Source organism: Lepisma saccharinum, chromosome 16 (assembly GCF_977018435.1).
Source record: "Lepisma saccharinum chromosome 16, izLepSacc3.1, whole genome shotgun sequence".
Classification (NCBI taxonomy): Eukaryota; Metazoa; Arthropoda; class Insecta; order Zygentoma; family Lepismatidae; genus Lepisma; species Lepisma saccharinum.
In genome coordinates, this window is record NC_139244.1 from 12587909 (window position 1) to 12719868 (window position 131960).

At 37.8% G+C, this 131960-nt stretch overlaps 1 protein-coding gene, 1 long non-coding RNA gene and 1 other non-coding gene across 12 annotated transcripts in view; 1 reads left to right on the top strand and 2 right to left on the bottom strand.

The window, feature by feature from the left end:
- Positions 1 to 27411, top strand: part of AMPdeam (AMP deaminase) — a 172507-nt gene extending 145096 nt beyond the window's left edge. For all 10 annotated transcript variants that reach the window (XM_083137695.1, XM_083137698.1, XM_083137696.1 and 7 more), the window contains 11 exons: positions 6369 to 6588; positions 10835 to 10964; positions 12238 to 12435; positions 13676 to 13807; positions 14552 to 14715; positions 16959 to 17085; positions 18087 to 18250; positions 19884 to 20004; positions 20644 to 20817; positions 22394 to 22504; positions 23351 to 27411. In XM_083137695.1, coding sequence (XP_082993821.1) covers positions 6369 to 6588; positions 10835 to 10964; positions 12238 to 12435; positions 13676 to 13807; positions 14552 to 14715; positions 16959 to 17085; positions 18087 to 18250; positions 19884 to 20004; positions 20644 to 20817; positions 22394 to 22504; positions 23351 to 23512 — 1703 coding nt within the window. In that variant the 3' untranslated portion in view covers positions 23513 to 27411. The remainder of the gene's footprint in view (positions 1 to 6368; positions 6589 to 10834; positions 10965 to 12237; positions 12436 to 13675; positions 13808 to 14551; positions 14716 to 16958; positions 17086 to 18086; positions 18251 to 19883; positions 20005 to 20643; positions 20818 to 22393; positions 22505 to 23350) is intronic.
- A 12959-nt stretch (positions 27412 to 40370) lies between these two features.
- On the bottom strand, positions 40371 to 120924 carry LOC145999919 (uncharacterized). The gene is made up of 4 exons (XR_014443446.1): positions 120832 to 120924; positions 117770 to 117817; positions 116577 to 116657; positions 40371 to 40496 (listed from the first exon to the last, which is right to left on the bottom strand). It is a non-coding gene; the product is annotated as an uncharacterized LOC145999919 (long non-coding RNA).
- Positions 75180 to 75254, bottom strand: TRNAA-UGC (transfer RNA alanine (anticodon UGC)). Its single transcript has one exon. It is a non-coding gene; the product is annotated as a tRNA-Ala (tRNA).
- Positions 120925 to 131960: the final 11036 nt, after the last annotated feature.

The following is a 131960-nucleotide window of genomic DNA, read 5'->3' on the forward strand; positions in this document are numbered from 1 at the left end:
TTCTTACTTTGCGAGTTGAAGCACATTTATGTATGTCAATTGCGGGAGCAGAAAATGATCAGTAAAAGTCAGTTTTTACATTTTAGTCTGTAATTTGTGATTTTTTTAAAATTTTGTTTTCCATTACGACTTCCCAGTGAGATGATTTTCTTTAATTCGACTAAATGAAAGACACATTTTTTTACCATGTTTCCTACCAATAATGAAATAATTTCTTTAGTATTGGCTTTCTTCAATTGTTGAAAAGTTGTAATTTTGCTGCCTGAGGACCACATTTCCTACCATGCACTTTTATATCCTGTATACGAGATCCCTCTCACCAAAGAAGATGTCAGAAAGCTAACCATTTAGCTTAAGCATGTATGAAAAAAATAATTTAATGGCAGAATGTGTTATATATTTATAATGTTTTAGATGTTAATGTGCAACAAAATTAACTTTTTAACTACAGTGAATGTTATGAATTTCTAGCAGATGTCTAGAATGAGGGAAGAATTTCCACGTGGCCATCCTCTCTGCGGCAGCTAGAGCACTGTTGCCAACTTAGCTCTTTTTGAGCCAGGCCTGCCTCTTTCGTGCACTCGTTTGGCTGTGAACTGGGGCACACGCCTCCCTGCCCCACTATGGTGCCATCACTGGCTCCGGCTTATATAGACAACTTTTGCTATAAGTATACATTTTGCACGAGATATTGTTATATTTGCTTCGTCGCTCCACCCCGTCTTACCTCCCCAGCTACTTTTTTATAGCACCTTGGCTGATGTGAAGAGGACATAATATTGTTACCCAGGAATCCTTTATTTTGATTTCATACGACCATCGGAGGATTATTGAGATGGGTGATGCCATCGGATCTAGACGCTGAAAATCTAAATATAAATTGCCATCACTTTAAAGCCAACGGTAATAACAGCGCCCCCAACCCCCACTCATTTGACACACTTAAAATTACCATACGAAGCACTTTATACAGTTTCGTAAATCTAGTTCCTTGAATGTTTTTACTCCATTTACGGTGAAATGTAGCTCTTTTATGTGCATCAGGTTTGGCAACACTGCCAGGATGGCCGTAGGAGGCAAGGAGAAATGCATTATGCTTGTGGAAGTATTATTTGACTTGTTCTCTTGGTATCAAACTTCCGATGGCATAGAAAAATATATCAATGGAAAAGGGACAGACTGAAGTAGTAATTGACAGGCGGAAATTCGAAACTTCCATTTGATTAGCCATAACTTGAAGTTTAAGTTGATTCCCCATAAGAAATACATAGGTTTCTGAAAATTCTTATTAATCATATTTATCAAACATCGTATCTAGCTTAATAATCAACTTGAAGAAACTCTTTCACTTGGAACATGTGGAGAAATTCATACTCTCTTCAACACCGGCATTTTTCTTCAGTAGCATTGCCCATTCGGACGATATTGAAACATAACTGGTGCGAAATTGTCACTTCCCCTTACATGAAGTTTAATTTTTTCTTGTTATAATTGATTAATGTGTCATTTGGCTCTCCATAAGAACCTTCAAAAAAGTGGGAATAACAAATTAATCCATTAGAAAGATAGTTTTTTTTCTTTTATCACGTAACCCAAAAATATCTTCCAGTGAGATAACATGAACAGAGCTTCATTGTATTTAGCTATAGATTAAGACATTTACATTACGAAGCAAATTAGATAACAGACTTAGTTGTAAGAAAACCAAGGGATGTTATCTGTGTTAAAATGTGAATTATTTTTATTCTGCATATATTTACATGCAAGTTTATTGACACATTATCACATATATGTGTCATTAACATGAATTGCAAATAAATTATCAGTTCATTCCCTAAGGTTCAGGGATCTCCATTAGGCATAATTATAGAGCATGTTGATAAATGAAGATCATATCTCTTACTCAAGGCCTGTACTTTTAGTAAATATTATTTTATCATAAACTAAAAATCTATTCAAATAAATTTCAAGCACCATTCAGGAATCAAAAACCTGTAACCCAAACTCCAAGTTTGTTTTAAGTCCTGTTATGCACAGAGGCTAATTGGGACTGGACCTATAGTTTAAAGTGGGATCTGAACCACTATGTACGTCCACTAGGGCTCGAACTGGGACCCCTTGATTATAAGGTAACAGTTACTACATCAACAAGCCCTAGAAAACCTGTAAACTGTCTATTGAATTCTATGCTGTACATCTGAATAAAGGGTGGAAGCACATAGTGGTTCAGATCCCACTTTAAACTGTAGGCCCAGTCCTGATTAACCTTACTGTGCATAAAGTGGATTAAAACACCAACCCAATCAATCAATTAAACATGTGAATAAAGGATGACAAATGAGACTGAAATGAGTTAAAAATATTTGTAATAAATATATGTAGGCAGTTTGTTCATAAATGCAAATATAAATAGTTTGTATGTATTTATTATTATACATCATATTGGCACAAAGAAAAAAAATAGTTGGGAACTGATATCGTAAATGGATATATTTTGTTTCAATTGAAGTGCTTTTGTAAAAACGAAAATGCTTCAAATATGCCATTATTATTTTTCTGTAACATTTATTTGTGTGGAAATTTAATGTTTAACAAATTATGGTGCCTTTAAAGAGATTTTAAACAGACAATTATCTCAATCAAATTAATTGTTATAGTACTTTCATTGTTGAAATATAAAGAGCATACCTTTTCCATCTTTGCATCATTGATTCAAATGTTTGACTTAGTAATTAGGTTTGTAGATGTATTTTGCTACATAGTAAATTAGCAGTATATTGGCAGTATGTACATATATATATATATATATATTTACAACAAATGTAGCATATTTGTAGTTTTGTATTGAGTAACTTACATTTAAATTTCTTTAATTCTGATTGTATTTATTGTTTAGAAAAAAATAGTTGTTTTATTAGAACTTTAAAATTACAGAATGTTAGGTCATTCACAAATGTTAGAAAATTTCCACACAATTTTAAAATTATTTGAATTACTGATGAAAATTTTTCTTCAGTGTTCAATATTGAAAGGAGATTGTTCCCCTTCTGTAGATTATACAGAAAGTCTTATATTTCTGAATTGTTATTAAGCAGAATTGAATGTATGAGGCTGTATTTCTTGTGACCAAAGTAAAGAAATGTGTGTGCACCTAGCCATGAGAAGTATCGAAATACCAACTAAGTTTATTTGGATTTTATTAAGTTAAACAAAAATTCTTTGTATGGGAACTCATTTCTTCTAGTTATGCTTCTACCAAACATTCAGAATCTTTGGTACACCAGTGTGCAATATGTTTATTTTTAAATGGTCAGGTCGCCACTGTTGGTGCAGTTCTTGAATGAAAACTGTCACTTTTACACAACACACAAGCATCATGTATTTCTTGTAAACTTCTGTACAGTGGAATCCATGAGTATTACCATGCAAATTGTCTATGACTATTTTCATTAATTTTTCTCACCCATCCTATGTGTTTATAAGCGATGGAATTTTATGTATGCTGGTGCAGAGGTTGTAAACAGCTTGTTTTGGTTTTCTTTTCATTCTTGAAGCTCTTATTGGGTCAAATAAAGTGCACGAAAATGGTGATGGACAATTTGCATGGTAATACTCATGGATCCCACTGTACACCAAATCTTTATAACCTCAAGTTAAATTACATGAAAAATTGAATTTCTACAAGTATACAGGGTGTCCGGAATGGGACTGACGGTTTTTAAAAGTGTGTGGTTTTAATATGGGCAGAGATAGGGAAGAAAGAAAACATATATTTTGAAGGTAAACTCAAAAAGTTTTGTTCAGCAAATTTTCATAGTTGTACGACTACCGGTGACTGCGCTAGTATCGCTGAAACGAAAAATGGCGTCGGTACTCGAAAAGGTGCAATGGGTGTGGTGGTTTGCAGAGACAAAAAGTGTTGTTCAAGTGCAACGAAACTTCCGACGTGTTTACCACGATCACTTGAGGTTGCAAATGTTCTAATTGTAATTGGGGAACTGCAAAGCTTTGAAGCATGTCTAGAAACACATTTCCTGTTATGGTTTGCTCAATGAAAAAGAAGGGGCCTATAACTTCATTAAGTGTTAAAGCGCAACAAACATTCAATTTTTGACTGTCTCTGGAATGTTCCACATACGCATGCGGATTCTCAGATTCCCATATTCTAACATTGTGTCTGTAAACTCAGCCAGACAAGTGAAAAGTTGCTTCATCTGAGAAAACAATGTTCGATAGAAAATTATGGTCATTATCAATCTTGTGTAGAATTTCATTGGCAAATTCTAATCTCTTTGGATTGTCGTTAGGCTTAATTTATTGCAACAATTGCAACTTATATGCGTGCAAACATAATCGTTGATGTACCACATCATGCACAGTTGACCTTGGAATTCCCAGCTGCCTGCTCGCTGCGCGAATTGACTTCCTCGGGCTACGTGTGAAACACTCTCTTATTGACTCCACCCGTTCGTCTGACACACGCAATTTACCACCACTGTGATGTTTCACTACACTCCCTGTCGATAAAAATTATTCCTTCCACGCCTGGATACTGTTGCGTGATGGAGGATCCTTGTGGTAAACACGTCGGAAGTTTCGTTGCACTTGAACAACACTTTTTGTCTCTGCAAACTACCACACGCATTGCACCTTTTCGAGTACTGACGCCATTTTTCGTTTCAGCAATACTAGCGCCGTCACCGGTAGTCTTACAACTATGAAAATTTTCTGAACAAAACTTTTTGAGTTTACCTTCAAAATGTATGTTTTCTTTCTTCCCTATCTCTGCCCATATTAAAACCACACACTTTTAAAAACCGTCAGTCCCATTCCGGACACCCTGTATTATTATTCTTCAAAGTTCTTCATCATTGGATACAAATTACCCGAAAGCTTATCAAGTACTGGTCTCTTTCAGTTGACTCAGATTGTATCTTTCTGTTACATAGCAGCTAATGTTCTGTTGTAATTAAGCAGTTTTGGGTTCCTGGCAGAATCATATTACATAGTTCAGATATGGTAGATCCAATTCAGGTTAGCATATCTGATGGTAAAGTGGATTAAAAATTAACTGTGTCTTTCCTACAAGGTATACAATGTAGAGGAAAGAATCGGAAATCCCAATGATGTTCATTAGCAACAAGAAGTTACACTACAAGTGGAACGAACATTATAAACTTGCATAAACTTGCAGAGATCCAAGTTGCAAATATTGAAGTGGCCGGAAATTTTCTTGAACACGTTCCGAAATTTGTAAGAGTTCAACACATTAAACGAGTTATGGCCATTGGCCATTCTGAAAGTCCTGGCATGAAGATTGCGAAGTTCCTTATGGCGTTCCTTAATTTATTTTTCTTGCTGTGGGTAAAAGTTTGTTCTCTCACGAGACACATGGATTGGGAGGCTGGTTTCTTCTGTGGAAACCATCTGCTACTTGCAGACAGAACAGAGAACAATATGAAGCAACATGCACAAGATGAGTGTGCCTTAAATGTTCTTAAAATGTAATTAGAATGAGCATGGATGTCTGCGGTAGAATTTATTTGAAGGACATGTCTTCTGCTGGATGCCACCTGGAAACTTTCTGTAAACAAAACACTGTGACTGATGCTTTTGCCACCTGTGTTCATTAACTGGGTAAAATAATTGGTTTCATCAGTTTCACGAGACCACTTAGTTTTTGCTTGATTCATGCATATTGTTATGACTTAAGGAATGGACCCTTTGTAATTTAGTGGGAGATTATTTTCATAGAATGTGAAAGACTGAGATTCAATCCCTGGTTTCAGAATTTTCACATAACTTTCCAGTAAGAAAAAAGGTTGTTCAAGAACAGCAATGTGATTGTGTATTTATTATCACATTCTGAACAAATAGTCCTGGATTTGTTGAGAGGGAAGGGACAGTTTATTGCTAGGATCTTGCTTTAAACTGCAGTTCTAGACCCAATTACCAGTTGGCGAACCTCTGTGTTAAAGTGGTTAGCACAGTGTGCTACGATGCCAGGGGTTCCAGGTTCAAATTCTGGCCTGGGCATAGGTTTCCTTTGTGTCGTCAATTTCATCATATCACCACTCATCCTCATCTTTGCAACTAGTCGAAAGTGGCAGAAAAGTTAAGTAAAATAAATCAAATCATTAAAAACCAATTAGCCAGTTTGTTAAAAACAAACCTTATTCTACTGGTCATTTTTTTTTTTCAGAAATTCTATATTATGCATCATATTTTGTAGTAATGTAGTATTGTTGTAAAAATTCGTGATTATAACATTCGTTAGCTGCTTTGATAGACCATTTTCTGTCATACTTCTTGAAGTGTCGATGTTTCTTACCTCAACAAATTTTTAAAACTTATTTCCTTTTCCTCAGACCACCCTGTACATTTTCCGACATCCAAAGGCAGTCCGTGGGATTGCGAGTTCCCGCCAGACCAGGTCTACATCTTGAAGCCAAGGGATGGAGTGTACCAACTGTACAAGGATCAGAGTGCCGTTGATGCCAATGAACCTAATAGTTATCCGTATCCAAATTTAGCTACATTTGTTGGTGACATGACTCTTCTGTGCGCTATGATTGCTGACGGTCCACTGTAAGTTGTGGTAGTTATGTGTATATCAATTTAGATTGTGCATGGTTATAGCTCTATTTCAATATACAAATTAGTATGTACCTTGAAAACATGAAGACAGTTTATCAGTGAATAAAATCATTGTAGTGTTAAATGTAGCGCAACTTTTTTCTTTCTTTAATAGAATTGACGATATATCATGTATGGAACAGATTAGTCAATACTCGGTCGGTATCTGCCGATATAGGCATGCATATCAGTGAACCGTTTTATCGGTAAAATTAAAGATAATATTACCGATCAAGTATAGCTATGCCTATGAGTATCTTATATTTGGTGGAATATTCTGCCATTTTTTTATAGTTTTTATGGATGTTATGAACATATAATGTCAATTTCCTACTTTTAAAAAATGTGTGTCTAAATATGCAGCTTCTTTTGCATTGCAGTCATCTGGTAACCAGGCATGTTTCTGGAAATATATTTTGGGGGGAGGGGTGTTGTCCAACCAAGTGTTAATAATAATAATAGATCAATTATATTAATTAAATTAAAATATTAATTAAACATGTAAAGTAATTGTATTATTATTACATGAATAGGTAAAAAGATGGTAAAAGAATAGAGATACAACAGCACTTATTCATTATCTAGGTTACGTGTAGTTAAGATCGCCAAAATTCGTACAAAAACAATTGCTCTTGCAAGGTAATTAATAGAGCCCGGAAGTTTGGCAAAATGCCTCTTTTTATCTACTGCATATATTGATAAAATTTTTCCGGATATAAGTTTCTTATGTTGTTTCGAATGTTTTAGAAGCCTATTTTGCCCCCCACTGCCTATTTTTAATTATAATGCCTTTTTTTGCCTTTTTCAATGAAATTTGACATTTTTTAAAAAAAAATGTGTATATAAATTATTTTTCTCCCAAAAAACGTTGTTGGCATTTATTTTTCTTCCGTTTATTATGTGAATATTTTTCGCCTTATTTAAGTAATATTGAACTCATGCATGGTTCAACATTGCTGAAGGAGAAAAGTGTGAGAAAAAAGTATTTCATGCTGAGTCAGGATATTGCCTTTCGGTTAACATTTCTTGTGCATGATTGACTGCTGAAGTGGACAGGTTGATTTCGATCACAAAGAAAATATTTCTGAAATCTCCCTCTCGAACCCGAAAATTTCAAGAAGTTGCGATTGAGCTTAGTTTACCTCAGCAACCAGTCTTGACGAGATAGGGAACCTGGATATCAGCAGCTATATATTATGCTAACAACCTTCAAAAAATCAGTGAGGTGATCGATGCTCTTCCAGAAAATGAAGCGGCTTCAATTCGTGAAGTGAAAAAACTCCTGTGCTATTCAAGTTTACTTTGGCACATTATGGTGCATTGCCAGAGACAATTACAATTATAGCATCCATGAAAATCTTCAAGGAATCTATGCAGCAGATGATGGAAGTGCCAGGAGAAAAGAGGTGAGCTGTTGTGGAAAAGTGCTAACGGGTAGTGAGTTCAAATGAGGACTTGAAACAATTGAAAACAATTTGTGATATTCTAAAAGGTGAAAATGCTGTTACAAAAATGAGTCCAGCTACATTAGCTTGTTATATGTATGCTCCAATAACTTCTGTCGAAGTAGAAAGATCATTTTCTATTATGAAAAACATTCTCTCTGACAGACGACTATCAATGAATGTTTAGAACTTAAAAAGCACCTTGTAGTTATGTGCAATCAAGACTGAGAAAATTGAAATGCTCTTCCCAATTTAGATTTTAACATTTTGCCAGAAATTATAGATAAAAGTAAGCGACTACTAAATGTGCCTTTTTTCGGTTTATTTTGCCTTTTTTGTCATTTTTAGTACCTATTTACCACATTATAAATGCCTTTTTGCCTGCCTATTTTAACGAAAATAAATGCCTGAACTTCCGGGCTCTAGTAATTAATGTCAATCACAAGTAGCAGTGTGCATAAATCTTTAGTAATGTCCTTCAAAGCTGTATGATCCCAATTCCTTGCTTTCCAATAAGTTCGGTGGAAATAAATAACAAATGTATTATGTAACAAATGATAAAACAATTATATTTTATGCCAATTATGGTGGCATGCATATCTGATGTGTATAGTGTGATGCACAAGTATTGCTTGCCAATTGTCCTTACTATTTTCATTAATTTTACTCGTGCATCCTGTGTGTTTTTAAGGAATGTATTTTTATGTATGTTAGTGCAAAGGTTGTTAGCAGCTTGCTTGGTGTGTTGTTTCAATTCTAGAAGCTCTTATTGAATAAGACAATTGGTTCCAATAGCCAATATGAGTTTTTAGACACACTATCGGAACTGATTGGTCAATTTTAATGAATTGGTTTCTATTGGAAAGTATTTTATTGTTTTCAATATATTGCTTGTGAAAAATTCTTATCTATACAACTGTAAATGCAATGGGGAAATCATATAAATCAACTAAAATAAATATCTGGTAAAGCATGTGGAATTTGTAACTTAGAAAAACTTTCACATACAAAACTTTTTCAAATATATGAACACGTTTTTAACTCTGTAGCTTCATTGTGATTAACACACTTATAGAAAATAAAAGAATATCCTGCTTCAGTCATAAATTGGCATGTTGTTCTTCCTTTATACATGCAAAAACAGCAACAACAAAGAATCTGATCCACAACACTTGAAAAAGTGATAAACAAACAAAACACCGTCGAAGGTTGACTTAGTTGATCAAAAGATTGCTCATTTTTCCAATTGCATTACATACACACAACCATGGAAATTTCATATTGAAAAAAGAACTACTAATATGAACATTTAATCCAACTACTAGCTCCTTTAAGGTCGAGTTGGTTCTTAAGAAAGAGTTCTTGTTAGGTATTTATTAAGATTAATCTGACTTCAGTAGTATGCATTAGAATTCAGTCAGAACAAATTCAGTTCAAGTGTGCTGTTTTTCCAATGAACTTCTAAATTACAGGAAATGTGGTGTCAAGAATCAAAGTACCTATGCTTTGAGTCAATAAATGAATTGATAACATATTGATTCTACAATATATACAAACTTACAACTGGATACAATTCACCAATTGGAAATTGTCTTGAGATTCCGATTGAAACCAATACATTCCGATAGAATCCGATTCGTTCCAATTGAAACCAATTGAAATTTCAATTGGAACCAATAGAAAATTCCAGCTGGGGATTGACAGTTTGCTTGGTAATACTTATGTATCCCATTGTATGATCTTTCCCAGCATTTAAGACTGAATGTGTTAGTTGACAGAAGTAGTTGGTGAATAATTTATACTCTGAAACTGTCATTGAAGTTTTTTGTAGTTGTTGGTGACAATGGTAAAATTGGTGTTTTGGTTAACGAACAATGATTGTTGATTCTGGGGTGCAGTGAGGGTTGAGGTTTAACCCAGGTGAAAGTCAGCACAGGTTTGGCAAATGAGAATGTATGTTAATGTACAAGGACATGACGTGTTCTGTAAGAGAATGTTGAAAGTTGTGCTGCTAGTGTTGAACTAATTTTAAAGAAGAAAATAACCTGAATCATCATAAATTTGGATTTTTTTTTTCATGGGTACTTACTGTTAATAAAATATACAAACAGTAAACATGACAACTGTGAGATCATATATATTTGTCACGAATAAAGAATCCTCCATCTAGGATCTGATTCAACACAATATGTAGTGTATTGTGGGTTTGATGAAATCAGGTGACAAGTTCATGATGACCTGCACTAAGAAAAATTGTGCTGTTTGTAATATTGAATATTAGGGGTGTAAGGGGTGCTCCTTCCACGTAGTGCACCCAATAGTCAACCTCACTTCCACATAGTACACCCTGGACTGCCGACTAAGGAGGCTCTGACGACTGGCTCGATGGCCAGTATAATTTTGTGTGTGTTCTGTGTTTTGTCCTTATTTGTGCTGAGTGCTCCTTTACAGCCTCAGCTTTTAATGAAAGTCAGAAGATTTTAATTATACAATGTTAGAGTTGTTGTGTGTATCGATAAGGGGCTGGACCCTGTATAATATGATGGGTGCAAATTAGCCTTAGTGCTGACGCACCCACAATTTTAATATCAAAATCAAAATATTGAATATTAAACTGCAAATAAAGTGTATTTGCCAGTGCAAGACATAAGAGTGTGTTGCCACATTTATGTAATTTTGAAATTGCCACAATGTCAATTTATTATTATTGGCACTGATACAAATGTGTGTTGTTTTTTTATTTATCTTTTCAGGAAGTCCTTTTGTTACAGAAGACTCTCGTATTTATCCTCGAAGTTCCAGTTGCATGTTCTTTTGAATGAGTTGAGAGAACTCACAAGCCAGAAGGCAGTGCCTCATCGAGACTTCTACAACATCAGAAAGGTAGTGTCACTTGCACTTAGTTATAAGCTTGTTCCCGTAGAAAGCAATATAGTATGCTCCTTCACATAAATTATGGCTTGTGAATGTGCAAGTGTTTTCTAAGTAAAACAATTTTAAGGGTTTGCATAAGGGAACTATTTTCTACATCTTTTGTTTTAAGAACCATTTGCAGTAGGTTAGTGAGAGTTAATTTACATTTGAGAGCCAAGGCCTGCCAAGTTGTTTTTCATTGGCATGATGTATGGTCAGTACATAGTCTTATTGTGGTTGTTTTCTGTTGTTTGAGTTTGGTCTACTTTATGAAAAGAAAGTCTAGTTGGAACTGGATCTACAGTTTAAAGTGGGATATGAACCACTACGTGCCTTCACTGCGTATGAAACCTGAGGTCCCTTGATTACAAGGTGGGGACATTACCACATGCCACTGGGAGGTCTGTTTTTTTGGGTCTTTAAGCTGCTATTATTGCTTTGAAGTTCAAGTAGCTCCCAAATAGTTGTCAGCAACAAAATTTTGGAGCTCCCACAGGAAATCTACCCCAGAATTGCTTTCACCAAAGGCAAGAGTATTAACAATTACACTACATGGGAGCTCTATATAGTCATACATATACAGGGTGTTCCAAAAGTGGATTTGCCGAACGAAACAGTCTTTGAGTTACTTTCGATAAACTTTGGCTGTGGCCAATATTGAGAATGTATGGAACACTTCATACCACCTATGCAGTTCAATATAGTGCAGTACACCATGTCTAAGATGTTGCTTTGTCCTGCATCAACAAATACCTTTTTTTTAAAATTAAATTATCTTGTTTCAAAAAATGAATGTTCAGTATTCCTTCTAGGACACTCGTGTGCATCTTGGTATTGTTTGCTTGTGCTGTTGTCCATATGTATGTAATAGTTTTATGGTATTGTAACCATATTTTGTATTACACACAACTAGACAACACTGAAAGCAAACCACGTGAAGGTTCAGTTTATATGGTCTAGAAGAAAGTTTAACCAGATATGATTTTAAAGAATGTCATAGTAAGTTTTTGAAATGGTAGAAAGTTTCAAAAATTATTTGCTGACAGACCAATGATAAGACTGAATTTGTGAATTGGTGAAATAAATGAATGATCACAATGAATTATCCATGCTTTTACCAATGAGCAGTATTGATTGAAATTAGTAGAGCAATTAATATTAGGCCAAAGTAGTATTGACTTAACTTCCAATTGAAATACGAAAGGAAGTAAGAAATTAATTACAAGGATTTTCTTCCTAACAGGTGGACACACATATTCATGCGGCTTCATGTATGAATCAGAAGCACCTTCTGCGCTTCATCAAGAAAACCTTGAAGAACAACTCTGATGAGAATGTGTGTGTCGACAAGAATAAGATCCCTATGACGTTACGGGAGGTGTTCCAGTCCATGAATCTTACTTCATACGATCTCACAGTTGATATGTTGGATGTCCATGCGGTAAGTTGGACTTTAGCCTTAAGTTTCAGATACTGTTGATAGAAACAAATTACACACTGGAAGATTCTGAATATCTATTTTAGTTCCTCTTGTATTTATGTATTTACGGTTCTTACAAGCACGCAAACACAATTTTTGCTGTTACATTTTGTGAGAACACATGCTCCCTTCCTCAAACATTTATTTCTAAAGTTCAAATCACCAACCCTGAGTCATTCTGTAAACAAAACCACGTGCATGCAGAAAGCATTGCAAACTCATAGGAGTAAAATAATCCACACGAAAATCCAGCGTTGTTCCAGGATTCATTACGTAAGGTAAAACAATGGCCAATTTGTAGTATGAGATACACTGCCGCAAATGACGTCTCACTTTAAACCCAATGCTCTTTCTTTTGTACTTATTGCTTATAGTTAACTCTTTGCACCAGTAATCATTTCCCATAAATTTGGCTTCTTTCTTGCATGCGAATTGAATATATTTTACTTGCATTTTTTTTAGACAAAATGATATAACATGGTAATGTATATTTCTAAGGTTTGATATAGATAGGAGTGTATTTGAAATTTGTTTGTAGAAAAAGGTTAAAAAAAAAGGTAATGTGCTCCCCTGTGCATAGCACTACGCCATGATATTGTTTGTAGATTTTATGTAAATTGTATCTTATGTAAATAAAATAAATTTATTGCGGTTGGAAACTTTGACAAGCATCCTAATAATGATTTTTGTTCCGCCAAATATAGTGCACTCCATAAAATAACTTGGTGACATGGCAAGGCAAGATAAGTGTGAACATTTTGTAGGAATATGCATTGTAACTTTCAATGAGCTTAGAGATTTGTGTACATAATGATATTTTATAACATTGGTTATTTTCTAAAAATAATCATGTGAACAGCAAGGAAGTAGTGCCACTTTCAACATGGCGAGTTCTATGCATGCGGGAAGGTCTCAGGGTTGGTGATTTACACTTATGTTTATGTGCTTGTAAGAACAGTAAACTGCAAGTAAAATAAAAACAATTCCAATTCACTTCCTGATATTATAAATTGTTAACCATAGCAACTATTGTTACATTTCGTAGAAGTAATTTGGAAATAGTTAATGAGAAGCAGGCCATAAAATATACTAAAAAAATATATCTTTCATTGCAAAAAAATATATCATGTTAATGTAATTGTATTGATATGTTTATGTATAAATATTAGGTGAAAATGTGATTTATTTTTCTATCTTTCAGGACAGAAACACCTTTCACCGGTTTGATAAGTTTAATGCCAAATATAACCCAATCGGAGAGAGCAGATTGAGAGAAGTATTTCTCAAGACAGACAACTACCTTAACGGGAAATACTTTGCTCACATAATCAAGGTATTTATTCTGCAGAATGCAGAAACTTTCTGCTAATGAAGCAACATTCCTCAGTTGTTACTTTTCAACTGAATGAGTTAAAATTTAAATTTTATGAGTTCACGAGCTTTGCACGGTATCAAAACATTGCCATTGAAATGGAAATTTAAGCCACAAGTGCGGGCTGTATCAGGGACTAGAGTTCAAGTCCTGGTGGAGAATGCATTTTTCATAAATTTCCTGTATGCATCAGAATGTAAAGTGATTGTCTCCTCAATTCTCTTTAAAATTGCACGATTTTTGTTCTCCAGTTATTCTTTAAATTATCTTCTGTAAGGTATGTGTAATATATTGATGTATTATCTGAAATCTCAAGTTTACAATGATGTACAATACACATCACAATTTTGTTCAGTAATTGCTATCGCAATTTTAAAAGTTACCCCTTGTGATGGAAAATGCACAGCTTGCATAGGGAAACGCCAAGAGACTGTTTGTTTGGACTCAGTTGTCTAGTTGCGACATCACTAATATGGTCAACTTCACAGAAGTCGCATGGTTTTGTTTATATTAGCTTCATCCTTAAACTGGACGGAGAATAGTTGTGGAAAATGTTGGAAGAACAGATATTGGCATTGTATCGGAAAGCACCAAAGACTCCTGTTAAATTCTTTGAGCTACAATTTCGACATAACTTTTCAGTAAGTTATAAAGTATTTTCTGTGTGCTATTTCATATGGCCAAATTATTCAAATACTTTTTCAGGAGGTGATGTGTGACCTGGAGGAGAGCAAGTACCAGAATGCCGAGCTGCGACTCTCCATATATGGGAGGAAGCCTGACGAGTGGGACAAGCTGGCCAACTGGGCCATCCATCATGATGTGTACACGGACAATGTGCGATGGCTCATCCAGATTCCTAGGCTATAGTAAGTATCTGAATTTTGTTGAGACCATTGATATAGGAGACTTGTATGTTAGCGTGGAATTCTCTTATTAATGGCAACAAAGTTTGCTACTTGTTAATAGGCAAGTGATGGTTATCAGTATCAATACTTTATTTTTATTTGACTTTCAAATCTGCAGTTTTTCAAATATTTTTAAGTTTCCTCTTTTTAGTTTCTTTCTTAAAGAGGCACATCATATTGATTTACAATCTCAAATTCACAGTCTGCCATTTGGATCAGAATTGGATCCAACCACTTTTCTCCAAGGGAAAGGGAGGGGGGATGACATAGGCATTGAATTATAATATTATATAATAATATATATATATTTTATAAGCGTCGTATAAAGTGGGTACCTGGAGGAAACTCTGGTGGGTAAAGGCAGCCAGGGGCGTGGTGCTGATCAGATCACCCCCACCTTCAGCCATGATCAAGAAAGTGTGGGGCCCTAACTCCACACCCGCTATACACCTTCATTGCATAGTGCAAAGCAAAAGGGAGCACTTTACTTTACTTCTTTTTTTTAATTATAATTCAATGCCAATATTATAAAAAATTTCTTACCTCTGATATGTCATTAAATTAAATAAAGTGTAAATTTCGATAAAACTACTGTACATAAGCTTGTCACCAAAATTCAAGATCAAATTGTTGAAGTTTCTGTACAATAGTGTCTCACATTACACCAGCCTTTCTGCTCTGCTCATGCCCATTGTTGAGTTTCAATGTAAAGGAATTTTATTACATATTAGCATATTACTAGTTAGCAATTATCAAGACGGACGATATTTAAATTTGATTATTATTTTGACTTCTAATTATAAAGAAGATTTAATCCGTCATTATTACAAGAAATACAGAAAAAGTATGTTCTTTGTTAAATTAAAATGAATGAAAGAAAGCCAAAGAGAAGATGGTTGCTAAATTTCTTAGCTACTGTCCAAATGCTCTGCCAGGTTATTGAAATTTTCAGGGGGACTTTTCTATTTTGGGGTGGGGGATTCATCACTGATTAGGATGGTCATAATAGTCACATGTACAGTGGTCAGTTACCTGATTGCAGCACTTTTCTCTTGCTGCTGTCAGTGCACAGGGAGGACAACATGGAGAGTGATCATTATACAGTAGATAGCCACACTGAACGATGTGGTTTCTGTGGAGAGAGGTGTGACCACCACAGGGATTGGTGGTGATGTGTTGAGAGCATGCACCATCACAGAAAACGTTGTAAAACTGGATGAGCAAGTTGGAAAAATGACTGCATGCCAAAGGAGAAGGAGACAATTTCTGAAAGGAAAGTGACTGTGTGAAACTTGAATCAACATCAACCAAGGCAATCATATATCACATTCTCTGATATGGAAGCAGCCATGGAAATTGCCAGATGCATTCCCAAACCCCTGACTACAGGGCATGAGGGCATGTGATCTGCACCACCATGACAACGTCAGCAGGCTTGCAATGAGACATGGCTCAATGAACATGAAGCAGACACCAAAGTCCAATTAATGCACTGGAAGCACAAAGGCAGTCCCTTCTCTTTGCAGATATAATTTTACAAACATCGAAAAGTTGGAAGTAGCTGTCCAGGTGTGGGTACGACACACTCAAAATGTGGTTCCAGAAGGACCTGGACAGGGTGGGTGCACACTGGTAATACAAGTACATACAGCAGAAGGAAAACATATTGAGATGGTGGTTCTGTGTACCAAGTTGTAGGAGAACTCTTTGTGTGGGAAAAATATAAATTGTAGCTAGCCTCTGTGGTGGACTGGTTAGCACAGCATACTACAATGCCTGGGGTCAAAATCTGGCCGGAACATGGGTGTTTTTTGTGATCACCACTAATCCTCATCGTTGCGATTAGCCAAAAGTGGCAGAAAAGTGACACAAAATAAACCAATGAATGAATAAATAAATTCTAATTCAATATGGTACGATAATTTCAATAAAATTACATCTTGCCAACTAAACCAAATCTACTCTTTTCAACTATATTCTAATATGATCAATAGAAAATGTACTGTAACCCAACCGTACAAATGAATCTGGGACTATGTGATTGACGAATGGACAAAATCCATACCCATGAAAAGTGGGTCAAGGGATGAATAAAGATTATGATTATTACATAATTATGAGGCAGTTCAGTCTTCAGATGTAAATTTTATTTGAAATGATGCAAGAAAATCTTGTGCTAAGCTTCCCTTTTCTTTTAATTTCAGCGATATTTTCAGGTCGAACAAGATAGTGTCCACTTTCCAAGAAATAATAGACAATATTTTCAGGCCGTTATTCGAAGTTACAAATAATCCCAGAAGCCATCCTGAGCTTCATATGTTACTTCAGTATGTAAGTATGATTGTTTCCTATTTTGTTTGTACTAATTTAAAATTATTAGTATTTTAGCGCTGAGTACACTTTCTTAGCCAGACCAGTGGTCTAGCAGTTAGCATAAAGCACTGCCTGTATTATCTATGCAAATTAGGTGCTTTTAAATTACAGTAGTTATTAATGGTTACCTTTAGTGGTCGATAACTGTGTAGGTATCTGTGTTAGATATCTACATTTATTTATATTATGCAGAAGTTCTAAGCCAAATCTCAAACTACAGAAGCCAACGAAAATGGAATTTTTACAAGTATCTTGTATGATTTTGTGCAACAAATGTGTACTCAAATTCAATTTTTTTATTATTTATGGGTGAGTTTCGGATTAAGTGAAGTTCTTAATTCATTGATGTCTTCCTGGACAGACATATGGAGGTGATGTGATCAGCATCATGCTCTGGAAAAATTCTGACCTTTGATCACTCACCCTGGAATTGAACCCAGGCATGCCAGTTAGATTCTCTACAAAATGGACAACCACGGCTTCTAGACTAAAATTACTACATGTTCATTAAAGTAAAATGAAATTGACTTTAAATCATTACAAAGTATAGCTGCAGTCAATGTCACTAGTAATAATAAGACATTGACTATGGTTTTAATGCATTGTATTTTTGTGTTTAGTTAGTCTTGAGACATTTCATATTTATATGGTTTAAGCATCATCCATAAAATTATGTAAGATATCTATTTGTGGTTTGCTTTTCATCTCTTACAATGTTTGTTTAATTTTCAAACCTTTTTTCAGTGTATTTCAATTATTAAATCGTTAAATTGGATAAATTTGAAAGAAGGTGCAGTTTAGTTAAAACTTGAGTGGTCAAACCATTTGCAGTATCATATTATTGTCATTATATCTACTTCTATATCATGGACTACTGTATGAATTTGATATTACTTTGGATGAGTTACTTATGAATTGTTGGTGGATTTTCCATGAACTCCTTTCACTGTTTTTTCCAGGTGGTGGGCTTCGACTCCGTGGATGATGAAAGCAAACCCGAGAACCCACTCTTTGACAAAGATGTCCCTGTGCCTGATCAATGGTGTGATGAGGAGAACCCTCCTTATGCATACTACTTGTATTATATGTATGCCAACTTGTGTGTGCTGAATCATTTCAGAAGGTAATTAAGCTTTGTGTACACTGCTTTTTTTCTTCACGTTACTGAAGCCCAATTTTTAGTCTTAGCCTCCAGAGTGTAGCAGTGTTATGCCCAAGCAGGGTGCAAAGTCCCAGTGAGATGAGGCAGTTTTCTCCCACACAGACAATGTGTTATGCCCAAGCAGGGTGCAAAGTCCCAGTGAGATGAGGCAGTTTTCTCCCACACAGACAATGTGTTATCCCCGAGCAGGGTGCAAAGTCCCAGTGAGATGGGGCGGTTTTCTCCCACACAGACAATGTGTTATGCCCGAGCAGGGTGCAAAGTCCAGTGACATGGGGCAGTTTTCTCCCACACAGACAATGTGTTATGCCCAAGCAGGGTGCAAAGTGGCAAAGTCCCAGTGAGATGAGGCAGTTTTCTCCCACACAGACAATGTGTTATGCCCAAGCAGGGTGCAAAGTCCCAGTGAGATGGGGTAGTTTCTCCCACACAGACAATGTGTTATGCCCAAGCAGGGTGCAAAATCCTAGTGAGATGATGCAGTTTTCTCCCACAGACAATGTGTTATGCCCGAGCAGGGTCCAAAGTCCCAGTGAGATGGGGCGGTTTTCTCCCACACAGACAATCTTGTGCTAAAATATCTCACCACTAAAATTTTCCTGGGGGTCTTTGTTATGACAGTAAAGATAAGCAATTAGTTTTGATGTGAAATATATGAAGGATAATATGAGAAGTACATACACACACACACAAAATGATGCATATGTCAATCTGTGTGTGTGTGTGTGTGTGTGTGTGTGTGTGTGTGTGTGTGTGTTTGATCATGATGCATGTTCCTAACTGATACTGATTGGTACGAGCTCAATCCTACTATAAATAAAACAAAATGAAATTGTTTCTTCTCTGTTCCACAATACAATTTTATATTTTTTCCTTGTTTATTGAAGTTCAAAAATTACATTAAAAGGGTATTTGAGAGTATTTGAAAATAAAATCCTTAGAAAAATATTTAGACCTAAAAGGGATGAGGAGATAGGTGAGTTTAGAAAGTTACATAATTTAGAACTGCATAATTTGTATTTATATGTATCCAGATATTATTAGAATAATTAAATCAAGAACACTTAGGTGGACGGGCCATGTGGCACAAATGGGAGAGGAAAAAAGAGTTCACAGGATTCTTTTTTGGGAAATCTGATGGTAAGAGACCTGTAGGAAGGCCAAGATGAAGATGGAGGCATAACGTTGAGATGGACCTAAAGGAAATCAGTAAGGATGGAAAAGATTTAATTGATCTTGCCCAGGATAGGGACAGATGGAAGGCTTGTGTTGCTGCAGCCATAAACCTTTGGGTTTAAGAAGGCTAGAGAGTTAGTTATTGAAGTTCAAAAATGTCTCGGAGACAGAATGTTAGGTCTTATTTATGTTTCAAGTAAGCATGCTTTGTACACTCGATGTTCAAAAATTGGACTTGAAGTGAAAAAAAAACTAGAATTTCTTTTGGTTGTATTTTTATGTTTATGTAATTCAGCATTACATCAGTTTTCTCCAGCAACATATGCATATGTCTGATGTATTAGAACTGCATACTTTAAATATTAAGCTGTAATTTTCAAGCTCAGTTGTAATCCATTCTTTGTTGGTGTGCTTTCAGTGAACGTGGTCTCAACACCTTTGTCCTTCGCCCCCACTGTGGAGAAGCAGGTGCAATTCAGCATCTTGTGTGTGGGTTTATGCTGTGTGAAAATATTTCCCATGGACTGCTCTTGCGCAAGGTGAGGAAATTAGTCTGTACATGTTGACAGGATGCAATATTTTCTGGTATGTGTAGCTTTATGCTTCAATTACAGACCTCCTACAAACTTGGAAATGTTGAGAAACCTGGAGTTTAAAAAAACTCTTGGAAAAAGTTAGAGAAATTTGGAAAATATATCTTAAAAAACTGGAAATGTCAGGGGAAAATAGATCTTTTTACTTGAAAGAATTTGGGAATAAAAATAAATTTCATTTTTCTCTTGATCCACTATGTGGTGGGAGATATTCCGTACAAGAGAAGTTTATTTTTATTTTATTAAGTTATTTTGAACAATGTTGATTTATTATTATTCTCTTGATTAAAAGATGCAGTTTAACACTTTAAAACTTGGTTATTAGCATTTTAAATTCCCATTGGATTTTATTTTAAAATTCCATGAAAAAGTGGTGGAACCCTGAATTCCGAATCTTGACAATTCCGAACCTGGATACAGTGTGGATTCTTGATTTGGTTCACTCATTTATTTCATAATTCATCCTCATCATTGTGACGAAACTACTATTATTGAAAAGTGACTTAAAACAAGCGAAATCCAAAATATTAACATGTATTTCTTACTGTATATTAAGAACACTGCTATATGTCTCTCCTTCTGCAGGTTCCAGTGTTGCAATATCTCTACTACTTGACGCAAATTGGAATTGCCATGTCGCCTCTAAGCAATAACTCTCTCTTTCTGAACTACCACCGGAATCCCCTCCCTGAGTACCTGGCACGAGGCCTTTGTGTTTCCTTGTCTACTGATGATCCCCTTCAGTTTCACTTTACCAAGGTACGTTTTGAGAGTCAGTTTAATATATACATTTGCTATTGTAAAAATTTAAGCAGAAAATGTGGGTTGATCAGGACTCGAACCTGGTTGTTTTACTTGTGTGTTGTTGTCTCTGTAGGTGATACTGTAACAGGATTTGTTGCATTTTAAACAAATGATCTTCATGGTACCTAGAATCTTACAGTATAGAGCTGTATGCATAGAGCATACACAGGAGATGTACTTCGTAGAGAACTGAGCTTGTGAGCTAAATCATAAGATAAATTTGATAGATTTTTGTAATATCGTCTCACCAATGCCAAAACCAGAAATGTGTTATATCGTACACTTAAGGTCCGTGAAGAAAGAGAGAAAAAACGTTTTTACATTTGTATAAGTGTTGCCATTGGTAAAATATGTACCTACATTTGGTTTTTTATTAGGTCATATAAGTTAGCATAGGAATCTGTCAACAAGGAGGAGTCAGAAACTGTACTAGGCGAAAAAATCATAATTTACACATATTTGGAGCTTGCATAAATAAGGAGGGACTTTTTCATTGGGGAAAGTAATATCATTTTAAAGCACTACAAACCAGGGCTGAATCGACACCCAATAGGATGCTTGAAAATTGTAACACTTAAAAGTTGCTCAGTGTATTGATTAATATTAGTTGGTGACTATTCCACTCCAATTATAATCATCAAGTTACCCGAGTTTTGCTTTAAAATATTAAAAAAACTACATCAGAATATAAAAATACCTGTTATGTAATCACAAAATACAGTTTTTTCACATAATATTGATGCAAAATCAATGGAAACTTCGAATTTTGCATTATTTTTAGGATAATTAGACTTTGTGAAAGTGTCGTAAGGTATTTTTGTTGGCCTTGTATAAGGCCAAAATGCTGGAAAAGTATTGGCTGGTACCGGTAAATACAGTGCTTTCGAAAAGTAACTATACACCTGTCATGCATTACTACAACAATACGTAACATCGACTCTTACCTTACGACAGTTGTTGGAAATGATTCCCATGAACATCCAGACATATCTGCACGTGTTTCTTCTTGTTCTCGAAGATACTCGCAAGTTGTTCATGTGGAATGTTCTTTGTGAAATCACGAATAGCAGTTTGAAGTTTCTGGAGGCTTTGAGGGTTTCCTCAATAAACATTACTTTTTACATATCCCCAGAAGTAAAAATCCGGTGGGCTTAAGTCCGGAGAACGAGGTGGCCACAAGCCCTTAGAAATGATCATCTCCGAAAACCTCTTCCAGTAACTTCATAGACTGCCTGGTTGTACGTGCGGTCTTGTTGAATCCAAGCATTATTAATTTCGTCCACAATTACACAATGAACAATAAAGAACCAGACACACTGGCTCGTGGAAGCGAACTGCACACAATGCAGGATAACCAACCCTTGCAGAAAACATTACTTGCAGTGCACGGAATACAATCCCTCAACATATAATCGTGTTCACATAGATGTATAGTTACTTTTCGAACACACTGTAGCATCCAACTGACACTTCCCGATACAGACACCACTGATATCGGCTCGGCCCTACTTGAAACCCTACTCTCTTACAGGAGCCTCTCATGGAAGAGTACAGCATTGCTGCACAGGTGTGGAAGCTCAGCTCGTGCGACATGTGTGAACTTGCCCGGAACAGTGTCCTCATGAGTGGATTCCCACATAAGGTAACTAACACTAGCTCTATATTTCCTTCTCCCAAAGACTTGCCAAGTCCAAAATGAAATAAGCAAAACATTTGTTTTAAATATGAAGTTTATTTAATTTGCAGAACTAAATGAAGGTTAGCATTATATTGCGATTATACAGCTTTTGGTTGACAATGTCGGTGTACTACGGCTAATAATAATACACGTAAGAAGATTTTACTTTTCATCAGCTAGACCTAAGAAACTCTTTTGGTATTCAATAACTAAAAAAATACTTTAATTTCTCAGTAACTTCTTTTTAAGTAGCTCCCCTTTTGTCCTCGCGATGCTGGGCCACCCTGAAATTTCGGGAGAGCTCAGAGGAATTGAACCTGGGACCACTAGCACCAAAGGCAAGAGTGCTAACCGTTTGGCTACACAGGAGCCCTTATGGAAGGAATAATAATAACATATGTGGTCAGCACAACAAACCCCCGGTCATTGTTGTAGATTTCTGTGACCAGGTTATGCTACTCATTCGTAGCTCCCCAATTTCCTCATGATGGTGGGTGGCCACTGAACCCATGCATAGGCCGAAATCTCAGGAGAAAAGTTGTCAGGCTTCTCCCCAGGAGACTCGAACCTGCACACGTCCCGTAGCGCGAGTCCAAAGCGTGATCACTTAGACCACACGGCCATGATGCAGGACTTATGAAAAGAGTAACAGAGTGAAATTTATGCATTTAAATTTACTAATCTGTATTTTTTACCACATTATTTCAAACCATATCATTATGAAGTCTAAAAATTGTTTAAAAAAACATGACTTACAGGTCATGGTGTACCATTATACTTTCACTGAAGGTTACTCTGTCTTGTTTACAGATGAAGCAGTATTGGCTGGGACCCAACTACACGAAGGAAGGTGTCGCAGGGAACGATATATCAAGAACGAATGTACCAGACATCCGTGTTGCGTTCCGATATGAATCTTTGGTGGACGAGTTGTCAAACATTTTCAAAGTTGTAGAAAAAGAACCACTGTAAGAGCCCCAGTTGAGGCTTCAGATTGTGATAATTACTTGATGTTTCTTTTTCCTTTCAAACAATAAAAGCATAGGAAATGTGGCTTTTCCTAAAATATTGTTTTCTTTCTAATCAGTGTTCAAGTTGTTTAACATTATCTAGGTTGTAACAATTGTATATAAGTAGCACTTTGTGTTAGGAAAGAGTAAACTAATGCTGAGAAGTTTATTTTTTTGTACCGTAAATCATCTGCGAAAATGTCAGGGTATTTAGAACTTTACATTTTTTCTTTAAATTAGAAATTTATCAGATTGTTTAATGTGATAATTAATAACATGACGTTAGCATAACAGTGGAGGCAACTTTATATGAAATTGATGAACTGCAGTGTTGAAAGATGTTGGAGGTAATATATTTACAAGATCTTTCAAGAATGTTATTTTTTATACCAAACATATTAGAGGTGAATAGGTGGAAGATAGCGTAGCATATTGTGCCAAGGAAAGTTTTTAATATAGTCTAGTCCATCAATACTTGGGAACAAAATGAATAACCTGTTAGAATTTTTTTTCCAAAGCAAATATTTATAATCTTAAGTTTCTTCATATCAAAGATAGTGTAAATGTTTTGATTGTAATTTATTTCAAGATCATGTTTTCCCCTTTATAGTATGCTTAGTAAAATGTAATTTCTAAGGAGATTAAATGTTTAACATTCAACATCGTTAAAATGTGTTATCAATTATTATAAGAAAAATGGTTCGTGAAAACCCAAAATGATATCAAAAGGCATGTATAATCATGCTCTAAAGTTGTGCCTCACTAGATTCCCCAGGTTAGCTGTGATAGTTTTTTGCAGGTTTATAAGTTGCAAGTTAAATATGACTGTACACAATAGACTGCCTGATGAGACGTCATGACAGGAAGATTCTTGTATTACAACTAACAATGTTAGTAGAAAAGATATTGTAATCTTGAAATTTATTTTAGTGAATGAACATCTTATCACTGTTGTATATTCTCTTGTAATTCATTAAATAATAATCACTATTTAAACATCATTACATATAAAAATTATGAAAAATTAGTATAATCTTGTAAATATAAGGATTCCCTACATTCCTAACTACAATAAATTGATTATGAACTGAAGTTGTGTGAATGTGATTTGTGTCTTTATTAGTAACATTATACAATAATAATAATAATTGCTCATTTGTCAATGACTTGTTACAACTTTTTCTTTGTTATGTTTTGTGGATATATTAGTGCAAATTATTCAATATAGAAGTCAATGTGTTAATGCCATTAGGAACTAGATGTATTGTAGGGGCTTTTTACAAAGTGCACACATATTGTCATTATTATAGGCTTTTAAAATATTGTAGTTTTAAATTATTAACTATATTTTTAAGTTTATTTATAAGACTTATTTTTTACTATTATTATTCAAATATTTATAATTTAACTGCTGTACTGCAGAATCATGGTTCAGTTCTTTTCACAAGTTGAGTTGAAATGTAATAAATGTTCTTTTTTGCTAAGTTGCTTCAGTACTGTCAAATTATTTTAATGAAAGTCACTTTGAAATGTTTGGAGAAATATTTTGTAGATATATATGGGGGAAATTATTATTGTTAGAGAATACACAAGCCATGTCTGGAGATGGTGTAATCAGTACCATATTTCTATCCACCTTCACTCTTTGGCTTAAGCACACCATTGTTATGGAGCTGAATGGTTCCCAGAGCTGAACATCTTTCCATTCAACATGAGAGTTTGTCGCATCTCTTTCTGACTGAAGTGGTGCTTTCTTCACTCGCTTCAAATTGACAGTGTCCTTTTTCTCCTTCCAAAAGCAAATGCTTCTAACTCTCTCAGGTGATTAAACAGCTGAGGAATGACGCTTGATAACACCATCTCCAGATGTTACAGAAGTGGGTTGAACTCAATATTGTTTTGCCCATAATTGTACGTACAGTGCTAAAACTTCAGCTACCTCATTCTAATCTTAAAATTAGGCAGGCATACCCTTTATTCTCTTTATTCTTCCCATGCGTATCAATATGCTCCAAAAGCTACAAACCACTTAAGTCAAGGAATAAATGCCACGATTGTATAGTTTCTAGAATTAATTGTACATGACATTATATCAAATGTTTTTATATTTCACGTTTCAAATTTGTTCATACAAATTCACCTATTTGAAAAAGACACTATTTGACATGCTGATCTGTTATGCTAGAAGTATGCATGAGTACGTACAGTGCATGCGTGCCCAAGGGGAGAGAATGGGTGTCATAACCTCCCCCCTCCTGGCCCAGTATATCTAAAAATATGTCAAAGGCAGGAAAATTTGGCAAAATGTGGACTGACTACTAAAAAAAGTATATGTAACCCTCCCACCCCCCTTTTTCGAAAATCCTATGCATGCCACTGCCTGATATTGGATATGGCAAGAAAACATGTTTTTCCTAGTTTAATTTGTGGTCTTTATAAAACAAAACACAAACAAAAATCAGTGTTCTGTTAAAACTCCTAACATTAAGTTTTTAAAAAGTAAGAATATACCTAGGTATATTGGACAAGAATGTAATATATCTGCATTTTGTTTATTGTACAGAGTTGTCACGAAGTGGGCGTACCCTCCTTTATTTTCTACACTATGATGGTTATGCTTGAATGCTTGATATGATATACCTGATCGTTTAAGAGTTTGGAACATCAGTATGGAGACAGTCATTTTCATAGCCCAGCTGAATTCTGCACAATATTCTGTCTATATGATGTTTTACAGAGATAATGCGGGGTGAAGGCATCTTCCACAGCAGCTCATAACTCTTGTGTTGTGCGATAACGGTTATTTCAATCTCTCAACCCCCAGAGGTGAGGTTGGGACTTCTTGGAGGCCAGGCTAAGGGAGCTGGGTAATCTTCATATCGGCTTCCAATGCACTTACCAGGAAAGGGTCTTATTCAGGTAAATGACACATGTTGCAATGCGAAATGTGACTGAACATTGAACAGAATTCAGTTGTGCTACAAAAATGACTGTCTCCATACCGATGTTCCGGACTCTTTAAACTATCAAGTATGTGTTCATATCAAGCATTCAACTATAACCATCGTAGTGTCCAAAATAGAGGGGCGTATGCCCACTTTGTAACCACTCTGTAGATATATCTAATCCTTATATTGCAGCAATTTTAAAAAAAATCACCTTATTCAAGAAGTCTTTTTTAGACACCCTGCATGTGTTCCCAATAAGCTAGTGCTTCCATCTGTTGGTTCTTGATGTTAAACTCAATGGAACTGAACTCCGTGGCAGAAGGCCAAGCTGTTTTTTCACTGGGTGTCAAGTGGTCGGCGCATCGAAACCCATCGCTTCTGTTTTCTGCGACTGAATGTCAGTGTAAATAACAAAAAAGAAGTGTACTTAGAAACTCGGGTAAATTTTGCAGGTAAAGTACTTACGGTAGTGTACGGTAGAATATGTTCAGGTCACTGACGAATGAGCAAATTGTGTCGTCTCATTTCCACAAGCAAGATATTACAGTATCTTGTTAGTGATGGTCTAGCTTTATTTTTACCAGATTATATTCATCAGTTCTGTATGCAAACTACAAAGGACAGTTTATGTATCATGCTTGTTTTTATAGTGAATATGTTGCCTTAGATAGTGGAACTGCCTGGTAAAAGCTAAGAGAACATGTTTGTTTTGTAGATATTGTTGTACCAGTGGTTGAATTTGTGATACATATATATTTAAAAATGATAGTCTTGTCATTGTGTTTGTTTGTTTATTTTGTGAAATTGTATTTTTATACTATTCACAACCAAATGGGTGAATGGCCCTACAAGTTGTAAATAATTAAAAATGACAAATTCTTGTATTAGTGTTAATTCAGAATAAAACGAGAAATTTAAATTTTTGTCTTTCTTTATCTGACTAAACCTGATAGTATGCATATATTAGAGATGAGGCTTACTGAACAATAATTCCTAATAATTTGAATTGCAGTTTTGTCCATACAGCACACAAATGTCACCCACACATGGATGTTCATGTTGGGAAATCTGGGGATATTCTCCAAGGATATACCCTGGATGTTTGTTTAAAACTTTCGGATATATTTTGGACATTAGCACATGTTAAAAAAATGAGTGGGACATCTGAATGTTTTTATTTGATTTTGATTCTGGACATCAGTGGGGGCGAGGAGGGGCCATTGCCCCCCCCCCCAATTTTTGCCACTTTTGCCCGGCACTATGCTAAACCTTATCTACAAAGGGAAATGTACTGCCTTTGCCCTTCCAGTTTTGGAACCCAATCACCACCAGTGATGGACATCATACATTTTCAGTGGATGTAACCGAGATTTGGGCTGTAGGTATCTGCCATATGAACTGGAACCAGAAAGAAGTGTGAAGTGGAAATAGGTTTCATAGTATATGCATTAATGCCACCACATACCACACAAAAGAAATGCATATTTGGATGAAGGTGGAGAGGCATTTGCCTCCCTGCAACCCCCTTGGACAAAAACTGATTAGTGCACCCAGTGGCTAATGCAATTGTAAACAAATTCTCCATCACTTTGAGTATTAAAACAATTGGCACTAATAGTGGCGTAACAGCCGCATCCTTATGCAGGGGCCCTTGAGGTGTAGGATCCCTGTTATGTTCTTTCTCTGTGCTCCTGAAATTTTATATAATCCCAGAAATTCAACACAGTATCGCTTATTTAAAAAGTAGATTTACAAGAACAAAATCTTTTTCGCAGTAACATATATGACTACGTCTGCGATGATAAACAGTGGTGTATTGTCTCAGCCAATGGGGCCTGGGCAACTTGACATGGGTCTCGTCCAAAGTGCAAAATTAACTTACTTGGTTACGAGGGTCACTGAGCCTAACAATGAAAAAACAGGAATTTGGCATTGAAAACTGCTTTATTGTTTTTCGAAGTATTCTCCTTTATGGTCAATACACTTTTGCATTCGTTCGAACCATTTGTCAAAGCAGTTTTTCCAATCTTCTTGAGACACCTCCATAATATGGTTTTTGAACGCATCAACGACGTCTTCCGCAGACTAAAATCGTTGTCCATGCAATTTATTCTTGACATTCGGGAACAAGAAGAAGTCATTGGGTGCCAAATCAGGACTGTACAGCGGATGACCCATCAATTTGATTTTTTGACTGTTCATAAAGTCTGTTGTTAGACGAGATGTGTGACAGCTGGCATTGTCTTGATGAAGAATGATCCGACGGTGTTTGTTTGTTTTCCGTATTTGACCGAAGACCTCTGGCAAACAAATTGTTGTGTACCATTCAGAGTTGACCGTTCTACGTTCCTCTAAAGGCACAGTTGCCACATGACCAGTTTTCCCGATAAAACAGGCGACCATTTGTTTCGATGTGCTTCGAGCGCGAACAACTTTTGTTGGATTGGGTTCATCTTGAAACACCCATACAGTCGACTGCTGTTTACGTTCCGGCTCATATGCATATATCCATGATTCATCACCTGTTACAATCTTATATACGTCTTTTGAAGCACCACGATTGTATTTATTGAGCATTTGTTTGCACCAATTGACGCGAGCGTCTTTTTGAGTTTTTGTCAAATTGTGTGGGATCCAACGAGAACATACCTTTCTCACAGCTAAACGATCATGTAATATTTTATATATGCTGGTGGAACTAATGCCTATGGTTGCCTCAATCTCACAGTATGTCACATGATGATCTTGCAGTATTAGGTTTTGCACAGCACCAATGTTTTCTTGAACAACAACTGATTTTGGACGACCTTCGCGAATCTCGTCGGTGAGCGAATGGCAGCCACGATTACATTCGTTATACCAGCGTTTCACAGTGGCAAAGGATGGGGCTTCATCGCCAAATGTGGAAGTAAGTTGATCGATGCACTCTTGTCTTGATAATCCACGTCGAAAATCGTAAAAAATCTATGCACGAAAATGTTCACGAGTTAATTCCATTTTATTGTTGTCGCGCAATCTCCAAGGCAACATAAACAACACAAATCAAGCTATTGACAAAACATTTGAAGTACGTTATGGTCAATAATGCCAGACGATTCCGTGCAAACGTCAAATCGTGCCTAACTTCAATCAGTGTTGCCAAGGCTCAAAATATAAATAGTGGCCCTCGTACAGATGGCAATCGATAGGAAAATTCTCTCATCTCATACCTTTATAGCTACCAAATTTGTCAACCTAGTGTAGAGTAGTGCAGTACAGTTATCAATCCAGTAAAAAGATTCAGTTGCTCAACCAGTCAATGCCTTATTGTTACACAATACCTAAACAAACTAACTTGATACTTCATGACTTTTTCTTTTACTAATAATGTTAGTTTTACACGTGATACTTAAAATGTAACTTCCCACAAAGTATTTTCAAGGGGGCCCCAAGCCTCAATATGAAATTGAAATAAGATCAGAGATAAATTTATCAGAGATAAATTTCCCACATTGTCCACACTGTTACATTTCCAAACGAAGGTGGAGCCCAAGGGCAATTATCCCCTTTACTCTTAGGTCCAGTAGCCCTATCCCGCCAAGCAGGACATACAGTGTATACAGTGCTTGAAGTAAAAATTCCTAACTGCAAATTTGCTTGTTCGAGTTAGGGGATATATACTTATATGGATCAACGTGAAGCCAATGCAGTAGGATGCTTAAGCAAATTATCCTAGCTGGGGGATGCTTCATGAAATTTTTCTTAGCTGGGGGGATAGCATCCCCATGCATCCCTTACACACACTCTTCGAGCACTGATGATCTATTAACAAAATTGTTGTTATATGGCCACGGTGGCTCAATCGGTAACGTGTCTGACTACCATGCTGAAGGTCCCAGGTTCGATCCCTGACCGGTTCAAATCCGGGAACTTTTCTAACGGAAGCGGCCCCGGGGCCCACCCAGCGTCGAATGACATGGGTACCTGGGGGAAACCCTGGGGGGTAAAGGTGGTCAGGGGCGTGATGCTGATCCCATCACCCCCACTCACGACCGGATCAAGAAAGTGTGGGGCATTACCCCCACACCCCCTATATGCCTTCATGGCGTGGTGCTAAGCACAGGGGAGACCTTTACTTTACTTTGTTGTTATATGAAATAGTCTTTAAGAGATATCAGTGGTCTATTGAAAAGAAATGGTATCACTAAAATTATGAATAATAATTTGAGGTCCACTAACATCAAAATTAAACACACTGCACAATACAATACAATACATTTATTAATCGTTAGACATTGTACAATGCAATAGATGTCGTCAGTTATTGGTTACATATTTGTTATTGTATATATGTAAATATATAATTACATATTGTAGTTCCATGTAATCCCTCTCTATATATGTTATAGATACTACTGTAATATGAGAGTATATGCGTATATAAAGTAAGAGTATGTAGACATAGGACAATTATAATATTAGTGACGATGAAATAATATAAATATGGCAGTGGCAATATACATAACAATAATACATAAAACAGGAAATAAACAATACAATACATTCTAGAATATTAAATCATTTTTGGGATTGATTTCGAATTATTCTAGATTGTAGAAGACCTTTTCTTTTAACCAAAGTTGAAATACACTTTTAAATTTTTTAAGAGAGACACTGTGAGCAGCTTCTGCTAACATGTTGTATAACTTAATTTTTATAAATATCTGTGTTTCACGTGCAACATAATTTTAAACAAAAATGTTTCAAGCAAATAATACAAAGGATCATGAACAAAATATCTGGCTGCGTGAAGCCTCCACTCTCCTCCAAAAAAGAATTCTGGTTGTGCCAGTGAGTTGAAGTAAAAAAAAATATTTCTAATTTCTTCTTCCAGTAATTTATCAGAATCCAGACCACCCTGATTTATTTTCGAGAAACTACCACACTGACATACAGCCTACATTGATGACAAAAAATGGGAAGGCAGGGTATTTGCAGTAAAAAATAATTTGTTTTACAACAGGGGAAGGGTGGGGGGGGGGGGGTAAGCTAACTATTGTGCATCCATCATCTCGATAATTTTTTTTTTTTCACTAAGGGGCCCCAAATACTTTACCGGTTTTGTACCATAAACATTATATTTTTTGTATCCATAAACAATAAATCTAGTGAATGCCAAGTGTTTTCTTCTGTACCCTTTCGACAATCCATCTGTTAGGTACATTTTGTCACAAAACTGCACTTTCCTGTCTGGATCATCTGCAATGTGAGCATGGACTCTTCTTGGAATGTAACTCTTCCAATGCCAGTGCTTCAAAATGCAATGGACACTTAATTTTGACATTCTTTTTAAAGTGTGTACACTATTGGCAGGGGGGACACCATCAGAGTTGCAACCACGATTTTTTGTCTAGGGGGGAGGTAAGTTTCAGGATAAACGTACCAACAATAATAATGATGACAATATTATTATTATTATCCATATTTTTTCAAAACGTTCTATTTTCACATTAATATTGGAAAACAAGCACCCAAACTATTTTTGAAAGATAAAATGCATGATAAGTGCATTCCGAAATAACTCTTAAACAGAAACATCGGTCTGTGAGACCTTTAGTGTTTTGCAGTTCTACAGTGTGGCAACACTGATTGAGCTGTCTCTCCTCCCTCCACAGTACCTTATTATCAACCACTTGCCTACACTCTCCACATGTTACTGCTCAGTTTGTGACAGTTTATTACGAGAGACTTATTGTTGTTTGAAAACGTGCAGACCGGGTGTTTCGCATTACGTATTCAATGCCAAGGTTGGAAGTGATTTACATAATACATTTTCTTAGTTTTGTTTCCATGTAAATTTAGTTTTCAATAAGTTTGAGTTACTAATCATGATTTTGCTCTTTCATTGTCTAAAAAACTTTAAAAAAATGTAATAACAAATATTAAAAAATAAGGTCTCTCAGACCAGATGTTTCTAATTATGAAGTAAGTATCACATGTGCAATATCAAATGAGTAAAAGTTGGAAGTGATTTACATAATACATTTTCTTAGTTTTGTTCCCATGTAATTTTAGTTTTCAATAAATTTGAGTTATTAATCATAATTTTTCCCTTTTATTGTCTAAAAAAAAACTTTAAACAATGTAATAGCAAATATTAAAAAATAAGGTGTCTCAGACCATATGTTTCTAATTATGAAGTAAAGACCTATGTTTCTGTTTAAGGGTTAATTCTAATATACATAATTTCTTTTTTGCATATGTATAACATGTACAACTTTCAATTTACAACATATGTTTTACACACACATATATATAACATATATAATAAATTTATCCACCTCATAAAAAACCAACAGCAAAAATTGTACAAATTGTCTCTCAAATATGCACACTCCTTTTCCTCAACAAAACAATAGTTCATGCATTTAAGACAAAATCAATTACGAGAAATCTTACTTCTCTCTCTGGTAATTTACAATTTACATTAAATTACAGAAAAGAAGCCTACATTGCGATGGTAAAAAAAGGTAAAAAAAAAAGGTAAAGTTTAGTTTAGTTTAGTTTAGTTTATTTGCGTCCAAGGACTACTGGTGTGTACAAATTACAGTACATGGCAATATAGGACATGTCAATACTTACATTACAATACAATACTACATTAATAGGTTTTACAAATGCAAAATATATAGCCAAAAATTGTAAAAAATTGGGTCTTACTCTGGTAATATATCAAAATCACAAAAAAAATATAACATGAGAAGATATAGAACATTACAGCCTACTTCTAGGTGATACTAATTATCCACTTTCATTTGACATTTAATTTTACAAGAATAATATGTGATTATACTACATTACAGGCATGGAGCGTCCATGTAAGCCGTGTAAGCCGGGCTTACACTTTATTAGTTCTAGTAAAATGTATGTAATTATATGGCAAAATTAGTAAAAACTTCAAAGTTCAACTCGGCCCGATACCAGTCTTCGAGATCCTTTTTGTTAGATTGCAACACTTCAGCACCAGGGGAGACATGAGAACTCCCGCCTTTTGCTTGCGGAAAGTTGTAAGCCGTCTGAATGTTGCCTTACAAATTTCTGACCGCGAAGGAGCAGTGCCTACCGTATCTGAATGGAGAAGAGCAAGGAATATAGGGAGAAGAGCGGGCCAAACCCTAGGTTTGTAAACCTACGGCCACAGGCTTACAGCAGCGTTGCAAACCCCATGTTTAGAAAAAGTGTTGTTCATGGACGTCCGCAGTATTTCTTTCCACCAGGGAGGATTAAGCAAAGTATTTTTTTTTCAGGGATTGGGGTAAACTAGGTATATTTCCCTTCTCAAAATATACTAATTCAATTTGAAGTTAACATTTTTCTGCAACGCCCTTACAATAATTAACAATTTGATGTGACTGAAATGAAATTGTATGTGTGAAAATGGTTGACATTCATTTTTCAGGAAGTGTCTCCTTGCCTTGCCCCTTCTGGACATCCATGGTGTCGTTTAAACTCCGAAATTATACTACATACTACTAAATTGTTCTGTGATTTTCATATTATTAATATTAATTTATAACAAAAATATAAATATAAATTCAAATGGTTCAACCAATGGCATGGGTTCGACGTTATACGTGAAAAGTTTGAGAAAATTCAACCCCAACGAAAAGTGGCCCTCTTGTTTTATTTATATCCCCAACTTACAAACGACTTTTTAAACTTATGCGAAATTTAGCACCATTATGCTTGGGTTGGCTTCACTGAATACGCGCCAGCGAGACACAGGTCCTGCAAAAGGAGGGGCTCCATCGTTGTTGGGTATGAATGGTTGACTGCAAAGGAAATTTGAGCCGGCGGTGCTTCAAGGAGGTTTTTTTCCAGGAACAGGGAATTCTGAAACAAAAATCTAACAGGAAGGGGAAAAAGGAGAAACCTAAAAATGAGGGGGTACGGGAAAACTAGATACACATTGATGTGCTAAATTCTTTTTTCTGTTTTTAGCTTATAGGCATAGGTGTAGCTAGAACTTTATATTTGGGTGTGCACAAAGAAAAAAAAAATGGTCTTGCACCTTTTTAATAGCATATTTTGCAACACAATCACGTGGCTCTTTAACTGCACTTATGTTCGTAAAGGAATATAAATTCACTAAAAATTTCTGAATATATGTAGTAGAAAAAAATCAAATTGCATAGAAATTACACACACACAAAATGTTCATAAATGTTACAAACAAATACATCAACATACAAGTCATCTATAACAAGAGACGTCTGTCAAAAGGTACAATGTTCTTAAACTCATCAATAACTTCATTTACATCAATAGAATAAGCTCTTTCCTGTTCCACAAATAGCAAGAGGAGGGCTTCCAATCTATCCTGCTTCTGAGTTGCTCTTAATTTAGTTTTAACTTGGGTAAGTTTGGAGAAAGCTCTCTCAGACGTGCACCTTGTGACAGGTATAGAAGAAAAGTGCTGCAGTACAGAGTAGAATGCAGTAAATATCTTCTTTCTCCAATGACATAAAAAAATCGAAAATCTATAGACACCCGTTTCATCAGCGATAATGCACATGTTTGTACCAAGTAATGATATTTTCAACTTCTTACAAACTGCCGCTTATTTTCTCTCTCATTGAAATATCTGTCTTTAATTCTCTTTGATAAAGCAGCCCATTAGGGTGTGCCTAGGCACACCCCGTAGCTACGCCTATGCTTATAGGAGAGCATAAACATCAGAAATATTAAGATCTCTGTTTTCCGTTTATGTATGAACTCAGCTGGTAATAATTGAGCTAAAAAGTGCAAAAATAAATAAATAAATAAATATTAATGAAAGCTGAAGATTGAACCAATTTTACAAATCTCATGTCAAATGTGAACAAAATATTATTAAGTACGTAGTCCGTGATTCAAACACACTTCAAACAGCGTTCGAAAAGCCTGTTTATGATCTTTTAGGTGCTAGATTTGCTTTTACAGTATCCTAAGAAAGCACTTACATGTCCTTTGATAGAAATTTCTGGATGTGTCCCTACAATTAGTGAGCATTTCTTTTATAATTAATATTGTATTTTTTTTTTACTACATATAGGGAATTTTAAGGCAAGAGAAGGATTTTTTTTATATCCAAAAGGGATATTCCCCTCACAGTCCGAAAGATCACTACTTTGAGCAGTGACCAATTTTGGATCTGGTTTCTTTTTGTTTCCCCGTTCTTGTTGTCGAGGTATTGCTTTTGCGAATTCCATCTATTCAAAGTGGACTGCGGCCCTCTGCTGTTGTTTGATAGTGAAGTGCATTATGGAATAAAACGAGTGTGATTGTGCGGTGGGGTGGAGAACTTGGTGCAGACGCCGTTATCCAGCAAGGATTTTGCTGCCAAGAAGAAACTTGTGGATGTAGGTAGGCTCACCCCTTCCTTCTCTAGCAGGCATAGTAACAGAAACGAAAAATAAAGTGCGCCGATTTTGTGATTCAGGGTACGAAGCTGATACTTGGTTATGCGGTTGTAAAAAGTATTCTGCACTTTTCTGTTTCCTTCTGTTTTCGTTTTTTATTATTATTATTATTCATTTATTATTATTATTATATTTTTATCGTTACGTTACTCATTGTGATAGGAATAAAACTGACTTAATTATCAGTTGAAATGTAGGAGATACACTGCCTAGCAAAGAAAACACCAATCCCAGAGATTTATCCAGAATTTTTAATTTGGTGAAAAATTCCAGGGAAGTGTTCTGAAAAAATGGAAGGGGGGGGGGTCGATGTGTGTGGATAAATCACTAACCATGTCAGCCCAAAAATAAGTACAACGTGAAATAACCTTCATCATGATAGGCTTACACTGTTGGAAAGGTCACGCTCCACCACTGCTACATTATGTACATTTGTCTTATGTAAAAGTCGCTTCCATGTATTCAGCTATAGAATAAAAAACATGCTTCAGAAGCATTGATTTTATCTTGTGCTTGAATATCATCAATTTTGGTTCTTTCCTCACATCTTGTGGTAGTTTATTGTAGAGAAGGGACCTTTCTTACATAAGTTAAGGCGGCAGTGTCTTATGTGAAGTTTGTCTTTATTTCTTGTGTTTAGGCCATGTATTTCCTCATTTGTGGCAAAGTTGGAAATATTTTGCTTAACATGAATTAAGCATTCATAAATGTATATGCAGGGGAGAGGTAACACATTAAGTTTACGGAAAAGAGTTCTACATGAATAAGTTTTCTTTACTCCAGCTATGATTCTTATAGCTCTTTTTTGAAGCATAAAAAGGACATTGGAGTGTTACCCCAAACCATAATCCCGTATCTTAGTAAAGCATCAAAGTTTGCCATATAAAGGCTCTTTACAGTTTGGGTGCTTGAGATGTCTACCATTTCTCGAAGGGCATAGCACACACTACTTAATTTTGATTCTAGCGTGTTTATGTGTTCTGTATAGCTAAGGTGTTCATCCAGAATGATACCCAGAAATTTTGATTTTTTTCTAGGCTCTAGTTGTGTATTCCCAGATATTAGATTGAGGCTTATTTGGTTTCTGGTTTGGATTGTAGAAAATGTAATGTAATTTGTTTTTTTGCTGTTGAGGAGTAGATTATTATTTAAAAACCAGTCATCTAATTTGTTTAATATGTTATTAGCCTTAGATTGTAGAGCATCTTTGGAAGTGTCTGTTACTATAATATTTGTGCTCCCCTGTACAGTGTCTCTCAAAAGTTTTAGGACAACGACATTTTAAACTAGGCAACCCAATTTACACAAGGTGTTGGTGGGTTGCGTGTAGAGTTAGGCTCAATTTCAGGGTTGCCACATGCACAATAAATATTTATAAAATACGCGAAAGAAATAAAAACAAGTATTAGTGTATAAAAAGTATTAAAAATATCAATATTATATCGCAAGTGACAAAATTCTTTCTCAAAGAAAAATAATAGGTTTTCTAGCATTTCATCGCTGATGAGTCTACAGAAAGGAGAAGAGGTGAGAGAAAACGAGAGGTGACAAAGGACAGGAGAAAGAGAAAGCGAGAGGAGAAGAGGAAAAGTAGAGGAGACGATAGACGAGGAGAAGAGATGTAGTGAGGAGAATGGAAAAATATTCTAGGAGAGATTAGGAAAATGGAGCAAAGAAGAGAAAAGAGAAGGAAAACGAGATGAGAGAAGAGTGGAGAGTAGAGTAAAGGAGAGAAAAAGAGAAGAACGAAAAGAGGAGGAGAAAAGTGCGTGGAGTCGGAAATCTAAGACAGGAAAGGAGATACGAGGAGTGGAGATGAGTGGGGTGGAGATAAGATGCGAGAAAAGTAGGGAAGGCGATGATATGAGATAAAAGCAGAGCAGAAGGAGGGGAGAGAAGAAGGAGAAGGAGAAGAGAAGAACAGAAGGGACTGAAGAGAAGAGGTAGTTGCAGAAAATATCGTCTCAGAGTCAAGAATTGATGCATTGGTCAAATTATCGACATGAAACATTCAATAACATTTTGAAATGTATTGGAGAATGTATTAAATCGGTGCGAAATGCCTTTTGGCTTAGTTCAGAGCAAGGTAAAATCTTCCATGTAAGATCTTTGATTTTACCTGCAATTATACCACTAAAAACATGAATGTAATTTTAATATTTATAAGAATTATCCAATTTTTGTCCACTTCTCGGTTCGTTGAAATGGAGATTTTGTAATTTAATATTTCCCGTCACCCCATAGTTAATTCCAAACTGAATCATTCCGTTTCACACGGCGTGGGCAATGAACACAATGGGATAGGTCTAAAACTTACGAAAATTTTCTGCCACCGGAAGGGTTTGAACCCACGACCATCAGATTGACACTCTTGAACGTTGAACACTACACTACAAGCTTTCGCTCCTGAAAGTAAGTAGAAGGAGCTGACCAATGTGAAATGTAGATGCAACTCTCCTCCTACATGTAATGTGCAAACAATACTTGTTTGTGACAAAGAAAACGAAGGTAGTACGACTCGGCGAAAACATTTAATGGAGAATTGCACATGATGAAAACTTTTCATTCGATATTTGCGGAGGTATCCTTGCATTGAACTCGAGTGGGGAAAAGGGGTAAAATTAGTATGTCCTGAATTGTCACAAATATAAATAGTTATTTCATTAATATTTGTGAGTGTCTTTGAAGCAGTACACAATTATCGTTAAAGTATTATAATTCACGATCTTATACATGAAAATATCCCTTTGAACGTATGTCAATTCATTTATTTGTTTATTTTTTTTATAAATTCCATTTGCAGAACAATGTAGCTACTATACACTGCTATTACAATTAATGTTACCATGCTCTTGTTTGTAATAAAAGGAGAATTAAAAAAAGAACACCTCCTAAGGAGGATCGAACCTGGGACCACAATCAATTCTCCCAAGAACTCTAACCAATACACCACAACCTTACTTTCGATTGAAACAACAATTTTTAAGTATTCTGTCTCTCCAATATTGTAAATGAAGTTGGGTATACATGTGGTTGAACTTTTACTTTAATTTTGGATTGCTTTCTTGTAGTATAGCAGATATCTTCGAGAAATAATTTTCGAAGTGATGAAGAAAAACGAGAATATTGGTAGTTGTGAAAATGCGAGTTATTTCTTCTAACTTATTATTGTGATTAGACATTATTAATGAAAAATATCTAGAGGCTTGAACATTGCCCAGATAGCAAGGTAGACTTACCTCAAATCCACATTAAGTTTGCAATGCAAGTAACGGGAACTTGCAGGAAAATTTCAGAGCAAGTCTGTAAATTTGCAGCAAATTGAAAGCAAAGGTACTAATTACCAACATTTGAAATTGCAGTAAGTTCTAACTGTAACCTGCAGCTAACTTGCACGATAAGTCTCAAGGCTTGCTGCAAGTTAACATGAAACTTGTAAGGCAGGTGTTAAAGTCTCAAAGGCTTGCTACAAGTTAACCTGAAACTTGCAAAGTAGGTGTTAAAGATCTGAGGCTTGCTGGAAGTTAACCTGAAACTTGCAAGGCAGGTGTTGAAACTTGCAGCAAGTTGACCACAATGTTGCTGGGCAACTAACAACAGCAGGTGGTGGGTCCGAATAAGATAAAGAAGTAGTAGGAAAAAATAGTGTATCAGAGAAAATTAAACCAATAGTTACACATACTTATTAGAAAATGTGGTTTCTGAGAGTGTGTGTAACTATTGATATAATTTTTTCTACTACACCATTTTTTCCTACTAGCCCTTCATCTAATTCAGACCCACTACATGCAGTAGGGTAAATTTTCCCACCACAGAACCAAGTAGTCACATTTTTAACCAATATTTCCAAATCTAAGGACGAATGATATGTAAAATTGACACTAACTACTAATTGATAAAATGAGTATCATGAAGAAAAATGCAAAAAAGACAAAAAAAAAATTGTCTAAAACTAAATTCAATGCCATTAAATGTACATGAAGCATATACGAACTATTTTGTAATGCACACATCAAACTAATTAATAGTCTCCAAGAAAAATACATAAATTTGCTGCAGAAAATAAAATAGGTAAACACATGGAAAATACTTGAACTATTTTTTTTAAAAAAAGAAACAAAAGATATGGACTAATTAGTCGGAGAAGTATGAATAAATCTCTCATCAAAGGGAAAGTGAATTTCTAGTTAAATATATTCATTTTGAGTTTACACCCAAATCCAGCAATGCGCTTCCCCCAAAATTATATTGGACAAGACTTTACTACATTTGCAGCCTGCGGTTGTAAACAGATTATTGTAATTTGATCAAAGTGAAAGTGGATGTAGTGTTATAGATGTGGCATTCGTTCATTTTGTAATAAAATTGCAGTTAATAAATTTCACCTGTAGCTTGTAAGTAGGCATAAAAGAAAAATACCACATGTGTAGTTTCAACTCATTATTTATATTTCTCATGTTTTTACAGATCATGTATTCATTCAGTCTTGTAAGGGGTCCTTAGTCAGGCTCTTCCATCACTTCCTGTTGTGTCTATGTGGGCTTCCAGCTTCATTTCTCTGAAATAAAAAATGGTGGAAAAAATACGATTCGTGGCATCAATTCGTTCCATTACTCCAAAACTATTTTCTTTAACAAAAACACACACAAAAATACATTTCTGGGTACGGCTGAATTTACAGTGTACTCCAGAGGTGTGACATTATCAATACTTCATTACTTCAACATTGCAAGAATTCCTAATTTTTTTGATTACATGTGACAGTTTTCAATGCATTATAAAATGTGACATATTCTTTGTTCTTTTAAGCTGATTTTACACACACACACACACACACACACACACACACACACACACACACACACACACACACACACACACACACACACACACACACACACACATACGTGCATATGCTACCTTGTGGGGACTCTGTTAGTGCACATACACTGTGGGGACCGGGGGAAATCACAGTCGTAGTCTGATGTGTTTGTTGAAATTATGTGACAAATAACACAGTAAAACTATAAACTCCCGAAAATTTAAAGTAACCTTTATTGTGAGCAAATTATACAAGAAAAACGTTTCCTATCCTTGTGGGGACACCAGTACCCACAAGGCCTGTGAAATCAGGTGGCCTCGGGTCCCCACAAGGTCCATTTGATTCATGAAAATTTGCACATACACTCCATACACACGATTGATTCTGTACAGACGCTGTGGGGACCGATGTGTAAATAAGTTTGAAAATGCTACCCTGTTGGTACTTGACAATAAAAGAGAGGAAATACTTTTAGTCTCTGTCGATTTTTGCAGTTTTTGTCGTTTATGATATTTTTCATAAACAAAATCGTAAATACTTGTCCTGCAGAGAATAAATCACTGGAAAAGAGAAACAGATGTTACATGAAATAGGAGACATCTCACGGTGGATGTAATTAAATGACTGACAAATAAAGTTAGCAAAATAATTATACTAACGAGTGTTGTGCTATTTTGGGTAGAAATGCAAACTTCTGTGTTTTAACATCAAGACAAAAAGTAAAAAGCTACATAGCACGCGTATTACAAATAATAATAATGATGATGATAATAATAATAATAATAATAATAATAATAATAATAATAATACCACCACCATGTGATATGATGTGGAAATCTTGCAGAGGGATATAGGACTTGAAATTGATTCAATAAAGTTCTGAGTTCGATTATTTTTTTCCAGTGTCCCTTCATCAATTTTATCTAATCGTCACGATTAACCCAAAAAGCCAGAAAGATACGATGCAAAATGTGATATATGCAAAGTATCTTTCATTGTTCTCACAAACTATTTGTGTTTAATTTATATACATTTCGAATCATGCTTTGCTTTAAGTTAAATGTAGTGGCCGTGGTGGCTCAGTCGGTAACGCGTCTGACTACCATGCTCAAGGTCCCGGGTTCGATCCCCGGCCGGTTCAAATCCGGGAACTTTTCTAACGTTGGAAGCGGCCCCGGCGCCCACCCAGCGTCGAATAACATGGGTACCTGGGGGAAACCCTGGGAGGTAAAGGCGGTCAGGGGCGTGATGCTGATCACATCACCCCCACTCACGACCGGATCAAGAGAGTGTGGAGCGTTACCCCCACACCCCCTATACGCCTTCATGGCGTGGTGCTAAGCACAGGGGAGAACTTTAACTTTTTTAAAGTTAAATGTTAATTTGTATCTAAATTCAATTAAACATTACAATGCTGACCAAGGCATGAAACAAGGCTCAACAGTGTTACTAAATTAAATTAGTTAATAATTTAAAAAGTGCTTTTAGAAGGTATATAACTTCTGATGGAAAATCGAGTAGTGTCCCTACAACGTTGTTATCTTTCATTGAAGAAATATATAGTGTGCTCAAAGGTAGACATTTTCCAAGCGGAAGCGGGAGGGGTGTATCATGGGCAAAGTCAATATATTTTTCAAGGAAGCTAAAATGTAACTTTACACGCCATGAAAATACTAACAGTAACTGTTATTATTATTATTTATTTATGTACATTTCTAATTTATGATAATATATTATTCTCTTATGCATTATTTACATCTCACAAATTCAATCAATTTACTTTATGTGCTCGGATGCTTTGAAATAAGGAAGTCATGGCTTCAATTCGCGATAGAAATTCGATATACGTTTAAGAAACTTTTCGCTCCACAAGCTTACCTTTTTGTTGTTGAAGTGTATTATGTGCTCACAAGGTATATTACTGCCGATCGAAAGCAAGTAGTGTCCCCACAAGGATGATATCTTCTGTTGAAGAAGTGTTTGATGTTCTCACAAGGTTTATTACTTCTGATGCAAAGTGGGTAGTGTCCCCACAAGGTTACTATCTTCTGTTGAAGAAGTGTATGATGTCCTCACAAGGTCTATTACTTCTGATGCAAAGTGAGTAGTGTCCCCACAAGGTTACTATCTTCTGATGAAGAAGTGTATGATGTTCCCACAAGGTTTATTACTTCTGATGCAAAGTGAGTAGTGTCCCCACAGGGTTACTATCTTCTGTTGAAGAAGTGTATGATGTCCTCACAAGGTCTATTACTTCTGATGCAAAGTGAGTAGTGTCCCCACAAGGTTACTCTCTTCTGATGAAGAAGTGTATGATGTTCCCACAAGGTTTATTACTTCTGATGCAAAGTGAGTAGTGTCCCCACAAGGTTACTATCTTCTGTTGAAAATGTGTATGATGTCCTCACAAGGTCTATTACTTCTGATGCAAAGTGAGTAGTGTCCCCACAAGGTTATTATATTCTGTTGAAGAAGTGTATGATGTTCTCACAAGGCTTATTACTTCTGGTGCACAAGTGATTAGCGTCCTCACAATGTTGTTATCTTATGTTGAGGAAGTGTATGATGTCCTCAAAAAGTACAGGGGGGCTTAAAAATTTTCGAAGGAAGGAGGGGCGGCATAACACATGGGTAAAATCAATATTTCAGTCTAGGAAGCTACAAGTTAGATAAAACTAAATTAATGCTTACTGGAAGAAAGCAATGTTTCGTTTCTTTTTCTTATGCCTCAGGCCTCCCCAATGGCGCAGTGGTAGCGTCGTCGCCTTGTATTCAAGGGGTGCTGGGTTCGATACCCGGTGGAGGCACATAGTGGTTCGGATCCTACTTTAAACTGTAGGTCCAGTCCAAATTTGCTTTACTATGCATAAAGTGGACTTAAAACACCAACTCAATCAACCAATCAATCAACACTATGTCAGTGTTATATCTAATGAGAAGGCAACTGTGAATTCATTATGGCGGGGAAACAAATATGTTTTTTGTTTTTTTTCGCTTTGGAAGATTCCTTCCACTGCAACTGCTTACTCATGATATCCGATTAACTGTAAACATGTTGAAGGGAAAGAACGGCGCCACATATCATGGAGGAAGAAGAAGGAAGTGCAGGCATAGTGAATGATCCAGTGGGTAAAGCAGACAGGTCATAATGATTTTTTTTTATTTTAATGCGTCATTTTTCTCTTCGGTGGGTCCTTTCGGCGGTACGAACGTTCAAAATGGTCCGTTTTTATTACATTGCTCTCTGTGGTAAAACCACGCGTGCTAGGGGTGCAAGGAACACATATTGAGACCAAAGTAACGTCATCAAAACACGAAGCCTTCGGTTGGCAGAACCGACATTTCAACTGATTCAAGTACTGATCGGCGATATATCGTCCACGTCCAGGCGATATATCGTCATGATATTTTTGCAATATATATTGTAGAGAGGGAGACGATATATCACCCATATCACGATACGGAAATAATAGCGTATCGTCTGCGAAGATATTTTCTTGACGATATATCTCGATATCAAAATTCCGATATTGTACATCCCTAGATTCAAGTCCAATTTTATGCACAGATGTTACTCAGCCCGCCTCTGCATCGGATACGACATTTGTTTATTAAAGTTTACGTATTCTGGTTATTTCACGTCAGGAACATGCTGATTGAACAAACACAATGACGAGGATTCGAACCTGGGACCTCTGACATACTACCAGTCGCAACGGAAAGCAGACTTCAGTTTCCGGGATCCAGAATTCCTGTCCCGGGAAACTTCGGTAAATGATTTCCTTACTTTTCGGATTTCCGATAGGTCAGGAATTTAAAATGATCGCGAAATAAGAATTCTGGATATACTTAATTATCGGAAGGGAAATCTTCTAGAAATGGCATCGAAATACCGAAAATAATTTCTTTGGGGACAAAATGTGCGTGGAACTCGATAATTTCAGGAGTGTTTGGAAATGCTGAACATTACCCATCCATAAAATTTTCTGAACTAGTCGGGAAATACGTGAAATTTTCTGTCCTGAAGATCGGGATAGTTTAATAAATCGTATCGATCCCGTCCCGGACCCATAAACTCCGATCACTCACACCCATAAAGTCAAAGAAACAGTTTTTTAAGTCCACTTTATGCACAGTAAGGCTAATCGGGATTGGACCTACAGTTTAAAGTAGGATCCGAACTACTATGTGCCTCCACCGGGTATCGAACCCAGCACCCCTTGAATACAAGGTGACGACGCTACCACTGCGCCATCGGGGAGGTCTGAGGTATTAGGAAAAGAAAGGAAACATTGCTTTCTTCCAGTAAGCATTAATTTAGTTTTATCTAACTTGTAGACCTATTTCATTTGATGATTTTTGGTCTTTCCATTAATTTACAGTGAACGAAAATATTCTCTAAATAATTTGAAAAATGTAAATAGTTGGTCGTCTTCTGTGGCAGAGAAGTAAGTGTAGCGCCAGAATTACTGGATTCGAATCTTCGTCAAGGCATAATGTGTTTCCATCTATTTCACAATTTTATCCTTGTCGTCGCGATTAGCTAAATTGGCAGAAAAGCGATGTAAAAATACAGATGGAATTAGTTTGATCTTTTCTCAAACAGCACATTTGCAAGGGTCATTCAGGGTTGACCGACCAAGACTACATGTCCTACAAGGACAAAACTACGTGAGTTTTTAAAGGAATCTCCCTGAGCATACAGGCATAACTGCTATCAATGTGTCAGTTCCGTGAGTTTTTTGGCGTTGAAGAAAATAGACTGCTGTCATAGCCACCGCAGGATATCTTGATTTTTTTTTTTGTCAGTGCTTCATCTGTCTAAAATTTCTTCTCTCTCATATTATCTTTAAGTGGTTCAAATAAATCTGATATTCACTAAGAGCTAAGCCCGGAGTGTAAGAACATGAAGCAAAACCCTTTCGGAGAGTTATTGCTGTCAAATTGACCATGTGGGGAAATTATGGTGAAGGATAACATTTGCAGACAACATCAACGTCTTATTTATACAAATGTTATTATACGGCACCCTTCATCAATGTGCAGGAAAACTGGACATAAATCCTGACCCTTTCCCCAAAAATTCACATAAAGAACACCTTGCTTGTCCCAGTCGGACAAACGTGTCCACGCGATTCATTCGTGAGCAACTAGTGTTCTTCGCCAAGCTGTTGAGATCATTCGTACACTCTTGCCCATTCTCCGGCAGTTTTATCGTTCTCCTATTTATCATTGCACATTACACTATACCGAAAGTCACTGGTAGATGAATTTGCTTAGTTTGATTGATTGATTTGTTTTAAGTCCACTTTATGAACAGAAAGGCTAATCGAGACTGAAGCTACAGTTTAATGTGGGATCCGAACCGCTGTGCCATGTGCCTTCACCGGATATCGAACCCGGGACTTGATTACGAGGCGACAACGTTACCACCAGGGAGGCCCTGAATTTGCTTAGTGTCTCGTACAGTCGCTAACTAGTCAACCGACCGTCCCTCACAAAAACGCGGCGCAGAAAATGGAAAAACTGTAGCAGAGGGAAGTTTATAATCGCAAAACGTTGATCCCCGTAACTAGCAACAGTCACCTGAAAAAAGAATCATCTGAAGCGTCGCCACGAGTACTGTTGGCTAAATGTAAGATGTTAGGGAGGAGAGCTCTCGTTTTATGACAACTGTAGAGGAAATTGCAATTTAGTCGCATACGTCCTTCGATATTTTCTTCATATGCCACAGTAATGATATCCCCCAGTTAAGAAAATTCTAACAAAGCATCCACGACAAGGATAATTTGCATAGGCATTCCTTCACCTACCGCATTTTCTCAAAATTGATCCATACAACTACAAGCATCCCCATATCTCTTTCCCAAACTGGGCAAGGATTTTCACTTCGAGCACTTGGGGGCAGGGTAATATTTCATATCATAAAAAATTACCGTGACATTTTATTATTATTATCATTATTGTTGTCGTTGTTTTACAAATCATAAAATTTAAATTGATTGATTGATTGATTTGGTGTTTTAAGTCCACTTTATGCACAGTAAGGCTAATCGGGACTGGACCTACAGTTTATAGTGGGATCCGAACCACTTGTGCCTCCACCGGGTATCGAACCCGGGACCCCTTGATTACAAGGCGACAACGCTACCACTGCGCCATCGGGGAGGCCCCTATAAAATTTAAATTGAATTGAAAATACCGTGGTGTTGTTGCTAAGTTCAGACTTGAGTCCTCTATTTAAATAGAAACTGGATTCGACTTGCTTCCTTTCCATATACTTTAACATTTATTTTAGGAACAGTTCAGTGTCTTTTTGTCTTTTTTCACGATGTGTATATCAGAGACTAGGGTCAATCCGATGGCGTAGTGGTAATGGCGTGGCCTTGTAATGAAGGGGTTCCGAGTTCGGTAGTCGGCGGAGGCAACCAAAACTTCGGATCCCACTTAAAACTGTCGGTCAAGTCCCGATTAGCCTATCTGTGCACAAAGTGGACTTAAAAACAAAAACTCAAATATCAGAGACTACTAAGTCTGATATCTTTCAAGACACACCTTGTCCATGTTTTCACTCAACAATTTCACTATTCAAATGATATTAATTGTTCCCAGACATCTCAGGTAGGTCAAGTGCTTCACTGTCCCCCCCCCCTTTCCCAATATGAGCGCGAATGCTAACATCCTACAAATTTTGGAGTAAGGAAATAAATAAAAGCTCATTAAAAATAATATGGGTTATATTTAAAGATTCGTATTTTGCATTTCTGATTTTAACAAAAGTTCTAGCATATTTAAGAATATTTCAGTCAGAGGCGCAACCACGAATTTTTGTTTGGGGGGCAACCACAAGGATGAACGAATCAATAATAATAACAACACGATTGTAATTAGTATTACTATTTTTATTATTAATAATAATAGTAGTACCAAACATTATTATTCACGCAATAAGGGGGGGTTAGAAGTCGGCGCCCAAGCAATAGTGTTGGATCAAACTATTTGAAATATTTTTTCAACACTTTCATTTTCATTAGCTAATAATGAAAAACAAGCACACAAACAGAATTTTTGAACGACAGAGAATGCATAACGAATATAATTCTTATGGCGAGCGAAGTGAGCAAGAAAATTTTTAGAACCAAAATTGTGAAAACTGAAAATAATATAGATTCTCTTTTACATTGTTTTTCTTTCATTTGGATCGTTCGGCTCCTAGGGCTGACTCCCGCCGCTCCTCTAGCTACCTACGGCTCTGAACTTGATGAGACTGTAAGAAAATTAGGTATTGCGAGCAAGAAAAATACGAAATGTATTTTTATTTGTATAAAATTTGAAATAAAGTGGCGTAGTTGCACTTTTTCTCCCCCGCTGCAGGTGCCTTGGCCGTCTAGAAGAAAAAATGCAAGAAATACGTGAAAACTTATTCCATATTGAGCATTCTATTGTCCTGTTACTCTTAGAGTCTGCCAGTCTTGCTTTTCTTCTACTTCAATGTTTGACCCCCCTTTCCCCCCGGAATGGATTTTCGTCCAAGGTTGGGGGCAATGCCCCTGCCCTCCTGTCGTTGCGCCACTGATTTCAGTTATGTCTGTAGAACATCATTTAAAACGCCCTATTGCTACTACTTTGAGGGGAAGAAATTCAAGAAGCGCCTTCTGTGGATGGCTCCCTAGTCCCCCTTTCCTATCCCTCGAGGGGCTTGAAAATAATAAACGTGTATTCATATCATTAACTTACACACTGTGCTGCGACAATATATTTCTTCTGTTTGCTTCGAAGAAAAACACAACGTTTATGTGCGAAAATATGAAAAAAAAATAATTTATATGTCACTCACAAAGTACTACAGGGACTACCCGGTTTGAAATTTTAAATACCGAGATCCGGAATTTCTTGCACGATGAATAAATAATATTGATATCTCATTGTTTTCAAAGGAGGTATGAGTTAGACGGGACGATCCCGTCCCCACGATGTCTAAAATTAACAAAAAATCACATATTATGCAAAATGTCGGTGCTTGGGGTAGGGTAACCGTGGGTAAGGCGCCAGAATATCTATGTGGTAATATTTTTCATTATTGACAATGTAATTGTTTTTGGAAAAAATAAACTCGTTGGAATCATTACGAATATTAAATATCTGAATTCAAAAACATCTAAAACACTTGAACGTGGATCGATCTCAGAAAGAAACCCATTGAACAGAGGCGCAACCACGAATTTTTGTTTGGGGTGGCAAGTGCCAGGATAAATATGCCATATTAATAATAGTAATAATGCTAATAATAATAATGTTAATAATGCTATTATTATAACATTATTATTATTGATTTTGCCATATTTTTGTTTGCTTATTGTGCTACTTTTGGCTAATTTGCCAAAATGGGGATGAGTGATGATTTGATGAAATTGATGAATGGACACACACTCATAAACATCCATGCCCAAGCCGGAATTCGAACCCGGCACCAACATTATTATTATTATTATTATTATTAGTAGTAGTAGTAGTAGTAGTAGTAGTAGTAGTAACAAAGACATTATTACCCTCGTAAATTATGCAAGAAGGGGGTAGAAGTTGGCGCTAAAGCATTTGTGTTCGAACAAACGATTGAATTATTTTTCAACACTTTCAATTTCACATTGATAAATGCATTCCAAATATAATTATTTTTTACATTAACATGTATAACTTTTGTGCACGATATATGTTTCACATATCGTCGGTGAAGGGATGAAGTGACGTATCTTGATTATTACGATTTTTTAAGAGAGAGATTCAAAGTTTTTCGTTCAACATAATACCGTCGTGCTCATTTGATATTTATTATATCAATTGCAAATTTTATATACTTTAATATAAAGTATTTAATAATAGTTGTAATGATTTCATACCTTTATTTAAAAGTGATCCATACATTCACGTCTATTTATCCATTGCTGTTGAAAATAGTAGTTAAAAGAAGTTAATAAAATACAGAAACTTAATAATGGTTTATCTTTAATGCAATTCAAGATATAGTAACACTTCAGTACAAAGAAAATATGAATTCTGGTTGTACTTGCAACTAAGAATAACTATGGGACTTTGAAGGCTCGTACAATAGAATATTTTTAATATTTTTTTAATGATATTCAGTGTGGAAGATTTTTGTAGAAATACACAAACTCAGGTTCTCTCACTACAGGTGTATCTCCTTCACATAAAGACATCAAATCTGCATACATCTGTAGTGAAATCCTTGGTGGATGTGAGTGAAGACACTTTGGAGTTTTTGTGAATATAACTTTCCTTTGCAGCGAGATACTTCGATAAACCACATTTAAATGGCTGTCCTTGAAATAAATTTTATCTGGTTGATCCTTGATTACCATTAGTTATCGTATGCCTGTTCAGTCAATTCCTTCACCATTATCATCGTTCCTTATAGATAGGATCCTCAGATTTGATGCGACATCTCGGAAATCTAAGAAATTCATGCATCGAAGGGAATGCACAGTGTATGGTTTATCAGACCGTGCAAGTCTAAAAATTGGTAGCAGCTGAGCTGGAATGAATACATTTCCAGTTGATTTTAGTGCCTTCATTCTGTCCGTGGTACGATTCAAAGAAATTTAAATTGATGACACTGATATGCTGAGCCATAGTAACAGTGTAGAGCATCATGGCTGCAACTATTGAATTTTTATTTTTCCCTGTACAACCTTCAGCGAACAAGTAAATTTCTTCAACCTGTTTTACATCCAATTGATGAAGAAAATTGTTTAGGCAAGTGAAGATTTTCGCATGCACCTCTGTGGGTCGTGGGTCACTCCTTCGTACCAAACAAAACAATAGCATTCCCTTGTCTTCAGATCATAGAGTGTAAAATTGTATATTCATAATCGTCTTTTATAAAATAACTTTATTTCGTTTGAAATCGGAAGATAAATGACTTGCTGCAACTGAAACACTGCAGCAACAGTCTTGCATTGAAAGTCCGATGTATCTTTAGCTTCCGTTTTCTTCTTTCTTACAGTATCTATCTCGGCGATATGTTTTTTATACTTATCACCTAGTTAGCTCTTCTTCGACTCATCACCTTCCAGAAAGTTGCTACACAGACCGCACGTATCCTTTTTCGGTCAATGAAAAGAAAGGTTCATGCTTTTGAATATCTTTCTGTATGTCTGATAAGTTGGTAAAGGGGTGATGTTCTCTTTATGATCCTAAATAAACATTCTATACATTTTGCATTTAGGCAGATCCGAATGAAGACATTGTCTTTTTGTATCTTTCCTGCAGTAGTGAGATTCGACTCTTGGGGTCGGACCCTGTGGTCGAGTGGTCGCCCCCCGTGGCGGAGTGGTTAACACATCGCGCTACGACGCCGGAGGTCCCGGGTTCGAATCCTGGCTCGAACATGAATGTTTGTGATTGTCTGTCCTGAAAAGTAGTGAAATTGAAATATGAATGAAATAATATGAGTGAATGAAGTGTGATGGGGTAAGCTTCCGCATAGGGGATTTCCTTTAAAAAAAAAAATAAAAAAAAGTGGTTAGCGAATTCCGCTCGGGCTTGGTTGTTTGTGAATGTCCATTCATCAATTTCATCACTCATCCCCATCTTCGCAAATTAGCCAAGAGGCACAAAACGCGAAGTAAAATAAACTGAATCAATCAATCAATCAACTCTTGGGAATCTCTTTATGAGTTTTACATCATATTCTCTATTATTTTGTCCCTTTCCAGTAGGCTCTGAAGTTTTCCTCCTCTTCTCTCTTTCTCAATGACATCTTCTTTTGGCTAGAGCAGTTCGCATTGTTTTCTCTCATATTAAAAATGTGTTTAGAAACATGGTTTTACACACTGATACTACTTCTCTTTCCATCTATGGTAAAAAGTAATGATTTGTTTTTAATCTTCGAGATTCTTCATTTTGCGTAGTTTTGTGTTTACCGTCTGAAACCTTTACATATGTGTTGACGAATTCTCGTTGAAGCTGAAGGTCATCACTTGCATAAAAGTCCTTAAAAAATTCATGTCTTTCCGCACCTGTGATTTTAAAGCATTCTTTACCAAACTTTTCACATTTTCCATCACATTTTTCTTTCAGATTTCTCCCTGGAACTAACTTTTTTGTGCATGGACTAACGTATGATTCACCTTTGTTTCATAAATCTCATATAAATTTATATAATATTTCGTAAATCGTATATCTTGTTTCCCGATATAATCTTACGCCAGTACGCGCCTTCATTTCTTAGCAGCCACTGAAGAAACTTCGCAGATATCTTTATGCAGAAAATTTCAAGATACGCCAATTGCAGGGTGCTTAAATCTCCGGAACAAGTGGGAATTCAGCCACGAAATTTTGACAGGTAACAGAGGAGGTAGTCATAAATCAAAAACGCAATTTTTCGAGTTACGCCACTTCGCCCCTTCACCGACGATATATGCAACATGGAGCGATGTGGACACTAAATTGTGTGCATATTCAAAGTTTATTTAATACATATGATATACAACTTATATTATTTAAATCCATTAGGCAACCAATTCATCCATCTCACAATAAACCAACAGCAAAAATTACATAAATTGTCTGCACGCTACCTTTCCTCGAAACAATTGTTCATGAATTTAAAACAAAATCAATTAAGACAAGTCTTATTTCTCTGTCTGGTAAGTTACAATGCATTACAGAGAACAATGATATATTGCGAGCAAAGCGAACAAGAAAATTTTTGGATTCAATTTTTTTTGCAGGCTGAAATCAATATTGGTTTAATAGGGCACAAACAATTTCACGAGACGCCAATGCATTCTCTCTCTCTTACAACTATTGTGCCTCCCCGACAGGGACTGCGACAAAGGTGGGCATGGATGGAAAATTGCCTACCCAAAAATTGCTGTGCCAACCCAATCAAATTCAATAAATATATACTCTTGGGAGAATGCGAAAGGTCTAATAAATAAGTTTATTATGGTGTTCACTTCATGTATATTTTACTTGTGAATATTATCTATATTACAGACAAGTTCTCATATTGTCATTCAATAAAAAGCTTTGCCGAAACACTGATTTCGTGAATAGGTTTACAAAAGTCAGAGTAAATAATAAGTTGAATGGGATTAATTTAATCTTTTCTTTCAACTTCCTTAATTTTATCATTGGAAAGCGAAAGGAATTTCCAAATCTTTTGAAACAAAAAATGTAATGTAATGACCACTTGTATGCTTAAGCAGCCAGTAGGCTTAGGAGGATTTATGAGAGGAGCAAAATTGTGCAGAATATGATCAAGATTAGAACAGGATTATGGGCCTGAGGGCTGCAGCTTCTGACCTTCACAGGGATGATGTATCAAATTGCTTTGAAAATGTGCCACACAATGAAAAGAAATAGATACTTGAAATGTGGCAAAAATATAGAAATATAATTAACTGTCTGCCATAACTTGGCCAAAAAGTTGTAACTAAAACTGAGTGTAGAAGGTGTGGAGTGGAGTTGCTTGATGTTGTCAACTCCGGGCTTCCGGCCTGGGTATGATTAAGGTGATCTGTTAAACAAATAAAAACCTCTTCTTCGCATTGCTTCCTCCTGCAACACCAAAAGTTGTTTAGTTAGTTCTATATTGAAATACTAAGACAGAGGTAATTTGATATGTCCCTTTCATCATTACGATTTTATATACCTGTCATCTTCTAATTTCGATATCGTATTCAAAATAGATAATAATAATTTTATATTCATTCTACTAATAAGAAGCAATCACAAAAATAGATTTTGATAAAACAGCTCTGTAGGTTTGAAAAATAGCTGCAGAATTAGTAATGACTTGATGAGTTAGCAACCGTATTAGGAATCTTCTTAAATGAGTTGTTGTTTTAAGTCCACTTTATGCACAGATAGGCTAATCGGGACTGGACCTACAGATTAAAGTGGGGTTCGAATCACTATCTGCCTCCACCGGTTATTGAACCCGAGACCGTTTGATCACAAGGCGACGACTTTACCACTATGCCATCAGGGAGGCAAAAAATCTTCTTACAGATACATTTTCCCTATCAGTTACTTAATCATGTGATTTTTCTTGTGGTTAACTAACATAGAATAGGGACACAATTTTAGAACTTTGTGCTTCATAACATAATACATACAATTTTATTTATTTATTTATTTATTACATTTCGGTGATATTTTGCCAAAATGTCCTTCTTTAGCTTAGGTAAATATTATGCAGAATGAACTAATAATTTGATTTATACCCGGGTTCTTGCTTTTTTTTTAAATTTTGCTAATAAGACATTATTCATACTTATGTCAAACGCTGAGCTGTATTGGGCGCTCGGAATGCACACGTCAAGTAGTGACACCCTTATACAGATCGGATTGATTTCAGTTATTATGTATTAGTTTTAATCTGCGAATTAATTAATGTTTAAACGATATTTTTCATTTTATTGCAAGAGATTTTACCATTCATTATTTTTAGTAAGGGGTTTGCAGTCTGCGTGTGAAACAAAACAAGTTCGCGAACACACTATGTTTGCATTTCTCAGTTCGTCGATTTCATCAACATGTCGTAAGTGTATCTCGCGATTCACGATTATTGGTACTGCACGACACTCGAAACACGATGGGGACATTTTAGAATGAAGCGTCTTGAATTTCAGTCCGTATCTGTTGGTAATTCTATGTCTTGGCCAGTTTGTAAATGCTATAGATACTTCTTACAGGTAGGTGTGCACACGGAGGTGCCAAAGGTACCTGGCGACCCCAAACGTCTTCTAAAAAATAAAGAAAATATGTTGAACTACCATTAAAATAATGAAAATAATATCAGTGGTAAAAAATAAGGAATTTCGTTTCATTTAAGATGACCAGCTCACTCTCTCTCTCTCTCTCTCTCTCTCTCTCCGAGTCTCTCCCTCTCCACAAAACAATGTGATATTCCTTTACTATAGTAATCAGTAATCACGTAATAAATAAATTATTTTTTCTTGATAAATCGCAGAGCCCCTTCACATATCGGACCGTAAATATTCTTTTCCCGAGGACCGACTTGTCTGTTAATGCAACCTTCTAATATTTCCAATAAAACATTCATGTTCAAATACTTTCATGAATGCTCTCTCACTTCTCACTCAATGACAAGTGTATCAATTTTCAGATTTTTGCTTACATCTGAATTCTACGGTTTAAAATTATATGTAACACATGGCATTATCTATCGAGTGACCAGGTACAGCAATATATTTTATGAAGTAGGCTAATGTGCATTAGAAAACATGGTAAAACTGAACCTACAGATGTACTTCGTGAGAGTGATTCAGCTGATAGTACCCGTAGAGATATAGCCTTGTATTTATCATTTTCAATTGTTTACTTTCATTACTTAAAATATCGACACGGTGATAGTAAAACCTGTGCTAAAGTGATAACAAATGCTCATTCTATATTGTTAAAATTTCATGTTCATATACTTAATAGTTTCTGTGAAAATAACATGAAGTTACGACTATAGGCTAGCCATGTCCAGGTAGGTAACTGAAACTTCTCTTAAGGGACCCTCAAATAAATTATTCTGCGCCCACCTATGCTTACAACATTGCAAGTATAATTATTCTTTTGGATTTTGCCAGATAAGACTCCCAAGTTGTTGTTTTCAATTCTAGTGGCAATCTTGTTACGCGTCCCTGGAAGTTACGTCAGAGCGATCGTTTGGTGAGTTGGGTTGTATACGTACAGTCATGGACACTACTGGGTTGTAATGATTGCATTGAAAGTTAATGGGATTGTTATAACCGTGACGTGTCCGTGACTGTGCATACAGGTTAGATTTTCAGCACTCATAGATCAGAAACTAAGCACTTTCGAGGTTATGAGTATGAGGAAAAGTTTCTTGTTTTTAGTTTATATATATATATATATATATATATATATATATATCAGCATCCAACCGTTGTTGAAGTTGTTTTAGGACACCCTGAATATGTTGAAAGGGGGGGGGGGCGAGCATGAGTGCATGAAAAACTCATATAAGGTCTTAGATTTATACTGCCCACCCTAATTTATGAATATACAGCTTCTGCCCACCCGGTCGAAACTTTTTGGCGCCGCCCCTGCACCTCGATGGTATAATGATAACATCGGTCCCGGGTTCGATATCCGCTGGAGGCACATGGCACAGTGGTTCGGATCCAACTTTAAACTGCAGGTTCAGTCCCGATTAGCATTTCTGTTCGTAAAATGGACGTAAAACCACAACCCAATCAATCAATTTTACAACTTATTTTCCTTCAAGTCGTTCGGGGCCCAGGGCAGACTCCCTCCGCCCCCTAGCTACGGTACTGAAGACTAAGAAAAGCAGGTAATGCGAGCGAGCGATCAAGAACATTTTGCGAAAAGTATTTTATTTGCATAAAATTTCAAGTTGTGGGCGGTAATTGCAGGTACACTTAGCCGTCAATGTTTCCTCCCCCTGTCCCCCCAAGAACTCATTTCCGTCCAAGGTTGGGGGGCAATGCCTCCCCCCCTACCCCCTGTGGTCGCGCCACTGCATCGGAATGGAAGTGGCGACACGTGAACTGCGTTCGCGCTAAATCTTTCGTTGCTGGGTCGCTTGATGTCGACAAATAAACTCAAGGTCAAGAGATTTAGGGTCGCGTGGGTGATGCAGGGAAACGTGTAAACTGCTTACGTGTCACCTGCGTATGATGTAAGCGCTCTCATTTTGATAGGAGTGTTTGGGATTGATTACGTCAGAGGGAATGATTTCCTTACGCTAACCTGATGTGAGGGTAGGAAGTATCAAGTAGGAATGAAGTTAATGGCAAGCGCAAACACACCTGTTGTGTGTGTGTGTGTACAGTGTACGTAGAGGTCGATTTGGTTGATTTGATGGTTTAAGTCCACTTTATGCACAGTAAGGCTAATCGGGATTAAACCTACAGTTTATAACTATGATCTGCACCAATGTATGCCTCCACCGGGTATCGAACCAGGGACTTCTTGATTACAAGGGAACAACCCTACCACTGAGTCATCGGGGAAGCCGAATTAAATATTATCATGAGGATTCATAACATACCCAACTTACAGACCCTATTTCCAAGATGTCTCAACTACAATTTTACATTAAACAACTCTGGGAATAATTGAATGTCGATGCTAAATTAAGATGTAACACAACTCAAACAAGTTTCGCATGTAACAGTTTGCTAGCTTCTTCCTTGCTCAATTCATTCAACTTAAATTGACAATTTGTACTAGGTGGTTAACCGTGGCGACAAAGTAAGAGAGTGACGGAAAATGTGGTAAACAAATAAGAGGAAATGCAATATTTCCGCAGCATTTGTCTCAAGTGACGATGGAATCTTAAAGTTAAACACCCACTGAGACGCGCAACAGAAAGCAACAGAACTTCTGTTGTCTGCTTCCACTACAGCTAAACACACGGAATTTCCATGCCAGAAGTCTGCATGTTATGTTAAAGGTTATCGCCCGCTGAGACGCCGGAAACGCGTCTGTTGCGTTCTGTTGCCGCGTTTAACAACGTCTCAGTGGGCGTGAAGCTTAACCCGTGAATTACAACCAGCTACTTCCAAAAACGAATTCGTTATCTTAGACGTTGAAAGGTAACGAGGGGTCCGACAGACCCGAATGAAACTTAATTTGTCGACCATTTTGTGATACAAACTGACATGGCAATCCTCTTGAATGTACCCTATGCTAGGTGCTTGCACTTTGGACGTATTTCTACGCTCTCTCGTGTGCGTCTAATTGAGTTACACTTCTTGACACAAATATCACTGACTTTTATTCCACAGAAGTCGAGATTTGTTGAACTTTAAGTTTTGAAAGTGAAAGTAATTAGAAAATATTAACTAACTCTCTGGCATTCCTAAAGCGGAAAGTGCGAGCGTCCCCTTGTAATCGAGGGATCCCGGGTTCGAACCTGATTGAGGCACATAATGGTTCGGATCACAGTTTAAACTGTAGGCCCAGTCCCGACTAGCCATACTGTGCATAGAGTGGACTTAAAACACAAAAAGTAAAGGTAAAGTGTTCCCCTGTGCATAGCACCACGCCATGAAGGCGTATAGGGGGTGTGGGGGTAACGCCCCACACTTTCTTGATCCGGTCGTGAGTGGGGGTGATGTGATCAGCATCACGCCCCTGACCGCCTTTACCCCCCAGGGTTTCCCCCAGGTACCCATGTTATTCGACGCTGGGTAGGCGCCGGGGCCGCTTCCACCGTTAGAAAAGTTCCCGGATTTGAACCGGCCGGGGATCGAACCCGGGACCTTGAGCATGGTAGTCAGACGCGTTACCGACTGAGCCACCGCGGGACTTAAAACTCTTAACTTAAACTTAAACTCTAAAGTGGAAAGTTTATTGTTTATCTTATTTATTGCCATCCCATCTTCGTCTTGGCCTCTTTATAAGTTTCCTACAATTAGGTTTCCCAACCAGGATTCAGCAAGTTTTCTTTCTTCTCCCATTCGTGCTTCATGACCTGCCCACCGAAATCGTCTTTATTTAATAATTCTAATAACATCTGGTGATGAATATAGATTATCAAATTCATTATTTTTTACCCATCATAATTTTTCCTATTTCCGACATACGACTCGCATAAGACCCTGAATGAAAAAGAGGAGGTCAACTGAGCAACACATGAACATTTGAAAATTCTTGGTGAGAACAGTTAATTGGCAAAAAGCACGACAAATAACGTTTTCATTTGTTTCAACCGGAGACACTGGCACAGTTCCTCTGTAAGACTTAATCCAACTCATTAATAATGGATCGCGACACTGAGGGACGAGGTCCTCCAGCCTCCTCTCGCCACTCACACTACGCAACCCTCTCTCTTGGTATACTTTTGCGTACATTGCTTATCGCAAAGAGCGGTAGTGTCCCGTTTAGGATTGGAATATGGAAGAGGATTCGAGTATTTGTAGGGAGAAGTTTCTGACCTTGGTGCCTATTAATAAAACCAAGGTGTGTGTATATATGTTTGTGTTCTCTAAGATTATTGTACTTGAGGAATACATATAATAAAAGAAAAGTATATACAGAATATGAATATAAAATATAACAAACAAAATCATATATATGTTTGACCAGTGTTTCCAAAATTTCTAAATAGACTTGAATATGTTAAGGATTTGGTTCGTGCTGATTTTCAGCTTGAAAATCTTACGGAAATTTATAATGAAAAATATAATAAAATACTAACTTGGAATATATGATAGTATCTAGTAAATTTATTGAGTAATATAAGTCCTTAGACCTTAAGCCTCCCAAAGGAACAGGAGTTGCAAGTATCTGGTCTTCCTTCTTTTAGTCCCTTTTTCCACCAGTAACAAGCGGCACTTTGCCGAACTTCAACAACAGCTATTATCAAAGTCTTGGATGTTGTACTAAACGCTCCGAGGATCCTTAACAGGACATTCCGTTGTACAGATCTGAGACTATATCTGATTTGTTTTTGCGCTGTGAGATGCGCCCAGACTGACGCAGCATAGCATATCACTGGCATATCATTACTACAGTATGAGCAAGTAATTTCAATGGTGCACAATAACGTTTTGTGTGAACAACAAATCACACAGCATTTCACAGTGATAGTCGCTCCTGCGGCATCCAAACATATTTTTTAGAAAATAATTTTAGGCATTATATGTTTCAGAATAGTGTTTCATATATTTACATTACATATATAGTATTTTACAGACTGAGCCTTACACTTAACTTTTGTAGTCAACAATCATAACTAATTGATATATTACCTACGTGTAAAACGCAGATTTTCTGTTCTGAGATGGAGGTTCATTGTATGTTTTAAGTCCAATTTATCCTCATATTCGGCGTTTGTTGAAAGCTCTTTCTGTTTCAGTGTACATACTCTGCGTTTACAATAGACTTTCCCAGCTATATTTTCTGTTTCCTATTCTTTCGTTATTCTAACAGGCTTCTGTTTATGTTTTCTGATTCGTGTGTTTCGCTCTTGCTGCTCTCTGGTTTCCCATTAATTCCAGCCCCCCTTCCTCCCCAGTTGACAATTTTCTTCAAGACTCCTTGAACAAAACAAGCAAGGAAATCGTTAACTGGAATATCCTAATATAACAAAAGTCTGAATGGAATACATGTACGTACCCTACATATTTTTTTAAATATTTAAACAAGTACACAATTCGAACAAGTGTTCTCGGATTACCAGTCAGGTTAAATTGGAGTTGGCTTCCAACGTTTCGAGGGCATACATTGGATAGCAATGCTAAGTTTTAGATTGGCACAGAATTTCCATAGTAAGGAGGGAACGAACTTTGAAGTTCGGGGAGGGGGGCAATCAATATTTAGCGCTTTGGCATAAAATTCGTATGATGATCATTATTTAGACACCATACCATTTGATGATAGTATGGTATAAAGTGGATTTTACTCTGGATTATTCGCTAAGCGGCATTGCGGTGGGTGTCATAGCCATCCGCCTCTCTTCCTTCTCTCCTAAATAAAACATCTGATGCATGAAAATGCAGTGAAGTAAAATAGAGCACAAACTACTAAATAAGAAATCCACGGGTAACTATTCGGTATTTTACGTTACTTTTCTGCCACTTTAGGATAATGAAGGTGAGAGAGATGGTTTGACACAGCATCAGGTACGGGGGCGCCACGAGCTCAGAGACAACAAAGTGGGTGCTGAAGAAGCAAGAAGAGATCAATTTGGAAGGAGTAAAAGTCGCGGGACCGTGTGAAAATATTTACTCCTTATTAAATCAATATTATTGCCGGTTTCTTAATTAATGCCCTAATTATTTTCTTGCTCGATTCGCTTACAGTGCATTGCATAGTGTACAACAGCGGATTGAAGAAAAGGGGCATAGAGCGCTGGAAGTCACCACTACAGAAAAAAATAAAAAATAAAAAAAGGTACAATTTTTACGGTTCACATTATGTGATATTATATACGAAAAGATTATTGTAGTTCTTGTCTTACCATTTACATGATATTGAACCACTTTTCCACCCCATTTCTTAGTGATGCACCCTTTTCGTTTTTGGCGCCCATGAGCAAGTGGAGAATAATTTGGGAAAGCGTAAATAGCACGGCATCCTTTGAAAGTATTGACGCAAAATTAAATTAATGTAATATTCTTGTAAGTATGCAAATAAATAGATATAAAAATTTTCCCGCTCGCTTCGCTCGCAATTATCCCTATTTGGGTCTTGATAAGATGATTGTGAAGGATTATACTGTAGCTACATTACGGTTTGATTTCATTTTTGTTATTTAGCGTCGCTTTTCTTTCACTTTGAGCTGATCGCGACGATGATAATAAATGATGATATGATAAAATTGATGAAGAAACACTCACAAATAACACTCATGCCCAGCCCGAAATTCAAACCCCTGGTCTTTGGCGTCGTAGCGCGCTGTGCTAATCACACCGCCGCGAAGGTCGGCTACTACATTGCCAGACACGACCAATATTCTTGGTGTTGATTGAATATTTAAGTAAATTTAGGAGATGATGCCGCAGTTCATTAGGTGAATCACTTTCCAAAAAGCTCAAAAAGTGCTTTTGCAACAGAAAAACGCGCCATCCCACAAATCGAGCGTCCCAAAGGCAAAATTGCACTAATTTTGCTTCGAATTTATTCCCCATCCAGCCTATTCACAGGACTTGGCCCGTGCGATTTCTTCCTGCAGGTGCACCATTTTAACGAAGTAGTTCTATTAAAAATATTATACTACTGTATTGTCTGTTCCGTGTGCTGTCATAATTGTACTAAATATACTACATACTAACGCATTGTAAAGAAGCCGATACAACAGGAAAATATGTAATGTAAGATGTACATATCAAACTTGTCGCAGAAAGTGAATTTTACACGTGAGATACAATCCAGATTTTTTTTTACTTTGAAATACTCTAAGCCTAAGAGGAGAATTTGTTGCAGGAGGCAACAAATACTATTTTCACTATCTACGGCTCTGTGTATGAAACGATAACTGAATCAGTCATAGGAACAAACAAGTTCTGGTTAAGACAACTGCAGCATGAATATTTGGTTTGCCCCACTGGTGTACGCAGGGTAGGGGTTGGGGGAGATGATGGTGCTGCAGATCCACAATTACCGATGAATTTTTTTAGAAAATTTGAAACTCTGAAATTTTTATAAAATTATTTTTTTCAAATGAAAGCAGTAATAAACTCTGGAAAGTTCAAAATGATAAAAGCAAACTCCCCTTAAAACGACCCCCCGATATTTGTCTTTGAACAACTTTAAAAAGGAAGGCAAAAAATAATATTTATGAAATATTTTATATCCCGTCTTCTCCCAGAACACAGTGAAGCAGCTATGTAATATCCACCTTTACAATTCCGGCCGCCTCCGAAACGAAAAATCATGCGTATGCAAGTGGTGTGCCCAGTTAGATTTTTGTATCTTATCATTAAGTTGTGGGCTTTTTAACATCTATTCCCCGTCCAAAAACACTGCATTACACATAATTTATTTTCTGACATTTCAAATTATCTAAAAAAATTAATGTGCTAGCTTTCTGCGTGTCGAAAATATACATTTTAAGATATAACTACTGACCACTTGACAGGCTATTGCATCCAAATTAAAATCAGTTACTATATTTACCAAAATAATATTTGGGGGTTATGATGATCGAATGTAGTTATGAATTTTGGACTATTATCCTTATGCTTGCTGCCTTGAAATTCTTGATTTTGGGGACTGCGTTCAGGGCCTTGAGGGGGATGGGCACTTCTGGTGGAGGGAATCATAGTCCCTCTTTGGCCCAGTAAAAAGAATGTCTAAAGCAGGAAATGGTGGCAAAAAGATGGCTAACGAAAGTCCTTGGTATATCACTGTATGTAGAGTTCGGTAGAGTTTTATTTTTAATCTCACTTTATGCACATAAATTTTTTTCTGGTCTTGTAGTTTAAAGTGGAATCCGAACAACTTGTACCTCCACCTTGCATTAAACCCGGAGCCCTTTGATTACAAAGAGGTCGCATTACCACTACGCTACTCATCAAAGAAAGAAAAACTGAAACTCTTCCACAACTTTTCAAGACAGGAACTGTTCCATTTGGAACATAGAAGGGTAGGAGAAAGGTCTGTTCCTCTTTCTGATAGCGAAGGAAGTGTGATAATTTACATTGAAATTTCTTAACATTTTGATGTTATCCCCTCAAAAATAGGACGAGGCCCAATGATTTTTTTTATTTCCATGTGTTAGTACATACAGCGTAAGTCAAAATGATTTTTCCGATTTCAGTGTCTATTTATTTCATTGTAATGATACGTAAATGTCTGATATTACACACACAGATTACACTGGTCTACATATGAATTTTTTTTTTCTCCTGACTTAGATATTTTAACTGATTCTATATAATTTGAGGTCGCTGATTTTAAATATGTAGTCAGAAAAAGTGTATCACGTCACAATTTTTTACAAATCACATTTGAAAATTTTCACAATATTATAATACTGGGCTAAACTCCAACAATTTTCCATATAGATATCTGCACATAATGAAATTATAGGACTATACATAGGTGGCGTAGCTGATAACAGGTATTAAGTTGCATTGTTTCACAAGTCACATTTCAAAATTTTCAGAAAATTATATCCGGTTACATGCCAACAGCAGTTGCAAAGAGAATGTGACGTAGTCAGATGTCCATGCAGAGTATCACGTCACGTTGTTTAACAAACATACGTTTCTATTTTCTCAATAGGGAGATTTTAATGGACAAAAAGTTTAGGCAATTCCGGCAAAGTGATCAATTTGTTTCACGAGCACATACAGTCAACACCTGATGTCTGTTCTTATGCTAAACTTAACATACACCACAGAATAGCACAACATGCATACCTACTTAGGCAAAAATTTTCGTTTCTTTGATTTTCTGGAGTAGGTGGCCTCAGGAACGTCACGCTGCAAGAATCAGCAATAGTCGGCCATCATATTTTCATTCCATCTCCCCTGATATCAGTGCTCCATGGTTTTTATGTCATGGTGGAAGCGTTCGCCCTGTTCTTCACTTACGTCACCAAGATTGGACGAAAATACATATAAGTGGCTGTGCAGGAATTGAAGCTTGACACTTATATTTACTCCTAACTTTTGAAACGTCACCAACAAATTTTCAACTAGAACCTCGTAGTAGTGCACCCTGAAGTTTCCAAGAAAGTTTGTAATGACATCAGAAAAGGCACACCATGCATCTTTCTCTGTGCGGTTCATTGTTTGTAAGAATTCTTCATCTTGCATTAGCATCCTTATCTCAGGACCATAAAAAATACCTGCTTTTACTTTTTCATGCGCCAATGCAGGAAATTTTGAGCAAATGTATTTAAAGCAAGCCCCATTCTTATCCAGAGCTTTTACATACTGCTTCATTAATCCCAACTTAATGTACAGTGGAGGAAGTAACAATTTCTTAGGATCAACAAGCGGCTTGTTCTGGATGTTTTTCGCCTCGACTTGAAAGCTTTTCCTGGCAGGCCACAGTCTTCGTACCCAATGTTCGTTCCTTGCTCGACTGTCCCATAAACACAAAAAGCATGGATATTTCGTAAAACCTGCTTGTTGACCAAGTAACATTGAAATGACCTTGAGATCTCCGCACACAAGCCAACTGTCATTTGCGTACTTTATCTTTCGAAGCAGTTCTTTCATTGTTTCGTAGCTTTCCTTCAAATGTACGGAGTGGCCAACAGGAATGGATGCTAACGTATTGCCATTATGCAGCAACACATACTTCAAACTCCTCTTTAAGCTATCAATAAAAAGCCTCCATTCTTCTGCATTAAACGTATACGTACATCCCATAGCTTCAATTAGTCCCTTCACATCTGTACAATAGACAAGTTCTTCGTCCCTTTTAAAATATCTTAATGGATGCCTCTCTCTGTCCCGATACATGAAGGTTGTTCCAGACGCTAACATATTTCTTTCCTTTAGTCTACACAGGTCCTGCATACTTTATGAGGTGCCCAGGATTTATCTTGGTCACCCAATTTAATTCCGAAATATGCACTATATGCTTTCCTTACAAAGTTAGTAATATTTGTCCTTTGTTTTGGGGTTAACAATGTTCGAATAACTGATTGAAATAATATTCATTATAATATTCCATGTGCTGCCAACTTGTAACCTCTTTACGGACTACGTCGTTTCATTGCTCTAAATATACATCCCTAATATTAGATATTTTTCTATTTTCCTCCAAAACCTGACGTGATAGAAAAAAACGGATTTCGGTTTTGGATTTACCACCCTCGAATTACTAAAGAACAACCATCAGCCTCCAGTCAGCAAAATGGACGTAGACCAGTGTTATATAAATGTTCTCTGTGTGATCCACGTGTTGCACGACACACATCTAGTCTATAATCAAGTTCCTGCCACAACTTTTCCTAGCATGTCAGGGTCCACGTCGGCTATGGCTGCAGTGATGCGCTCACGCATTTCCACCAATGTTGTAGCATTTTCTAATTGACTTGCCAGAAGGCGGTTCAACCACAAATCTTGTTCGGAAATGCCGCTGAACGAAAATACAGAACGCTTTCTGCTGTCCAGCGGTAGCCATTTTCCTCACTGCTACTAAACTGCCTTCTGGTGGCCGACAGCGCAACTACGAGTCTTTAATAGAAAGAAGAAGAAAACTTTTTGAGATTTTATTCCATAAAAAAATTACATATGCAAGAAAAGCTAATTACCTTTCGTATAAGAAATGAACGAAATCGGGAACATCATTTTGACTTACGCTGTATATTCAGCTACAATAAGGTATACCAAGTTTTACTCTTCCCTTTTGCTGTTTTGAGAAAAGCCTAATTCTAAAGTTGCGGATTTCGCAATAATTTAATATTTAAAGCGTTATATCTACTAACAGCGTCAATATCCAAGTAATGTGCTATTTCAGTGAGTGCTAATAGTGAGCTTTCATGCCGAGTAAAAAAAAAAATGGTAGTGTTGTTTAACCAAGATATTAAGGGCCGAAATAAGTAAAAATACAGTGGAAACTTGTATTTTAGGCCCTCTTTATTGCCGCATAACAATGGAAAGCAACAATACCCCATAAAACAATTGACTATATACAAGCAAACAGTGTTACACTAACAACATATTTTTAAGAAGTATAGATAGAACCTCAGAATTGCATGTTTAAGGCCAGTGGTGGCGACTGGGTTCCAAAACCTGGGGATGGGGCGGTGCAATGACAATTTACTTTCTCTTGGTAGACAAGGCTTACCATTAAGAAGCCATAGTGAGGAGGCAAAAAAATGGGGAGCAACTATCCCTTAAATCGTCGCCAATGTTTAAGGCTGCCATTTTAATTAGAACGTGAAATCGGAACATTTTTTACCACACGACTCCTCTGTTTCCAACCATTAATATCGTGTGCCGGAACCATCTGAGTATGCGTGTTTGCCCATTTCTCAATCAAAACATCTGTGGTATCTGTTGGCAATGGGCAATCCACTCGACAACGCGAGATTCTAACTGTGGGCTGCGAACTGAACGCAGGCAGTTCTCGAACATTTCTATCTGATTAGAACCAGAACACCGCTAGTGTGTCTTGTCCTCCCATGCTTGCAGCTCTTATGAAAGCCGAAACCCACCAACTTGTCCATATTCAGGTACTTGCAAGTGTTCAAAATTGTGATTGATTCATTGATCTGCTTTATTTTACTTCGCCTTTTGTGCCACTTTTGGCTAATTTGCGGAGATTGGGATGAGTGATGATATTATGAAATTGATGAATGGACACTCAAAAAACATCCATGTCCAGGCCGGGATTTGAACCCGGTACCCCTGGCCTCGTAGCGCTATGTGATAAGCTCCACTAGGGGCGGCTGTTTAAAGATGCCTATCACAGCTTCCTCAGTCTTGTCATATATCGGTACGAAACAAAGGAAGTTTTCTCGAATATAGCCGGATCGAGAAACAATTAATGCACAGTTCCCAACACATCTAATGTTTCGTCTCCCAATGTGATCAAATGCTTGTCTACAGTGACGTGCCCAAGGGAGGGTTGGTGGGGTCATAACCCCATTTGACAAAGTATTCCTTAAAAAAAAAAGAACGTCAAAGACAGACAAATATGGCAAAATGAGGACTGACCACCAAAAATAGTATTCCTAACCCCTCTCCCTTCCGGAAATTCTGGGGATACCACTCTTTATCTCGGACACATTATTTATAATGAACTCACCAGAAGTTTTTATCATTTCGTATAGGAGACTTAAGTAAGATCGTTCTTCCCGCAGGTTTGTATATGATCCTTTATGGTTTTGTCGCCTGCCTTCGCACCTAACCTTAATAAACACCTAATTTTCCATCCTTGTGACTTGGATCTTCAAGACTTTAGAAGATTGATTGAATTGCTTTATTTTACTTCGCTTTTTGTGCCACTTTTGGCTAATTTGCGAATATGGGGATAAGTGACGATATGATGAAATTGATGAATGGACACTCAAAAACATCCATGCCCAGGCCTGGATTCGAAACCGGAACCCTTGGCGTCGTAGCGCGATGTTGCAACATCCTCCAGTTGGACACCAGTCGTCACAAAGTTAGTCCGCTACTCCATTTGTCGGGAACATTAGACTCTTAGTAACTCATCAAGGCTTGCTGGGTAACAAGTATAAAAAAGCCAATATCTGAAATATCAGTATCTGCTGTAGGTTCACACATGCATATGCATTTTTCTATTATATAAGGTTACAAACCGCATACACGGAATTTGGTCCGGGCACAACTAAATCATCAATCAGAACTTTGTTTTTCAGTTGATTTGTGCAGTTTATTTCTTTCTTAATAAACTGCTCCAATACCCGGTATTGCTGAAATATTAACTTTAGAGAAAGACCCCTTCGATCTCTTCAGCCCTCGACCCGAAATAGCACTACACTGAGGCTCCGGAAGGTCCGCTGTCGTCATTGTCTTCATCTTTGGACCCGAACTGGAACTAGATGTAGACTTCGTTACTTTTCATTTTCAAATCACTAGATCTTATAAAGCCACCAATGGACACTGATCGACTGTATGAGTTGCCACACTTACCTCTGAAGTCTCATTAACCGATTCTATTGTACAGATCAACCGGGAAATGAATATTCTCATTCTAGAACGTTCAGCAGGAAAACGATTCGTTAATGTAGCCAGTAGTAGTTCGACTGCTTCTCTTATTCAAGAACGTTCTCTCTCGCGCTTTCCAGAGATTAAAAATTACAACGAATCGTCCTACTTGTGACGCTACCTTTGTTGTGCAGCTTTCAAATGCTGACAAGTTTTTCCATAGTGCTCAAGTTCGCTGCGACAACACCGAAAGCGCAAGAAAAGTTTACGTGCAATATTATGAACAACAGGGTTATAAAACATTCTTCGTCTTGCCTTGATAATTATTTCTCTCTTTAAGTCATCGTCCTATTATTCAAGAAGACAAAAACCTATTTTTTTTCTGAAGTAAATTGAAAAATTTCCGATCCTCACCTTGGATACGTGCTATTAACAATAAGAGGGTTATAGAACATTCTCTGTCTTGTCTCGATAATCATAACTCTCAAATTATGATCACATTATTCAAGAAACTAAAAGCCTCATTTTATCTAGTGTAAACAGAAAATTTTCGGTGGGGGGCTGTGGGGGGCTCGAGCCCCCTTGGATACGTGCCTGATGTCAGATTAAGATCAATGACTTGCCTGTTGTATGCAGTAATACCGATCTCACTTCAAAACCTTTCTACGCTGAATATGACATGGTTTAACAAGTTGAACAAGGGATGCTGGACGGCGTGAGGAAGAAAATGAAGGGGTGATGAGGCACCCTTCCCCACCTCCTGGCGGGCCCCCTGATTCTAAGTAAACCCAAACTCATACACGAAAATAGTTATCGAACTACTAACACCGAAAAAGTTACCAACTGTATATTGCCAAGTTCATAGTTAATGCCAATCTTACATACCTACAAGTTTCTTGTGAACAATTTAATAAGTGTAAAATATCAGCACTATGCCACGAAAATTTCTGTTGTCTCGGCACGGTGAGGTTGTCAGTTTCGGAATGGTGTCCTTCCTTAATCCACAAAGCTGCATACTTTGGGGCAGGGAAATCTTATGACTGAACCATAAATAACAAATGATTTTTCAATGGTGTCTGTTACATAGTTAAGACATGGAATAATATATCCTTTCAATTCCATTTTTCTTTAAAGGGATAAAAACACTTCTGGCAGGGATAAAAATAATTTTCTTTTGCAGGGGATAAAATTTATTGTGGTGGGGAAATCACCAGCAGCTCCTTCGCTTAATTTGCACACTGCTTAACTCATTTAATTATTAACCTTCCTAAAATACCACTCTTTCTCCCCTCTGTCTTAACACATTCTCCCCGCTCCCGAACTTTCGTTTCATTACTAACATAAAAAGTAAAGTGTTCCCTTGTGCTTTGCACCAAGCTATGAAGGCGTATACGGGGTGTGGAGTTAGGGCCCCACACTTTCTTGATCACGGCCGAATGTGGGGCCCGCCTTTATCTCCCAGAGTATTCTGCACGTACCCACTTTATACGACGCTGGGCGGGCACCAGAGCCGCTTGAACAGGTGGAAAAAATCCCGGGTCTCTCGCATGGTAGTCAGACGCTAGCTGAGCTACCGCGGTTTTCATTACTAGCAATGCAGATGCAATTCAATTACTAGCAAGTAAGATCTTACAACCAAGTTCGTTTCTAGAACGCCGGAACAATCTTGGTCCACTATATCCATGAGACGTTATCTAGATTTAGCTTCAGTGCCTCGTACATACATATAATTCAAACCGTCAATACATGGACGAAGAGAAAAACGGGGGAACCGAAATTCCGCTGATCTGACGCCCTTGTTTATTTTAAAGGCAGCAGGACACTAAGCACCTACCCCTGAACATATGCGGGTGGAGGTTGGGCGTCTTCAGGAATTTCCCATTTTTCTTTCCTTGTCTGTTTATTACTGAGGGAAAATGCAGGGCTTGAAGCTGAACGCTAGTTGTGGAAGCATTCCCTTTCATCCCGTGCTGCGGCGACCTATTGAAAGATAAATTATTTTCTACAGCACGCTGCATTCTTTATGGAACCAAAACACAATTATAGTCCGCCCCTTCCAAGGTCAAGTGGAAACAACCTGAATTTGTTTTCTAAACATATGAAGTCACGTACGCGGTCACGAAGACGACGTGGGCGACTCAATGCTTTCCGTATCAAGTTATGTTTATTCCGTACTGAAAGAGACAAACAATATCCAGTCTGTAGGCCACATCGAACCAACGAAAAGCGACGTACAATAACGAAGAAATAACTAATTCCACAAAGAGGATATAGATATCTCACATATTTAATAATAATAATAATAATAATAATAGTAGGTAAAATGTAAAGTTTCCCGCGCATATAGCACCGTGCATGAGGCAAATTTAGGGGACGTGGGAGCACATATTCTTGATCTCGGCCATTTTGGAGGTGATGTGTTCAGCACCACACTCCGGCCGCCCTTACTCCCGAGGATTACCCCAAGGTACTAATTTTTTTGAGTCAGGGTGAGCCTCAAATAATAATAACACTAATAATAATAATAAACTTCTGTATCTGTATAATAAACGAAACTTTGTATCAAGATACTTTGAGAGTTACTTACAGATATGTACTTAATTTTACATTCATTTTGGAAGACAATGTATGTTTCATAATTCCCGGGTCTCTTTGGTTATTCCTAGAACAAACTTGTTTATGAGATGGGGCCTAGTGTTGTGTAGGCCCCACCAGATCAAAACAAACATTGGAGGAGCAAGGGAGTTTGTGCTTTCTTCATAGCATTGCTAGCGACCTCTGCCCTGTCACGAATTCACAACTCTCATAAACAAATGCGTGTGAAATAATGTGTAACTGTAAAGACAAGAGAAGAATTCGCACGAAACCTAGTGGTGTGAAAAGTTGGGTAAAGTAAGGTTGAACCCGCATTATTTTATTTTTTAAGAAATAAACTTGAAATGAAAGTGAGGAAACAACAACACGAACAACAAAAAGAGAGGTTAGGCAGAAATATTGATCTGCTTTCCTGATTATACATACCACATTTCATTTAGCATAACAGAGGGCTTCCAGCCATTGGATGTAACCGTCACTTGAACCTTACATCCATGCATATACCTACCTATATGTATGTATGTAAATATATTTATGCATATTCACTACTTACCCATTTTTGACATTTGCAACGCTCTGTAGAAATTAAATATTCAGAGCTTAATCATCGAAACTCAACAAACAATAGATGTACAATTTGCCAGTAAGAAATTTTCTTTTCAGTGCATAGGTGGGGAGGGGGGGGGGGAGCGGGAACAAAATAGAAAACTTACAACTCTGCTAAGATGGTAATTACTGTAAATTTAGAGCTTTTAGGCAGATTTTTTTTACAGTCGCTGTATACCTTTGAGGACTAGAGTGATAATTCATTTGAGTAAAATTGGGTCAAGGCCTTCGATAAGGCGGGAGGAAAATGGATTTTCGCTATTTTGCGCGATTACAAAATGCTGTAAGTTGAGAGATGTTTAGTTTTTCTTTCGGCGAAGTGACGAACTTGATTGATTGATTAATTTGGTGTTTTAAGTCCACTAAGGCTAATCGGGACTGGACCTACAGTTTCAAGTGGGATCCAAACCATTATGTGCCTCTACTGGGTAGAAGTGGCGAACTTGTTTCAACAAGTTAAACTTACTCTAACCTCTGGCGCGCAACTACTCTAACCTCTGGCGATATCTTGAATTGTACAAACATTGCCACAACAACAAAAACAGTGCTTTAATGTTGCACAAATATCTACACATTCAGTTGCTTGCTATAAGCGAGTGGTGTCAAAGCTACTATTTTAAACAGTGGATCTACAAGCTGATGATCGATTTGCTGACTGGATTGGTTTTCGTAGACACACCTGCATAATGTCGTTCGAATCTGTGCTTCAGGACAACTCAGGGCATTATTAAATGCCTCGATACCCATGGAGAACATGATAAGCTGCAACCCTAGCTCCAACTTGTTCAAACACAAATCTAGAACATATTTTAAAAACGAAGATTAATTGCTTCACAATGAAACTACTCGTTACGACCCTGTTGATTACAATTTTACAACTTTGTTCACTACAATGATAAAAGCAATTGAGGATTTGAGGAATACAAGGGTGGAGGAGCGGCACCTCACGGTCGTACACATGCTTGACACATGCGTACATGAACATACCTTAGCCTACAAGAAAAATTGTCCTTGCAAGAAAAATTGTCATTTAACCAACTTTTACCTCAAGTATGCATTTTGTATGCGATATTCAATGGGAATAAAATTTGACTATTCCTAAAAAAAATATTTCGGTCCCCCCTTTTTCTTCTATCTTTCTCGGCGACACTGTAATGCTGACAGACGCTCTTTGATATTTTCAAAATAAAAGGTTTCCTCTATTCGGAGGAACGTTGTTGTCCATACCTTACTTTCTTCTGTTTTGTTATTTTACGTCCTTTTTTTACCTCTCCAGGTTAATCACAATACAATGAGGATGAAGGATGAATTGATGAGATAGATGACGGAACAGACACATATCGATTACCCAAGATTCGAACCTAGAACCTAGGATCAGTGTGTGAAAGTGCAACCCCCCCCTTTGAAAGGTTAGCCCCCAGTCCCTGGTTTCTATCCGGCCCTCTGGATTACTTCCTGCTTTAATCCTTCAAACCCTCCTTTCACCTCACCCTGGGTGCAAAGCGAGCAGATTATATTTGAGCCGGAAATACGAAAGGGGGGTTTCACATAACAATTTATATTTTTAGTCCCTGGTTCGTTACGCATGTACATGAAGTGAATAAACAACTGGTTTAAAATGGACAGTACTGTAGTTCTTAGAGTTAATTCAGCAAATCATAACATTTCTAGTAGTGTCTCCTCGATGGCGCAGTGGTAGCGTCGTCGCCTTGCAATCAAGGGGTCCCGGGTTCGATACCCGTTGGAGGTACATAGTGGTTCGGATCCCACTTTAAACTGTAGGTCCAGTCCCGATTAGCCTTACTGTGCATAAAGTGGACTTAAAACACAAAATCAACAAGAACAGCAACAACATTTCTAGTAGGATTATATTGTTTATTATACGTTGTTATATATATATCTCTGCAAAATTATCTCTGCGGGCCTACCCTCAGCTGAAATGATATTCCGTTCATTACAAATGCGTTTCCTTACGCCTTTACTCTTTCTTTTGGGCATCAACTATTCAATACGGAAATATCCAAATATTCAAAACTTTTCTAAAGGGTACTTGGGACAGCAAACAGGGGTTGGCTTACACCAAATGCTACATTCTTATAATAGTCTAGCCACCAAAAGTGGACTAAACTCGAGGAGATATTCCTCGTCGTCGAAAGATGGGGAAACACTGTTTTCTATAAAAGTCCAATTGGCTTTTTTAGTCTGGGTAAACGTCCGTGGACGTGGACCACGTAGCGTTGGAAAATTCCACTGTAACGGTCTTTGGAAAGACATCTCCCCCACTGGAGTGATAAAGAAATCTAATATCCAGCAAAGCACAATCCAATGAGCACATACACTTACATCCAGTAATAACATATAAGTACGCACATGGAAAACATATTACTTTACCCTACACCTTGTAGCTGGCCAGCAATTAATTAACATATTTCCAAAACCAGTAATGCTCAATCCGACCATTACAAGTGCTCCGAGGTTTTTCTTGGTTATGACATTTATGTTACGAAGATTTCATGCAAAATATACAAATAACAAGTACGTACAGGAGACAAGCAAGTTGCTTGAAGGAACAGAGGGTTTCGTACCAAAGCAACAAAATGCAAGGGATACACCACCTGGATCTTCTTTGCAATATTCAAAACAGCATGCACTGCACGTGAACGGTGCAACTAGACTAGGAGAAAAAAACGAACCTTTCCGAGAGTCACCCAATCTACAGGCAACTGAGCTGCTTATTGCGTCGCCCCGGTGTGGAAGGTCACACTTGCTTCTTAATGTTCGTTTCAAACGACACTTGTTTCTTGTTTACTTATTCTTCTGAAATCTGCTTTTGCCTGAATCTTCCTTAATGCATCAAAATATCTGCTTTCGAAAGTTTTAATGAGCACGTTTTAAGAACATCTCAACGACCAAAGTCAAGAATTAGTAAAACTTTTGACTGTCTTCTAATCACCGCAAATTAGCAAATATATTTCCATCAATGGATTGTAAATTGATTATGTACGAGTTACATGTAAATATATTTTGTAAACTTCAAGTTAGTATATTTCATTGATTGATTGATTGATTTGGTTTATTTTACTTCCAATTTCTGCCACTTTTGGATAGTCGCGAAGATGAAGATGAGTGATGATTTGACGAAATTGATTAAGTGATACTCAGAAAGCATACTCATGCCCCTGGCGCTGACCACTCCGACGGTTAGTGTATTTCATTTTACATAGAACTTTAAATAATATTTTTCTTCCATGTGCAGCAAGTTGTACCACAGTTATGTTCGGAATTTGGCAACTTCGACATTTCCGTTAACGAAACAAATAGTTGATGAAGGTACGATGAATAAAAGCGAACTATAAAGATCACATTTTATGTATTTTCCGTCCATAATTATAATACGAATAAAGTTAACCCACAGTTTTAAATTTTCACATGCAAATTTGCTTCATTATTCGGGCTGGTTGATTAGAGGATAACAGCAGTGTACGTAAAAAGCATCAAGCATAGCGTTATGGACCTCAGGTTGAAATTCTAAGTAAAGCATGCAGGTGCAAAAATCCCTCCACTTATTTCATGAGTTCATGATTCATGCTTATGTCACGTCGTAGATATGTAAAAAGAAATTAGAGAGGTGTTTACAGTGTAACTGCGAATGGTCTATGCTATGTGTACTAATCAGAAAGTAGTATATCCATAGTTGAACTCACATTGACAGACAAACAATTTTATCGACATGTCAATTATTCCATAATACTAGACTTAAGACTACATTCAATCCAATTTGCAATTATTTCTGAGCAATCGACAGGTATATGTTGTCAAATTGTTTACCCTCACTTACAAACAGAACATTTTGCTGAGAGAAGTTGCCATAGGCATAACTTGGTGGAGGCAAGGGCGGGCAACCGCGCCCCCCTCCAAAATCATGTGTTGAGTGAAAGAGAGGTATATTCCACACATAAAATGTCAGAGACAGAAAATAGTTCAGAACTCAAGGTGCTGTCAGGAATGTGTGAATTGGTTTGAGTTTCTGTTTTAAGTCCACTTTATGCACAGTAAGGCTAATCGGGACTGGACCTACAGTTTAAAGTGGAATCCGAACCACTTGTGCCTCCACCGGGTATCGAACCCGGGACCCCTTGATTGCAAGGCAATGACGCTACCACTGCGCCATGGGGGAAGCCCCAGGAATGTGTGAATATAAGAACACTGATCATGAGTTTCAACCCAGAACTTTCTTGTGTGTGAGGAACAACATTTACGAGAACATTTTCCAAATTTGAAATGAAATGTTCAAAACATTTCATTTAAAACCTCCATGAGTTCAGGATGCTGTGAGCATTCTTTCTTGCCCTCGAAGGTTCAGGACCAATACACTGTATACTCAAAGCTACTGGGCATTAAATACTTCGCCTTATTGCTGTTTTGTATATTTAACAAACGAATGATATTAATAGGTCCAAAATGATAAATGAATTTTACTCGGACGCAACTCGTCAAGGAAGGAAACTGAAGCTTCATTAGATTTTTGATTGATTGATCGATTGATTAGGTGTTTTAAGTCCACTTTATGCACAGTAAGGCTAATCGGGACTTGACCTAAAGTCTAAAGTATGATCCGAACCATTCTGTACCTCCACCGGGTATCGAACCCGGGACCCCTTGATTACAAGGCGACGACGCTACGCTACCACTGCGTCATCGGGGAGGCCTTAAACTTCATTAAAACTAGAAGCTTCACTCATACTTGTGTGCTATATGTGGTATGTGGCGGATCGGATTTATATGCTATATAAAGATCGAAATATGCTATGCATAAAAACACCTTCGAAATTGTATTATGGTCTATTTAGTATGTTTATGACCTCACGGATACTCTTGGGGATGCCACGTCTCACATGATTCCAAATACTGAAGGAATTCCCTTCTAAAGCCCACATTTATTGCGTGGCTGGGTACCATCATTTTTCAACATAGATAGCGCAAAACTATTGCATTTCTATCACTTGTATTTGAAGAATAGATATCGTTTACAGAGGAGGAATTGATGAGTTGCTGGGCTCATTTATAGTTTTCTTCTGCAATAATAGAACCATTATGCACTAGAGGTATTAACTGCTCAACATGAGTGACAAAACTTGCTGCAAACAAATTGTAAAATTTACACGCTAGAAAATAGTTTAACTATACTGTGCTAGATGAAACTAAATTCATGCAAACAACCTCACACCGTACTGCATACTTTGCACACCATGGTACAGAGTTTTCAAAGGCCTGAAACCCAAAGCACATGACCAGTTTTCTTGAAATATATTATTATTTAATGAGGATACAGGGGTAAAAATGATGATAAATAATTCAGAATCACCCCTTCCCCTCTCCAGGTACACTTTGGACTCATCGTATATACATGCTTGAGCTCTGATTCTTGTTCTTTAAAAAATGGCAGAAATGCAAAGAGCGAACTATCGTGCCCTCTCACAGAAAAGACTACAAAATTTAGAAAGATAACTACATTGGTTAAATGTCCAATTTATAAAGTAGGTATTGTCAAGGTTTTCAGGGCTTTGCAAATACTGTGTGGTCCTTACGGCATGGAGGAAGTCCTGCTCTTCACGGCCACCGGAAATCACATGAAACCGTGGAAGATTTATGCGTGTGAAAAATTCCATACAAGTCGATATTTCTGTGCTGGGACGTACACAGTGGATAGCAGAAAGTCAACGAATCTGAAAAGTTTAATGCATGCTGTGTGACGTATAAATTATCTTGTTAAGTTGTTGTTCTAACCTCACTTTACGCACTAATAGGATAATCGGGACTGGACCTACAGTTTAAAGTGGGATCCGAATCACTATGGGCCTCCACCAGGTATCGAACCTTGGTTCCTTGAATACAGTTTAAAGAATATTGACAACAATTGTATTTGTAAATTCCCACGTGAATAACCAGATGCTACTTTAAATATCAAAAATATTAAATTGAATACTAAATGCGAACAGTTTGCTATATATTAAATAATTCTGGCATCAGCGAATGTGCATGATCATCATCTATTCACTGTTGAAACAGTTTGACCTTAACTCCTTCAATATTAAAATTTCTAACATGTACTATTTGAAACAAGTATTTTCAGGTGGGGAAGGCCACCTTAAAACAAGCCCGCAAGGACTAATATTTGCAACCAGAAAGAAGAATGCTCTTTTATCTCCTAAGTTTAAATTAAGTATAACAACAAAAGTTTGCTGTGTGTTTAAAATTTCTATTCGGCTTGTTAATTTTCCAATACATAATTAATGGTTTCAAAAGTTTAATTAAAAATTGATTTTATATTAATATAACTTTTTAATTTTACAAATACTGTAGTTATAGGATGAAAAAAAATTCGATCCTGCCTCCCCCCCAAGCTAGGTCCCAAGTTACGCCCATGGAAGTTGCTATTTAACATATCTATCAGATTACACGTTAGTAGCTTTAATTGAGTCCAAGATATTTAAGTATAAGAATATTTTCATTGTTGACTTTCGATTCATTGCCTCCCATAAACAGACGGATACTCGCATCCAGATACTTTATACAGCTCCTTGCTAGTATTTGATAGGTCTACCTATCTACGCTTCTATTTTATGGTTTTTGACTATCTATCCAATTATTTCGTGAATGACTACAACAATTAAATGAAAGACTCAATGGAGATTTTTAATAACGCGTCCGGTTGGTTTGACAAATTTCAATTTATAGCTCGAACCGTTTTGATCACGTCACCACTTTAAAATTCAGGGTGATTCGAAAGTCGAAAGAGAAACACCCATATAATTTCTACAGATATTATAAACCGTGACTGCAATCACGTGCAGTATGTAGGAGTCTATGTGTCCATACCTTACTTTCTTCTTTTGTTTTGTTATTCTACGATATTTTTCTACCTCTCTAGGTTAATCGCAACACAATGAGAATCAATTCATGAAAGTGGATAGAAAGTTTTTCTTCTTATTTTTCAAATTGGAATAGGCAAATTACATCCAATTCATGTAAAATTTTCTGAAAAATTGAATGGTGAAATCCGGTTTTAAGATATCTGTATTACTTTCGAAGTTACGGGGTGTCAAAAAGTACCGACGTATAAACAGGCAAAAACATGAAACCACCCAATTTCATCACAACGCATAACGTTAAACCAATAATATCATTACCATTGTGTCTTGGACTAAAGAGTGCAACAAGAATACCCGCTCCAACTTCAAATCCGCTTATTTTTTAATTCGAAAGGGGATCATGTGTCATACCGAAATAACGTGAAATTTTCTGAAATATCACATTTTGAAATCCTTTTTAAGGGATTTTTATTCGTTTTTGAGTGTCTGCATAATATAAAATGACGTACTTAATAATGGTTCTCCTGAACTCGAAAACTATCAAAGATGTTTGATGTGTTACTTACCCCTATTCTCATTTGAAAAAAGGTTAGATCAAATATGGCGAATCCAATATGGCGTACGGGGTATCTAACATGCCTCAGAGATGAAGCACTTTATCTCCTAATAACGCATATGGCTACATTAATGGTCCATGTTTCGTTGAATGGTGACATTATTAGGAAAATAATGTCAAAATTATATCATTACAAAAAGTGGGGAAAAGGTCATTTCAACGCAGAGTATCATGAAGGGAAATACAAGAATCTTAGGAAAGAGCGTACATCCGTGAGACGGAGGAAACATAGGGATAGATGTAAATAATGTATGGACTTATATTAGAAATAAAAAGAGGGATTCAAGTAGTGATACTTTTGAATACAACAATGAAATCTTACACAATGGACATGATATTGTAAATGCATTTACTACCTACTTTCTATCGGTGTACAAAGATGCTTCACAGTACTCTATAGTTGAATCAGATAAGTGCGAAACCGGAGTGCTTTCCCAACTCGATATATCGTATATCGAATTGAACGATATCGAGGAAGCAATTAAAATGTTGAAAGCCAAAAAAGCAGTGAGGATGGACATCATTCCTCCCTATGTGGTCAAGGGGTGCGCTGAACCGCAAATAAAACCATTGAGTATAATATTCAATAACATTTTAGAACATCACAACTTCCCATCAAAATGGAAAATCACTAAAGTTAATCCCTTCCCAAAAAAAAGGCAAATGCAAAGAACGTTGATTGCTTTAGGCCAGTGTAAATTCTCTCAGTTTTTTTGCAAAGTGTTTGAACACATACTGTACGACAGAATAATGGCCAACGTACGACCGGCTATATCTACCATGCAACATGGTTTTATATCGCGGAGGTCGACAATCCCAAACCTTGCCGAATTTGCACATTTTGTAGCTTATGAATTAGACGAAACGAAACAGGTATCTATGCTGACCTGGCCAAGGCGGTCGATTCGGTAAATGATGACATTTTACTTCAGGAACTATCGTATTTTAATATATTTCTGAAAACGTAATTATACTGCTAAAATCTTACCTCATGGACCGAAAGCAATTTGTCAATTATAGAGGATACATATCTCGGGAATACCCTACGCCTTCTGGGGGGCCACAGGGATCCAATTTGGGCCCACTCATTTTCTTACTCTTTATTAATGACCTCCCGAAAATTATTACGAAATCACGTTGACTTATATTTGCTGACGATGTAAAAATATTTAGAACAATTTGCTCTGACGAAGACAACCTAGACTTGCAGGCAGACGTAAATAGATTACTACAATGGAGCGAAAATAATAGACTTTCATTTAATCTTGATACATGTCAGGTAATGTCTATAACAAACGCTGAAATAAAAAGAAACTTCCAGTGTCAGATGGGAGGAAAACAAATAGCTAAGGTCACTAAATTCACGGATCTTGGTATCACGTATGACGCAAATCTATCTTTTAAAGAGCATATGCATCATATCGTTAACCAAGCATATAAGAAATTAGGATTGATAAAAATATGTGGGGAAGATCTAGAAAGTACATCAATATTAATAATTTTTGTATGTCTCCCACTACGCTCACTCGTAGAATATGCATCGGTAATATGGCAGCCCTTGGACAAAAAAAACATATGAGGGAGATAGAAATGATTCAGTCCAAGTTCTTGAGGTTCATAAAGTATAGAGAAGACAAAGTATATCCTAAATTCAATCCATACTCTGAGCTTGTATCGCAGTTTAACATTGAAAAAATTGAAGAAAAGTTTAATCTTAATTTGATGAGCACGTTATATAAAATTGCAAATAACAAAATATACTCTATGGGGTTAGTATCTGCATTACAATATCATGTACCTCAAATGAGAAGCAGACCGAAACCCGGTTTGTTTCATGTACCAAAATCTAAAACAAATTAAAAATATATCTCCGATGTGGAAAATGGGTAAAACTTATAATGAAGTAGTAGCAAATGATCCGAGCGTTGATATAAACAGTCTGTCATTTCAATCATTCAAAAGAGTCCTACTGGCTCATTGGAGAAAGGGGTGAGGGGTTCGTCTGTATAGGAATTAGTGAAACAATTTATGTTATGCACAGATATATGTAATGCATATATATAATGCACAAAATGTATGTATGTCTCAATGGAACAATGTTCTGTGGCATCATTTGTTAAATAAATAAATAAATATAAATATATGGGTGGTTTCCGACTTTTGGATTGGATTGGAGATAATTTATACAGGGATTGTTTAGAATTTTCTTTGTCGTTCTCGTAAATTGTGTTTATTTTTGCGGATGTAGCGTCAACAGATTCTGTGATATGGATGTCTCACCTCGCATTGACTCTTGTCCCTCACGGCCAAACAGACGGACGGTCCGATAGAGATGTGTTTACCTACTGTCTGTTAGGTCTATCAGATTTTTTAATTTGTAGCTTTGAGACACTGATCGTTCATACGGGCTGATGGACTTGGAGAGAAACACTTTACACATTCGCTAATCAGTTTCCTAAAAGGAATATAAAAGAATCCAAAAATATAATATAAAAACAATATGGCAATAAATATCGTGTTTAGTAACGTTACAGAAAATCATGACAAATAAAGTGGGATATTACACAGCCTTTACCCAGTCAGAACTATATTTTTTAATATATATTAAACATAGCTTGTTTATTGTGATAAATGTGAGGTAAAAGGTAAAGTTCCCCGTGCAGATAGCACCTTGCCATAAAGGCACATTTAGGGGATATAGGTATAGGACCCCTCATATTCTCGAACTCGATCTCGGGCATTTGGAGGTGATGTGATCAGCAGCACGCTGCCGCCGCCTTTACCCCTCAGGGTTGGCCCCAGTTAGCAATAGATTTGAAACTGTGTGAGCCCAGACCCGCTTTATGCGGGACAAGGCCGGAAAAAATTCCGAAAGTATATCATGCCCCACCCGGAAATCGAACCCTGGTCACCCGCTTGGCAGTTAGACGTCCTGAGGAAAATAACTGCCATTAATTTTTTATCACATCATTCGTAGCATATATTTTGTAATATCAACTTTATAATAAAAGATGTATGTATTTCGACGTTCACAAGATGGGACGTTTGACTTCCAATATACCTACGTACATCACACGATGCAGTTCAAAGTGATTCCAGCGAAGGAACTCAAGGTCGAAATGGAGCAGTGGACATGCTGTGAGCAACTTCCACAAATGTTCTCTGGGGCTGCTGTGTTTTTATCAACAACGAAACACAAGACATTAGGTTCCAAGCATGTGTGTGGGTATCACGAATCGAGGCATTGCAATCTGAACTTTTAACCTGTCACGTTTCTCCTTTCCTTCTCAAGTCACAAGGCAGCTGATTCCGATATGCTTACGTCACGGGGAACGACCTACGTTTTTTTATTCAAGTCTGCTGAAAGGTTTTTGGAAACTATGAATTAAGTTAATGAGAAGCGGAAAATTGAAGGATCGTTTTTGTGATTGGGTGCTTGTTTATTTACTCATCATTGCTTATATGCACAATTAGCTGAATTGGTTGATTGATTGATTTGGTGTTTTAAGTCAACTTTATGAACAGTTACGCTAATCGGGACTGGATCTACAGTTTATCCCTTCTCTCTCTTTCTCTCTCTCTCTCTCTCTCTCTCTCTCTTCTTTTTCTTTCTTTTCTCCTCTCTTTCTTCTCATTGAGAGAGAGAGAGAGAGAGAGAGAGAGAGAGAGAGAGAGAGAGAGAGAGAGAGAGAGAGAGAGAGAAGTAAAGTGGGATCCGAACCACTATGTACCAGGGACCCCATGATGACAAGGCGACGACTCTGCCACTGCACCATCGAGGAGGCCTCAAAATTAACTGAACAGCGACGAGAGGATAACGGTGTATAAAAAGTGAAAATAAAGGACAGGGAATAAAGCGTCAGCGGCACTATCTCAGCAGTCGCCTGAATAGACTCAACAAGACGACGAGAACTCTTTAGGCTGTCGTGAGATGTGAAGCAGTGACCATCCAAATGTAAATAAACGTATATCCTTTACCGAGAAAAATGAAAAACGTAATACAACTGATAGCGAGTGGTTGAAGCTGCAATCAAGGTTCCCCGGGACAGATTCCACATTAAACTGTAATTCCAAACACGGTTAAAAATATATGCTAACTAACTTACTCTATTTTATTTACACATACACTGAGGAATTTACGTAGGGGCTTCGCCGATAGAACGTTGATCTTGTAAATATAGGTTCCAGGATTTGATTTATTTTGGGGTCACGTTTAAAGTTGTCCTTGTCGCGCTTTGAATTTGTAGCTCCAGTTCGGTCAGATCGGGCGTAAAGTGGACGTAAACTTCCGCTCGATTCGGTCAAAAATAATATGAAATACTGGGAAAATACATCTGCAAGAGTGAAAAAGCAGCATTAGGCTTCTTACTAATTTTCTGGAAGCGCCATTGAATTCATGGCAGAAATAGACGTTATTTAATTTCGTTCACATTAAGACGATCCGATTTTATGAAGTTATTTATCTAAATTTAATTTTCCTTCGATTTCTTCCACACTTTTACGTTAACCATAAAACTTTACGTTATTTTACAGAATGAAATATTCAATGTTTGTTTCGTATGCTCAGATTATAGTATAAAAATTTGGAGCTTAACTCATGGGGGGGGGGGGGTTTGAGCAGAATATTTTCTTTTTTGCAGCTCATAGAAATATCATCCAGGACTATTTTCATAAATAAGTGTTACATTTGCAAAATCATAAAATTACTGATTACTGTAGTCCTCGGGTTTCAGGAGGTTAACAAAAGTACCATTATCTCGTGAATCTCCATAAACCAAAAAAAATTGGGAGCAAGTGTCTCCTTTGCCCCTGCTAAGTTATGGTTGCTGCGCATAAATGCGTCGCTGAAAACCCATAACAGTTTGAAGAACCAAGAATTCCTTCCTGGTAGGCCGCAACAATGATGAATAAATTGAAACGGGACGGTGCAGGGTACAGGTATCTGGATAACTTAGTGGTAGCAACTGTCGTCTTTGACTGTGTCTAAGTCATCGAGCAACTTGGCAACAATATTAAACGTACAATAGCATTGTTACATTCAAAAAGGCATATGTGAAAAAATATAAATTCTATTCACATTTTTACATCACATAAATTGGTATTGATTTTTTGATTGATTTAATTTATTTGACTTCGCGTTTTGTGCCTCTACGCTAATTTGCGAAGATGGGGATGAGTGATGAAATGATGAAATTGATGAATGGACATTCACAAACAACCAAGCCCGACCGGGATTCGAACCTGGGACCCTTGGCGTCGCAGCGCGATGTGCTAACCACTCGGCCACAGGGTCGGGCAAAAAAATTGGTATTGAATTTAATTGATAGTATTTATGTGCAGAAAATGTTCTGAGAAGGTTCAAATTCGATAGCCCCCTTAAACACACCAGTACCTTCAACAAAACGATTTTTCTAGAATTGGTCTAATTACTTTTGGGACAGAACTTGCATAATATATAGGCTGTGTCCTAGAGAACAGTAAGTTTACAGTCAAGAAACAAAGAACAAAATAGGTATTAACGTTGTTCTTCCCTCGTTTTTTAGTCTGTGGTTTTACTCCCTACACATCGCAGTAATTAAGTACCAAAAGAAGTTTCTTCACTTCAACTGAATCTTAATCTTTTCTCGCTATCGAGGTTGAATCAAAGAGAAATAAGTGGGAAAAATAACTGAACAACATGTATTTACCCGTGATGGGGCCTCTCTAACTTTACAATTTTAACGGACGTATTTTTAGCTCATGACTTCCTTCTGACACTAACACTAACATTAAGGCACACGACACACAATATAACCTATCCTAACAAAACATTACAAAACCAATTACGCACTTATGTGATTTTGTATCTGTATTCATAAATATTATTAATGTTGAACACTAACACGCATTTACCTTCTACTATTATTAACGTTTATTTTAATCTTACTTATCCCCTAGTAGAATGCTGTAAAATCAACGTTGTTCAGGAAAACCGAACAAATTTGGTTCTTCATGCCAATGTCGCAGTGAGTTACTGTAAACAAAAAAATAAGGAAAATAAAGGATGAATCAAAAAGGGAATCCGTAAAAGAAAAATCGCGGAACTCACGCCCTGAGTTAATTTTAAGGTACCAGGGCATAAGAAAATACCTCTGAAAGTATGGTGTTCCCCTCTTTTTCCTTCTGATAATTCTAAACCCCTCAAAATACTCGATCATCTGTAAAAGTAAAGGTTGAGCAATGTTCCGCAACCTTCTTGTCCTCGCAGAATACCATAAATTATCCAGTATTGAACACGGCACATCATAAAATTTATTTATCTAAAAAACATACATTACGGCACTGTTGATATAAATTAAAACTTTAGGAATGAGTTACAATATAATCAGTTAAAAATACTACTACTACTACTAATAATAATAATAATAATACAATTCACTGCACTCATAGGTACTTTTGGAATTATTATTATTATTATTGAAACGATTCATGCAGCTGATTATATGGATCCGAAACGCCTGTAGAGATTATGTATGTGTAAAAACAAACTGACCCTTGCCATCAAGGGGCGTCTTATTTAAGTCATGGCAATGACAGAGCGAAAAATACAAACATAAGAAAACAAATTTGTAAAGGAAAAAAATAAAGTGCTTCCCTGTGCATTGCACCATGCCATGGAGGAGTAAAGTGGGTGTGGAGTTTGGACCCTACACTTTCTTGATCACGGTCGAAGGTGGGGGTGAAGTTATCAGCACCACGTCCATGGCCACCTTCTTTCGCCAAAAGTTATCTCCAGGTACCCACTTTATACGACGCTGGGTGGGCGCCAGAACCGCTTGAACAGGTGGAAAATATACTGGTTCTCCCCCGCTGGGGATCGAACCCGGATCTCTCGCATGGTAGTCAGATTAAATAATTTACATTCAATTTGTTACTACAAGAAAAGTTCGCAGCACACCCGTGACCTTGTGGAGGAACACCGGTTGCGAAACATAGATTTAGATAGAGGGCAATGGCGCCAAATAATAAGAATTAAAACTATTTCAGAAATCGAATTCCAGAAAGCTGTGGGGTAAAAAGTGACCTTCAGCCAGACACTGTCTCAACCTCTCCTGACGAGCGCCGATACACCTTGAATATCTTGGCCTTTGACCGGGAGGTGATTCTCCGGTACCCACAAGGTCTACTCGGAAAGAAATCGTGTGTATGCGCTCCCCTCTCGCCGCACCACCGCCCGAAACTTCCCCCCTTACTCCACTTCCCCTCGGGTACCGACAAGGGCGATAAAACCAGAGCGTGTGGGTGTGTAACGCGGACGCGATTTTTCTGCCACCTGGTGTGGAAAATAGTAAGCTTATCCCACACGTTGCATTGAAATTTGCCACCCTGTGGGGACACGTGAAAAACAAATTTTCCCAAGTAAGGATGCTATCCATCAGGTTCTTCCATGTACTTCCTATTAGGTAACTCCGTTATCGTTCCTCAAAAATTCAAGGGCAGTGATCCGAGGCTTCTAAATGTATTTTCGTAACGATTTCCTTATGGGGACCGGATTTTGGTCCCCACAAGTCGGTGTGGTCCCCATAAGGTGGATTCACAACTGACGAGTGTCCCCATAAGGTAGCATCTGCAAAAGCGCGCGCGCGCGCGCACGCACGCACGCACGCACGCACGCACGCACACACACACACACACACACACACACACACACACACACACACACACACACACACACACACACACACACACACACACACCCCTGTTTTCCCACCCTCCATTAAGAGGAAGCTCGACTTTTCACGCCAAAGCGAGGAAGTTTTAAAAGTGCTCTGATTGGACTGAGATTTTTACACGTAATAGAGCTACTCCCGAGGATGCTGGGAATATGGGTGTGGCTGCTATACACTCCACGGAAGTTGAGATATTGACAAAGAATGTGCGGACAAGCACAGCACCCCCAAGAGAGGAACGTGCAAACTTAAGAGTATTGCGAGGAATAGTTATTCATTTGTTCTTTCTTAGGTCACACATTGTGTTGACGAAACGTTATGTAAGAGGAATCTACAAGCACCAAACCCCGAAGCGAGGAACCAACTAAACACAATAGTGTTCGTAAAACGTGAATAAAGAGGAACTACATGATGATTGGCGGTTGATTCGAAGCGCGCGCTGGTGTTTGACGGTCATAACTCGGCCCGCATTGGCTGCGCTAGCTGTCAGTAATCTGCCGTCCATCACGCGGCAACCCAAGCACCGCCCTCCATAGCAAAACATATGGGAATAAATGTTGCAACAATGTGCGAGAGCATCTCCGCGCCAAAAGGGGTGGAACAAGCTGGTTTCGGATGGCTTAGTAACGGTGCAAGCGGTACGACAGGCAAGGAACGTACGGTGGCCATTTTCTAACTCGCGCAATTAGTCGACGTAAGGTGAAAGGAAATAAATGCAGGCCCGTAGCTAGAGGGGGGCAGGGGGGCAACTGTCCCCCCCTGCGAAATGTACAGAACACATTCCTACCTGGTATTCTCATTAATCTTTACAATTATATTCTGTATTACTCTAGAAAAATAACAAAGACACTTATTGATTTTGTGATTTAATGAGGTGTGTGGGAAATAAAAGGAAATAAATGGGGAGTTGTATCTTAGGGAGATAGACTAAATTGTGGTAGAATGAAAAATTATTTTTATAAAAAGAATATATTTGAATTTTCATAACATGGACTTGTTACTTGTTTGGGTTAGTTCTTAACACCGCTTTATGCACAGAAAGGCTAATCGGGACTGGACCTACAGTTTAAAGTGGAAATCGAACCACCTTGCAATGTGCATCTACCACCACCATTGCATGGCATCAGATACTATTATTTCGATGGATATTGTGATGCGTTGGAGGCTGATTGCTGTTAGTATTGTCAGTTGGGATGTCTAGATAAAACTGTTTTAAACTATATCTTAATTCTGGCCATTTAAGCCATGGTTGAATTTTCTTCACTTCCATTGGAACGCCGTTAAGTCATGTTGATATTTACTTATATTTATTTATTTAACATAAAATATGTGTACCGTCACGTTGACCTAGAAGATGATCAGATGAGAGAATGAATTAAAAGTATATATGAAATACAGGGTGTTTCACTCGGTCTCGGCCAAGGAGAATCCTGATTTCGGACAGAAACCTAATTTCGAATTTCTCTTTTTCTGCATAACCACTAACCATTTGTAAGCTGCCACTTAGAGCGATTTGATTCAAGATAGTTTTTGAATCCGAACCCGTGCATGTGAGCAATATTTTCAAGGGTTCGAGACAGTATCGCCCTGTTTCTGGGTATTACACAAACTCTTGTCGAACGATGGAGAGGTGGTCTCGACACATTGATTGATTGATTTGCTTTATTTTTTTGTGCCACTTTTGGCTCATTTGAGAAGATAGGGATGAGTGATGATAGGATGAAATTAATAAAAGTAAAACATTATCCTAAAGCTGACGCCACGAAAATAGTCCAGTCAAAGTCACACCATCTACCTATAGTGTTTTTCAAATAAGCAACAATTTCAACTGAAAGATTTATACGCGATCAAATAGAACGTAAATTATAGCTGTTGTCTACTCTTACGGCGGACGATCTATATGCTGGCAAGAAAGGTGGGAAGCGAGGAAAATTCAGCAGACCAACCCGGCCACAGCGTATGCGCCTAGACTTACGACGTCGCGGGAGGAGGTGCTTCACGCACCTCATACTACAGCAGCTTAACACAAGGCTGCTGCGCAGTGTTGCCAACAACTTGAACGTAAAAGTCGCTAAAAGTCCTTAGAAAATCCGCTAGAAAGTCGCTAAATGAAATGTAAATGCTCTAGAAAAAGTCGCTAAATCAAATGTACTTTTAAAAAATAGCAAAAAGGTGAAAAAATCTAGTACTTGCCTATAAAAACAATATTTCCTCGTTACTTTCCTCTTCCTCTGAACACTGCACTTCACACTGATTACCGATGTCAGATACTAAATCAACGAGAAAATGCATTGCAAGAACGTTGTTTATTATTTCTGTGCACTTGGTTTTATGCAGACGAATGCATGCTGCACTGCAGCTGTCACCAAACCTTTTCATACATAATTCGGACAAGTGATTCACGGTTAGCAAAGAACAGTGTTCGGCAACGAATAAAGCTAAACCAGCTTCAGCACTAGAAGTATTTAAATTTTCCGGTTTGAACTGTTTTTCTGCTGTCTTGCAGAACAGAAGTAACCAGATCTGACTTTATGTTTCTGTGTTTCCGAAAGTTTTTTTTCAGATCAGTAGCTTTGGCATACAGATAGTTCTACTTTGCAGTACTTACAGTACGCTTTCGCCGTGTCACTATCGACAGGGGCCAACCATATGCAGAGTTTTCCCCACCCCTTCCGGTAATGTTGCTTGTATTGCGGTTTTCCCATACTGGACACTACCCTGTCCTGGCCTGCGCACAAATCCACACACGAACTTTATAATTTACACTAGCACTTCCTTTGTCACCACACACTACACAAAAAACTCCAATCTGAAGCCACACACGACGCGACCGCGAAGTCATACGTTCTGTTTTATAATAACTCAGCCGCAACGGAGCCAGGAGGAGTATCGGATAACAATGAGCTGTGAGCAGTGATGTTTACAAACATCACAAACCTTACTGGAAAAGGGGATACGCTTTGCTTCGGTTTCTCTTTGCGCATCAGAAGCGAATTGCGAGGATGTTTACGGCGACAGGGGTGGGCACGGGTGGGCAAGCGCCCACCCAAAAATTCCTGTGCCCACCCGATTGCCCACCCAATCAAATTCAATAAGTACATATACTTGGATATATATGAATGATTCAATAAATAAGTGTATTCTGGTGTTCATAACATGTACATTTTACTTGTGAATATTATCTTTGCTAGAAATGTTCACATATCGTCTTATATAAAGCCAATTTTCTCATTAGAAAGTGAAAGTAATTACTAGAGCTATTGAAACAAAAACTGTAATCAAATGAATACTTCCATGATTAAAAACAGCTAGTAGGCTTTGGAGGCTCAAAAGTTTGCAGGGTATGATCAAGATTAGATCAGAATTTAGGGTAAACTTGAGGACTGCAGCTCCGGGCCTTCACTGGGTAAGACTGCTTTGAAAAGTACCACATAATGAAAAAAATTAGGTACTTCGGATGTGGTAAAAAATATAATAACAAACCACACCATGTAACTTGGCAAGAAGTTATAACTGAAACTGTGTAGAGGGGATTGGAGTGAGGCCTTGGTGCTGTAAGCTCCGGGCCTCCACATACGTATATAAATCCCAACCTGGAGATGGTTAAAATAATCTCCAAATAAACAAATAAAAATATCATCTAAGCGTTACTTCTCAAGCAACACAATAAATTATTTCGACTTTTTGAAATATTATTATTATTATTAGAATAATTTAATCAAGAAGACTTAGATGGACAGGCCATGTGACACGAATGGCAGAGGAAAGAAATGTTTACAGGATTCTTGTTGGGAAACCTGATGGTAAGAGACCAGTAGGAAGGACAAGACGAAGATTGAGGGATAACGTTGAGATGGACATAAAACAAATTGGTAAGGATAGGAAAGATTGGATTGATCTTGCCCCGGATAGAAACAGATGGAAGGCTTGTGTTTCTGTAGCCATAAACCTTCGGGTTTAAGTATGCTAAAGAATATAGTATAGTTTTAATTAGCTCTGCATTGAAATTCCAGAAGTGTACTTCTTTTTTATTTCATTACAATTTCTATATACCTGTTATTTTTAAATATCAATATGGTATGCGAAATATCAACTTTATATTCGTTCTACTAATAAGAACGAATCACAATAATCACTACAATACCGAAATGAATACATTTTAATAAACCACTTATGTATGGAAAAAGCTACAGAATTATCCAATTGCTAATGACTGGCTTATCATATTTATCCTCTTTCGGCACACAAAGTTTGCCACACGAATCAGCCGAAAATGTCGACAGAATCTGCAGATGTAGCTGAAGTAAAGAAAAAAGTTATGTCACGAAGTATCCAGAAGACGATTTTGTTAGTTTGTTTATACGCCCACTTCTATGCTCAGATGGGCTAATCGGGACTAAACCTACAGTTTAACGTGTAGTCCGAACCAGTGTGCATTGTGCTTCCACCAGAAGAAGGGGAGTTCAACACATGACGTCTTCATTATAATGCGACAGCGTTATGCCATGGGGAAAAAAATATATAGACAGAACTCGCACCAAACGTGTCATTTTATCACCACAGAAGATGCGTCCATTTTGAGAAGGTGATTGCCTGAGACAAATTGAGACTTTCGGAGAATAACGTCTTTGTTCACGGAATTAGCTGCCTTGATCCACTAATGAAACGCTGTGCAATTGAAACTACCACCTCAACTTTCTAAGAGGTACGAGCTAATGAAACTCCATTTTTGGAAGAGTAAGTCGTGGTTGATTTGTTTTATTTTAAGTCGTTTCAATTGTGATTAGATGAAAGTAACGAAGGGGCGAAAACAAATACATTCTGACACTCAAAATATAAGCCCTCATAAATTATTACTTTGACAGTGGTTCCAGGCGCCAGGGACTCGTTGCCCAGGGTATGCTGCACAGGTTTACATTCTAGTGTATTCGAAATGGTCACGCCATACAACCCAAGTCATCTATAAAAAATAGATGAATTATCAACTTCGATGAATTCGTTGTGTCCTAAATCATTTTGTTACCTCAAAAAAGTTCATGTAACCATACGTGTGTTGTGTTGCTTCTCCCGCATTAGATACATGAGAGTTCAGAAAACGAATAGCAACTTAGCTAATAATCTCTTCAATTCTGAACAGATTTTTCAATCTCACTTGTTTATTACATATGAGTGATATTTTGTCAAAATAGCCTTTCATTAGCCTATGAACACTTCATTGACAATGAACAAAGAATTTGATTTCCGTGTGTGTTTTAAATAATTCCTAATAAGACGTTCATTTTAATCCAAACATTCAGTGGCGGCGATTAGGAAGAGCGGGAAGTGGGGGATGCAGTTCCCCCGCCACATTTTGCCACTTTTTGCACCCGTACTATAGCCTACTATGCTCAGGAACATGTCTTCAATTACGAAAAATTTCACGATTGTCTACCATCGCACTTTCTATCACTGTCGCTCCGGCTGCCGTGGCGGAGTGGTTAGCACATCGCGCTACGACGCCAGGTGTCCTGGGTTCGAATCCCGGCCTGGGCATGGATGTTTGTGAGTGAGTGTTCATTCATCAATTTCATCATGTCATTACTCATCCCCATCTTCGCAAATTATCCAAAAGTGGCACAAAAAGCGAAGTAAAATAAAGCAAATCAATCAACCAATCAAATCAATCTATCACTGTCGCCAAATACATAAAATCAAGTACGTGCCTTGCATTTGCAACACAAGCTTAAACCTAATTCACATTTATTTCACTGTATTAACATGCTTGAAATAATGTGGTTAGAATGTATCGCTGCACATGCTAAATACTTCCTTGAAATAATTGTGTACATCAGAGACAAAGCGAAAGGAAATGGAACAAGATGGGAGGATAGATTAGAAAAGAATAAAGAGGAAAACAGGATAAGGAAAAGGAAAAGATGTAAGAGGAGAATCGGGAGTGTAAGAGAAAGGATGATACATACGACTTACATACACACATATACTACTACAGGGAGGTTATTTCAGTCGTTCACCGCCAGCGTGACGGCCGTTCGACGGGCTCTTCATGCAACAGGTCCCGGCAAATTGCGTTCAGGAAGTCCGTAACAGAAACCGCTTGTTTTGTAATGTTTCCACTTTTCACAATTACAGTTACAATTACAATTGAAATAAGCACGTACCTTGTCGCAAGGATTGCAGGAAAAGGTGCCCTCGCAATTACAAATATTTCTGGCACCTTATTTCTGACATCTAATCTTAGATTAGTCATCGCTACTTTATTCTCAGTTGTCGCGACAGCGCCTGCAGCTTATCGGGGGTTGGGTGAGTTGTCAGCCGCGAGAGGGCGCTTCATACTGCACGTGTCGGCAGTGATGCCAACCGTAGGGACATGTCCCTACGCATAGGGACTTTTCACTAAATTTCGCCCGCGTAGGAACGTACGGACAGATTTTGCCAAATGAGGGAAAACGTAGGTACTTTTTTCAATCTTGGTAAATTACATTTTATGAATTAGTTTATCTGGATACTTTAGCGAGGAGGAGAAAAAAGAACTAACCAACAAATCTCCATCAGAATTTTGGAACATGTTATCGGTTACCAAAAACTTTCAAGGCAAGTTCCTTTTTGAAAACATTTCCACTCTCGCGAAAATAGTGCTAACATTGCCGCATTCTAACGCGGAAACGGAAAGAATATTTTCAATGTTAAGTGATACAAAAACAAAAAAGGGAAATAAAATGGGACCAAAATTGTTAAAGAATTTGCAATACCGGACCCTTCTGTAATTTCTATGCTACGTCTTATACTCACGAAATAATTATTCGTGATTATTTATCTCAAGTTAACATGTTGGGGTGAGGGGGAAAAAATGTTCATTAACGTGCAGAAGTTGTAAAATAAGCTTTTCAATTCTCGCAATGATTCTCCGTATACAAGTATGGTAGCCATATTTGTTGATATGAACAAATTAAAATTAGTTACGCTGTCTACAGCGTTGCCACACTGTTGATTTCATACTTTGAGAGCATGGATCGTGTAAGAATGGCGGAAGAGAACAGTAAAAAAGTTGTTAATGTTGTACAGATTGTTAGGTGGAGTGTGCAGGAGGATGGCTGTGGGCTAATTAATAAACTTATGGATTTCAGTATATTGCCCAAAGAACGTGCTTACATGTGACAGCGACAATCACGATGTAGAAGAACTGATTTGATTACAGGTAAATTTGGCAACAGTACATCAATCATAAAATTGCAGGATACGAAAATAGCGTCTTCGATGATGAACGTTTCCCGTTAAAGTGCTACGAAAATAATATTTTTTATCGGTTCGTAATCACAATTACCGCAAAACCATTCAGGAATAGCCCCACTGACCATTCTCGGTAAGTTTAGGTTAAGTTAGGTTAGGCAAACATAGTTAAAATTTGGGCTCGAAAAAAACATGCACGGGTAGCCCAACAAACCATTGACGGATAGCCCCACGAACCATTCAGGTACGGTTAGGTTAGGTTAGGATAGGCAAACATAGTTAAAATTTGGGGTCGTAGTAATATCAGGAATGTATATTTCGTTTTTTAAGTATTGGAAACACAAAATCTTCCGGTAAATAATGAGCAATCGTGCCGATCGCGGAACACTCAATTTCACTTATTTTGCAATTTCTACACGTGACCCCCCAAATCTTAACTTGAAATTCGTGATTAGGAGGCCTCAATTAGTGAGTATGCAAAATATTACAAAAATCGGGGAGGGGTCATGTATTGTAAATTCGCTCCTTCATTAATTGTGGAAGCACCGAGCAGAAAGATTTGGTAAGTAAATGTGTATATTTTATCTTCTGTTTTGCATGCTAATGAGGTGTTGTTTTTTTTAGTTACTTTACTTGGCGTAGGGACATTTGGTCAGTTGTAGGGACATTTTGACTACGTCTGTAGGGACATTGCTGAAAAATGGTTAGCAACACTGTCGGCTACCAGACGTCAGTGTTCGTTCATGTTCAATTCTGTTTGCGTTCAACAGTACGCGTGTTGCTTATACTGTGTTATTGTAATGTGCTACTCATGGCCAGTGCTTTATTGTGTATTAATTGTTATTCATTCATTACTTATGTCGTTAAACAAATATAGTCTTGAACAGAGAGTTTTTATGTACGATAATTACGTGAAAACGAATTCTTGCAGAAAAGTGGACAGGGGATTACGAGAGACAGGATCTCTTGAACCTAAGAAACGTGTTGTATTGCTGTTAAAGGAGGTCATTTTCAACATCTCTTATAACACAGGAGGTTAGTGATCATCATTATTATTACTTTTAAATATCATTTTACGCTTTCGGTTTGCTTTATGCGCCGGGATGCTGTCTTCCATTTCTGTCAACTGAGGATAACGTAGCGATGTCTAATCTAAGATTAGATGTCAGAAATAAGGTGCCAGAAATATTTGTATTTGGGAGGACACCTTTTCCAGTATCCTTGCGACAAGGTACGTGCTTATTTCAATTGTAATTGTAACTGTAATTGTGAAAAGTGGAAACATTACAAAACAAGCGGTTTCTGTTACGGACTTCCTGAACGCAATTTGCCGGGACCTGTTGCATGAAGAGCCCGTCGAACGGCCGTCACGCTGGCGGTGAACGACTGAAATAACCTCCGTGTATATATGGTCTTACATTTATACTGCCCACACTAATCTATCAATATGGCGCTTCTGCCCACCCAGTCGAAAATTTCTGACGCCGTCCCTGCTTATTTAATAACTATGAAACGGTATTTAGACGTACCTACGCATATATTTTGTGAATTCTCCAGATTAGTTGCTAAAGAGCACACGAAGTATCCAGAAAAGTCGCTCGTCACTTTTTCACGTCTTTTGTCGCCAACTAGCATTACAAATCCGCCAGGTTTAGCGACTTCTCGCTAGAGTTAACAACACTGCTGCTGCGTTTCTTATCGCTCTGGGTTGGTCGCTTCCCCGATCCCCACTTCTCTTGGCAGAATGTAGAGCGCCCGGCGTAACATTAGACAAGAACTATAACTTGCATTCTAATTGATCACCTATACACTTTCAGTGACAAAAGTTTGTAATAAAATATTCAAATTAATTTTGAAAACAAATAGGCTACAACGTTTTTAGCGTAAGATGTCAGCTATACTTTATGGTTCATTTGAACGAATTTTGCTGCGCATTGATCTTGCGCGCTCGCTACCTGTGGCTCTTGCCAGGCTTAATTTACTTACTGGAGATGCAAATATTTCCCGTAACTCTACAAAACATTATATTTGTCTCTTCCACAGTAAGAATCAACACACACACACACTTTCTCTCTCTCTCTGTGTGTGTGTGTAACAACGGCGGCGGACGATTAATCATCTAGGAGTGCGGAAGGGGTACGGAATGAAATGTATGGAGTACGATGTTAAAAATATAGAATGCATGAAACCTTTAGCCACTACATCAAATACTAATCAACTTTTAGTATGTTTCTATGAAAATATGTCAATGAAAGTGAAGACTTCTGTAGGAACTAACTTAATTTTTGTATATATATGTGTTATTTAGCATCGCTTTACTGCCACTTTAGACCAAACAGGAAGATGAGGATGAATGATGATTAGATGACATTGATGAAAGAGAACTGAAGGCCGGGGCTCTAACCATTGAACTTCAGTGACAATATCAAAAGTACACCACTTATTGGACTGTGCCATCGAGGAGGCACTTCATTTTTGCAAGTTTTTTTTTCTTTTTACCACAGCCAAAAACCACAGGCTATGAAATTCGAAACGAACAAAGCTTGTTCAAGGCTCGCCATGGTATACTATATTGTGTACAACGCTATAAGTTACAATTATAAAGAACTAAGTGTTGTTTTTTATCAACAATACTGAAAAAGAAAATATACTCACACTAAGCTACAGGTAACTATAGAAAGCGACAAACAAAAGAAGAAACAATTCTTAACAACAATGCCGACGGAAAAGATACAGCAGCCGCTGATCTTTGTAGAGACCGCATTGAAGTAAATGTAGCTTTCTAAATTTTTCGTTGTCTGCAAGATTCTTGAAAATCTTGTTAACCTTTGCAATGATTATTTTATTTTGCTTTTTAGTGTCCTTTCGGGACGCTTTACTTCCACCGGCTAATGTTCCACACGTAAGATGCTGCTCCTCAATCCTCAATACTCAATACTCAGTGGCGACGATTGGGTTCCAAAACCAGGAGGCAAGATACCAAAACTTTGGGGGGGGGGGCAAAAACAGTATATTTCCCTTTGTAGATAAGATTTAGCATAGTGTGAGGGCAAGAGTGGCGAGAAGTGAGGGGGCAACTGCCCCCCCGCTCCCTCCTAATCGCAACTACTGTACTAATACTAAATAGATAACCAAATAGCCCTTTCACAAAACAACATCGAAAACGAAACCGACCGCAAACGTACGGTCACGGACACTTGTAGGTTGTAATGATTTAATTGAAAGTCAATGGTATTGTTATAATCCAGAAGTGTCCCTGACTGTACAAGGTGCAAAGTGTCAACTGAGCAGCTTAGAACAAGCGAGGCAACCCTAGAGGGCCAGGGGTGTGGAGGAGGCAAGGGGAAACTCCGAAAGCGAGTGTTTTAATGCGACGTAATACCCAGAAAAGAATATTCCCTGTTGTTTCTCTGCACTTAATTTTTATTTCACTAGCGTTATTGCTGCATATATCAGAGACGAAGCCTCTTGATACATCCCGTGGCGTAACAATTCTGCACATGGTCTACAAAGATGTCAACGGAAAGTTTAAAGCTTCATGAAAACCTTTTATAGGAGTGTCTTCTCGACATCTGCGATATCAAAGCGTCAAGAATGATAAATAGAAAAAAATCGACTTTGGTAGTTTTTGTTCCTTTTGTGCGGTCCTGGAAGACAATATGTGTAGTCATAGTTAAAGCCCGCTTATTTCTCTTTCGGTGGAGCCCTATTTCAAATCCTTGGGTTTAGCTGCTTGGAAGTAACATCCATTCCAGTGATAACTTGCACTTCTCCACCATTCAGCATCCCAAGTTGACCACCGCCTGGAATTTCAGGATACGGAAAGGGCTTCAGGACTGTTGATATGTTGTTTTGACATCAAATAGAACAGATGTATAAATTTTCAGATTCACACAATGTTTGCAAGAATAGAACCTAAATTGACGGTCTAAAATGGAAAGTTAGTCTCCTTGGCTGCCCCAGTCGTTACAAAGCTATCAAGGAGCACTTATTGGCGCAAAAGAAGAGTCCCTTTTAATTTTATTTTTTATTTTGTGCGAGACATGAGAGTGTATAGTTGTGTTTGTCCCATTGTACACTCGTAAATGCATTCTCATCGTCACCCCAAGAGATAAAAAACGACGAAAATAACTGAAGAAAAAGAGAGTGTCGAGAAGTTTCGACCTTTACAATCGTTGAGGACACGGTGCAACCTAAAAAGACCAATATTGTTAATTGCGTGCATTACCTTGTTTTTGCTGATCGCTGATTAAATTGTTTTTTACATACTTGTAAAATATTCATTGCATATTGAAAACACTTGTTTTGTAAAAATAAAACCAATCGAACGCAGGCTTAGGGTTGTCCGACCTGTGATGGCATGCTGTAACTGCTGTTGGCGTAAGTGAAGAGATTCCTTCCTAGAGTTTTCTCACTAGCCACTGGACTAACTGTGATCCTATATATTTTATACCCTTAGTCCCTTACCGTTGGAAAGAAGTATGCACATATGCACACAAAAATTACAAAGCAATTCGAACTTTCAGGATTCGTGATTTTGTTTATTTCCCTTCGCTCTTGTGCCACTTTTGGCTACTTGCGAAGATGAGGATGAGTGGCGATACAATGAAATTGATGAAGGGACACTCCTCACACACCCATGACGAGGCCGCGGGATTCGAACGCCGAGACCCCTGGCGACGTAGCGTGCTGTGCTGTGCTGGCGAGGGGGTTTAAACTTTTACGTTTAAACGTACGTTCCTGTCGTCAGGAAAGAGATGAGCAGGCAACAATGTTTTCTTTCACCCATCAAAGTGGTATAAATCATTGTTGCAGTTTAGTGTTGCTATGCGAAGGTAAACTTCCCTCAGGGCAGAAGAATTCAGACAAGATTTTAGGTGAAAAGGGGGCGGCGCCAGGGGTGCGCGAGTGAGTGCTTGCGCGCCCCTTAATTTTCTTCCGCACCCCCTTCAGCACACCCTACGTTCAACTGAAAACACTAACATTAATATGTAATATTATGTCATGTCATATTGAGCGCCGAATGATAGGTTATTATTGCATGCAACAGGCAAGCACTGAAAGAGATACCAATACTTTTCTGTACTTGCGGCAGCCTCTGTAAAGATCAGCGGTCGTTTTTCTTCTTTCGTCAGCATTTTTGTTATCAATTTTTCTTCTTTTGTTTCTTCATGTGGTCTGTTCGTGGTTTTTGATAATTGCCTATAGCTTAATGTAAGTTATATTTTTTTTCTTTTTTGCATTGTTCATAAACGGTTTGTTTTCCGCCTACTTGTTCTTCCTTACACTGGAGCAAAAAATTCAGGTGCTTTTAAGGTATCACCTCATCAGGTCGTGCTCTGGAAATTATTTAATGCGAGTTGTAACATGGAGGGTAGTTTTCTTCTTAATACGTTCTGTGTATTTGTTCCACGTAAAATGTCCAGTAAACGTACCATTTCAAGCTTTTTCAAAGACTGTTAGGAAGAGGCCCAATGTTCACGAAGAAATTTTACAGTTCGTTGTTGGGGATAGTGCGGCAGAAGGGATTTTAAAGATGACAACAGTTCCTGTGCCCTTCGCGTTTTGTCTTGTGGCAGACGGTGCCTTCATTGGTTACATTGAGAAGGTTCAAAAATTGTATTTTTAAGGGCAGGATGGATTTATTTTGTATTTCACTACTTTGTTCAATAAGACTGCAACGTGTATCTGAATGTATACACTGCATGGTATGATCACTTTCTTGGAGTAGAAGACTTAATACATATCATCATGGACGTCCAGGTGGAGAGCACAGGGTGGGGGGGAGGTAGCATCCCTGGAAAATGAATGTCAGTCTTAAGTTATATATTTCACACATATATTTTAATTTCACTCGGTAATTTATGTTAATCAGTAACGGCGATTAGGGATGCAGTTGCCCCCCGGTTTTTGCTATTTGTGCCCCTGAACTGTGCTAAACCTTTATCTACCAAGGAAAAGTAAACTGTCCTTAACCCTCCCCTCCCCCCACAGTATTGGCACCGGGCTCCCTCAGTTTTGACAGGTTGCATGCGTGTTTCATGTTTTCCTTATTTTCAGAATCGCACCCCCTAACTTTCTTTCTGCAACCCCTCAGCAACCCTAGATGAATAATTCTGGCGCCGCCGTTGGTGAAAAGGGATCGAAACTGCAGAAATATTTGAAGATACAGTCGTTGCATATTAAAATCAAGCTGAATGGAGGCACGAATTATCAGTTTTTCATAATTACATATTTCAAACTTCTTACTTGGGAAAACCGTATTTTCTTCATAAAGTTTTGTGATCGTGTTTTAGTTTTTCCTTGGATAAATGGAAATTTTTCATAATGCAAAGGGAAATTATACTTTCCACTTTTTAAAACATTTGTTTGTTTTCTAAGTAACAATTTACGGAGTTCCGTGATTAATAATGTAATGAAATCAGAGTGCTCGTGTTCCCATCATCGCGGTTATCAGCTTAAAATGAGTTTGAGTCTAGTCTTACAGTTTAAAGTGGTATCCGAAACAGCATGTATCGAACTCAGAACCTCCTGATTACAAGGTGACGACGTTACCACTGCGCCATCGGGGAGAGGTCTTGGCTTAAAAATCGAAAGATTCCTTGGTAAAGGAAACATTCTCTCTTTCAAGTTTTCATGTCCATGCCTATGTGCGCAATTTAAATGTAAGTACAGAGAAGCTCCCAATGTTTCCTTTTCTCTCTACAAGCTACTCGTGAAAAAAAATATAAAAAACCATTAACGTCAATAGTCATTTACAATTTAGAACAAGCCTTTACATGACAAATTGCATGATATGCTTACAAAATTTCAAGGTTGTATAAATCAGTTTGATTTATTTAAATTGTGTGATTGGCAAAAATCAGTGTTTCATGTCACTTTTAAAATAAAAGAAATATACAATAATGCACATAAGTAATTTGTGAATATCAGAATCACTTGTGGTGAAAATACATTAATTTCTTAATTTCAATAGTTTTTACTTAAAGTGGACTTAAAACCAAACTTAAACAAAGAAACAATTTCCAGGGAAAATTAAGTGGACAAATTATATGTACTCATGGAGTTAAACTCGTAAGAGTTATGAATGCAGCACTAGCCCCCCTCCCCCCCCCCGCCTTCCCAACAGATGCATAAAATCAGCTTAAATGTGAACTCCTTGGCGTCGCAAGGTTTTTTTTTCGTGAAACGTCCTCTCCTTAATTAATTAACTGCCATATTAATGCTAAACTTCGTCACACCTTTTGCGCTACTCAAATACTCTGAGTTTTGAGATATTGCATGAAATAGAAAGACGCAAACATTTGCACCGCACTACAGTGACAATGATTCATGGATTACTGACAAAGTAAATCGCCAGGCTTCCTTTGTAACTAGATTTCTCGGAGACATTAGATGCCACACAACAATCGTAACATAACCCCCCACCTTTACTGTTATTGGAGAGTTTGGCTGGTTGTTTCCATCGCGGCATCTCACCTTTGATCAAAGCCGTGCCGCCTGAAAGTCTCCCTCCCTTCTTTTATCTGTTCAAGCTACAGCCAGGGCATTTGAAGCGGTGTTTGTTTTTCGTTATGGGTACTTCGTATGTGGGCTGCACAGGAGTGCGCAGACACTCGGATAAGGGGGGAGGGGGGCAAAAGCCCTGATGAGAATCCAGTCGGGGAAATTAAAACCTCATTCCATATAAAAGGCCCATACCCAGGTTTTTTTAGGGTGGGGGGAGATCCTAAAATGTGGAACAAAGAGAAGGGCCGAAAATGTAGTTGGATTAGTTAAGTTAGATTATTTTACGTCACTTTTCTGCCACTTTTGGCTAATCGTGTAATCGTGACGATGCGGATGAGTGATGATATGATGAAATTGATGAAAAACACTTACAAAGAACACCCATGTCCAGACCAGGATTCGAACCTGGCGTCAGAGCGTGATATGCTAACCACTCTGCCACGGTGATAGGCGAAAAGCTGTTGGAGTATTAGATGTGACCAGCAATGCTACGGTGGTTTTGCAAGGAGATATATAATTGTAGAGTTGAAATTATGGTCCAAAGTAACGGAAAAAAATCAATTCATCGATAGACACCCCCTCTCCCAACCTGACAATAAACATCACAGTCGCTCACATACAAAGTCTGTCACACAGTGTACAACTGAGTGATTATTTTTGCACTCAATTCTCAGAAGTATTCTTATAGTACTTTCCTCCGCAAACTGTGTTTTCAATTTTCCATTAATTTTCTTACACCAGCACCATTGAACAACCATGATAATTCTAGGTTTAGATAATAATATAGGCTATTTATAAATTTAATTATGCGCATTAGCAATGATTCTTCAATGCCCTTATAATAATTAACAAAAATTAGTGTGTCTGAATGAAATTATGTGTGAAATACATATAATTTAAGGTGGACATTCATTTTACAGTGGGGTGTTGGCCTCCCTTGCTCCTCCTTCCGGACGTCAATGGTACCGGTGATTGGATGTCAAAACTTGGGTGTGCAAGGAAAGTTTACTTTCTCTTAGTAGACAAGGTTTAGCTCCAAGAGGCAATGTTCCGGGTGCAAAAAGTAGAGGGGCAACTGCCCCCTTGTCCACTAATCTGCAGAATTTTAGAAAAAAAATGTACATGTCGCATTTGACGTAGTATCAGAATCATTCAACCACCTAAGTATGAAGAAGTGCTAAAAACAAGAAATTTTCCGGAATGTTAATGACAATAAATTTGTTAGAGGATAAAGTGGGAAAGTACAATTACATAGTAAATAACGTAATTGCTTGGAACTCTCATTGACATGAAGATATTTCATTTTTCTTTAGTAGTATAATATTGTCGATAAGATTCCTCTACACTAAATTTCTAATCGGCAGTATTAAGGGGCAACTCCCCCCACTCCTTTGCACACTCCTATGGTGGGCTGTACTCTTGAGATTTGTTTTACAAATTTATACAACACATAACTAGGGCCCGGGACTTTATTGTTATAACATATTTTTCATTTGGCATCGAATCGAATACTTATCTACGCTTATATGATGAAAATCAGCCGAAATAGACAAACTTGACAAGGCATATTTTAACATATTTTACCAATTTCGCGTCTTTACAACGTATTTCTTCAATTTTCTCATAAGACATATTTCTGTATAATTTCGTAATTGTCTTGCACATAATCGGTTATTTTATAATTTATTCTTCGTACCTTTAACGCAACGGATAGTTGATATTATCGATGGTAGTATAATTAAATTAAGGACAAAGAAATTAAAAGAAGATGCGGTTTTTTCTTACCAACTAATACAGAACAATAATACCCCCACCCTCGATTTTTTTTTATCCCGCGGCAGTTGATAGCCGTGCGAACATTATTGAGGAAAGAATGTACTCTGTCATTGTTGTGCATGCACAAGACTCACAGTAAACAAGTGTCAATTGTTCTCGTTTGTTTACCTTTTTTTCGCTTCTCACAACAATCAGTCAAAAGCAAAAATAGCATTCTGTACATTACAGCCCCTTCTCTATCGGCAATCGAGTACAGGAGTTTCAAGATATTTTTCGTTGGAGCCAGTGTGTATACCAGTGTCCTGCGGTGATATCGACACTTGGGGTAGCAATCAGTGGCGTGCCCGAAAGGTTGTTGTGGGTCATAATCCCCCTCCCCCCTTTAGGGCCCAGTATTCCTAAAACTAGAACGTCAAAGAAAGGAAAGGATTGCAAAATGAGGAAGGACTACTGAAAAGAAGCGGGTGTTAATCCCACCTTTCGAAAATCCAAAACATGTTGATTTGACTATTAAGCCAGAGATCCCGGGTTCGAACCCTTACTTTGCCATGGGTGTTATTTGTGTTTGTTCCTTCATCAATTTTATCGTACCATCTTGACGATTAGCCAAAAGTGTAGGAAAAGCGAAGTAAAACAAACCAAATTAAACAATCAATCAATGATTTGATTTATGCTACTTAGCGTGGCTGTTACATTTGGTTAATCGCGAAGATGGTACAATACCATGAAGTTACATACCTTTTGTTAAATAACAAAAATCAAATAAAATCAAAAGGAAAATAGATTAAAGAGAATTATGTAATATTTCAGGAAACATATAAGCAGCATGACTTTTTCTTTGCCAAAGAGGGGTGTACTGGACCCTGTGCTCTTTTAGTTATAGCTACAACCCCCCCCCCCCCCCCGTACGCATCCATGGATGTCCTGATTTTCTGTTCAGAAAACCTGGTCAACCCTGGTGTACGTACAAAATAAAATTGGTATCTTGTTCTGAACAACTGCGTCAAATCTCCTCTGATTTCATGCCGCGTGCCGCCTCTGTTCGTTGTCTTCTCTGTGACACCGCCGCGCCGCACTCCCCTTTCTCGCAATTCCAGACCGACCGCCGCCATATCCACCTATCCTGTTGCGTATTTGTGTTTTTGTGTGACATTGTTGTAGCTTGGTTACGTACAAATCAACTGTATTTTATGTTATAGGTATAACACAGAATTACCTATAAATGCATTACGTACAAGTAAAGGTTAATTAACACGTTTTAAAATTATATTTTCCCAAGACCTAGGTACAGTAATTGACGTTTAAACCGAATTACGCAGAACTGAGTTACGTATGAACGAATGTGGATCGTGACAGCTACGTTCAGATTGGGTTCGATTGTTGGGCAGAGTAAAACACCCAAACAAACAGGCTGATCTAGAATAGGATATCATATTGTATCAACTTGATAATTCATAGTTAATTCAAATCACGAAATTTCGTACTTGTAACTTAGGGTGACCAGATATTTGTTGACCAAAAAGAGTATAGTCTATAGGTTGAAGGTGCGCATGCACAAAATATAAGAACTAAAATAAGTGTGGTTATTTGTTACTGCTTCTATTATAACTGCTATAAGATAGGCCCACACTCTACAGATTCAAATTACTTATGGGTCTAATGTAATTAGCTAATTACAAATACTTACTCACCAATGGGACCCATAATTCATACTTCTGGGATGATTTTGCTTTCTTGAGTATTTTTAAGTCGTCGTTTATTGCCAATCTAAACTCTTCACAGGTCATGTCCACATTGAATATCACTTTCATTACTTGTTCGAGTGTTGCCACCTGGAGTGTACTTTTTTCCTCTCGCCAATAAGTTTTAATAACACTGAAGAGTATTTCACAATCAACATTTGTACCAGGCAGAGTAAACAAGAATTTTATAAGAGGCCCACTCACTTTTAAATTTGACCCAGCCTGTACTCTTGAAATTGTTCATAGGAAATTCTTGAGTCAAGGAGTAAATACCTGTTTGTTGACATCTTGACGTTTTCCGTTCTGTGGATTTTAACGCATATTTACGCGTAAAATAATTAATGAAATTAATAGCAAGGAAAAGAGTATATTTGGGGATTTTTGCAAATTGAAAAGAGTATAGAGTATATGAACCTCCATAAGAGTATAATACTCTTAAAAAGAGTATGTCTGGTCACCCTATGTAACTAATAGTTTCGAAAATATCGCAACACCAAATATACCATGTGATATCGGTTTGGTGTTTGATTTCCTTTTTTACTTAAACCTATCCAATCATTAATTTTACCTTTACACCAAGCACCATTAAAGTGTTTATCGAACCTATTGGTAAACAGCTAATAAACACAAGAAACCAACCAACACAATAAACAGCGTCTAAAATAGAGGAGTAGCGTAACCAAAATCTCTCTCTTTTGTGTCCGGTTTAATTGATTGATTTGGTGTTTTAAGTCCACTTTATGCTCAGTAAGGCTAATCGGGACTGGACCTACAGTTTAAAGTGGGATCCGAACCACTGTGTGCCTCCACCGGGTATCGAACCCGGAACCCCTTGATTACAAGGCGACGACGTTTCTGTCCGGTTTAAGTACTAGGGTATAATAAGCGGAGGTTGAAATATTCAGCTAATGAAGATTTTTCTTCTAATCTGGTAATTCGCTTTCTACTTTTCTAGTGATTAACATTTTATGTTGCAGTTGCAGATGCATAAAAATACATGTTTGGTTGAAAATATATTTTAACGCCAAAAAGAAAACTTGTGAACTATCGGTCATTCTTAACGCGTCCTCAGGGCCTCCCCGATGGTGCATTGGTAGCGTCGTCGCCTTGTAATCAAGGGGTTCGGGGTTCGATACCCGGTGGAGGCACATAGTGGTTCGGATTCCACTTTAAACTGTAGGTCCAGTCCCGATTAGCCTTACTGTGCATAAAGTGGACTTAAAACACCAAATCAACCAACGATTTGTGAAAGTTTTGATGAATTTACTTACTTTTATAGCTCGTAATGCAAGATAGTACAGTTATTCAAAATTTTCTTGTGAAGTAATACATTTCAAGCCCGATGAGACGCGGCAAGAAATTTAATAAAATTCCAGATTGTTTCTTGCAGACAACAGGAGCCTACTAGGCGTATGTCCACAATTTAGATGCGAAGAAAATCGTAAACATCAAGAAGTTTTTACTTGCGTTTTGCTATTTATGGTCAAAATTATATGTATACTGGTTAATTGCGGCGATGAGGATGAACTATTAATTATGTGATAAAAGAAACACAATCTAAAGGCATCCACACCCTGACCAAGATGAATATCATGACTCATTGAATTTGCTGTCAGAATTAGTAGGTCACTCCACTAGACACTAAACAACAAAAGGGGAAGTGAGTTACATTTTCCTTCAAAATTCTATTACTTTAAACAAGAAGAGTAAAGTTATATATACCTGTTTCTTCAATCTATTAATATTTCCAATATCAATTTTCAGAATTTTATGGAGTTGATTGTATCAATATATATTTCAATGCATAATAATTAGGATTATTAAAGTATAATGAAAGCGTTCGTTATAATTGAATTGAATTGTTGTTTTAAGTCGACTTTATGCACAGAAAGACTAATAGGGACTGGAACTACATTTTAAAGTGGAATCCGAACAACTGTGTGTTTCCACAGGGTATCGAACCCTGGACCAGCGATTACAAGGTGACCACGCTGCCACTGCACCATCAGGGAGGCCCACACAGACCTATTATAAGTCTTGAAGTAAAAAGCATATGTTGCAACAAAAGGAAAAAAGTTAATGACGAACTATGCATGCAAAAACAATAGTAATTTCTCATACACACATTCTTCGTTTGGCAACTTCGCTCATTGCCATACCATTTCTTCCCTCTAATCTCTTTAGCGCTGTCACTTACATTGTACTTAATTCCTAGCCATACAAGCGATTTCAGGATTATTGTGTTTCTGCACAGCAACAACAAGAGAAGAGGGCCTTGGGGAATACTGCACACACTCAAAAAGCCAAAACATATCAACTGAGCAGACATTCCCACGAATCACAACTGTTGCAACTTTCAGGTGAATGTGGAGGAGGGGATATAAATTATATACGTATACATACGTATATAAACACAACTGTTTATTATTATTATTTTACTTATTTGCTTACTTAAACGTCCTCGTTGTTCCCAACGGAGAGAAAACCACAACCGTAAATCTTGGTGCGTTGCCACAATTAATTATATACAGAGCATTCCCCGACATTCGCTACGAGACTCGGCGGCAAGCGGCCCGGTAGCAGCGCTTGTCTTTCCCTGTGAACGGGGTCCGCGACAGTCGCTCGAGTCGGCTATTAAAATTACAGTTTTCATATTGTGTACTAACCTTGACTACAGAAGGTGTTGAAAATGATGTCAGTCTGCTACAACACATTCCTGGCATCTCCGAAAGAAATTGGCATTTACACGTGCAAGTTCGTTTACTACTGTAATTCTCCCGATTTCTCGTACAATACTCTCTTTTAACTCACGGATGGTGTGCGGATTGTCTTTGTATACTTTATTTTTAGATTTCCCCATTTTTCTTTCCACTTTTATTCAGAACTGACCCTGTTACTCTAAACTTTTTTACGAGGTTTAATATAGTGGTTCTATGTGGAACGGGAACACCAGGAAATTTCGTTGCAAAACGTCGTCGCACTTATCCACAATTCCTCTTTCCGAAGTAACACTCGACAACGTAAATTCTTTGTTGCAATGTAAACTTTTGTTGTGCCATATTAAGCCACAATCTTCAACACACGGACACAACACAACACAACACAACTTCCGGGGGAGGATTATACTGGCGTCAGTCTGCAACGTCAACAGAAAGGGAAAGAGAGCGAAGGCAGGGAGAGCGAAAAATACAGACTGTAGCGTGCGACTGTCGCGGACCCGTTCACTGGGAAAGACAAGCCCTGACGCCGGGCCGCTAGCTGCCGAGTCTCGTAACGAATGTCGGGGAATGAATGCTCTGTAGAAGTGCTGAGAGAGTGTGGAATGAAATTTAAGGGGCGCGGTGTTGAAAATAAAGAAAACACGAAACAAGCATGCATGTTTTAGCCACTAATTGAAATTCCAATAATATGCCAATGAAAGTGGATAAAACTAGCGAAAGGTGTACCGGGTTCGATACCCGATGGAGGCACACAGTGGTTTGGATCCCACTTTAAACTATAGGTCGAGACTTACTGTGCATAAAGCGGACTTTAAAACTCCCACTGCTTCACTCTTGCTCGGTTTTAGTACAAGACATGTTTAGAAATTTGATTGATTAAGTTGGTGTTTAAGTACACTTTGTGCACAGGAAGGCTAATCGGAACTGGACCTACAGTTTAAAGTGGGATCCGAACCACTATATGCCTCCACCGGGAATCTAACCCGGAACCACTTGATTACAAGGTGACGATGCTACCACTGCGCCATCGGAGAGGCCAAAAATTTGAAGGGAGGCCAATGACACATGAAAAATTGGAATATTTTTTTCCAAGGAAAGGCAAGCAACGTATTTTCCCACGGGATGGGAGGGAATATGTTTCAGAAAATTGATAAGACACATTTGACTTTTTAGCCAATAAAAAAAATGAAAATTAAGAATTATATTTACAACCTTTCTACCTGCATATTTAAAATTGATCACGATCGGACAATTTTTTAAATTTTTTTTGATTTCTTGTTTGGAAAAAGCAAAAAAACGGCAGTTTTTTTATTCTCAAGACGACTAAAAATCGAAAATGATTGGTTACTATAGCTTAACACAGAATTGAAACAGTCAAATTTTGATGTAACTCATTTTTATTTAGGTCTACTGATCAATTTTTAATTGGAGTCCAAAACTCGAGTATACATAGCTTTTGATCCGATAGTAGGCAGACAACAAAAACGGTGGATCAACAATGCAAAGGATAACACAAAGCACCTGACACTGGGCTATAGGCATTTATCGACAAACACAGACTACTTGAAACATAAGAAGAAACAATTCTTAACAACAATGCTGACGAAAGAAAGACAATGGCGGCTTGCCTTTATAAACTGCCGACAGTACAGGAAAGAAATCGGGGTCAGTGTTTGCCTGATGTAAACAATAACAGCGGTCTCACTTTAGAACGTAACATTCGGCGCTGAATATGACATGATACAGCATGGCACTCTAAGAGTTGTTGTTGTTGAGTTGGTGTTTTAAGTCCACTTTATGCACAGTAACGCTAATCGGGACTGGACTTGACTTATTTCCTGTTACTCCGCTACGGAGCATAGGGCCTCAACGAAGCATCGCCAACGGACTCTGTTTCCAGCCATCTTCCTTATCTCGTTCCAGGTCTTTCCTGCTTCCCATATTTCTTGCTCTATTGTCCTTCTCCAACTCATTCTTGGCCTTCCTCTCCTACGTTGTCCTTGTGGATTCCAGCTCAATGCTTGTCTCTCTATTGCCGATGGATCTTTCCTCAATGTGTGGCCAATCCACTTCCACTTTCTTCTTTTGATCTGTATTGCCACCGGTTCCTCTTGCGTACGTTTCCATAGATCTTCATTTGAGATAATATCTGGCCAATATATTCCCAGAAGTTTCCTTAGGCATCTGTTTATGAATGTCTGTAGGTCTTTAGTAATTTTCTTTGTTACTTTCCAAGTTTCACATCCATAAAGGAGAACTGACTTCACATTAGTTCTAAAAATTCGCAGCTTAGTTCTTATTGAAATTTCTCTGGCTTTCCAAACTTTATATAGCTGAATAAATGCCACATTTGCTTTCTTAATTCTTGATCTAACATCATCTTCTGTTCCCCCTGTATTTGTCACCAAACTCCCCAGATATGTAAACTCCTTAACCTCTTCAATATTTTCCTCATTCAAGTGGAAATTTTCCATCTTTTTTACATTTGTTCTTAATGATCGGGACTGGACCTACAGTTTAAAGTGGGATCCGAAGCACTATGTGCCTCCACCGGGTATGGCACTCTAGGAGTTGGTGTTATTGGTTGAAAAATTAGTGAGGAAGAAAATTAAAGGGTGCGCAAACACTTCTTCGCACCTACCCCTTGGCACTGACAAAGAAAGGGTAGTTCAGAATTGCCAAGCGTCTGGTCTGAACGTCGGACCACTCTTTCCCACTTAAACAGGACAGGGAGGGGGGAGGCGGGCGGCGTTTTCCTTTGGTTCGTTTTTTTTTCAAGGGTAGCAAAATTCTCATTGCAGTTTATTCCATCAATACTTGCGTCAGTAACATCTCTACAAGCAAAGGACAATTTGATCAAATCTCATACTCTATTAATTAAAGTAGTTAATATTATTATTATTAATATTAATATACATATTCAAACTTGCAAGCAAAAACGTAATTTCAATCAAGTTCAACGTAAGATTCTTTTTAAGTACACTTTATGCCTAGAAAGGGTAATCGGGATTGAACCTACAGTTTAAAGTGGGATCGGAACCACAATGTGCCTCAACCGGGTAACGAAGTCTGGACCTCTTGATTACACTACGTCCTGGAGAGAGAGATTCTAAAATGGCAAACTTAGGTTTCTCAATGGGTTAACACTTGTATTGTAACTGTGAATAGTACAGAGTATACAAAATATGAGAATCGCCTTGTAAACTGGCGATATGCAGTGGAGGTGCACTATACACTGGTTCGAATATTATATTATATAATATGTAATATATTATATATTACATCTTATATATTATATGAATAACTTACTTTCTGTCCTCCAAAATCTGGGGGAGAGGTTAGTTCAGTGTAATATTACGCCAGGGTTTCCGAGTTTGAATCCCAGCCTGGTCATGAGTGTCCCTTCCTAAATTTCTTCTAATCACCACACATCCGCACCGTCGCGGTTAAATAAAATGGCAGAAAAGCGCCTCCTAATAAAATTATTGAACACTGTGAAAAAGTAATTCACGGACTGTAACTTCTTTCTTAAAATCTGTCAGCCATAATTCTGTTTAATTACGTTGATTTTAAGAATAATTTTAAAAATATATTTTTTTTAAATTTATAAAGTGCTTATTTTTATTACAAAGCGAAATGAAATAGAATGTTTATGGATGAATGAGGAAAGAATCTGATTCCAATATTTCAACTGATTTCACAGTCGAATAATCATTACTGACTGAGGGAGCGTAGGGCGGCAGTTGTCCCTCACTTTTAGCCACTTTTGCTCCGCCACTATGCTAAAGCTTATCTATAAAGGAAAAGTAAAGTTCCTTTGCCCAATCCAGTTTTGGAACCCAATCGCCGCCACTGTCGACAGCACCATGGACGTCCGCAGGATTTTTTCCAGGGAGGGGCAAGGAAGGTATTTTTTTTCCAGGGGGGGGCAAACGAAGACAATTTTTTCCCAAAAATAGTGTTGTTCCCTAAAAAACATTGCTTAAATTTGAATTTATGGTGTTCATGCAATAATTAACACATATTATTGTGGCTAAAATGAAATTATATGTGTGAAATACATATTTCTTGGTCGACTTTCATTTTCCAGGGGGGGGGGCACTGCCTCCCCTTGTCCCCCCTTCCGCACGCCCATGGACAGCACGCCTTGCAACACACACCACCATCCTGAGCCCAAAGGAAATTTTCCTACCTGGCTACCTTTAGTTGTCTTTGTTAGGCTGTGAAGTGGAAATGGAGACTTGCTACTCCTTGGCGCAGGCCTGTCTCTCATCCCTCCCTCATGTATATGCCAGTGGGCGATGCACTGACCATGCGTAGGGGACGATTCGTTGCTGCCACTCGAGAAGAGGGAAAACATGTGCCATATACTAAGTTAAATACAATTGAGTCGCCGTAGTTTTCTGGTTTTCGATATCATAGTCTGCTCCAATTGTTCTCACGGTGCCACTGGCGTAAGCAGGATTTTTGTTCTGGAGGGGCTGAAATTCTAAAGGTGTATAGTATATAGCTTTGTTCTAGAATTGTGGGATACCGAATAAAATATATAGGCTATCGTACATTTTCAGCTTTTCACTATTAAAACTACTCGAAGACAGAAATGGTTATCGGGTGTCATTTTAACTTTAAGGGAGGTTTGCGTTTACATCTTTCCTTTCTGTGAGTTCTTACAAATTTTCATTTAAAATTTCTGGAGGGCAGTAGCCCCATCAGCGCCCCCTGCGTACGCCAGTGCAAGGTGCTATGCCCCACAGGAAATCGAAACCTTTATTGCTCGCACAAAATCATGCGTGTCGTGTCGTTTCAGTGTGAAATCCCCATGTAACGTGCTTCTTGAAAACAAAAATTTTGAACTGAAGCGACACAAGCTGCATTTGTAGCTTGGACTGGACTATGTTCTCTATACGGTGCATCGTGTCACCTGTTTCTGTTGTTCCCGCATACGCAATGAATCTTTTGCATTAGATTGAAGGGTCTCGTGTCGCTTGTCGCTTGGATGTGAAATCACCATGTCGCTCGGGCCGTGCATCAAATTGACTTGGTCTGTTCACTTGTGCGCGGTGTATGTGTTGCTTTAGTGAGCTTTTACATGTCGCTCGAACTGGGCTCTTCTCTCATTGAGAGATTTCACATTGAAGAGACATGTGGTGCTTGAGAATCTCACCAGTCGAACTCAGTCTTCTGGGGCTACCGGTAAGGTGTGAAACGTTGATATTGATTGACTATACCCCGCGACAGGTTAAGTTTGCAGCAGGTTTTATGTATTAAACCGCGCGAGAACGGCGCTCAGCATCTCCCGTGCCAGTCTTGCCTCGACCGCCGAGCTGTTCATATAACAGACATTGAGAAAATCGGCAGTATTGCAGCGGAACTATATTCTGCGTGCACGTTTGGGTCTACATGGGCGAAAAGTTGCTGCAAACTTAACTTGTCGCAGGGCTTAGTTCCGAAGCGACATGTGTTGTGTGTCGCTTTGGTCTGAAAGCTGCTTGGCATCTCCGTGTTGCTTGTCGCCTGTAACTTTCAGACCGAAACGTCAAGCAACATTTGGATTTCACTCCAAACAGCAAGTGCAAATGAATATGTCGATTGGAAACGCGTCAATCCGCAGCAACGTTCCATAACGTAGCGGCAGGCATAATGGGGCTCAGAAACTTGCTTTGGATTGGTGAAATCCTCAAGCAACACGTGTCGCCTGTAAGTTCGGTGTGAATTCTACCTTACTTTAGAGACATGTATTACGAAAAATATTGAAATGTTAGTGAAGAACCTATTCTTATTAATGTTTAACTACGTATTTTGCCATTTTTGAACATATGCATCTGCATTCTAGTGACGAAAGAAACATTTTAAGGGTGGAAGGTATTTCGGGAAGGAGATTGAAGTCGTACTCTTAAATACGCCACTGTCACCACAGAGGAGGAGCAAATTTTTAACGAGTGGAGTAGACGGAGAAAACGAATAGTTAGACCACAATTAAGAACGTAAATATGTATGTTGTTTTTGTACTATATTGTCCTGTATCTGGCTTTTGTGCTTTAGTTAGATTAAGCGCAGTCATTTCCAATATTCTAACATAGGAACTCTGGTTGAATATTTTGTTAATTATTACAAGAAGAAATCCTACTAGTTTGCTTTCTTGATGAGGAAATACACAAGTATTTCCTACAATATTCTTTGCTCGCTCACACGCACCCTCCGGCAGATTGCTACAATTCTTCGTTGATATATATCTTTTCCGAGAAATACGAGACATAATTGCCCAAGCTCAAACCGATATATTAAATACGGCTACTATCACACAACGAACCCTCTCGGAACGCAATCGTGAAGCGCCGTTAACATTTCCCACGTAGGCAATGATGTAGCAACGCTGCATTCTCCAGCGTTGCAACTTATGCAGCACTGCGAACAATGCAACGTTCAGAGCCGTCAGCGAAAAATGCTGAGTCATGTAAGTTGAGGGGTAGATCCGACAACGCTGTTCTCTGCAACCGCAGGCCCCACCCCCTACGATCTTCCTCGCTCCGCCTTGACGTCACCGCTGATGTAGTTCCGCAATTTTTCACACACTGCAGATGTCTCTGGCGTCGCACAAACTACACACACGTTGTGTGTAGGTGATGAGCAGAGAGCCCCGTTGAGAGGAACCGACAAACACCTGATACACACGTACAGGCACAATGCCCCGAAAAGAGGAACCAGAAAAATGCACTGTTTTGTAGCATAACTCCGAGTACAATTGTCGGACATTGTTCTATCTTTTATCAAAATATAGATCTTGGTCCCCTTCGTCGATTAATTCCACGACATTAAATTTTCCTTTGCCGGTTCGGCCATAATATTAAATAATGTGCTTTCTCGTTCCGAGGAACCACCAAAATTACCTCGCAATGAAAAAGTCCCTCTTAATGCTGGTAATTTTTCTGATCTTGTTCCTCCTAATGACGGGTATACCAACGCGCACGCGCACGCGCACACGCGCACACACACACACACACACACACACACACACACACACACACACACACACACACACACACACACACACACACACACACACACACACACACACACACACACACACACACACACACACACACACACACACACACACACACACACACACACACACACACACACACACACACACACACACACACACACACACACACACACACACACACACAGAGCAAATGATACTAAACCTTCAATTTAAAGTTATATCTCAACTACCATGCATCCTCTCAAGAAATCCAACCTTGAACTTTTTTTTACTAGGCGGTTTTATTTTTTTACTTCACATTTCTGCCAATTTTGGCTAATCATGAAGATGAGAATGTTGATATGATAAAATTGGTTAAGAGACACAACGAACATCCATATCCCGGCTGAGATTAGAACCCAGGTTCTCTGGCTTCATAGAGTGATAATATTATCATTGAAACAATATACTTGGATACTAGAGACCCCAATACATACACATACAAGCATGAGCGTATAATTGTTACTTCTGTTTGTAAACTACAACATATTTTTGTCAAAAATTGTTTTCTATCAGAATAATTTCTTTGGTAGCTAGAATCCACGAATTAAAATAAAAGGAACATTTCTGAGCATCACAGTTGGAATAAAGCATGTTAATGAAGACCCTTACCTACCGTCTCTCACAGTGCTCGATCTTTTCATACATATACAGGAGTCCGGGTTCGAATCCTGGCCTGGGCATGGATATTTGTGAATGTCCATTCATCAATTTCATCATTCATCTCCATGTAAATGTTCTGCACAAAATTCTACAAGACACCAATGAAGGTAGAGAACCTTAGGGTTTTAAAAGCAATTTTAGATTTTAACACCAAAATAGCATTATATATTTAAAAAAAAAAAAAAAAAGGTAAAGTGTTCCCCTGTGCATAGCACCATGCCATGAAGGCGTATAGGGGGTGTGGGGGTAACGCCCCACACTTTCTTGATCCGGTCGTGAGTGGAGGTGATGTGATCAGCATCACGCCCCTGACCGCCTTTACCCCCCAGGGTTTCCCCCAGGTACCCATGTTATTCGACGCTGGGTAGGCGCCGGGGCTGCTTCCACAGTTAGAAAAGTTCCTGGATTTGAGGAAGAAAATGGGCCAAAAATTGTTTGGGTGAACTGTCCAACAGACATACCACAGTAGTTTTTTTTTTTTTTTAACGTTCTCCTTCTAATGGCTCGTTACTAATTTTTAATTTCAGCAAAATATTACATATAACTTTGAACTCCTGCTTTTCTGACAAGATAAAATATAGACATTTTAAGAATTTGGAATTTCCCTCCTCCCCTTCCCCAACACAACTGTTACAATTTTTGGCCCATTTTCTTCCTCATTGCATAAATTAACTTATATTTCTTTAAATATAAAATAATAAATGAAAGCTGCTTTAAAATAGTCTTCTGTAACCATGTAAAGTAATGTAAAACACGTCAGAAATTGAGAATAGTAAAACAGGTAATTTACATATCAAAATCAAAACAGCAGTCTGACAGACCCCTCCATACTAGTTGTGTGATTATTGACATCCATAGTACTTGTGGGTTAATAGTAAATATATTTTTTTAAAAAAAAAACTAAACTTAGTTTTTATCAAGTCTGACTACCATGCTCAAGGTCCCGGGTTCGATCCCCGGCCGGTTCAAATCCGGGAACTTTTCTAACTGTGGAAGCAGCCCCGGCGCCTACCCAGCGTCGAATAACATGGGTACCTGGGGGAAACCCTGGGGGGTAAAGGCGGTCAGGGGCGTGATGCTGATCACATCACCTCCACTCACGACCGGATCAAGAAAGTGTGGGGCGTTACCCCCACACCCCCTATACGCCTTCATGGCGTGGTGCTATGCACAGGGGAACACTTTACCTTTTTATTTTTTTTTTTAAATATATAATGCTATTTTGGTGTTAAAATCTAAAATTGCTTTTAAAACCCTAAGGTTCTCTACCTTCATTGGTGTCTTGTAGAATTTTGTGCAGAACATTTACATGGAGATGAATGATGAAATTGATGAATGGACATTCACAAATATCCATGCCCAGGCCAGGATTCGAACCTGGACTCCTGTATATGTATGAAAAGATAACAGTTTCTTTGCATAACTTCTATCAGTTCCTGCCAAGATAAGAACTCAGACAATACTTAACAATTTGAATTACACTAATTAGTGTCCAGTGCTCGGAAGGCCAGTGCCTGCCAAGCCAATTTTTAAATTTAACATTTCACGTTTGTCGAAAACAATGTATTCAACATTCTGTATTTATTGAATATAAAACCAGAAAAGAAATGTAAATCTACTTACTCACTATTTTGGTGCGTTTTGGCCTGGTTTCTCCACACGTTCTCATCCCTTGCAATACTACTGCTAGTGTCCTGCATGCACCTGGAACAATAACATTTTGTGTTTCTTGAAAAAAATACTCAATACTTTACGAACAAAATGAAACCTAAATTATTTAGGGACACTTCAATACACTTCAGCCCTGACACAACAGTACTTAAAAGTTACTTGGTATGAAAAAGAAGAAGAAAGAAAACATTGCACATAAATTATCATATTCAATTTTTTTAGCAGTTACAACAGGTCAATGCCCTAAAATGTCTCTATAACAAGGTTACTTTGCACAGTCATGGACACTTGTGGGTTGTAACGATTCCATTGAAAGTTAATGGAATTGTTATAACCCAGAAGTGTCCGTGACTGTATATACAATACACCATAAATAGGTTAGGATGAATAAAATTTTATTTCAATGATACTCAAAAATATGTCATTTTCCTGGCCATTGACAGAGAGCCCCACGAACCATTGATGGATAGCCCCAAAAACCATTCACGATAGCCCCACGGACCATTCATTTCCGGCTAGGTTAGGTTAGGTAAGCGTAGTTAAAAAAAAAAAAATTCTCGTAAAAAAAAAGGCACGTTTGGAAACACTGGCGAGACGCTTGCGCAATCTGCAGGTACATAATGGAAACAACAGCATAATGTCCCTTTACAGAAAATGCAAGTTCTTTACATAAAAAGTGATTATATCTTGTTCTACAGCATTCTATGGTGAACTTTTCAGTTTCCGCGAAAGAAAATACCTCGAAGAACTTCGACAATGCTACAGAAACTGATTTCAGTACGTAGTTTCTCCTGTATATTTGAAGAAATCCTTTCGGGCGATATCGCATATTACAAATTGCAGTGAAAAACACAAAAAAATCTGACTTTACAGACCAGCTTTTCAAAAAACTGACAAAGATCAAAAACATTTTTTTTACTGTCAATATTAACCATTTTCCATTTGCATGGTTACAATAAAGTGCATGACATGGAATCAGTTTGAGTTAATTTTGAAAATATGGTTTTCACAGTAAATCTGGATAATTCTTGTGATCATGAAGGCTACTGTCATTGCAAATGGTTGCACAGATATTACAAAGCCAAAATATTTCATTATCACCAGAAATATAAGGTTAAAGCAAAGACAAAAACTATTATACTCACAGGAAAAAGGTTGACTAATTTCATTTCCAGTGGAAAGCTATCTGTCACCTGTAAAAGAATCAAGAATTAGTTAGTACAGATTAAATATAATGAGGTACAGTTACTCTTATATTACCAAACAGTGACAATTAGAAAAAACTTGGTTGTAACTATTATCTTGTAATCAAAGAGTCTAGACTTAGAATCCCGATGGAGGTGATGCAGTGTGATTCACATCAAACAATTATTTTTGAAGCTCAATATTTGTCCGTTCCTCATTTCAATAGTGGCATTAAATCTATCAAGATAAAAATTAGGCCTCTGTACACAACTTTAATGTTAAGACAAAATATACACAAAACAGACATGTCACTAAATTTATGTTGTGTAAAGCATAAAAATGGACCTATTAAAATAATAAGAGGCGTAATTTTCGAGAGTGGACATTTGGTCACCAGCTCCTTCTATAACATTTGAATTTATTTCTCGCATAAAATTTGATTGGTTTCAAAAAAAAAAATATGAAGTTTCTGGTGCATGGAAATAATGGAGTTTGGGGGTTAAAATTAATTCTGAAATAGTTAAGTTTTTCTCACAACGAACTTGTAAAGTAATTTGGTAACGGTACCAAATGTTTAACGATGTTCCCAAATTGCCTTAAAATACTGGACACATTTGTGGCTGATTTCCACGTGAGGCTCAAAGGGGGTTCGTGCTTGAGACCAGATGTCACATGAGCATGCATTGGAAGCATTTAGTGATGTCATTTTAATTCTAAAAGCCATAAACCTAACTCACCTAGCCTAACAAAGAAAGCATTTAGAGATGGTTTGTGAATGTTAGAGCCCTAAACTTAACATGCCTAACTTAGCAACGAAAGCATCATAGCTCTGTCCCCAACGCATGTGAAGTAAATGGTAGTGGTAGCCCGTATCCAAGCTAACATTAAGTGAATATCTGTTCACAAACAATCACATAGGAGTTTACGGAAGCAAAAAAAATTGGGTAAATGTCTGTTATATCGGAAACACATTAAAATCAGATATTTTGTGTTTTGGATGGTTCGTACTTACCAATTGTGTATTGCGTACCATAGTTGAAGGTGCCATTATGCTTTTTACACAAAAATAACTACGATTTTCACAATACGAGTAATTCTTTTGGTTCCTTTCTTCCGTTGCAGAACATACAATATGGCGCACACAGCTGTGGATCATTGCGCGTCGGGCTTGTGTTTTGTCGATTTGGAGTGGGTATGCAGTGTTTCCACCTTCTTAACTTTCGTGTTCATTATGTCATCACAAACCATTGACGGATAGCCCCAAAAATCATTCACGATAGCCCCACGAACCATTGACGGATAGCCCCACAAACCGTTGACGGCTAGCCCCAAGAACCATTGATGGATAGCCCCATGGACCATTTCCAGCAAGATTAGGTTAGGTTGGGTTAGGTAAGCATAGTTAAAAAAAATTCTCGTAAAAAAAAAGGCACGTTTGGAAACACTGGCGAGACTGCATGACTTCCGACACTCGGCCATCAGCAGGTACATAATGGAAACAATGGCATAATGTTGTTGCTTTGCACAAAATGCAAGTTTATTATATCAAAAGTGCTTATTTCTTGTTGTGCAGCATTCTACGGTGAGAAAATACCTCCAAGAACGGTAAGAGTCTAGTTTACGTCCTTTTCCTAAGAAATACATGTCATATATCGTTGGAAAGGTTATTTTATAAGGAATTCAACAAAGTAAATCCCAAGGCGAGGAAAAATTTCCTGGAGGAGAAAATCGAGAAAAACCGATGTTGTCCGGATATGCGTGATTGAACGTACTGAGGACATTTTTCGATGATGAAGTACATATTTAGGGGTGAAATGAGTGCTAATGGAACCTAACCTAACCTCATAGGCATACCTCGTTCCCGTGAATGGTTAGTGACAAAGTGTAAAAAGAATAACTCACTTACTCTACGGATGCCGGAGCACCGGCTGTCTGCTAGCACGGTTTTGTAAACGGGCAAGAAGGAGTGTGCAAAGAAAGACGTAAACGGGTAACAAGGAGTGGACAAGAAGGACGCAAACTAGTACCGAAGTTATTAATCAGGAAAAGTAACTTTCAAGGTGCGGAAATGTGTAATTTTCGGAAAGAAAAAAAAAACAAGAAATAAGAGTTAAGGATGGGCGCTCTTGAAATCGTGGCACTGCACAAATCTAGTGAAAGCAAAAAAATGCCTACGTTGTTAGGTAGTTAGGTTTAATTCTCTTAGCCTAAATAATAATTTGTCATTGTATTTATGCTAACAAAACCTAACCTAACGTTATAGGCATTCCTCGTCGAAATAATGAAAAAAACTGTGCGTAAACAATATGGACGCGAACGAATGGAGAAATGCATAGCTTTTAGTAGCATGAAAAACATTTTTCATTGTATTTATGCTATTGGAACCTAACTCAAAGGCCTAACCTAACCTTGTAGGCATTCCTCGTCTCAAATAATGAAAGAAACTATGCGTAAACAATATGGACGCGAACGAATGGAGAAATGAGCCGAGAAATGCATTGCTTTTAGTAGCAGGAAAAACATTTTTTCGCACAAAAATATAATACTAATCGGAAAAATAACACCGGAAAATGGAAGCAAATTGTACGTACTTTCAGGGAATATAAATTTTGTTCGTCTACATAGAGGAACATGTTCTGCAGTGAGACCCAATTCTTACCATCATTAATCTCGAACGAAATCACTTTATATATCATGAACACCGTTGAAATTTAAAAAGTCTCAGATTTTAACTGCATGATCTAAGCCATGCGTACAAATCCAGCTGATTTTTTTCTTTTCTTTTTAAGAGCAATCTAATCTAACTACCTGACTTAACAAAAAAGCCATAAAAGAACCTCGCCCGCTAAATAATTGCAATATTATTCTTTATTATCATTTCTGTCATTTTCCCAGACAATGCTAAGAGTATTGTGAAAATATATACGGTATTGTTTCGTATCTCACATAGATGTGCGTTTTTACTGAATTGTTTTAAACCAGTTTTAATTATTACTTATGAATTGTATAATTATTTACTTACCTTAGTGGTCACAAAATTCTTCTCTTTCTCGTTTAATCGGCTTGATAAACCACACGAAAGATTATTGTTTGAAGTACTTGTTATCATGTCGCCATCACAAAACAAAAGAAACCGTGTGCGTACTTTTGTATTCATCTTTCATTAATGAGCAATTCTACATGACTAATACATTCTTGTTTCAGTAATGACCAATTTTACATGACAAATAAATCTTTAGCATATTTTTGAGTTAGTGTTTTAAGTCCACTTTATGCACAGTAAGGCTAATCGGGACTGAACCTACAGTTTAAGGTGGGATCCGAGCCACTTGTGCCTCCACAGGGTATCGAACCCGGGACCCCTTGATTACAAGGCGACGACGCTACCACTGCGCCATCGGGGAGGCCCTCTCTTTAACATATTAATTTCATCATGGGTTAACCTATATTCTTTTAACGAGAATCTGAATAGTATATATAAAAATAGTACTCCAATCATCTGTGCCGTCGTGCATTAATCAAAACGCCAAAGCCAATAAGAGGGCTTAAGTGGGCCGCGGCCCCCAACTTTCAATGAAAAAAAAAAAATGGGGAGTTTTTTCACATATTCGATAATGTAATGCACCCAGGAACATGAAATGACTTTCATTCGGTTTAAAAAGGACCATTCTTTGAAAATAAGGCTAAAGTTTACCTCTCCTTCCCAAAATAGCGGGGAAAGAGGGGCAAACTCCCCATTTGTATGATTTTTTCATTGGAAGTTGTGGGCCGCGGCCCACCCAACCCCTCTTATTGGCCTTGGCGTTTTGATTCCTGCACGGTTGCATGCCCTGATGTTTTAGCTGCAAAACAAAAGTTACCCGAAGTAGATTGGTCAAATAAACTAGGAGTTATAACATTTTTTCGGTTTCGCCGAAGCCTTTTGGCGCGAATTTTAAATTCGTACACTTATTTGACAAAAAATGTTATAACTCGTAGACTATTTGACCAATCTACTTCGGGTAACTTTGGCTTTGTAGCTAGAACAACAGGGCATTCAACCGTGGAGAAATCAAAACGTCAAAGCCAGTAAGAGGGGTTGAGTGGGCCGCGGTCCCCAACTTTCAATGAAAAAAATCATATAAATGGGAACTCTTTACACATATTCTATAATGTAATTCACCCAGGAATTTCTTTCGGTTGAGAAAGGACGATTCTTTGAAAATAAGGCTGAAGTTTGCGCCCCCTTCCAAAAATAGCGGGGAAGAGGGGGCAAGCTCCCTTATTTTTATGATTTTTTCATAGTAAGTTAGGGCCGCGGCCCACCCAACCCCTCTTATTGCCTTTTGTGTTTAGATTCCTGCACCAGTGACCCATCGGCCAACTACGCCTATATTTTCTATGGGTTACATGTGACCCATTGGCCGAGTAAATGTTAAATAACAATAAATGGGTAACGAGGTAAACGAGCAACCCTGGGAGAAGGAGTAAAGGCGGTCGGAGCGTGGTGCTGATCACAGCACCCTCAAAACGAGCAGGCGAGATCGAGAATCTGTGTTCGGGATTCCGAACAATCGAGAAATTCCAAATTATCATATATAACAGTGACCAAATCTTGCGTAGTTTCTGCACTTAAAAGGTCTGGAATTTCTTTAAATGGCCAATTTTTATTGCAGATGTGCAAAATCAATCACTTTGGGGGGAAGTTCAATTCTAGATTTTCACAGTGTTGGGAAATTTCGAAAAATTTACGACCTAGTCGGGGAAATGGAGATTTTCTCAATACCGGAAATCAGAATTATATAAAAAAAATCCCTTCCCAATGCCATTACAGCAGTGAACATGATTCTAATAACAGCTGAAAACAGTCTCCCAAGATTTTGCAGGACATGGTAGCAAATTGCTGAAACTTTACAGCCTGTAAATCACAGAAAACAAAATTATTTTGATTAAATATCGCTTCAATTTAACCATTCGAATTCCATGAAATTTTTTCAGATATCTCAAAGGGGTAAGTGCCCCCCTGGTCCCCTTCTGTCGGCCCCCTTGCTGAGAGATACCTCTGCGTTGAGCCAAGAAGCATCAATGACAGCTAAAATGTAAAAATGTTGCACCCTTCGGAGTACGCAATACGTTCTAATGACGACTTGAACTCCAGGCTTGCTGCAAGTGTGATACGCAAGTATCAGGCAAATTGTCACTTATACACCTGCTGCAAACTTATATTCACTTAAAATGCAAACTCATGGTTCCTGCACACTTACAGTGAACTTGCATTCAACTTGAAGTGCCAAGCAAGTCTCGCAAGACAAATGCAAATCAAGTGCAAACTTGCACTTAACTTACGTGCTGTCTGGGTGCAGGACGATGTTCTTTTCCTGTGATACTAATAATAAAAAAAAATGCTTGTTTACTGACGCAAGTCTGGTGTTCAGAACAGTCTTATGAAATGTATTTGCTGTTGCGTAAGGTAACACGAAATAATTACACCGTTTGCGAACTACCAAATCTGCGCAACGTTAGACGTAAACAGGCGGATAATTTTATTCTTCACACTTGACAGTAATAGTCAAGAGAGACTCGTGGGACACTGTGTTAAGGTGCTGGAGTAAATCCTTCTTATTTTTCTTCCTCGAAGGACAACAATTTTTAAAGTAGAGCAACAGTAGTTCCGCTCTTTCTTATTTCTTTTAAATATATATATATATGAGAGAGAGAGAGAGAGACAGATATTACAAAATAGTTCAAATAGTGCGAGCGCGATTCAAAAGTCATGATAATTCTATGTTTAGAAAATAATATATTTATAAATTAAATGTTGCGTACTAGGAATTATTATTACAATAAAGAACATGTCTAATTGTGAGTTAAGAAAACAACAATAACAAAGAGACATTCTCGCATCACGATTGCAGTTCGATAAGTCAGGACAGGTATTGAAAGTAGCGCACTGTCCTGACTAAATCGGTGAATCGGACGTCTGCTAGCCTTGCATTATAAAACTAAAACCATCCAATATGCAGCCTGAAGACCATGGACGTCCGCAGGATTTTTTCCAGCGAGGGGCAAGGAAGGTATTTTTTTCCAGGGGGGGGGAAGTCACATTTTCCCCCAAAAGAGTGTTGTTCCCTAAAAAAACATTGCTTAAATTTGAATTTATGGTGTTCATGCAATAATTAACACATATTATTGTGGCTAAAATGAAATTTTATGTGTGAAATACATAATTTTTGGTTGACTTTCATTTTCCAGGGGGGGCACGGCTGAAGACTTTTGCGCAAGAAACAGATTCATTTATGTAAGAACAAAATTGAAATGTTTACACATTTCTAAAATCGACGATGTTATTTTCGTAGTTATTGATAGGTTCACATTTAAATATTTCAGGGTTCGAAGGGGCATGGTCCCCATGCCCCCCCTGGATACTGGCCTGACGTTAGTGACGTAGACAGTGGGAGAGAAATTTTGGAGAATCTTTGTATTAAATTTATTATTTACATCCACCTTATGCTCAGATAGGTTTATTGACAAGCGTGAACTTTTCGTTTAATAGATAATATTTGGTTTTAAACGACGGGAGAACATTGGTCTAATTTTCTTTCTTGCTCTTTTGTGAGAATATATACTTCCACAATAGCAATCGCGTTCGGAAACGGTGAAAAAAATGACTTGGTTTTCAAAGGCAGACAACCTTGGTAGCGTAGCTTGCTCGCGTTCAAAGTGACTCACTCACGCTATTCAAGGCCGCTTCTTATCGCAAAACATTGTCAGTCGATGCACCCAGCAAGTTACGAGTGACCAGAGTCGAATTTTAAAGAGAATCTGAAGAATGATAGATTTCATCAGAGGCGGCTAGGTGGGCACTAGCTCAACATGCAATAGTTTAAGTGATAATTTCTGACAACCAAGAAACCTTACTGAATAAGTATTGGGATATTAATACGCGTACCCGCTCCTTTTTAACAATGTAAGCTCGAAGACAATCTGTATTCCATTTGTTTGTATCGGCAACTTGGTCAACCTGAGGTTATTATAAGGAACTATTTCCTAGATGTTCATGTAACCGTTACAAAATTACAAATAAAATATATTCACAAGCTTAGATATACTAACAACGAAGAAATAAATTCAGAGTTAATTTTCAAATGTGTATAGAGTAATTCTAGAAGTACAGAGCTATATCAGAGTATTGAACTTCTTTTTGCAGGATAACGTTTACAATATTGACGCGACAGAATACTTAAAAATTGTTGTTTCAATCGAAATTAAGGGTGTGGTGTATTGGTTAGAGTTCTTGGAAGCATTGATTGTGGTCCCAGGTTCGATCCTCCTTAGGAGGTGTTCTTTTTTTAATTCTCCTTTTATTACAAACAAGAGCATGGTAACATTAATTGTAATAGCAGTGTATAGTAGCTACATTGTTCTGCAAATGGAATTTATAAAAAAAATAAACAAATAAATGAATTGACACACGTTCAAAGGGATATTTTCATGTATAAGATCGTGAATTATAATACTTTAACGATAATTGTGTACTGCTTCAAAGACACTCACAAATATTAATGAAATAACTATTTATATTTGTGACAATTCAGGACATACTAATTTTACCCCTTTTCCCCACTCTAGTTCAATGCAAGGATACCTCCGCAAATATCGAATGAGAAGTTCTCATCATATGCAATTCTCCATTAAATGTTTTCGCCGAGTCGTACTACCTTCGTTTTCTTTGTTACAAACAAGTATTGTTTGCACATTACATGTAGGAGGAGAGTTGCATCTACATTTCACATTGGTCAGCTCCTTCTACTTACTTTCAGGAGCGAAAGCTTGTAGTGTAGTGTTCAACGTTCAAGAGTGTCAATCTGATGGTCGTAGGTTCAAACCCTTCCTGTTGCAGAAAATTTTCGTAAGTTTTAGACCTATCCCATTGCAGTGGCGTGCGGTGACATTTAGACTAGGGTACGCAATAGAAATACGTAAGTGAAATCCTTAGTGGATAATTTACCAAACTTTGGAAACAATACTAGTGGCTGTATCAAATGCATTTATATGAAGAAAAAAATATTTCTGCCGCATTTTATTGATATGTTAAAGGAAGCAGAATTTAAGCTTCCTTTATGCACACTAAAGCTGATTGAAGTTAGTTGAATTGAAATGGGTTCTAATTCAGAATTTTTTTATATAAAGATATAACCTTAAAACGCTACCGGAGAGATTCAGATGTAACACGATAAAACATTTGTATGATATTTTATATACCTGCTTCGCAAATATATTCTCAAAAAAACGTGCAGTCCAACAATTCAACCTTGATTAGTTTCTTCATGCAGCGCGATGCACATTGAACGGGAACGAAAGAACAGTCAAATGTTTAAATAAGTAATATCTTAGTTAAGGGTTGAGGAAGAAATACACACATGCATATATAGTACGTATGTATACATACAGGATGTCTCCATACAACACCGACAAACTTTCACAAAGTGTAGAGGACATCAAGATGAATAACATATTTGGTCTCATTTTAAAACACGTTATTCGTCCCCATGTCCTCTAGATGTTTTGAAAAAATTGTCGGTATCTCACCCTGTATATGAAAAAATGTAATTTTGACTACATATTTGAGCATGCATTTTGAGAAATAAAATGCTCACCTGTACGTTTCAATTATCCGTGTTTTTTTCTGATTGCCTTATGAGGTTCACCGGTTACTTCATTTACTTGAAAACGAAATCCATTCTTCTTTCCTTCAAAAACTCTTCTATCACTTGATCGTAGAAGGACGGTTTAAGTTTTAGTTCATACAACAGCTCCTTTTCAATTGTAAGTAATGAAAGTTGTGATAGCCTCTCCTGGTTCATGGTGTTCCTGCAATATGTTTTCACACGCTTTAGGGTGGAAAATGACCTTTCCACAGAAGCTGTTGTAGAAGGAATGACTAGAACCAGTTCCACAAGTTTCCTGAATTCCTGTATACACACACCTAAACCACTATTTCTAATAATTTCATGGCTTTCGTGAGGGTACTTTTGATGGAATTGAGGTGAAGAATATACTACTTGTAGTTCGTTCTTGAGCCTCGGAAAATCAAAATATTGCCCATATGTTGTCTTCAGTGACAGGAGTGCTTCTTCCGGAAAAGTTCGCGAATATTGTGGAAACTTGTCTGGGTTCAGCAATTCCACAATCTTAAGACGATGGAAGTTACCAAATCTTTCTCTCAGCTGGGTAGAAATGTTGTCTATAATTTCGTTAAAAATTTGCCTGTAGCGTTGTTTGCATCGCCCCTCGTATCTGTGGAAAGATGGCGACGTTTTGTAGGTGGTCCTCCAGCTAAAGCCTCTGTACTATTCCAAAAGTTCAGAAATCCCTCCCTCTTCCGTTCAATTGTCTCTTTTGTGCTCTGGACATGGTTCAAACAGAAGGTAATGTCATAACATTTGCTCTGTAATATATTGTATAACACATCAGTATGGGCGAAAAGATCAGAAAATATTACTAGTAAAAACAGAAAATCAAAATCATTCAGGTCTCGCTCAAATCCCTTTGCTGCAGATATGGTTTCATTGTCCCATCTTTTGGGATCTGACAGAATGCTCTGAAACAATTCCGAAAGACTTTCAATGTTTTCAAGGACAACGTGAACTAGCCGAGAATGGTAATTCCACCTCGTTGGTGCAACATGTGGCAATCGGCGATGTACAATTGTCTCCAAAAGTTCAGTGCGCTTAGATGATCTATTAAAGAATGCAGCCAATCCATCAAGCGTAAGGAAAAATAATCTACATTCCTTAATATTTGCGACACTTTGAGACAAAACTAAGTTCAGGGAATGTACTAGGCAGTGAACAAATATAGCAGATGGTAGTTGTTCTCTGATTCGCGCTTGGACTCCATTTAAATGGGAAGCCATGACTTCTGTTCCGTCGTAGGTTTGACACACTATTTTGTCCTTCATATTGAATTTGTTAATGTAACCCATTACAATGGAGGAAATGCTTTGTGCCGTCTTATCAGAACTGCAGTCCGTGAAGCCCAAAAACCTTTCAACTGCTCCTTTACTGGGGCTTATTATTCGCACAATGGCTGATAATTGTGAATGTGTTGACACATCGGACGTCTCATCAATCATAATGGCTGCAAACGAGGAATCGTCAACTTCTTTCATAATGGAATGCCACGTTACTTCAGAGACTACATGTATCAGATCATTTTGTATTCTGTTGGACATACCTGAAAATATTGTTGCGGTTTCTAAATGAGAGGCTAATAATGAATCATATTGCGAAAGAAGACGCACCAATTCCACATAATTGCCCGCATTACTGGAAGCGTGTCCTTCTGAATGGCCACGGAAAGGAAGTTCTTGCTTGCCCAGAAAGCATACGCCATCTATAAATCTTTTCAGAATCTCACGATTACGTTTCACGTTTTCGTTATGACGTAACACGTCGTCTCTTTTCTGTTGATCAAGTTGTAGCTCGATTCTGGTGTTTCCAAAAGTTTTAAAGTCTAAACTTGACCTTATATGACACAATGATTTTTTTTCATGCTTTCGAATAGCATGTGATAGATTTGATAAATCGCAATACCCTCTACTATTCCATACGCCTTTCTCAGATGAGAACAACAAACAAGGCCAACAATAAAGTTTTACCGTTTTCATACTTACAGTCAACCACTCTGTAGAGCTGTAAGTTCTTTCCTGAAAATGCCTAACATACTGCTTACCATCCTTCGTAACTCCTGCCTGAGACAAGTCCTCCAATTCAGGAACAGGCCTCCCATTTCGGATTATTTCCACTTTCTTTTCATAACTATATGACGCAAAACCCCTCTCCAGAACGTCATCAACAACTCCCGATTCCATATTATTTCTATTTCACCTCTTCACCGCACTGACAAAACAATAATAAGAACGAAACACTGCAAATTTCACACGCAAGACGGAAGAAACAAAAAACGTCAACCTCTCGCGGTAACAAGTGTCTCCTTCCTCGAAATAGCCACTCACATTTGTAGATGAATGGATCAGGGTTGTCAGTCGACGAGATATTTTGTAGAATGAAGAAATTACGGACACTCGTAGAAAATGCATCAGAATAGAATGGCATTAATCCCAACACACTTCAAAAGCTCAAATAAATGTTGGGCAGGGTTCGAAGTCCTGAGGGGGAAGGGACGGATTTCCCCCCACCAATAACACAATGTAACAAAAAAATATTTTTTTTCTGTTCCTGGGTGGTAATTGTTATTTCCTAATTCCTTGTGTTCCAAAAGTATAGAAAATGGCTATTTTTCCTCATAAACTTTGTTTTTGTAACCATGACAATGATATTTTCAGATTTACCCTTTTCCATTGCACATTTTTTCTCATTACGAATAAAGAAGATAAAATAAAGTGTCATATTGCACGCTGTAGCAATATAGTGGACTCCCCTATAACTGAAATGGACAGGTGTTGGTATTCTGCCAGCAACAATAGTGAAAATCGTGCAGTTTGAAGCGGTTCATTGTCGTTGTAGCTGCCTAATTAGATACACGTTTACAATGGCATCAAGAGGATGCAAGTATATGGCAGACGAATTTTGTTATGTCTGTGGCCATTTTATCAAGAAAAGAGGAAATAAGTACTCTGTGAAAGAATCTGCTAAACTGTGTGAAGCTTACAGAGCATATTTCGGCATGTCTGTAGGGGAACATGACAAAACCTGTTACCTCATTTCACCTGTGAGAACTGCAAAAAAAACTCTGGAAGGTAGGACAGAAAATTAAAATGTAAAATTTTAATAATTTTAATTATATATTAAATATTTAGGGTTTTCTTAAAGAGGCCTAGAATTTTTTGTTTATTTCAAATTTATTTTGAAACATTACTTTTACTAACACCTTACATGTTTAACATTTAATAAACATCTATATACTTTATTTTTACCCACATTAATGTTGAATTGTACATCCTGTTCTGTAAGTTGCTTGTGCACCTAACCAATAGTAGTGCACCTAAGTCACAAGGTTTGTGTACAGTTGTACACCTGATTGAAAAAGTTAATAAAACTATATAATTTTGTGCATATTAAATATATATCTACATATCTCATATGTGAGATATGTTGTGAAAATACACATTAGTTTGTTTTTGTATTTTGTCTTTGCAGGATGGTACAGAGGAGAAAAGAGAATTTGGCGGGAACCCACTGACCACTCAAGTAATTGCTACTTTTGCATGGTGGATCCTTCCAAACGTCGGGCTGGAAAGAATGAGCAAGCTATCATATATCCGAATCCACGGGACGAGACGGGACAGGCTTTTAAAAATTCGAGACGAGACGAGATTGATCATGTGTCCCTTTGACAAACGAATATTTTCGAGACGAGACAGCATTTCACAGCATTTCCACGAGACGAGACAGGCCAAAGTCTCGTCTCGTGGGCAACACTAGAATATACCTTCGTCCATCGCCCCTGTGCCACATTGCCCTGAGTTTCCCGTGCCCACTCCTCCGGAGAAAAAGCTGGCCTCTTCAGACGAGAGTAGTAAGTCAGAGAGCGAGGAAGACATTGATCTTGATACTTACAATTTTCGAGCCGAGGAGAGAAACCCATATTACCCCAATCAAAAGGATCTTAACGACTTAATAAGAGATCTTGGTCTCACCAAGTCCAATGCAGAACTCGTGATGTCCAGGCTTAAGCAGTGGAATTTATTAGATGAAAGTGTGTAAATAACAGATCATAGGAAGCGTCATCAAAGTTTTTCCAGCTTTTTCATAAGTCAAGATGGACTCTGCTTCTGCCACAATGTCATCGGTCTGTTTGAAGAAATTGGAATTGACTTCAGTCTAAGTGAGTGGCGCCTCTTTATTGACAGTTCGTCCAGAAGTCTTAAAGCCGTGCTTCTTCATAATGGAAATACATACCCGTCTCTTCCACTGGCTCACTCAGTCCACCTCAAAGAGGATTACAACAGCATAAAGCGATTGCTAGATACCTTGAAATATGAAGAGTATGGATGGGAAGTCATCGGAGACTTCATAAAGAACAAAGTCATAGGATTTCTAATGGGTCTCCAAGGCGGTTTTACCAAGTTTCCTTCTTATCTTTGCCTATGGGACAGCAGACACACCAAAGCACACTACAACACGAGGTATGGCCACAGAGGACAGAGTTCTCTGTGGGAAAAAAAAAACAACGTCAAGTGGGAGCCACTGGTACACCCGCACAAGGTGCTAATGCCTCCAATCCATATTAAATTGGGCCTGATCAAACAATTTGTCAAAGCTTTAGATAAGGAGTCAGCAGCCTTCAAGTACCTTCAAGACTTCTTTCCTACGCTGTCTGTTGCAAAGATCAAAGCCGGTGTCTTCGTCGGCCCACAGATAAAGAAGCTCCTGGCGTGCGAAAAATTTCCCAAGAAGCTCAGTGAGAATGAAAATGCTGCTTGGAACAGCTTTGTCTTAGTGGTTAAGGGCTTTTTGGGCAATCATAAGTCCGAAATGTATGTGGAAGTGGCTGAGAGACTGGTGAAGAACTATGGCAAAATGGGCTGCAGGATGTCCCTGAAAGTTCATGTCCTCGATGCTCAACTACATACATTTAAGGATACCATCAGAGCGTACTCGGAGGAGCAAGGCGAGCGTTTCCATCAAGATATATTGGACTTCGAACGTCGCTACCAAGACCAGTATAACGAGAACATGATGGGAGACTATATTTGGGGGCTGATTCGTGAAAGTAATGTACAGTATAATCGCAAATCCCGGAAACTACTCATTTTTAAATCTTTTGCAATAATTTTGTTCACAACTAGAGTGCAAACATATGTCACTTTTGATGTATATGTGTTTGTATTTTTCTTTATGTAAATGAAAAACACGAATTCGTATATTTTCTCATTGAAAACGGGTAAAATTCAAAAATAACACTGTCCTGGTTACAAAAACAAAGTTTGAGGGGAATAATAGGCATTTTCTATGGTTTCCAGTCAGAAGCCTTTAGAAAATAAAACTTACTACACAGGAACAAAAATCGTGTTACAGGGTGTAATCTTGGCCTCAAAAATCCCCACCAAAATTTCCCGGTGGGGGGGGGGGTTTGTTATAACAATGAAAGATGAAGGATACTATTGAAAACATACACTACCTCTTAAAGAGATCTTTAACAGATCTA